We start from the raw sequence: 105,000 nt of genomic DNA on the forward strand, positions 1-105,000 counted from the left end.
CGCCTGGACCCATCCTGGATAGATCTGTCATTTCAGCAGAGCCTTCAACATAGGAGGGATGTGGGTGGCCTTACTGTTATGTACAAGGCCAATATTGGCAAAGTACCACACTTGGATCCACTTCGAGGACAGCGTGAAACAAGCTTTTATGCCACAAGACGGGCAGACAGCAGCAACTTCACTCTGGCTGTACCCTTCTTCAAAACATCACTCCATCTGAGGTCATATATACCCAGGATGACTCTAATATGGAACACATTCGTACAGCATAATGATGTCAACAAGATAAAGTTACTTGATCAAATGAAAATGCTGGCCCACAGATGGCTCCAATTTCATCCTGTTCCCTACTTGTATGTCTCATAACAATAAAAATGCTTTCAAATGAGCTGATGTAGGTAACAGCTCTTAGTTTGCCAATAGTGTTAGGAATCTTAACCTGTAAATAGCTTGTCAATAAAGCTAGGGATCCTTAACCCTTTGACTGTTTTCGACGTATAAATACGTCTTACGAGCCAATGTTTCTGACGTATATATACTCAATAATTCTAGCGGCTTCAAATCAAGTGGGAGAAAGCTGGTAGGCCCACATGTGAGAGAATGGGTCTGTGTGGTCAGTGTGCACCACATAAAAAAAATCCTGCAGCACACATTGCGTAATGAGAAAAAAAAAAACTCTGATCGTTTTTTTGGAATAAAACGCCGACTTTGAGGTGTATTTTCGTATAGTATTTATCGTTGTATTCGCGTTTTCATGGTCTTAGGTGATAAAATGGAAAACATGTCACAGAAATAGAGATGATTTTCGATACTTTTACGATGAAAACGACCTTGAAACTGAGTTCAAAGTAGCGGAAATGTTCGATTTTTACCAATGTTCAAGAGTAAATAAATCACACCACACGTCCAATACACGTCAACTGGGGAGTCTAATATTCTTTCACTAGTGCACTGATATTATTTATACCATTTTTACAATAATGCAGTCGTCTGCGTAACAGTAAATTTTGTATTTTTTTGTATGAATAAAAAATCAAAATAGAAAGCAATAATAATATAAGAGGGGGCTAGAGATGTGACTAATGAACAGAGCATATGTTATTTTAGTGCCACGAATGTCTACCTTGTTTATTCTGGACCCTATTTTGAAATTGGCATCTTTTTTATTTTGCGTGAAATTGGCCAAATTGCCAATTTCTGACCACCATATTGGGTAGTCCAAATTAGTAAATGGGAGGTTTCTTGTACTCAGCTGATAGATAAAATGGAGTTCTAAAGAAATAGCTATGACTTTGGTCAACTGGAACAATGGAATTGGCTGAAAATTGGGCTCAAAGTCGGCGAAATCGCCGATACGCATATGTCGCCGAGACCGCTAACTTCGCGGGAGCATAATTCCACGAGTTTTCGACCAAATTTCGAACTTTTGGTGTCATTACCATCGGGAAAAGATTCTCTATCATTTCATAAGAAAAAATAATTTTTTTTTTTTTCAAAAATTGAGCGACATAGAATGACAGTTTCAGAGAGGGGCCTGAAACAGTCAAAGGGTTAACCTTGTCAAACCCTGTGTAAAAAAAAAAAAAAAAAAAAAATAATAGAGGAGAGGAAAGAGAGGAGAGGATGTTGTGTTCCCTACTCATCTTGAAATGATGTTCTTCAAGCTCTGCATAAACACTAGTACCTCTGTACTAGCATGTGCAATGTACACACCTCAGTGGCAACATGCAGACCCCATCAACTTCCTAATGGAAAATATGGACTCCCTTCTGCTACAACACAACTATCAACATATCAAAATTGTTGGTGACCTCAACCAACACCTTATACAGAGGGACTTTGATGACCTTCTTGCAGTATTTGACATGAGAAACTTTGTTCATTTCCCTACTCACATCTCTGGCTACTCCCTTGACCCAGTAGCGATCTGGCAGAAGGCATAGTCACTTGTCAACCCCTCGGCTACGTTGGATCGTCTGACCACAAGGCTGTTTTTATCACACTTAAGATCCCAACAGAATGAGGTGAGGAGTCCACATGCACAACCTGGCTATGGGAAACAGGTAATTGGCCAGCCCTTTGCTCTGAGCTCGCCACCACCAATTGGAATGCTCTTCTCCAAGGGGATGTTGACAACCAAGTGAAAGCCTTCACTGGACACATCCTTAATCTACAACAAGAACACAATCCTCACCGGCAATATGTGACGAAGCCTACAGATCAGCCTTGGTTTGGCTTTCATTGTAGAGAGGCCGGTACTGCTAAGTACAAAGCATGACGAAGGTATAAGAGACATCCTACCACCTATAACAAGAACTTGCACAGGCAAGCCTGTAGGCATATGGGTGACATTCAAAAGTGGGCCACTGCTAAATGGGAGGTGGATACAAAAAGAAAGCTAGCAACAGGTAGGGTAGGCTCCAAAACCTGGTAGTCCCTGGTCAAGGACAGACAAGGTTATCTGTCTGATGAACTCATTCCACCTCTAAATCGACAGGATGGGACCACCTCTAATAGTAGTCAAGTGAAGGTGGACCTCTTTGCTGAACACTTTGCTACCAAAATGCAAGTTCCTGATCCAGCAAGGGACCCTCCTTGGCTAGTTGCAATAACTGTCAAAACTATCAGTGGTGATGATAAGGCAGGAGGAGGTGCATTTCCTTCTTAAATCACTTGACCAAGAAAAGGCTGTTGGCCCAGACAAGTTGAGCCCAAGATTGCTGAGATGTGCAGACCAGCTAGCAACACCTCTAACTCACATCTTTCAGCACTGCTTAGTACAGTGTAAATGGCCCTCTCTGTGGAAAGAGGCAAATGTAGTCCCTGTTCACAAAAAAAGCAGAGCAGAAATCAGCAACTACTGACCAGTGTCACTCCTGTCAATCACTGGTAAGATCCTTGAGACAATAATCTCAAGACAAATGACAGTTTTTTGACTACCACTCACCACTCACTACTTTGTGATCGTCAATATGGCTTCAGGAAAGGTTACTCTGCTTGTTAAACCTCTCCATTAAGTGGCACCAGTCACTGGATGAATCCAAAGTCAACTGTGTGGTAGCACTGGACATTCCTGGTGCTTTCGACCGGGTGTGGCACTAGGGCCTCTTAGCAAAACTTCAAGCACTGGGAATTGCAGGCTCTACGCTGTGTTTCCTCAGTGATTACCTCCATTGTAGATCTCTAAGGGTAGTTCTCAATGGAACAGAATCAGAAAGATATCCTATTGGGGCAAGTGTTCCACAAGGAAGCATTCTGGGACCATTGTTATGGAATGTCTACTTCAATGACCTTCGTCTCATCCCAGAATCCCATGCATATACATACGACTGTACACTGACATTCACTTATCCAAGAGAAGAAATGCCAGCTGCTCTAAGCTACATCAATCACCAGATAAGAGCTATATCAGCTTGGGGAAAGAAATGGCAAGTAACATTTGCACCTGAGAAAACACAAATGATGATCTCTAGGCACCATGATGGTAATGCTGGTGCAGTAGTAAGAATGAATGGGAGGGTGTTGGCACCTGGGGAAGAAGTTGATATCCTTGGGGTGAAATCGACTCCAAACTGACCATGAAAAACCATGATGTAAATCTTGCAAACAAGGCAGCCAGGAAGCTTACAGCACTTCGCTATATCTCGCATCTGCTTAACAGCAGGAGTTGCAAGATTTGTACGAGGCACAAGTATGCTCCACTTTCTTGGTTTGCCTGCCCCCTTTCTCATCTGTGACTGCTTGACAGAGTAGAGAACAGAGTAAGACGTCTCATCTCTCGCCTGGACGAATCCTTGATAGCTCTGTCATTTCAGCAGAGCCTTCAACACAGGAAGGATGTAGGTGGCCTTACTGTTATGTACAAGGTCAATATTGTCAAAATACCACACTTGGATCCACTTCGAGGACAGCATGAAGCAAGCTTCTGTACCACAAGACGGGCAGAAAGCAGCAACTTCACTCTGGCTGTATCCTTCTCCAGAACATCACTTCATCTGAGATCATTTCTCCCCAGTATGACTCGAGTCTGGAACACATTCGTACAGCATTACGATGTCAATGAGATAAAGTCAGTTGATCAGATGAAAATGCTGGCCCACACGTGGCTCCAACTTCATCCTGTTTGCTACCTGTATGTTTCATAACAATAAAAATGCTTTTAAATGAGCTTATGTAGGTAACAGCTCTTTGCTTGTCAATAAAGTTATGAATCCTTAATCCGTAAATAGCTTGTCAATAAAGCTAGGAATCCTTAACCTAACCTTGTCAAACCCTGTGTAAAAGAGAGAATGTGTTTGTGAAGTTTTGAACCAAGTGAGAGTAGTTGTGATGGTGGACATGAATGCTGAAGTGGGTGAAACAGTTATAGAGGGTGTGGCAGATAAGTATGGGGTGCCAGGTGTAAATGATAATGGGGTGGGGGGCCTTTGATTAAACTTTGTATAAAAAGGGGTTTGGTAATAGGTACATGTATTACATATTTTAAGAAAAATGGATAAAGTATACAAGATATGATTACAGCCTCTCCTCACTTAACCCTTTGACTGTCGAAGGGCCCAATCCTGAAGTGTCTCCTGGTGTCGCAAAATATTTGAAAAAAAAAAAAATTATTTTTTCTTATGAAAATGTTAAGATTATTTTTCTGATTGTTTTAGTCCCCAAAAAAAATTTTCCCATCAGTACTTACCAAGATATAGAGGCATGACGTTTGCAGAAAATGAGCCGTGTATGGCAACAGCGGCGACTGCCGCTCACCCGGTAAACTTTAGTTTACTTGTATTTGAAGGTTTGTTGTTTTTTTCACTATTTTATTTTTTCACATAACTTATGTGGCCTATGAGACCAAAGTAAGGTGCAATGTACATATATACACTCGTTGTATACAACACAATAAGCACACAAACATAATTATCAATATATTGTTTACAAAACTTGTTTACAAAAACAAAATACAAAAAATTGTTTATTACTATTGTTCTATAATATATATACCAATATACAGTCACGGAACATACTCCTAGAAGTTCTGCAGCTTGTGGAACTCTGTGAAACATGGTGTCATACACAGTGGTGTTTTACACTCACACATAAAACATGGTGTCATACACAGTGGTGTTTTACACTCTCACACATAAAACATGGTGTCATACACAGTGGTGTTTTACACTCCTCACACATAAAATCAGTGTGCACATTTTTGTTGAAGTTTTTTTTTATGTGCAAAGACAAAACACCTCGTCTGAGCAGTTTTCTTCAAAGTATTAGCAGGCAGTTGTGTTATGTAGTTATCCTAGGTAAATGGTCGTGTGTCATCATTCCTTCCTAATTTCCTTCATTCCTTTCCTTCCTGGAGGCTACCTGGAGGGCATTCCACCTCTCTTCCTGCATTCCTTCATCTGTCCTTCATTACTTTTTTCCTTCCTTTCATCTAGTCCTTCCTTCATTCCTGCCTTCCCTTCTTGCTTCTGGTTTCTATAATATATATACACACATATAGTCACTAGATACTTTCATAAAACTGCTATTATCACCCTTCAGCAAGCTTGTCTTGTGTGCGAGTGTGGGGCTTATAATTGTTTTGAGTCAGGAGTCGGCAGCTGTCAAAATGACATATTGTCTCATTACTCACTCCCCCTACCGCTGTCAAAACAATGGGGTCGGATGCTGCTTCCCCCTCCATTCTATCTAATTATCTTTCTCCCTCATTCTATCTCTTTCAATATGTCTCTCTTTCTCTCTCTCTGTCTATCTCTGTCTCACAGGTACACATAAATACAACTATACATAGTGTAAATTACCTAGGATAACCCAAAAAATCCAGACAAAGTGCTATACTCTGCTTGAAGATGTGAGTAAACGTGATGATGACACAGTCTTGTGGCTCTCTCTGAGACAGAGCTAGACGGATAGACAGGGAGTTTGGCAGACAGACAAATAGACACAGACAAATGTTTCATCATCCTCATCCTCATCATCATCCTCATCCTCATCATCCTCCTCATCATCATCCTCATCATCCTCATCATCATCCTCCTCATCATCATCCTCATCATCATCATCATCCTCATCATCATCCTCATCATCCTCATCCTCATCATCCTCATCCTCATCATCCTCATCCTCATCATCCTCATCCTCATCATCATCATCCTCATCATCCTCATCATCCTCCTCCTCCTCCTCCTCCTTCCACCCTCGTTTACGCTCATCAAAGGTCAGCTCTTATCAGATGTTATCTCCCCTTATCTTGTCACTGTCATGGGGTGAACTGTTTTCATGCCTCAAGGGAACATATTATTACATATTATTATTATTAGGTATTAGGCATTATTATTATTATTATTATTATTATTATTATTATTATTCTTCCTCCTCCTTCCACCTTCCTCCTCCTCCCTCCCTCCTTCCTCCTCCTCCCTCCTTCTTCCTCCCTCCCTCCTTCCTCCTCCTCCCTCCCACCTCCTCCCTCCTTCCTCCTCCTTCCTCCTCCTCCCTCTTCCTCCCTCCTCCTCCCTCCTTCCTCCTCCCTCCTTCCTCCTCCTCCCTCCTTCCTCCTCCTCCTCCCTCCTTCCTTCCTCTTCCTCCTTCCTTCCTCTTCCTCCTTCCTTACTCCTCCTCTTCTTCCTCCTCCTCTTCTTCCTCCTCCTCTTCCTCCTCCTCCTCTTCCTCCTCCTCCTCCTCCTCCACCTCCTCCATTGCTTTTGGTCTCAAACTCTTCGAAATCATGAAATTGATCTTCATTGACACTTCCATCTATGTTAGAGCATCACTTGGGAAGAGAAGAGTCCCAGATTTGCAGGGAAGTCACATATTTCTTACCGCTAGACATGCTGAAAAAGGACGACTGAAATGGTATTCCCACAATGCACCACTGGCTCCCCGATTTTTTTTATATGGTGCACACTGACCATGGAGACCTATTCTCTCGCATGTGGGCCTACCAGCTTTCTCCTGCTTGATTTGAAGCCGCTAGAATTTATGCATATAGATACGTCAAACACGGTATCTCCTATGACGTACATATACGACCGCGACAGTCAAAGGGTTAATGACAGAGTTCCATTCGGGGTTGGTCCCATAATAATACGTCTTTGAAGCCAGTCTCAGTCCAGTAATACTATGCCAAAATTCTAGCAGCATCCAATCTTGCGAGAGAATGCGGGTAGGTCTACATACGAGAGAATGGGTCTTTATGGTCAGTGTGCATAGTATAAAAAAAAATCCTGCAGCATGCAGAGCCCAGTGAGGGAAAAAATGCAAACATGTTTTTCGTGCAAAACAGCGACTTTGTGATGCATTTTCAAATGGTTTTAAGCGTTGTATTCTCGGTTTCTAGATCTCAGTTTATAGAATGGAACATATATTACATAAGCAAGCATGATTCTGAATCATTTACAGACTACACGTAGCTTGCAAATGAACTCAAAGTAGTAGAAATGATAAATTTTTCCTGATGTTCAAAAATAAACAAATCATGTCACACTTCCAATACACGTCAACTGGGCGGTCTAATATGCACTCACAGATGCACTGATATTTACACAAATATTACCATTAAGCAGTAGTCTGAATAACAGTAAATCTTCTATTTTTTGCGTGAATAAAAATTCAAAATGAAAAGCAAGCATAATATAAGAGGAGCCTGGAAATATGACTAATGAACAGAGTAAATGTTATTTTACTGCCAGGAATGTCTACATTATTTATTCTGGACCCTATTTTGAAATTGGCCTTTCTTTAATTTTGTGAGAAATTGGCCAAATTAGTAATTTCTCATCATTTTATTGGTTACCTGAAATAGGTAAATGGGCAGTTTCTTGTATTCAATCGATAGAACAAAAGGATTTGTAACTAAATAGCTATGAGTTTGGTAGACTTTAACAATGGAATTGGCCCAAAATAGGGCTCATAGTGGGTGAAAGTGCTGATGTGTAAATATCACCAAGACCACTAACTTTGCAAGAGCAAAATTCCATGAGTTTTCCATCAAATTTCATTCTTTTAGTTTCATTACCTTGAGAAAAATATTTTCTATCATTTCAAAAGAATTTTTTTTCAACCCTTGGAGCAAGTTTCTGAGCAGGGGTTTTGACCTTCAAAGGGTTAAAAATAAGAGAGGAGAGTTAATAGACAGCGTTGGAAGTACAGTGGTCCCTCGCTTTTCGTAGTTCTCAGCAATCGTAAATTTCGCCAATCATAGGGGTATTTTCGTATAAACATGAACTCGCTTTTCATAGGTTGACTCGCGAATAGTAGTTCGTCCGGGACGCGTATGCACGGTGTGAGCTGGGGCGGCCTCCCTACCCAGCCAGTCTGGCATTGTTTACCAGTGAGTGAAGGTCCCCTCAAGTGCTCCTATGAAATATTTCATAGTATTCCACTCATTTTAGTGCTTGCAAGTGCTAAATAAGCTACCATGGCTCCAAAGAAAGCTCCTAGTGCCAAGCCTGTGGTAAAGAAGGTGAGAAATGTGTACAGTGACAAAGTCTTGGGCAATTTTAGGGAAGTGTTAGACGCCAGAAACAGAGCTCTCTCCACAGTTACTTTGCGAGACAGGACTAGAGTGACTCTCAAGGTGGCCCAAGTGGCATTAAGAAACAGAGAAGAGAAGCAACCCCAAAGAAGCAATTGGTACCTGAGGTGTTGCTGGAAGGGGATTCCCCTTCCAAACTGTAAACAAACCAATCTCTCTCCTCCTCCAGTCTCCCATACACTAAGAAGAATCTCCAATAAAGGTAAGTGTTACGCTGTTAATGTTTCATTCATCATTTCCCATTGTACTGTTTATGTACTACATGTATATTTCATGTAAAAAAAATTTTTGTTTTAATACTTCTGGGTGTCAGGAACGGATTAATTGTATTTACATTATTTCTTATGGGGAAAATTGATTCGCAAATCGTAAATTTCGTTTATAGTAACGGCTCCAGGAATGGATTAATTACGAAAAACAAGGGACCACTGTACTGGGAAGATGGAGGGAATATTTTGAGGAACTGTTAAATGTCAACGAAAATAGGGAAATTGTGATTTCATGCATTAGGCAGGGAGGTATAACATCTTGTAGGAGTAAGGAAAAGACAGTTTTGAATGTTGGGGGAGGTAAGGCAGTGGGTAGAATGAAAGGTGGTAAAGCAGCTGGGATTGATGGATAAAGACAAACATTAAAAGCAGGTGCAGACAGTTTTGGAAGAAAGGCTGGTGCATTTGTTTAGTAAGTGTATGGAACCTTGTTCCTTTGTATAAAGGCAACGGGGACAAAAGAGAATATAAAAATTACAAAGGAATAAGCCTGTTGAGTATACTTGGTAAAGTGTGTGGTAGGGTTATTATTGAAGAATGAAGAATAAGATTAAGACGTTCATTTTGACAAATTACATGGTTGCATAGAGGAGTATAATAGTTGGGTGTACATGCCAAAAGTCCCTTTGAATGTAGAGCATTTTGGGCAAACTTAATGATTAACTTAATATTAAGAAGGCAATAATACACAGTAGTTCATATGGTCATTAGACAAGTTACAATGAGTACAGGAGAAATGAATATTCTATCAGGTAATGCTGCATGGTTTTGGCAAGTCTAGTAGAGACTTATTACACTAGTGAATTAGTTAATAAAGATTACAGTAATACAATGTAACAATTTAAAACAATTTACTATATGATCTATTACAGTTTAGTACTACAGTATTTAAAACAATGAAATTTGGTACTACAATGGAAAAATTTACATTATAATGTACTGTATTACAATCTAGTACTATTTAAAATAATGAAAAACAGATATCCAAATTTTGAAGCAATAAGTGGTTGAGCATTCATCAGCATAATATGAGTAGCTTTTGAGGAACTGGTAGAGATTAGGTACAGTTTGTCTGGTTAATTTTGGGTGATGAGGCGATTTCTTATTAGGGCTTTAAACTGATTTGCAGACAGGGGTCCTGCAGTGTGTTCTGGCAATGAATTCCAGATCTTCGGGCCTTTTACATGCATAGCATTCTTGCACAAAGAGAGATGAACACATGGGATATCGAAAAGTGATCTGTGTCTAGTATTATGGCTGTGTGTTCTGTTATCAAGGAGGAGTTTGAGAGGAGGGTTTACATTAGAGTATAGTGTTCTGAGTATGTAGTAGGCATAATAATAAGTGTGGATGTTTTGTATAGTTAGCAAGTTAAGACTCTTGAAAAGAGGTGGAGTGTGTTATCTAATGCAGGAGTTAGTAATCAATCGCACTGCAGCTTTTTGTTGGGTTATTAAAGACGAAGAGCAGAATCGCAGAAGAACAAGGAGGCTTTAGTTTGGGAAGCAGGTGTGAAGACCAAGTGTTTACACTGAAGCACTTACGTGAATGGGATTTGGATAAGGGTAAAGAGGTTTTTGCTGCATTAATGGATTTTGAAAAGCATATGATAGGGAGAATAGGAGAGCAATGTGGCAGATGTTACAAATGTATGGAATAGGTGGTAGGTTACTGGAAGCAGTCGAGACTTTTTACAAGGTTAGTAAGACTCAGGTTAGAGCAACAGTGGTATCAAAATTGAAAGGATGTTGCACAAATGTTGCACATGAGCTATTATCGAGGTTTTTGATGTTTCCTCAAACACTTGTGGCAACATCCATCTCAAAGCCACTAAAGTTGGAGTCAACATCACTTTCCTCTTAAAAGGGGAGGGTTAATACATGACATGACATCAGTGAATCCCTGGTGTTTGACACGCTACTTGCTCTAACTAGCGCTCAATTGAACTGGTGCTCCCACAAGGTACTAAGTGGTCCCAGATTTTTTTAATATGGTGCACACCGAGTGTTAAGACCCGTTCTATGCTGACCAGGCTGATCTCAGGCCAATCGTGCCAAATTTGGAGGCAGGAACAATAAAATGTATATTTTCGTCTGGAGCACTAGCGGTAAGAACGTATATACGTGTATATGTTTGGATCATTTAGGGGTTAACCCTTTCACTGTCGGTCCTGTAAGATTACGGCTTGCAAGTCAGTGTTGGTCCCATAATACTATGCCAAAATTCTAGCACCTTCAAATCTGGTGGGATAAAGCTGGTACCCCTACATGCAAGAGAATGGATCTGTGTGGTCAGTGTGCACAGTATAAAAAAAATCCTGAAGCACGCAGTGCGTGAGAAAAAAAAAATCCGACAATGTTTTTGATTTAAAATGCCAAATTTAAGGTCTATTCTCAAATGGTATTTATGGTTGTATTATCATTTTCTTGGTCTCATTTGATAGAATGGAGGATATATTACAGAAACAGAGATGAATTTGATTGATTTCACAAAGAAAAGTACCATGAAACTGAGCTTAACCCTTTCAGGGTCCAAGGCCAAAATCTGAAGTGGTGCCCCAGTGTCCAAGAAATTTTGAAAAAAGAAAAAAAAATTATTTTTTCTTACAGAATTAAAGATAATATTTTTGTGAAGGTAATAAAACACACAAAAAAAATCTGATTAGTACTTACCTAGATACAGCGGCGGGAATTTGAACCAAAATGACCGGGTGGCGGCAACATCAATGACTTCCACAAAATCCCATTTTTTTTATTTTATGTTTTTTATACTTTTTTCTTTTCTAATTTTTTTGTTTTTCTAACAACATTTGTGGCCTGTGAGACCAGTATAATGTATATCGTGTAAGTGTACACTCATTGTATTCAACACAATAACTGCTCTAATTTATTATTAGATTGCTTACAAAACTTGTTTACAAGTTTATTGTAAACAAAATGATGAAAATATTAGTGTGGTTATTGTGTTGAATACAATGGTACCATATAGTACCATATGGTAAAATGGTGCCATAGGGTGCAATGGTGCCATAGGGTGCAATGGTACCATATGGTACAATGGTACCATATGGTACAATGGTACCATATGGTACAATGGTACCATATGGTACAATGGTACCATATGATACAATGGTACCATATGGTGCAATGGTACCATACAGTACAATGATACCATATGGTTCATTGTACCATATGGTACTATATGGTACTGTTGTATTCAACACAATAAACACATTAATATTTTCATTATTTTGTTTACAATAGTTGTTTACAACAAAAATATGCAAAAATGTTGTATATTAGTAATGTTCTATTATATATTTACAAGTGTACAGGAACTTGACGTGTTCCTTGAGGTGGATGACAAAGCACTTTGTCTCGGAAACTGAGCTTGCCTCTCCACTCACTCAGTCTTGGCTGGTGTCTCATTCCAATAACACCTAATGACCATATGGCACATGATATCATATGTTACAGGGTACCATATGGTATATTGTACTATATGGTATAGGGTACCATGCAGTACAGGATAACATATGGTACAGGGAACCATATGGTACAGGGAACCATATGGTACAGGGTACCATATGGTACAGGGTACCATATGGTACAGGGTACCATATGGTACAGGGTACCATATGGTACAGGGTACCATATGGTACAGGGTACCATATGGTACAGGGTACCATATGGTACAGGGTACCATATGGTACAGGGTACCATATGGTACAGGGTACCATATGGTACAGGGTACCATATGGTACAGGGTACCATATGGTACAGGGTACCATATGGTACAGGGTACCATACAGTACAGGACAGTTTAAAAAAATATGAGAAAAACAAGGTATGTTGGCAACACTTCTGCAATCGGCAGTGCTTCATGTTGCCATCAGGAGAGCGGCAAGCGCCGACTTTGCGGCCTTATATCTCCGTAGGTACTGACCCTAAAATATTTTTTTTCACATTACTTTATGTAAAAGAAAGTCCTCTTTCTTTATATATTTATTTTATTTTTTTTTTCTCTCAAAATATTTGGAGTGCTGGGCAAGAGAATGTAGTTCTAGTTTTGGACAGTTAAGGGGTTAATGTACTTTTTTTTTTCTTTATGGGCCAGCCTACTTTGGTGGGATACAGTCAGTGTCTTAACCCTTTGACTGTTTCAGTCGTATACATATATACGTCTTACGCACCACTGTTTCTGATGTATTTATTCGCGTAAATTCTAGCGGCTTCAAATCAAGCAGGAGAAAGCTGGTAGGCCAACATGTGAGAGAATGGGGTCTGTGTGGTCAGTGTGCACCACATAAAAAAATCTGATGGTTGTATTCTCATTTTTTTTGGACTCTTTTGATAGAATGGATGATATATTACAGAAATAGACATGATTTTCATTGCTTTCATGACAAAAAGTACCTTGAAATTGAGCTCAAAGTAGTGGAAATGTTCGATTTTTGCTTATGCTCAATGAACTTTGTGTAAGTTGGTTAATTTCATTAAGTGTATTCTAACCTAACCACTCTGTAATCCGGCAAACTCAGTAATCCGGCACACTACAGGTCCCAATGATGCCAGATTTGTGATGGAGGACCTGTACTACAAAAATAAATATGAGTTTCATTGATTTCACAATGCAAAGTATCTTGAAATTGAGCTCAAAATGGCAGAAATGTTCGATTCTTTGGCGACATCAGTGGTAGACATCATGAGGTAGCAGTGGCAGACAACATGAGGTAGCAGTGGCAGACAACATGAAGCAGCAGTGGCAGACATCATGAAGCAACAGTGGCAGACATCACGATGTAGCAGTGGCAGGCAACATGAGGTAGCAGTGGCAGACATCATGAAGCAACAGTGGCAGACATCATGAGGTAGCAGTGGCAGACAACATGAAGCAGCAGTGGCAGACAACATGAGGTAGCAGTGGCAGACAACATGAAGCAGCAGTGGCAGACAACATGAGGTACCAGTGGCAGACAACATGAGGTACCAGTGGCAGACATCATGAGGTAGAAGTGGCAGACATCATGAGGTAGCAGTGGCAGACAACATGAAGCAGCAGTGGCAGACAACATGAGGTACCAGTGGCAGACATCATGAGGTAGAAGTGGCAGACATGAAGCAGCAGTGGCAGACAACATGAAGCAACAGTGGCAGACAACATGAGGTAGCAGTGGCAGACATCATGAGGTAGCAGTGGCAGACAACACGAAGCAGTAGTGGCAGACATCATGAGGTAGCAGTGGCAGACAACATGAAGCAGCAGTGGCAGACAACATGAAGCAGCAGTGGCAGACAACATGAAGCAGCAGTAGTGACAGACAACATGAAGCAACAGTGGCAGACAACATGAAGCAACAGTGGCAGACATCATGAGGTAGCAGTGGCAGACATCATGAGGTAGCAGTGGCAGACAACATGAGGCAGCAGTGGCAGACAACATGAAGCAGCAGTGGCAGACAACATGAAGCAGCAGTGGCAGACAACATGAAGCAGCAGTGGCAGACAACATGAAGCAGCAGTGGCAGACAACATGAAGCAGCAGTGGCAGACAACATGAAGCAGCAGTGGCAGACAACATGAAGCAGCAGTGGCAGACAACATGAAGCAACAGTGGCAGACAACATGAAGCAACAGTGGCAGACATCATGAGGTAGCAGTGGCAGACATCATGAGGTAGCAGTGGCAGACAACATGAGGCAGCAGTGGCAGACAACATGAGGTAGCAGTGGCAGACAACATGTAACAGCAGTGACAGACATCACAAAGCAGCAGTGACAGACATCACAAAGCAGTAGTGGCAGACATCATGAGGTAGCAGTGGCAGACAACATGTAACAGCAGTGGCAGACAACATGAAGCAGCAGTGACAGACATCACAAAGCAGCAGTGGCAGACAACATGAGGTAGCAGTGGCAGACATCACAAAGCAGTAGTGGCAGACATCATGAGGTAGCAGTGGCAGACAACATGTAACAGCAGTGGCAGACAACATGAAGCAGCAGTGACAGACATCACAAAGCAGTAGTGGCAGACAACATGAGGTAGCAGTGGTAGACAACATGTAACAGCAGTGGCAAACAACATGAAGCAGCAGTGACAGACATCACAAAGCAGCAGTGGCAGACATCATGAGGTAGCAGTGGCAGACAACATGAGGTAGCAGTGGCAGACAACATGAAGCAGCAGCGGCAGACAACATGAAGCAGCAGCGGCAGACAACATGAAGCAGCAGTGACAGACAACATGAAGCAGCAGTGACAGACAACATGAAGCAGCAGAGGCAGACATGAAGCAGCAGTGGCAGACAACATGAGGTAGCAGTGGCAGACAACATGAAGCAGCAGTGGCAGACAACATGAAGCAGCAGCGGCAGACAACATGAAGCAGCAGTGACAGACAACATGAGGTAGCAGTGACAGACAACATGAAGCAGCAGTGACAGACAACATGAAGCAGCAGCGGCAGACAACATGAAGCAGCAGTGACAGACAACATGAAGCAGCAGTGGCAGACAACATGAAGCAGCAGCGGCAGACAACATGAAGCAGCAGTGACAGACAACATGAAGCAGCAGTGACAGACAACATGAAGCAGCAGTGGCAGACAACATGAAGCAGCAGCGGCAGACAACATGAAGCAGCAGTGACAGACAACATGAAGCAGCAGTGACAGACAACATGAAGCAGCAGTGACAGACAACATGAAGCAGCAGTGACAGACAACATGAAGCAGCAGTGGCAGACAACATGAAGCAGCAGCGGCAGACAACATGAAGCAGCAGTGACAGACAACATGAAGCAGCAGTGACAGACAACATGAAGCAGCAGCGGCAGACAACATGAAGCAGCAGTGACAGACAACATGAAGCAGCAGTGACAGACAACATGAAGCAGCAGCGGCAGACAACATGAAGCAGCAGTGACAGACAACATGAAGCAGCAGTGGCAGACAACATGAAGCAGCAGTGGCAGACAACATGAAGCAGCAGTGGCAGACAACATGAAGCAGCAGTGACAGACAACATGAAGCAGCAGTGGCAGACATCATGAAGCAGCAGTGGCAGACAACATGAAACAGCAGTGGCAGACAACATGAAACAGCAGTGGCAGACAACATGAAGCATACACAAATAACCCGCACATAAAAGAGAAGCTTACGACGAAGTTTCGGTCCAATTTGGACCATTGACAAAGTCAGTGTGACTTTGTCAATGGTCTAAGTCGGACCGAAACGTCGTCGTAAGCTTCTTTCTTTTATGTGTGGGTTATTTGTGTATCGTTCCAGTCACGGTATTGTGCCTTTTTTTGTTATTTAACATGAAGCAGCAGTGGCAGACAACATGAAGCAGCAGTGGCAGACAACATGAGGTAGCAGTGGCAGACAACATGAGGTAGCAGTGGCAGACAACATGAGGTAGCAGTGGCAGACAACATGAGGTAGCAGTGGCAGACACCATGAGGTAGCAGTGGCAGACAACATGAGGTAGCAGTGGCAGACAACATGAAGCAGCAGTGGCAGACAACATGAAGCAGCAGTGGCAGACAACATGAGGTAGCAATGGCAAACAACATGAAGCAGCAGTGGCAGACAACATGAAGCAGCAGTGGCAGACAACATGAGGTAGCAATGGCAAACAACATGAAGCAGCAGTGGCAGACATCATGAAGCAGCAGTGGCAGACATCATGAAGCAGCAGTGGCAAAATGTAGCATTAAGAGTGTAGCAATTAATTGAAGCATTTTAATTCACTTGTAAGTCACTCTGTCTGACTTTTCTGGGTTATCCTGGGTTCTCTCCACATGTAGTCAGGAGCAGGAATGGCCGCTGTGGTGGCCCTAAAAACCCCAACAACAATGGCTGCTGTCACCACCACTAGCCACATACTTAATGACATGTATTTTATTCATTCTAGTGTATATATCATGTTTCTATGTTATTAATATTGTTTATTATGACATATTACATGAATTGTGATAGATAAATAAGCTGTAGAGTTGATATTAGGGAAATTATTAAAGCATTTTCTCATGCCTGGAATTCCACTGGAATGAATTCCATTTCAATTAATTTAAATGAGGAAAATTGAGTCTGCAAACCAGCAAATCCAGTTGCGAGCAAGGTCATGGAACGAATTAAACTCATAAGTAGAGGATCCACTATATTTATAGATGGGGTTGTAAGAGAAGTGAATGCGAGGGTCTTGGCAAGAGATGTGGAGTTAAAAGATACAGAATCAAACATGAAGTGGGAGGTTTCTCAGTTTCTCTTTGCTGATGACACTGTGCATTTGGGAGATTCTGAAGAGAAGTTGCAGAGGTTGGTGGATGAATTTGGTAGGGTATGTAAAAGAAGAAAATTAAAAGTGAATATAGGAAGGAGTAAGGTGATGAGGATAACAAAAAGATTAGGTGGCAAATGATTGGATATCAGATTGGAGGGAGAGAATATGGAGGAGGTGAATGTATTCAGATATTTAGGAGTCAACGTGTCAGCAGATGGGTCTATGAAGGATGAGGTGAATCACAGAAATGATGAGGGGGAAAAGGGCGAGTGGTGCACTTCAGAGTCTGTGAAGATGAAGAACTTTGTCCGTGGAAGCGAAGAAGGGAATGTGTGAGAATATAGTTGTACCATCACTCTTGTATGGGTGTGAAGCATGGGTGATGAATGTTGCATTGAGGAGGAGGCTGGAGGCAGTGGAGATGTCATGTCTGAGGGCAATGTGTGGTGTGAATATAATGCAGAGAATTCGTACTTTGGAAATTAGGAGGTGTGGTATTGCCAAAACTATTATCCACAGGGCTGAGGAGGGGTTGTTAAGGTGGTTCAGACATGTAGAGAATGGAACAAAACAGAAGGACTCCAAGAGTGTATAAATCTGTAGTGGAGGGAAGGCAGGGTAGGGGTTGGCCTAGGAAGGGTTGGAGGGAGGGGGTAAAGGAGGTTTTGTGTGCGAGGGGCTTGGACTTCCAGCAAGCATGGGTGAGTGTATTTGATAAGAGTGAATGGAGACAAATGGTTTTTAACACTTGACGTGCTGTTGGAGTGTGAGCAAAGTAACATTTACGAAGGGATTCGGGGAAACCGGCAGGCCGGACTTTGAGTCCTAGAGATGGGAAGTACAGTGTCTGAACTCTGAAGAGGGATGTTAATGTTGCAGTTTTATAATTGTAGTGTAAACCACCCCTCTGGCAAGACAGTGATGGAGTGAATGGTGATGAAAGTTTCTCTTTTTCGGGCCACGCTGCCTTTGTGGGAATCGGCCGATGAGTTAATAATAAATAATAATAATAATAATAATAATATTAATAATAATAATAATATAGCTTCCTTGAAGCATGGTGTAAGACGAGTCACTCCACTGCTGACAGCGCAGCAGTGGTGACATTTGATGAGCATGCACTGACTTGGCTTGATTTGTTTTCACTGTTACACACAAACATGTCTGTCTGTGTCTGTCTGGCCCAGTGGCCTGGTGGCTACAGCTCTTGCTTCACACACGGAGGGCCTGGGTTCGATTCCCGGCATGTGGAAACATTTCGACGCGTTTCCTTACACCCGTTGTCCTGTTCACCTAGCAACAAATAGGTACCTGGGTATTAGTCGATTGGTGTGGGTTGCATCCTGCGGGGGGGGGGGGGGGGGGCAAGACTGAAGACCCCAATGGAAATAAGTTAGACAGTCATCGATGACGCACTGACTTTCTTGGGTTATCCTGGGTGGTCCAACCCTCCGGGGTTCAAAATCCGAAGAAAATCTTATCTATGTCTTTCTGTCTCTCTGCTTGTCTCACTGTCTCAGAGAGCCATTCAACAAGCGAACAGGTATTACACATGAGTGCATCATCACATCTGATTCCTGAGGAAGTTTAAGTATTACTTGCCAGTCATGCTTACTATGCATTATATCTACAAGCACAGTATAGTACTTTGTCTGGATTTTTTGAGTTATCCAAGGTAATTTACACTATGTATAATTGTATTTATGTGTACCTGTGAGACAGATAGACAGAGAAAGATACAGACACAGACAGACAGACAGAGACAGAGACAGCCAAAGTCAATCAGCCAGCCAAGCCAGCCACTGGCCAGCGAGCTGGCTGGCCAGGTACACAAATACAATTATACATAGTGCAAATTACCTAGGAAAACCCAAAAAATCCAGACAAAATGCTATATTGTGCTTGTAGATATAATGCATAGTAAGCATGACTGGCAATACATATCTACACTTGCTCAGGTAATACCTGTTTGTTCATAAGTGGCCCTCTCTGAGACAGAGAAACAAGCAGAGAGACAGAGACAAGCAAAGACAAAGACAGATAAGCAGAGACAGATAAACAGAGAGCTAGACAGACTGTACAGATCTAGACAGACAGAAGACAAAGCCAGCTAGGCAAACATGTATTGCACATTTCAGCATTGTTTCTCTTTACTTAGGGCATAGAGTATAAGACATTCTGGCAGGATGACTCTACCAGTGGTACCAAAATTGAAAGGGTGTTGCACAAATGTTGCACATGGATTAATATCAAGGTTTTTGATATTTCCTTGAACACTTGTGGCCACATCCATCTCAAAGCCACTAAACTCAGGGTCAACACCACTTTCCTCTTAAAATGGGTAGGTTAATACTTACTACATGACATCAGTGAATCCCAGGTGTTTGCTGCACTGTTTGCTCTAGCTGGCACTCAATTGAACTGGTGCTCCCGCAAGGTACTAAGTGGTCCCAGATTTTTTTAATACTGCATAAACCAAGTGTTAAGACCCACTGTATGCTGACCAGTCATCCCAGGCCAATCATGCCAAATTTGGAGGCAGGAAAAATAAAACAAATCTACGTTTGGAACATTAGCGGCAAGAACGTACGTAGATCTATGTTTGGACAGTTAAGGGGTTAATAATTGAGTTGCCTATATATAATGGTGAAAATACCACATATTATCTAGGGGGGTGCCAAAGTATCAGTGGGTATTGGGCAATTTTAATGGTATCAGCTTATTTTTGTATCAGCCCAAAAAGAGACTATCAGCATCAGCAAAAATTTGATATCATCCCATCACTAACATTAACAGTCATTAAGAATCAGTGCATTAAAAACATTAGTTTAAGGTGTTTTTAAGAGATTCCAACCATGAAGTGTTAACCCATGGCAACCAAATCCATGTATACCAAAGACAAAAAGTGCAGAAAAATAACAGTAACAAAAGTATCAGTAAGTTATAAATACCTGTATGAATTTCATTGTGAGAAGAGCCTGGGTGCTACCCTCACTGAGAGGTGTACTTAGCAGCCGTCGCTCACCACCCTCCATGTGCTGAAAAGTTTAACAAATTAATATACTAAATAAAAAACATTACTCAAGACATAAGCAGGCAGGGTGACCCAAGAAAGAAACACTTTTACCATTATTCAAACTGTCACTGTTTTGCAGGTAACAGTTTAAACATCCCACTCAACAGCAAATATCCCAAACCCCTCCGCTTTAGAATGCAAGCACTGTACTTCCTACCTGCATGTCAAGTCCAGCTAACTGGTTTCCTTGAATCCCTTCACAAAATATTAACTTTCTCACACTCCAAAAGCTTGTCAAGTTCCAAAAACCATTTGTCTCCACTCATTCCCATCTAACACGCTTGCACATGCCTGCTCTATGTCCAAGCCTCTTACACACAAAACCTCCTTTACCCCCTCCCTTCATCCTTTCCTAGGATGACTCCTACCAGGCCTTCCCTCCACTACAGATAAATACATCCTCCAAGTCATCCTATTTTGCTCCATCCTCTCTAAATAACCAAACCACCTCAATATTCTCTCCTCAGCCCTCTAGATAATACTTTTAGTAACTCTGCACATTCTCCTAATCTCCAACCTAACAATTCTCTGCATAATATTCACACCACACATTGCCCTCAGACACAACATCTCCATGCCTCTAGTCTCCTCCTCACTACAACATTCACAACCCATGCTTTACATCTACATAAGTGTGTTGGTATCACTATACACTCATACATTCCCTTCTTTGCCTCCCTGGATAATGTTCTTTGTCTTATGTTTCTTAATTAAAATGCAGTTTCAGACGAACCTATTTGTATAAGAGGCACTGTGTGACAGAAAAGAATAAGTACCAGCTTCAAATGGAGAAAAACGATAAAGTTTTGCTACATATTCTGACTTGTCTCTGGTTGATTCTAGCTTACAGATGGATGCACAAGACTATCTACCCATTTCCACAAACAGAAAATTTTAAAGAATTAATTCTTTCACTAACCAGGATTTTGACTAATGGCAATTGTTCTTTTCTGCATAGCAATGCCTCATATTTAATGTAATTATTCACATGCACCCAGCAAATTACTAGGAGTACACACACAGTTTTAAGATCTTATAGATCCACATTATCCAGCAGAATACATTACATAGGTTAGGGCTGGATTTAAGGGAAAGCAACAATGGCAGTTATCCAGGGGGGTGCTTCCCCACACATTAGGAACCCCAAGAAAAGAATAACCTATACATCAGACCACTGGTTTTCATAATTAATCCATTCCAGAAGGTTGGCCGAAATCCGAAATGGCCAAAAACTGAAGTAATATTTCCCATAAGAAATAATGTAAATCCAATTAATCCATTTCAGACACCCAAAAATATTAACAAAAAATACATTTTATAGAGAATAACTATAGTGAACCCTCTGTTTTCCTTAGCCTCTGATATCGCAATTTTCAGTTATCACCGACTTTTTTCGTTAATTCCCTCTACTTTCGTTGGTCGTACAGAACATGTCCGAGCGTCCACACGCACACAAAGCCTCCCCGACACGCACTAAGTCAGTGTGACATTGTTTCTCGGCGAGTAAACATTACCCTGCGATGTCATATGAAACATTTCATAATCCATTGTTTTTTGTGCCTGTTTATTGTATGTGACTGCTAAATAAGCCACCCTGGGCCCAAAGAAAGCTCTTAGTGCCAGCCCTATGGTAAAGAAGGTGAGAAACATGATAAAATTCAAGAAAGAACTCGTAGCAAAGTACCAAAGTGGAGAAGGAAGAGAGGGGAGAATGTGTCTTCTTCAGTGATTCAGTAATTTTACAATACGTATGATACTACAGCAGCAGGAGTTGATAAAGGCTATAGCACCAGCCAGGGATAAAGTGTAGCATTAACAGTATAGCAAGTAAGTTAAGCGATAGAAAAAGGACACGAAACTAACTCCTCCAATGTTGTTGGAGTTACATAGGGCTACTGACAAGATACGCCACCTGCGTATCTTCCACTACCCTAAACTAATGCCAGCATCTCCTCCAAGTTTAAGTATTTCTTATTTATGGTGGTGTCTGCTGCCATCACCACCACTATATGTACAGCCTATGATGTCAGTGGCCCTTATAAACACAACACCACCACCACCAATCCTCACATACGTAGTGACATTTTATTCATTCTAGAGTATATATCATGCTTCCATATTATTAATATTGTTTATTATGTCATATCAGATGAATTGTGATAAATAAATAAGCCATAGGGTTGATATTAGTGTCATATTTAAGCATTTTGTCCTTTCTCCAAACAAACTCTCCTCCCTCTCCGCTCATCCCCATTTTCCATAAGCAAACAAGACTCTTCCACAAAGGTAAAAGTGATTTAAATGTTAATTTATCCATTTCATTAGTGCTGTATATTTCTCATTGTTTTCTGTATGTAAAACTATAATTATTCTCTATAAAATGTATTTTTTGTTAATATTTTTGGGTTGGGCTACAAAGCGGGTAAAAAAACAGTGCTGTTAAAATTCCAAACTAGCCTACAAAGAAACAACCTACTATAAACATCCATTTCTATGAAAACTGATGTTTACGACAATGAGTGCCTTACCAAAACAAGACAAAACCTCCTTTATCGGCTAAGAAAATTACGCTATGCCCAAAAAATCCACCAGTGCTTTGTGAGGGATGGAAAAATCGCAGTTAGGAAACAGCCCACTGGGAAGAGATACTTCATCTCTACAGAACATGACCTTAAAACATTCCTAAGTGAGGCTGGACTAACAGAATCAGAGTAAGGTGCAGATAATACCCACTGTCTACCATTAGTGTTATAATGCCATAAATTTTGTTCCCTCCAAAAAATTTCCAATACCCCAACTACTTTTGAATGTCACTGTTGTATTCAATGACCATTCTACCTCATAGTCTTGTGTTTAATATCAATGGAATCTCTCTCCTTTTTTTTTACTTCCTACCGCTTCACTGTTTTATCTTATTTTAATTGAAACTAACCATAGCTTGTCCTCAGTTTTCTACCTCACTTTAAAAAATACTCTATCGCCCATTTTTATTTTAAAATCTCTATTATAGCCCAACCTTATTGTAAACTTTTTATTATTGCCCATTTTTAGTTTATATTTTAGTGCCCAACTTTATTGTAAACTTTTCATCTTATTATTGCACTATTCTAGTCTTGAGTTAATTACCCAATCTTATACTTGCCCAATTTTACCAATACCTTATTGCCCAATCTATTTTAAACTTTTTATTATTGCCCTTATTATTTGTAAAGTTTATTATCCAATTTTATTATATACTTTTTTATAATTGCCCTATTCTATTGTAGACTTTATCACCCTAGTTTATTTTACTTTTCTTAACCTTTTATCACCAATTTTTAAGCTTGTATATTCAACTCCAACTTTAACCCCTTCAGGGTCAAAGGCCCAAATCTGAAGTGGTGCCCCAGTGTCCAAGAATTTTCAAAAAAAAATTTTGTTATTTTTCTTATGAAATGGTAGAGAATCTTTTTGTGAAGGTAATAAAACAAAAAGTACGAAATTTGATGGAAAATTGACGAAATTATGCTCTCGCGAATTTTGATGTGTCAGCGATATTTACGAATCGGCAATTTTGCCAACTTTGACTCCCATTTTAGGCCAATTACATTACTCCAGTCAACCAAATTCTTAGCTATTTCCCTAGTATTACTTCTATTCTATCGATTGAGCACAAGAAATCGCCAAGTCAACTGTTTCAACTACAAATTAAAGTGATCGGAAATTGTTAATTTGGCCAATTTAACACAAAGTTCAAAATATTCCAATTTCAAAATAGGGTCCAGAATAAACAATGTAGGTATTCCTGGAACTAAACTAATATTTCTTCTGTTCATTAGTTACGTTTTGAGGCTTCACAAATAAATTCCATTTTGATTTTTATTCACATAATGAATTTTTATTCACACCAAAAAATAGAAGATTAACTGTTATGCAATACTGTAATAATTGTATAAATATCATCACCATATTTGTGAATGTATATTAGACCCACCAGCTGGCGTGTATTAGATGTGTGAGGTCATTTGTTTACTCTTGAATATCGGCAAAAATTTAACATTTCTGCTACTTTGAGCTCAGTTTCAAGCCATTTCCAGTGCTAAAACCAATCAAAATCATCTCTATTTCTGTAATACGTCTTCCATTCTATCAAATGAGACCAAGAAATCGCAAATACAACTATTAAAAACATACGAAAAAACACTGCAAAGTTGCTGTTTTAATCGAAAAATCATGATTTCAGTTTCTTTCTCTCATTATACACAGTGTGCTGCAGGATCTGTTTTATGTGGTGCACACATACCACATAGATGTATTCTCTCATATCTAGGCCCAAATGTACCACTCACAGTTTATCAGAGTGAGCTGAGCTCATGACGTAAATCTACGGTTTGGACCCTGAACGTAAAGCCGTAGATCTACGGGACGGACCCTGAAATGGTTAACAACTTATATTAGACCTTAGTGCAATTACAAGTGAAAGTCTTGTGCCATTTTAAACTTGTATTTTTTATATTATTAGATTAAACCTAGTTGTACTTTAGCTCATTCTAGCTCAATACATAGACAACACCAAATTCATTATATTAGACCTTAGTGCAATTACAAGCGAGAGTCTCGTGCTATTTTTAATTTTTATTTTTATGTTTTTAGTTTATACTTAGTTGTACTTTAGCTCATTCTAGCACAACACAGACAATGTCAACTTCATTATGTTTATTAGTGACTATACTCTATATGACCAAAGTGCTTTAGCTATATACTTGTCCAAACTTCCCACTACTACAGATATCAGTATTAAAACTCACCGCACAATACAGGATATAAATAACCACTATTTAAACCTAGAAGATGAATGATCATGTCGACCTTGATATAAACCTCCACAATGTAACACCCAATCAAAACCTACTGGAAAGTAACTGCCTTTATTACACAGCATCACAAGCCAGCACTATTCTAAACACTGCTAAAAGTCTATCAGTTCTTAACTACAACATCAGGTCCTTAAGCAAACACTATGACGACGACCTGGCACTCCTCGAGTCGCTAAAGACACCCTTCTCCTGCATTATTCTTACTGAGACCTGGTTTAAGCAGGACACAATAGATATCTACCCACTACCAGGATACACAGCAATCCACAACTGCAGACCATACCAAGTTGGGGGTGATATTGCAATCTATTACTCCAACAAACTATCTTGTATTAGCACCACTTGCTTTAGTGATGAATATGGGGAATGTATTTTTGCTAATTTTACTGTTTAAAACCTTAAGTCGCCTATAACAATCGGTGCCATTTACCGGATACCCCACACAAACATACTAAATTTCAGCGAGAAATTAAAGGCACTAATAACAAACAGACAAATGAACAAGCACCACCTTCTCTTAGCTGGAGACTTCAATATCAACCTTGGCCTACTAGATGATCAGCCTATAACTGATTTCATCAACAATATGAACAACACACTTCTCATACCAACAATAACTAAACCAACCAGGCTCACTGAGACAAGTGCAACCATAATAGACCACATATGGACCAATATACTAGCCCCCCTTAAATCAGGGATAATCACAGACAGCACTACAGACCACTACCCTACCTTCCTCTTAACAAACATTAGTAAACCACCAATGGAATACAACAAAGTTTCATTTAGACTCCATGACGAGGCCTCAATAAGGAAGTTCACAGCAGACCTATAGACTGTTGACTGGCCTACAGAATTCTCCAAGGCCAATGGTATTGACGATTGGACAGACATTTTTCTAAACAAATTACTTAGACTATACAACAAACACTGTCCTATAAAAACAAAACAGATCATGAATAAATGGCTCATTTACCCATGGCTAACCAGCAGCTTTCTGAAATCCATTGATAAGAAACACCAATATGAAAAGCAATATAGACAGGGCTTAATACACAATGATATTCTTAAACACTATTCATCAGTTCTCACCAAAGTAATAAAGAAAGCCAAACAACTGAACTACTCCAGCAGATTCACTGACACAAGAGGAGATATAAAAAAGACCTGGAAAACACTTTCCCAGATTCTGGGCACCCACAAACCGAAAAAAAACAAGAATATTGTCCTAACTAAACCTAACGAAACACCACTGCATCCCACTGAAACAGCTAACAAGATAAACTACTACTTCTCAACCATAGGATCTAATCTTGCCAGTAAAATCCCACGTACCAACGACCATGCTGGGGACTATCTAGATGGGAATTTCCTAAATTCCTTCTATCTTGTACCAACTGAGCCCACCGAAGTCACCGAGATTATAAAGTCACTTAAAAATAACCCAGGGAACCTGTCTCATGTCCCACCATTATTGTACAAGCGAGCGGCCCATGTCCTTTCGCATGCTATTTCATTACTTGGTAACAAGTCACTAGAAACTAGCACCTTCCTGAAACTACTCAAGACAGCAAGAGTTACACCAATACATAAAGGTGGTGACCCTACAGATGTAAACAACTATAGGCCAATATCAAACTTACCATTGCTATCCAAAATCTTCGAGAAACTCGTGCACAGGAGACTATTCATTTATAACGGCACAAAACATGCTCAACCCCCTGCCAATTTGGTTTCAGGAAAAATAAAAGCACTAATGATGCAATTGTAAAAATGCTAGATCTGCTTTACACAGCACTGGAAAATAATGAATATCCACTAGGAATTTTTATTGACCTAAGACAAGCTTTTGACACAGTAGACCACGGCATCCTACTCCACAAACTTGACCATTATGGTATAAGAGACCATGCGCTTGCATATTTCAAATCCTACCTTACTGATAGGTACCAGTATGTCACAATTAAAGACACAGCATCAACACGGCCACTTGATACTGGAGTTCCACAAGGAAGTGTCCTTGGACCCCAGCTCTTCCTCATTTACATCAATGATCTTCCAAACATATCCCAACACCTGAAACCCATTCTCTTTGCTGACGACACGACTTATGTCACCTCCCACCCTAATCTTGCCACCCTCAACACCATTGTTAATGAGGAGCTGCTCAAAATATCAACTTGGATGACAGCCAATAAACTTACACTTAACACTGACAAAACCTATTATATTATGTTTGGTAGCAGAGCAGGTGCTGCACAACTAAACATTAAGATTGACAGCACTCTAATTGCCAGACATAATGAGGGCAAATTCCTTGGCCTATACCTCGACAACAACCTAAATTTCAGCACCCATATCCAACACATCAAAAAAAGTATCCAAAACAGTTGGGATCCTCTCCAAGATACGATACTACGTGCCGCAAAATGCTCTTCTCGCACAATACCATTCACTCATTTATCCATACCTCACCTATGCTATTTGTGCTTGGGGATCAACTGCAGCAATACACCTAAAGCCAATAATAACTCAACAAAAAGCCGCAGTAAGAATAATCACTAAATCCCATCCCTGGCAACACAATCCCCCACTCTTCATAGATCTAAACTTGCTCCCTGTTCAGAACATCCACACTTACTACTGTGCAATCTACATATACAGGACCTTAAATTCCAATATTAACCTTGACCTAAAATGCTTTCTTGATAGTTGTGACAGGACCCACAAGCATAACACCAGACACAAACATCTCTACGACATTCCCCATGTCCGAGTAAATCTATACAAAAATTCAATGTATTTCAAAGGCCCTAAAATCTGGAACACCCTACCTGAAAACTCTAGAACTGCAGACACATTCATCACCTTCAAAACTACCTTTAGAAAACATCTCATCTCCCTGATACACCCTGTTAACTACATAAAAACCACCTGGTGGTTCACACTTACTCACTCATTCACTCACCCATTTGACTATAAGCACAGAAATACATATCTTAATCTTAAAATAATGATTCCTAACTAGTCACAAGTTTGCCTGTGATACTCCAATATAGAAACTATGTATTGTGCCAAAACAAAAGCATTCACATTGCTAAACTCACAAACTAGTATTTAGTCACTTAGTATTTAGTCAACTTACTCCACAATTTGTAATAATTTAGGGTTAAGAAATAATCTAAGTTTGCCTGAAATGCCTAGCCTTGCTAGGTGTTCTAGTGGCCCCCTCTGTAATTCGTATTTTATTACATGAAAACCACACAATAACCAGAATCTGTGAACCCCGCCTTGTAATCCTTATAGAGAATAAACTTTTATTTGATTTGATTTGATTTCTTAAGGGGAAAATTAATTGAAAATCATAAATACTGCTTGGCACATTTGTAACGATGTTGCCAAAGAAGGTTCATTTTTCACCAACTTTCAAAACACTATAAGAGCAAATTTGTAATTTTTCTCTTTAGGAAAAAAAAATACAGTGGACCCCCAGTTATCGGCCGGTTTGGTTACTGGCCGTTTGCTTGGTTATCGGCCGTTTTGGACGCATCCTTCCGCCGACTGGGGCAGCTTGCGCTACAGTTTGGCTTTGTCTCTCAGTGGCTGAGGAAGCTTCTGCTCATACATCCAAACATTTTGCTTGTTTACCATTGTTTTTAGTGGTTTTTCTTGCAGTGCAACTGTGAAATAAGTAAAGATGGCTCAAAAGAAAGTTCCTAGTAAAGTTCCTATGGTAAAGAAATCAAGAAACACCATGGAATTTAGCATGAAGTGATAGAAAAGTTTGAGAGTGGTATGAGGGTGGTGGAACTTACCAGGATGTACAGCAAGAATCAATCAACAATTTCATCCATCCTGGCAAAGAAAGAACAAATCAAAGATGCTAATGTTGCAAAAGAAGTACCTTTTCTAACTAAACAAAGGACACCAATAATGTAAGAGATGGAAAAGTTATTATTATTGTGGATTAAGGAAAAAGAATTAGTGGGAGACAGTGTTGTGGAGTCGATAATATGTGAGAAAGCTAAGTAGTTGCATGAGGATCTTGCAAAGAAAATGCCTGGAACAAGTGCTGCAGTTTGTGAATTTAGGGCCAGCAAAGGATGGTTTGATAGATTTAAGAAGCGTAGGGGCATACACAGTGTTGTGAGGCTGCAAGTTCTGACAAATGTGCAGCTGAAAAGTATATTCATGAATTCCAGGACTATGTAAAGGCTGAAGGATTCGAACCCCAACAAGTGTTCAATTTAGACGAAACGGGTCTGTTTTGGAAGAAAATGCCAAACAGGACCTACATTACCCAGGAGGACAAGGCACTGGCAGGACACAAGCCTATGAAAGACAGGCTCACTCTTTTGTTGCATGGTAATGTTAGTGGGGATTTCAAAGTGAAGCCTTTACTCATATATCACTCAGAAAATCCCAGTGTGTTCAAGAAAAACAATGTCATGAAGAATAGATTGTGTGTGATGTGGAAAGCTAATCAAAAGACATGGGTCACAAGGCAAATCTTCAAAGAGTAGGTTAATAATGTGTTTGGCCCAAGTGTGAAAAAATACCTCCAAGAAAAGAAATTGCCACTCCTGGTACTGGACAATGCTCCTGCACATCCTCCAGACTTGCAACACCAAGTGTTTAGGGACTTCAGTTTCATCACAGTAAAGTTCTTGCCTCCTAACACAACACCACTCCTCTCCTCCAGCCCATGGACCAGTAGGTCACTTCTAACTTCAAAAAACTCTACACAAAAGCAGTGTTTCAGAAGTGCTTCGAAGTGACCTCAGACACTCAGTTGACCCTAACAGAGTTCTGGAGGAATAACTTCACTATCCTCCTTTGCATAAGCCTTATAGGTAAGGCTTGGGAGGGAGTGACTTTCAGGACACTGAACTCTGCTTGGAGAAAACTGTGGCCAGACTGTCCAAGAGGGATTTTGAAAAGTTTGAGGCTGACCCTGACCCTGCCGACCCTATGGACTCTATTCTGGCACTGGGGAAGTCCCTGTGGTTGAAGGTGAGTGGCAAGGATGTGGAAAAGTTGGTGGAGGACCACAGGGAAGAGCTAACCACTGAAGAGCTGCAAGAGCTTCATTTTGAGCAGCTGAGGAACTTGCTTCAGAGGAGGAGGAAGAGGGCGTGAAGGAGGTGCCTTCAGAGATTAAAGAGGTGTGTGCAATGTGGACTAGGGTGCAAGCTTTTGTAGAGAAACACCACCCTGACAAAGCTGAAACAAGCCATATCTGCAACATGTTTAGTGACAAAACCCTGTCCCACTTCAGGGAAATCTTAAAGAGATGCCAGAAACAGAGCACTCTGGACAGTTATTTTGTGAGACAGGAGTCCAGTGACTCTCAAGCTGGTCCTAGTGGCAATAAAAGACAGAAGGGAATAAACCCCAGAGAAGGCTTTGCTACCTAAAGTCTTTATGGAAGGGGATTCCCCTTCCAAACACTAACTCCTCCCTCTTTCCTCCTCCCTATCTTCCAGAAGCCAGCATTAGCCTTCAAAAAAGGTACGTAATACTTACATAATTGTTAAAAAAAAATATTTTTTTTTTAAATATTTTTGTTTGGAACGGATTAATTGTATTTCCATTAATTCTTATGGGAAATATTTATTCGGTTATCAGCCATTTCGGTTATCGGCCGGCCTTCTGGAACAGATTACAGCCAATAACCGGGGGTCCACTGTACCTGGAAACTAAAGAAAACACACAAAAAAAAAAAAAAAAAAAAAAAAAAAAAAAAAAAAAAAAAAAAAAAAAGACCTTTTCAAAATTTTGCCACATAGGAAATTTCAGGATGGGGCTTATCAGACATGAAGAGTTAAGCAGGGAACAATGTTAACCCTTGCACTGCTGCAACCCCCTGAGATTAAATCTTTCATTGCCCAGACCCCCCAATCTGAAACTTATTCAAAGCGTCCAAGAATTTAACCCTTAACCCTTTCAGGGTCCGTCCCGTAGATCTACGCCATGAGCTCAGCTCACTCTGATAAACTGTGAGTGGTACATTTGGGCCTAGATATGAGAGAATACATCTATGTGGTATGTGTGCACCACATAAAACAAATCCTGCAGCACACTGTGTATAATGAGAGAAAAAAAATGAAATCATGATTTTTCGATTAAAACAGCAACTTTGCAGTGTTTTTTCTTATGTTTTTTATAGTTGTATTTGCGATTTCTTGGTCTCATTTGATAGAATGGAAGACATATTACAGAAATAGAGATGATTTTGATTGGTTTTAGCACTGGAAATGGCTTGAAACTGAGCTCAAAGTAGCGGAAATGTTAAATTTTTGCCGATATTCAAGAGTAAACAAACGACCTCACACATCTAATACACGTCAGCTGGTGGGTCTAATATACATTCACAAATATGGTGATGATATTTATACAATTATTACAGTATTGCATAAGAGTAAATCTTCTATTTTTTGGTGTGAATAAAAATTCATTATGTGAATAAAAAATCAAAATGGAATTTATTTGTAAAGCCTCAAAACATAACTAATGAACAGAGGAAATGTTAGTTTAGTGCTAGGAATGCCTACATTGTTCATTCTGGACCCTATTTTGAAATTGGAATATTTTGAACTTTGTGTTAAATTGGCCAAATTAACAATTTCCGATCACTTTATTTTGTAGTTGAAACAGTTGACTTGGCGATTTCTTGTGCTCAATCGATAGAATAGAAGTAATACTAGTGAAATAGCGAAGAATTTGGTTGATTGGAATAATGTAATTGGCCTAAAATGGGAGTCAAAGTCGGCAAAATCGCCGATTCGTAAATATTGCTGACACAAAAATTCGCGAGAGCATAATTTCGTCAATTTTCCACCAAATTTCGTACTTTTTGTTTTATTACCTTCACAAAAAGATTCTCTATGATTTCATAAGAAAAAATAACAATTTTTTTTTTTGAAAATTCTTGGACACTGGTGCGTGACTCCAGATTTGGGCCTTGGACCCTGAAAGGGTTAAACGGTCCAAACAGATCGACGTTCAAATTCGTAGTGCTACAAAAGTAGATCTACTTTTTTTTTTACATATTTTCAAATATAACAAAAAAAAAATAATGTAGATAAAAGTTTTTTTTACAGGTTATCAAATGTAAAACAAAAAAGATCTACATTTTTTTACATACTTTCAGATGTTGAAAAAACGTACATATACGTTTGGACCATTTAACCCTCAAACGGTCCAAACGTATATATACGTCCACGCGCGTAGCGCCTCAAACGTATATATACGTTTTCTTTGTCATTCATTCAACATTGCCACAATAAGCCTAAGTCACCTAGACATGAGAGAATGGGTGTGCGCACTCACTGTCTGCCATATTAAAATAATTGGGGATGCCTGGGTACCATATGCTCTTTTTTCCTTTTAAAAGAAAAGATTGTTTTTTTCCTCAAAAAAGTTTGGGCGCTACGCGAGTGAACGTATATACAGTGGACCCCCGCATAACGATGGCATCACATAGCGATTATTTCGCATACCGCTTACTTTAATTGCAAAAATTTTGCCTCGCATACCGCTTAAAAACCCGCTTACCGATTTTCGTCCGAGACGCTTCCAATGTGCGGCCTGAGCCACGCTCACATGTTCCGCCGGTGGCATTGTTTACCAGCCAGCCTCCGCAATAACATCCAAGCATACAATCGGAATATTTTGTATTATTACAGTGTTTTCGGTGCTGTTTCTGGAAAATAAGTGACCATGGGCCCCAAGAAAGCTTCTAGTGCCATCCCTGTGGTAAAAAGGGTGAGAATTAGTATGGAAATTAAGAAAGATTTTGAAGGGTTTGGGGCTAACCCTGAGAAGCCTATGCCAGTTGTGGAATCCATTGTGCCTACTTCAAAAATTAAGGAAATGTGTGCACAGTGGGTTGAACTGCAAACCTTTATGGATGAAAATCACCCTGACACAGCTGTTGCAAGCCGTGCTGGTGACTATTTCAATGACAATGTTGTGGCCCATTTTAGACAAATCGTAAAGGAACGGGAGGTACAGAGCTCTATGGACAGATTTGTTGTGCGACAGAGGTCCAGTGACTCTCAAGCTGGTCCTAGTGGCATTAAAAGAAGAAGGGAAGTAACCCCGGAAAAGGACTTGCTACCTCAAGTCCTAATGGAAGGGGATTCCCCTTCTAAACAGTAAGAAGATAATGCTCTCCCCTCCTCCCATCCCATCAATCATCACCAGATCTTCAATAAAAGTAAGTGTCATGTAAGTGTGCATGCCTTTTTCAGTTTGTGTGTATTAAAATTAACATTTCATGTGGTAAAAAAATTTTTTTTTCATACTTTTGGGTGTCTTGCACGGATTAATTTTATTTCCATTATTTCTTATGGGGAAAATTCATTCACATAACGATTATTTCGCATAACGATTACCCCTCTTGCACGGATTAAAATCGTTAACCGGGGGTCCACTGTATACGTTTGGACCATTTAAGGGTTAAGGGTTAAAAAAAAAAAAAAAATTCTCATGAAATGGTAGAGAATCTTTTCCTGAAAGTAATAAAACAAGAAGTACGAAATTTGATGGAAAGCTGACAAAATTACACTTTCACAAATCTTGCAATGTCAGCAACATTTACACATAGGCGATTTTGCTCGCTTCAAGTCTTATTTTAGGCCAATTGCGTTGTTCCTGCACATTCTCAGCTATTTCACCAGTATGTCTTCCATTTTATCAACTAAGCACAACACAGCCCAATCAACTATTTCAACTAACCAATAAAGTGATCAGAAATTGGTAATTTGCCCAGTTTCACACAAATTTCAAAATACGTATTCCAATTTCAAAATAGGGTCCAGAATAAATTATGCAGGCATTCCTGGCACTAAAATAACATCATCTCTGTTCATTTGTTACATTCCAAGGCTTTACATGTGAATTCCATTTTGATTTTTTATTCACACAAAAAATAGAAGATTTACTGTTATGCAATATTGTAATAACTATCATATCAGAGCATTCATAAATGGATACTAGACCCACCAGTTGGACCTGTATTGGAAGAGTGATGTGATTTGTGTACTCTTGAATATCAGTAAAACAACATTTCCACTACTTTGAGCTCAGTTTCCAGGTACTTTCTGTTGTGAAACCAATCAAAAATCATCTCTATTTCTGTAACATATCTTCCTTTCTATCAAGTAAGACCAAGAAACTCAGAATACAACCATATATACCATAGAAGAAATACACCTTAACTGTCCAAATGTAGATCTACGTTCTCTCACCAAGCGTTCTGAATATTTTGATTTTTTTTTTTTAATAAAGAGGATTTTTTTATATAAAGTAAAATAAGAAAAAATATTAAGAGTCAGTACTTACAAAGATATAAGGCCGCAAAGTCGGCACTTCCTGCTCTCCTGACGGCAACATGAAGTGCTGAAGCTCATTTTCTCATTTTTTCAATTTGTATAATTTTTATGTTCTGATAATTACATTTGTTGTAGTAGTCACAAACATAGTGACATGTAAAAATTTTCACCTACTTTAGTCACATACTACTGTCTAGAAATATATACACAGTACAGTTGACCCTCATTTTTCTTAAGGCTCGAAAGTCGTAATTTTCGGAAATCGTAATGTTTTTTCATCAAAACACTAGCTTGCAAACCTTTGACTCGCAAATAGTTGTTCGTCTGGGACGCATACGCACGGCCACAAGCCGCCTCACACTCCATTCCCAGCCAGTGTGCCACTGTTTATCAGTGAGTGAGGATGATCCCACGAGTTCATACGATACATTTCATAATACATATATGTATTCCATTCGTTTTAGCGCTTGCAACTGCTAAATAAGTCACCATGGCTCCAAAGAAAGCTTCTAGTGCCAGCCCTTTCGTAAAGAATGTGAGAAACACATATAATTTAAGAAAAAGCTTGTAGAAAAATATGAAAGTGGGGGTGGTAGAGTGGTAGCAGTTGTGATAGTGGTAGAGGGTGGAAGTGATGGTGGTAGAGGGTGGAAGTGATGGTGGTAGAAGGTGGGTAGTGATGGTGGTAGCAGTTGTGATAGTGGTTGAAGGTGGTAGTGATGGTGGTAGAGGGCGCGTTCTTCAGTGATACAGCAATGCTACGACCTCCTCCAATGTTGCTGGAGTTATACAGGGCTACAGAAAACACCGCCGCCTCAGTGGCTGCTTCACCACCATTATCGATGGCTTATGCTCACAGTGAAGTTTATTTCTTTGTAAAGGTTACAATGTGTAATTACAATTTTGATTTGCTCAGTACAAAGATAGCCACAATCATGCCCAGGCATTTTGGGCAGACTAATCCTAATACATAATAACTAATTAAAACTAAATGAGATAATAGTACATAGTAACTATACAATCTTATTTAACCATTTCAGGGTCCCAAGGCAAAATCTGAAGGGGTAGCCCAGTGTCCAAGAAATTTTGAAGAAGAAGAAGAAGAAGAAGAAGGAGAAAAAAAAAAAATAAAAAAAAAAAAAAAAAAAAAAAAAAAAAAAAAAAAAAAAAAAAAAAAAAAAAAAACTTACAGAATTAAAGATTATATTTTTGTGAAGGTAATAAAACAAAAAAAACATTCTGATCAGTACTTATTGAGATACAGAGGCGAGAAGTTGACCCAAAATGACTGGATGGTGGCAACATCAGCAATTTCCACAAACTCGCATTTCTTTATTTTATGCTCTTTATACTTTTTTTCTTTTCTATTTTTTTTCTTTTTCTAGTAACATTTGTGGCCTGTGAGACCAATACTGTATATAATGTATATATATATATACATTGTATTGAACACATTAACCACACTAAAGTTATTATAATATTTTTTACCACTTTCATTTACTACAATAAACATTCACAAATGTTGTATAATACTAATGTTCAATTATATATTTACAGATGTACAGTCACTGGACATGTTTTTAGAACTGCTGCAGCTTGTGGAAGTCCTTGAAACAAGGTATAATGCACAGAGGTACCTTACATTCCTCGTACATAAACCGAGTGTCTTTGCATCTTTGTTGCCGTCGTTTTGTTTGAGCACAGACAACACATCTCTTCTGAGCAAATTTCTTCTAAGTTGCAGGAAGCTGTATTATGAAGTAATCACCTTCCCTCCTCAAACGCTTGGGTATTTCCTGAGGATTTCGAGGACAGTTTTGTTTAACAGGTGTTACCTGGTACTTCATTATGAGTTGTCTGACAACAGACAGACAAAATTCACCATACGGTGGTCTGTTGCCAGTCTTCACTTGGTATATATATGCATTGAGCATTGAAATGTCCATGAGATGGAAGAAAAGTTTCATGTATCACTTGTAACTCTAACGAACACAATCAACAAAGCCAATCTGCATGTCACATTTGTCAACCAAGCGCATGTTTTGTGTATGATCAATCACTGTCACTGGTTTGCGAATACGTTCATTAGTCACTCGATCAACTTTGCCACTGTCTTGCATTTCGTTATGGTGAATGGTTGTCAACAATGTGACATCTCGTTTGTCATGCAACTGTAATGCCATGATGTCATTGGCAGTAAACACCTGCACCTCACCACTACGAGTGCCTGCGTTGAACCTGGGCATACATTTACGATTAGAACGCACTGTGCCACACATATCTGTCATGTTCACTCGCAAGAAATCGCTGAGTAAAGGGCTCATGTACCAGTTATCAGTATATAATGTATGCCCCTTACCAAGATAAGGTGCCATCATGCTTCTTACTACGTCACCTGATATACCCAATAACATCCTGGTATCTTTCAATATTTTACTTCCCGTGTATACAATAATATCCAATACCAGGCCACTGTCACAGAGTACAAACAGTTTTATACCAAAGCGTTTCCTCTTGCTTGGTATATACTGCTTGAATGATAGCCTACCTTTTAACAAAATCAAAGACTCGTCAATTACAAGAATCTTGAATGGATAAAAGTACATTTTGAACTTTTGTTTGAGATACATAAAAACATTTCTAATCTTGTATAACCTGTCACTTCTGTCAGGCCTGGTTTTGTCAGAGAAGTGCAACATACGTAACAGTAGGATAAACCTGTTTACTGGGATGATTTCACTGAAGGCCAGGGTACAAATTAGCCGATCTGTGGACCAGTATGATTTTATGTTATGCTCATACACATGAGGCATAAGCATTATTGTTGCAAAAAGCAAATACATTTCAGCAACAGTTGTCTCTTTCCACTGGTTTAGTCTTGATTGTGGTGATATGATCGTATTTGCCATGATGTACTCAAAATACTTATTACTTTCCCTGACAACAGTTTCCATCAAGAGCTGGTCAAAGAATAGTTCAAAGAATTCCAGTTCATTTGCAGTGTTTCAAAGGGGACAAGTTGGTAGAATTCCACTTTGAGAGTCATCAAACTGGTGGGGCTTGGGAACAAAATTGGCATTTTGCTGCCAATCCCAGATACAGTTTGCTGGTGGATACTGGACATCATAAGCTGGTTGTGGTGGTAATTGTAGTTGTGGTGGGGGGGTGGCTGATGCTCCGCTTCGTCCTTGAGCTGAGGGGTCAGTGGCATGGGTCCGAGCCTGGGCTGGCGAGTCATGCATGGCCGTGGCACTACTATCACCACCATTACCACCACCTACTGATGCCTGTGGTCTATCTATGCCAAGTGTAGCCACATCATCCTCACTTTCACTGTCTATTCCTAGTGTAGGGCCACGGGATGTACTCCATCCCCTTGGCACTGCATAGGGAACACTGCCCAAGCGCATGCGGCGGTGTATATACCGACGCTTCACTGGTGAATGCGATTCCTCAATAACACTACTTGAATGATCGTCAAGAGCAATAAAATCACAATCTACGTCACTATCATCATCATTACTGAAGTCTGAGGCCTAGCCACGCGAAAATATTAGCTTTCTCTTGCGACAAGGTACAACTGAACGTGACTCAGACGTGCCCACACCAGAGGTAAAAGGGCGAGGATCGTCAGGATTTTCTGCACTATTTTCGATATCCTGGTCATTCCTTTCGGTCACTAATTGATCAAAGCCATAGAATTCATCTTCATTTCCACTTCCATCAGAGTCGGAACTATCAGATAGGAAGAGGAGAGTCCCAATTCACCTTGGAGTGAGAGCTGCCTTGCGACAAGGCATGGTGAACAAAGGTAACTGAGGCGGCGTTCCCACAATGCTATGTGGGCACCTAGAATTTTTGTTTATGGCGCACACACACCATGCAGACCCGTTCTCCCAGATGTAGGCCTACCAGCCTTCTCATGCTAAATTTGATGCCGCTAGAATTTTGGCATAGATCTACGGTGTGGACCCTCAACGTATAGCCGTAGATCTACAGCATGGACCCTCAAAGGGTTAAACTTAGTACAAGTGAGTAAGGTTTGGTAAAATGAGCTTGAAATTGCACACAAAATCTACCTTACAAGTAATGGTGCTGATGGTAATATTTTATGGAATGGCAGAATTAAAGGCCAGGAGGTCATGTGATAAGGCTAAGTAGATGATGTTTTGGCAGATTTGGTTAATAAATAACAAAAAGGCACAATAACGTGACTGGAACAATACACAAATAACCCGCACATAAAAGAGAGAAGCTAACGACGACGTTTCGGTCCGACTTGGACCATTGACAAAGTCACACTAACAGAGGTGGAGCAGGACGGCTATATATAGGCAGGAAGAGGTGGTGGTGGTAGTAGTAGTAGTAGTAGTAGTAGTAGTAGTAGTAGTAGTAGTAGTAGTAGTAGTAGTAGTAGTAGTAGTAGTAGTAGTAGTAGTAGTAGTAGTAGTAGTAGTAGTAGTAGTAGTAGTAGTAGTAGTAGTAGTAGTAGTAGTAGTAGTAGTAGTAGTAGTAGTAGTAGTAGTAGTAGTAGTAGTAGTAGTAGTAGTAGTAGTAGTAGTAGTAGTAGTAGTAGTAGTAGTAGTAGTAGTAGTAGTAGTAGTAGTAGTAGTAGTAGTAGTAGTAGTAGTAGTAGTAGTAGTAGTAGTAGTAGTAGTAGTAGTAGTAGTAGTAGTAGTAGTAGTAGTAGTAGTAGTAGTAGTAGTAGTAGTAGTAGTAGTAGTAGTAGTAGTAGTAGTAGTAGTACAAGAATTGTATATAATACCGACAGGATGAAACTAAGACACACGCACAACACCAGGGCATCCCCATTGAGAAATATGATTTTATGGATTTGCAGAATTAAGAGCCTAGAGGTCACATAATAAAACTAGTTAGCAGATGTTTGGTTGATATGGTTAATATTGCGAGATAAGATGATTTTTTAGCAAAGTCCTAAATTTCTAAGCTGTCAGGGACTCCTTGACCTGTTCTGGTAGCGAGTTCCAGATCTTCGGGCCTTTTATGTGCATAGCATTCTTGCATAGTGAGAGTCTGACTCGAGGGATGTTGAAAGGTGCCTTATGCTTTGTATTGTGCCTGTGTTTTGTTGTAACTGTCAAGGAATAGTTTTAGGGGAAGGTTTACAGTGGAGTTTAATGTTCTGTATATGTAGTAGGCACAATAATAAGAGTGTATATCTTGTATATTTAGCAAGTTGAGTCTTGAAAAGTGGTGGGGTGTGCTGTCTAGCACAGGAGCTGGTTATCACCTGCACAGCAGTTTTTTGTTGGATTATTAAGGGTCTAAGGTGGTTGGCTGTGGCTGAGCCCCAGGCACAAATACCATAGGTGAGGTAAGGATATATTAGAGAGTGGTACAGGGTAAGGAGAATCGTTTGTGGTACATAATAGCGTACCTTGGAAAGGATTCCTACTGATTTGGAAATTTTCTTGGCTATGTGATGGGTATGGGACTGAAATTTAAGATTACAGTCAAGGAGAAGACCTAGAAATTGGCCCTCCATGTGTCTTGATATAGGGTAGCCATTTAACCCAGGAAACCAACCTGAAGGAAGGCAGAAGATAGGGAGGAAAGAAGGAAGAGATGAGAGGAAGGAAGAAAGGAAGAGATGAGAGGAATGAGGGAAGGAATGAAGGAGGGAAGGAAGGAGGGAAGGAAGGAGGGAAGGAAGGAGGGAAGGAAGGAGGGAAGGAAGGAGGGAAGGAAGGAATGAGGGAAGAAAGGAAGGAGACCATCAACCTGGGATAACTCAAAAAATTCAGACAGTGATTTATTTCCATGTGGGTTGGTGGGGTGGGGAGGAAGGGATGGGTGTTGACAGGCAGTGAGGGTGGTGAGTGGTGGTGTTATTTGTCACTGACACTAGGCTGGTGACTCAGCATATTTACAAGTCCACCCCCACATAACGAGTTTTACAGAAACTGCAGCAGTTCTGGGAAGTGTCCAGTGACTGTGTATATATTTATTATTATTATTATTGTCACACTGGCCGATTCCCACCAAGGCAGGGTGGCCCGAAAAAGAAAAACTTTCACCATCATTCACTCCATCACTGTCTTGCCAGAAGGGTGCTTTACACTACAGTTTTTAAACTGCAACATTAACACCCCTCCTTCAGAGTGCAGGCACTGTACTTCCCATCTCCAGGACTCAAGTCCGGCCTGCCGGTTTCCCTGAACCCCTTCATAAATGTTACTTTGCTCACACTCCAACAGCACGTCAAGTATTAAAAACCATTTGTCTCAATTCACTCCTATCAAACACGCTCACGCATGCCTGCTGGAAGTCCAAGCCCCTTGCACACAAAACCTCCTTTACCCCCTCTCTCCAACCTTTCCTAGGCCGACCCCTACCCTGCCTTCCTTCCACTACAGACTGATACACTCTTGAAGTCATTCTGTTTCGCTCCATTCTCTCTACATGTCCGAACCACCTCAACAACCCTTCCCCAGCCCTCTGGACAACAGTTTTGGTAATCCCGCACCTCCTCCTAACTTCCAAACTACGAATTCTCTGCATTATATTCACACCACACATTGCCCTCAGACATGACCTCTCCACTGCCTCCAGCCTTCTCCTCGCTGCAACATTCATCACCCATGCTTCACACCCATATAAGAGCGTTGGTAAAACTATACTCTCATACATTCCCCTCTTTGCCTCCAAGGACAAAGTTCTTTGTCTCCACAGACTCCTAAGTGCACCACTCACTCTTTTCCCCTCATCAATTCTATGATTCACCTCATCTTTCATAAACCCATCCGCTGACACGTCCACTCACAAATATCTGAATACATTCACCTCCTCCATACTCTCTCCCTCCAATCTGATATTCAATCTTTCATCACCTAATCTTTTTGTTATCCTCATAACCTTACTCTTTCCTGTATTCACCTTTAATTTTCTTCTTTTGCACACCCTACCAAATTCATCCACCAATCTCTGCAACTTCTCTTCAGAATCTCCCAAGAGCACAATGTCATCAGCAAAGAGCAGCTGTGACAACTCCCACTTTGTGTGTGATTTTTTATCTTTTAACTCCACGCCTCTTGCCAAGACCCTCGCATTTACTTCTCTTACAACCCCATCTATAAATATATTAAACAACCACGGTGACATCACACGTCCTTGTCTAAGGCTTACTTTTACTGGGAAATAATTTCCCTCTTTCCTACATACTCTAACTTGAGCCTCACTATCCTCGTAAAAACTCTTCACTGCTTTCAGTAACCTACCTCCTACACCATACACTTGCAACATCTGCCACATTGCCCCCCTATCCGCCCTGTCATACGCCTTTTCCAAATCCATAAATGCCACAAAGACCTCTTTAGCCTTATCTAAATACTGTTCACTTATATGTTTCACTGTAAACACCTGGTCCACACACCCCCTACCTTTCCTAAAGCCTCCTTGTTCATCTGCTATCCTATTCTCCGTCTTACTCTTAATTCTTTCAATTATCCCCCTATAATTTTTGCACTCTCTTTTATCCCCTTTGCCTTTATACAAAGGAACTATGCATGCTCTCTGCCAATCCCTAGGTACCTTACCCTCTTCCATACATTTATTAAATAATTGCACCAACCACTCCAAAACTATATCCCCACCTGCTTTTAACATTTCTATCTTTATCCCATCAATCCCAGCTGCCTTACCCCCTTTCATTTTACCTACTGCCTCACGAACTTCCCCCACACTCACAACTGGCTCTTCCTCACTCCTACAAGATGTTATTCCTCCTTGTCCTATACACGAAATCACAGCTTCCCTATCTTCATCAACATTTAACAATTCCTCAAAATATTCCCTCCATCTTCCCAATACCTCTAACTCTGTGCATATATGTGATAGAAAAATAGTAATAAACAACATTTTTTATTGTTGGTTTGAGTAAACATGTTTTGTAAACAATATAACAACTGTTTGTGCGGTTATTGTTTAGCATACAACCAGTGAACATACATTCAATATACCTTATACTTTTGGATGTCTGAAATGGATTAATTGGATTTACATAATTTCTGATGGGGAAAATGGTTTCAGTTTCAGTCGATTTGACATTTCATTGGTCTCTCTGGAACGAATTAACAACGAAAAGGGAGGGTCCACTGTACTTGCCAGTCATGCTTATTAAGTCTTATATCTACAAGAACTGTATAGCACTTTGCTTGGAATTTTGGGTTATCCTAGGTAATTTACACTAGGGAGTGAGTTCAACAACTTAAGAAAACCTAGGGAACGAATGGATTTGTCAGTTAAAAACAGAGTAGGGGAGTTAGCAGATGGGGAGATGGAGGTATTGGGTAGAAGGCATGAATATTTCGAGGAACTTTTAAATGTCGATGAAGAAAGGGAGGCGGTAATTTCAGCATTGGCCAGGGAGGTATACCATCTTTTAGGAGTGAAGAAGAGCAGGATATGAGTGTGGGAAAGGTGTGTGAGGCATTACATAGAATGAAAGGAGGTAAAGCAGCAGGAACTGATGGGATCATGACAGAAATGTTAAAAGCAGGGGGGATGGGATATAGTGTTGGAGTGGTTGATATTTTTGTTTAACCCGTAAACGGTCCAAGCAGATCTACGTTCACATGTGTAGTGCTACAAAAGTAGATCTACGTTTTTTTTTTACATATTTTCAAATATAACAAAAAAAAAAAAAAAGTAGATCAAAGTTTTTACACATTTTCAAATGTAAAAAAACAAAAAGAAGATCTACTTTTTTTACATACTTTCAAATGTTGAAGAAACGTATATATACGTTTGGACCGTTTACAGGTTAATAAATGTATGACAGAGGAGAAGTTACCTAGGGATTGGCAGAGAGCATGTATAGTCCCTTTATATAAAGGGAAGGAGGACAAAACAGACTGTAAAAATTATATAGAAATTAGTTTACCGAGCGTACCAGGAAAAGTGAACAGTAGGGTTATTATTGAAAGAATTAGAGGAAAGACAGAAATAGGATTGCGGATAAGCAAGGAAGTTTTAGAGTGGGTAGGGGATGTGTAGCTCAAGTGTTTACATTGAAGCATATATGTGAACAGTATTTAGATAAAGGTAGAGAAGTTGTCATTGCATTTATGGATTTAGGAAAGGCATATGATAGAGTGGATAGGGGAGCAATGTGGCAGATGTTGCAAGTACAGTTGAACCTTGACTTACGAGTTTAATCCGTTCCAGGAGCTAGCTCATAAGCCAATTTACTCGTATACCAAATTAATTTTCCTCATTTAAATTAATTGAAAAGCCAATAATTCGTTCCTGCACTCTGGAAAGACTAGAAAAAATACTTGAATATGATGCTATTATCAATTGTACGGCTTATTTACCTATCACAACTCTTCTAGTATGACATAAACAATACAGTGGACCCCAGGTATTCGATGGCATCAGTCTTCTATAAAACCGGTATTCGATGCATTTTATCGCAAAAATTTTGCCTCGGTATCCGATCGAAAACCCGGTATTCGATGCGATTCGTACGAGACGTGTCCACGTGTGGCCTGAACTACCCCGTGTGTGCTAGTGTTTACAAGCCAGCTAGTGTGCGCGCATCTAAGGATAGATTCGGTACATTCCACATTATCACCGTGTTTGGTGCTTGTTTCTGCAAAATAAGTCACCATGGGCCCCAAGAAAGCTTGTAGTGCCAACCCTTCGAGAAAAATGGTGCTAATGACTATTGAAATGAAGAGATAATTACAAAGTACGAAAGTGGAGTGCTTGTGTCAGAGCTGGTCAGGTTGTATAGTAAACCCCAATCAACCATCTCTACTATACCGACCAGGAAAACAACAATCAAGGAAGCTGTTCTTGCAAAAGGTGCAACTGTGATTATGAAACACCGACCACAAGTGTTAGAAAATGTTGAGAGACTGTCACTGGTGTGGATAAATGAAAAACAGATAGCAGGAGATAGCATCTCTCAAGCGATCATTTGTGAAAAGGCTAGGCAGTGGCATAACGATTTGGTAAAGAAATTGCTTGCAACTAGTGCTGATGTAAGTGAATTTAAGGCCAGCAAAGGTTGGTTTGAAAGATTTAAGAATCGTAGTGGCATACATAGTGTGATTAGGCATGGTGAGGCTGCCAGTTCGGACCAAAAAGCAGCTGAAAAATATGTGAGGGAATTCAAGGATTACACAGACAGTGAAGAATTTAAACCTGAACAAGTGTTTAATTGCGACGAAACAGGCCTGTTTTGGAAGAAAATGCCAAGCAGGACGTACATTACTCAGGAAGAAAAGGCACTCCCAGGACATAAGCCTATGAAAGACAGGCTTACTCTGTTGATGTGTGCCAATGCTAGTGGTGATTGCAAAGTGAAGCCTTTATTGGTATATCACTCAAACTCCCAGTGTTCAGGAAAAACAATGTCCTCAAGGCTAATTTGTGTGTGCTGTGGAGGGCAAACAGTAAGGCATGGGTCACTAGGGACTTTTTCTATGACTGGTTACACCATGCATTTGCCCCCACTGTGAAAAATTACCTAATTGAAAAGAAATTAGACCTTAAGTGCCTCCTGGTATTAGACAATGCCCCTGGTCATCCTACAGACTTGGCAGAGCGACTTTCTGGGGACATGAGCTTCATTAAGGTCAAGTTTTTGCCTCCTAATACCACTCCTCTCCTGCAGCCCATGGACGAGCAGGTCATTTCCAACTTCAAGAAACTGTACACAAAAGCTATGTTTCAAAAGTGCTTTGTAGTGACCACAGAAACTCAACTGACTCTAAAAGAGTTTTGGAAGGATCACTTTAATATCCTCAATTGTATAAACCTTGTAGGTATGGCTTGGGAGGAAGTGACTAAGAGGACCTTGAACTCTGCTTGGAAAAAACTGTGGCCAGAATGTGTAGACAAAAGGGATTTTGAAGGATTTGAGGCTAACCCTGAGAAGCCTATGCTAGTTGATGAATCCATTGTGGCATTGGGGAAGTCCTTGGGGTTGGAGGTTAGTGGGGAGGATGTGGAAGAGTTGGTGGAGGAGGACAATGAAGAACTAACCACTGATGAGCTGCTAGATCATCTTCAACAGCAAGAGGCCTGACCTGAGGAAACTGCTTCGGAGGAGGGGATAGAGAAACTGAAGAAGTTGCCTACTTCAAAGATTAAGGAAATGTGTGCAATGTGGCTTAAAGTGTAAACCTTTTTTGATGACAATCACCCTAACACAGCTATTGCAAGCCGTGCTGGTGACTATTACACTGACAATGTTGTGAAACACTTTAGGAATGTCAAAGGAACGGGAGGTACAGGCCTCTATGGACAGATATGTTGTGCGACAGAAGTCCAGTGACTCTCAAGCTGGTCCAAGTGGCATTAAAAGAAGAAGGGAAGTAACCCAGGAAAAGGACTTGCTACCTCAAGTCCTAATGGAAGGGGATGCCCCTTCTAAACACTAACACCTCTCCCCTCCTCCCATCCTATCAATCACCACCAGATCTTCATTAAAGGTAAGTGTCAATTATTCTATTGTTATTGTAATTATTCTATTGCATTAAACTTAATATTTCATGTGCTAAAATTTTTTTTTTCATACTTTTGGGTGTCTTGCACAGATTAATTTGATTTCCATTATTTCTTATGAGGAAAATTGATTCGCTTTTCGATATTTTCGGTATTTGATGAGCTCTCGGGAATGGATTAATATCGAATACTGGGGGTCCACTGTATAATTAGCACAGAAACATGACATACTCAAAAATGAATAAAATAGGCCATAACATTGTGGCAGTGGCAGCGGCAGACGCGTCAGCCATTTCTGTCCCAATTTGACTAGCATCTTCCGATGTTCTAACTGGAAGAGAAAATGGAGTATTTTTTAGGCTAACTGCAGTAGATCACTAGGACCCATGGTTAGATAAAAGAAATTTGGCCAAATGACTGTAAAAGAATGCAAACAAGCATGAAAGAACTGCCCCCACAGGGATGCAAACATTTTTACTGCTTACCAGCTGTGCCAACTAGCAGAAGCAATCTGAATTATTACATACGTATTTATTTTTTTTTTTATCATCACATTGGCCGATTCCCACCAAGGCAGGGTGGCCCGAAAAAGAAAAACTTTCACCATCATTCACTCCATCACTGTCTTGCCAGAAGGGTGCTTTACACTACAGTTTTTAAACTGCAACATCAACACCCCTCCTTCAGAGTGCAGGCACTGTACTTCCCATCTCCAGGACTCAAGTCCGGCCTGCCGGTTTCCCTGAACCCCTTCATAAATGTTACTTTGCTCACACTCCAACAGCACGCCAAGTATTAAAAACCATTTGTCTCCATTCACTCCTATCAAACACGCTCAAGCATGCCTGCTGGAAGTCCAAGCCCCTCGCACACAAAACCTCCTTTACCCCCTCCCTCCAACCTTTCCTAGGCCGACCCCTACCCCGCCTTCCTTCCACTACAGACTGATACACTCTTGAAGTCACTCTGTTTCGCTCCATTCTCTACATGTCCGAACCACCTCAACAACCCTTCCTCAGCCCTCTGGACAAATGTTTTGGTAATCCCGCACCTCCTCCTAACTTCCAAACTACGAATTCTCTGCATTATATTCACACCACACATTGCCCTCAGACATGACATCTCCACTGCCTCCAGCCTTCTCCTCGCTGCAACATTCATCACCCATGCTTCACACCCATATAAGAGCATTGGTAAAACTATACTCTCATACATTCCCCTCTTTGCCTCCAAGGACAAAGTTCTTTGTCTCCACAGACTCCTAAGTGCACCACTCACCCTTTTCCCCTCATCAATTCTATGATTCACCTCATCTTTCATAGACCCATCCGCTGACACGTCCACTCCCAAATATCTGAATACATTTACCTCCTCCATACTCCCTCCCTCCACTCTGATATCCAATCTTTCATCACCTAATCTAATAATTTCCCTCTTTCCTACATACTCTAACTTGAGCCTCACTATCCTCGTAAAAACTCTTTACTGCTTTCAGTAACCTACCTCCTATACCATACACCTGCAACATCTGCCACATTGCCCCCCTATCCACCCTGTCATACGCCTTTTCCAAATCCATAAATGCCACCAAGACCTCTTTAGCCTTATCTAAATACTGTTCACTTATATATTTCACTGTAAACACCTGGTCCACACACCCCCTACCTTTCCTAAAGCCTCCTTGTTCATCTGCTATCCTATTCTCCGTCTTACTCTTAATACTTTCAATAACAACTCTACCATACACTTTACCAGGTATACTCAACAGACTTATCCCCCTATAATTTTTGCACTCTCTTTTGTCCCCTTTGCCTTTATACAAAGGAACTATGCACGCTCTCTGCCAATCCCTAGGTACCTTACCCTCTTCAATACATTTATTAAATAATTGCACCAACCACTCCAAAACTATATCCCCACCTGCTTTTAACATTTCTATCTTTATCCCATCAATCCCAGCTGCCTTACCCCCTTTCATTCTACCTACTGCCTCACGAACTTCCCCCACACTCACAACTGGCTCTTCCTCACTCCTACAAGATGTTATTCCTCCTTGCCCTATACATGAAATCACAGCTTCCCTATCTTCATCAACATTTAACAATTCCTCAAAATATTCCCTCCATCTTCCCAATACCTCTAACTCTCCATTTAATAACTCTCCTCTCCTATTTTTAACTGACAAATCCATTTGTTCTCTAGGCTTCCTTAACTTGTTAATCTCACTCCAAAACTTTTTCTTATTTTCAACAAAATTTGTTGATAACATCTCACCCACTCTCTCATTTGCTCTCTTTTTACATTGCTTCACCACTCTCTTAACCTCTCTCTTTTTCTCCATATACTCTTCCCTCCTTGCATCACTTCTACTTTGTAAAAACTTCTCATATGCTAACTTTTTCTCCCTTACTACTCTCTTTACATTATCATTCCACCAATCGCTCCTCTTCCCTCCCACACCCACTTTCCTGTAACCACAAACTTCTGCTGAACACTAACACTACATTTTTAAACCTACCCCATACCTCTTTGACCCCATTGCCTATGCTCTCATTTGCCCATCTATCCTCCAATAGCTGTTTATATCTTACTCTAACTGCCTCCTCTTTTAGTTTATAAACCTTCACCTCTCTCTTCCCTGATGCTGCTATTCTCCTTGTATCCCATCTACCTTTTACTCTCAGTGTAGCTACAACTAGAAAGTGATCTGATATATCTGTGGCCCCTCTATAAACATGTACATCCTGAAGTCTACTCAACAGTCTTTTATCTACTAATACATAATCCAACAAACTACTGTCATTTCGCCCTACATCATATCTTGTATACTTATTTATCCTCTTTTTCTTAAAATATTTATTACCTATAACTAAACCCCTTTCTATACAAAGTTCAATCAAAGGGCTCCCATTGTCATTTACACCTGGCACTCCAAACTTACCTACCACACCCTCTCTAAAAGTTTCTCCTACTTTAGCATTCAGATCCCCTACCACAATTACTCTCTCACTTGGTTCAAAGGCTCCTATACATTCACTTAACATCTCCCAAAATCTCTCTCTCTCCTCTACATTCCTCTCTTCTCCAGGTGCATACACGCTTATTATGACCCACTTTTCGCATCCAACCTTTACTTTAATCCACATAATTCTTGAATTTACACATTCATATTCTCTTTTCTCCTTCCATAACTGATCCTTCAACATTACTGCTACCACTTCCTTTGCTCTAACTCTCTCAGATACTCCAGATTTAATCCCATTTATTTCCCCCCACCGAAACTCCCCTACCCCTTTCAGCTTTGTTTCGCTTAGGGCCAGGACATCCAACTTCTTTTCATTCATAACAATAGAAGAAATAAAGAAGAACAAGAGCTATTTAGAAAAAGAAGAAAAACCTAGATGTATGTATATATATATGCATGTGCGTGTCTGTGAAGTGTGACCAAAGTGTAAGTAGGAGTAGCAAGATATCCCTGTTATCTAGCGTGTTTATGAGACAGAAAAAGAAACCAGCAATCCTACCATCATGCAAAACAGTTACAGGTTTCTGTTTCACAGTCATCTGGCATTATTATTATTATTATTATTATTATTAATTTAGGGAACTGAAGCTCTATCGTTATAATAATCATTTATTAATAGTATTATATTATTATTTTTATTATTATTAAAATTACTGTTATTAATTTAGGGAACTGAAGCTCTATTGTTATTATAATAATACAGTAGACTGCCATTGAAGAACTGCTGCACAATTTTATGTAACATGTTGTATAATTAATTTAATGTGGCTCAGTTTGTGGGAAGGAAAAAAAAAAAAAAAACTCTTGCTCAAGCAGCCACCTTGTTGTAGAGCAGCCGGGGGGCCCTCCGCTACCACTCCCTGACACCACCCCACCATCCCAGCATTCCTATATCAAACGTGTCCAGTCTTTCTCTCCTACAAGGCAGCTGTGTTTGTAAAATGTGCTATGATATTTTAATTACTATATCTTGCATCTACCAAGCAATCATGACACCCAGTAGCCATACTAGTGTTGCTGAAAGTGGCACGAAGCGGTATAAGCACTAAGTCTTAGAATTAACAAAGATATTAGACAAGAGATAACCTGAAGCCGTAACTGAAGTGTTACTTTGTACACAGAAAAAGAGATTAACATGAGTTTGTGTGAATGACTGACTGACTGAACTGACTGACTTTCTGAGCGACTTGACTGAATGACTTACTGAGTGACTTGACTGACATACTGAATGACTTGATTGACTTACTGAGTGACTTGACTATTATTATTATTGCTGAGAAGAAAAAGAGAATGATTTCCATGGAATTAAAGCATGAAATCATAGATAAACAAGCAAGTTGTCCTGGTTTTGGGTTGAGGGGGAAGAGGGAGGGGGAAGCTGGCTCGTAACTCAAATGTTGGCTCGTAACTCAGAGCAAAAAATCGACCCAGGGACGGCTCCTATCTCAAAAAACTCGTAAGTTGGGACACTCGTAAGTCAAGGTTCCACTGTATATGGAATAGGTAGTAGTTACTAAATGCTGTAAAGAGATTTTATGAGCATAGTGAGGCTCAGGTTAGGGTGTGTAGAAGAGAGGGAGACTACTTCCCGGTAAAAGTAGGTCTTAGACAGGGATGTGTAATGTCACCATGGTTGTTTAATATATTTATAGACGGGATTGTACAAGAAGTAAATGCTTGGGTGTTCGGGAGAGGGGTGGGATTAAATTATGGGGAATCAAATACAAAATGGGAATTGACACAGTTACTTTTTGCTGATGATACTGTGCTTATGGGAGATTCTTAAGAAAAATTGCAAAGGTTAGTGGACGAGTTTGGGAGTGTGTGTACAGGTAGAAAGTTGAAAGTGAACATAGAAAAGAGTAAGGTGATGAGGGTATCAAATGATTTAGATAAAGAAAAATTGGATATGAAATTGGAGAGGAGTATGGAAGAAGTGAATGTTTTCAGATATTTGTGAGTTGATGTGTCAACGGATGGATTTATGAAGGATGAGGTTAATCAAAGAATTGATGAATTAAAAAAGGCGAGTGGTGCGTCAAGGTATATGTGGAGACAAAAAAAAAAACGTTATCTATGGAAGCAAAGAAGGGAATGTATGAAAGTATAGTGGTACCAACACTCTTATATGGGTGTGAATCTTGGGTTGTAAATGCTGCAGCGAGGAGACGGTTAAAGGCAGTGGAGATGTCCTGTCTAAAGGTAATGTGTGGTGTAAATACACAAATAACCCGCACATAAAAGAGAGAAGCTTACGGCGACGTTTCGGTCCGACTTGGACCATTGACAAAGTCACACTAACAGAGGTGGAGCAAGACGGCTATATATAGGGAAGAGGAAGAAGAGGAAGAGGAGGAAGAAGAGGAAGAGGAGGAAGAGGAAGAAGAGGAAGAGGAAGAAGAGGAAGAAGAGGAAGAAGAGGAAGAAGAGGAAGAAGAGGAAGAAGAGGAAGAAGAGGAAGAAGAGGAAGAAGAGGAAGAAGAGGAAGAAGAGGAAGAAGAGGAAGAAGAGGAGGAAGAGGAAGAAGAGGAGGTGGTGGTAGTAGTAGTAGTAGTAGTAGTAGTAGTAGTAGTAGTAGTAGTAGTAGTAGTAGTAGTAGTAGCAGTATTAGTAGTATTAGTAGTAGTATTAGTAGTATTAGTATTAGTAGTATTAGTATTAGTAGTATTAGTATTAGTAGTATTAGTATTAGTAGTATTAGTATTAGTAGTATTAGTATTAGTAGTATTAGTATTAGTAGTATTAGTATTAGTAGTATTAGTATTAGTAGTATTAGTATTAGTAGTATTAGTATTAGTAGTATTAGTATTAGTAGTATTAGTATTATTATTAGTATTATTATTAGTATTATTAGTATTATTAGTATTATTATTATTATTATTATTATTATTATTATTATTATCCTACTTCAACAGCTCATTCTTTCTACTAAATCACAGGTTGAAGATGCCTTCTTTATTTTCCGTCAACGTCAACGTGCTCTCTTTGCGGCTCTACCACAGGATCTCTGTAACCTTCTCTCTACCATTGCCTTTGACACTGCTCGCCGAAATGCACAAATTCATTCTTCCAAACTACAAAATAAACTTCAACGTCTCATCTCAGCTAGCCCTTGGTCTAAATTCTCCCTCACTGACTGTGTTACTAATCTGTCTTCTGTCTCACTCTCTCAATATGAGCTTGAACTTCTTGGTTTTGGTCTTTCCTTTGCCACTTCGCCTACTCCTCGCGCTGGTATTTCCCTGATTAGCTCTTTTGATTCCTTTCGTCAATCTCGCTTCCGTAATCTTCCTGACTTGTCCACTTTTCGTGGTGCTCTCCTTCCCGCTCTTGTTAGTCTGTTTTCCAAGAATCACCACCTTCCACGCCGTTACCAACTTGCCCTTTCTTCTCTTAAATCCAACACTAACATTGTCATACTATCTTCTGACAAAGGTAATTCGGTAGTTATCCTTGATCGCGAGGATTACCTCCGTAAAGCTGATGTCTTGCTCAATGACTCACGCACCTACACTCCTCTCGTTTCCAACCCTCTTGATCGCATCAAGAGAACTTTCAACAAAAAACTAAGGACTCTCTCCGACCTCTGTCCTCCTGACTTTGACCTTGTTCAACGGTTTCGTGTCATCTGTCCCTCTCTTCCCTATTTCTATGGCCTTCCCAAAACTCATAAACCTGATATTCCTCTTCATCCTATCATATCCTCTAGAGGTTCTGTCTCTTATTCTCTTGCTTCTTGGCTGGCCAAAACCCTCACTCCCTTTCTTGGTATTTTTTCTCCTGCCCACCTCAGTCACTCTCAAGACTTCATTGAACGGGTTCGCTCTCTCCCAACCTGTAAGATGCTTAGTCTTGACGTTGAGTCCCTCTTCACCAATGTCCCTCTTGATGATGTCCTTGATTTCCTTAGAGAGAAGGCCCATGAAGAGTTTCTTCATCTCCCTATCCCCACTGATGTCTTTCTTGATCTGATCCGCCTCCGTGTGGACTCTAACTCCTTTTCCTTCCAAGGGAAATATTATTCTCAAACCTTCGGTGTCGCTATGGGCTCTCCTCTCTCTCCTGTCCTTGCTAATCTTTACATGGAATACTTCGAGACTGTTCTTCTTCCTACCCTCGATGTGCAACCTTCACTCTGGCTCCGCTATGTGGATGACATCTTTGCTCTGTGGCCTCATGACTCCAGTCTCTTCCAACCTTTTCTTGAAGCTCTTAATAATCTTGCCCCTTCCATTAAGTTTAAAGCTGAATGGGAATCTAATTCCTTACTTCCTTTCCTTGATGTCCATGTCCACCGCTCAGATACAGGTTTTTCCTTTTCCGTTTACCGTAAACCTATGCACAGTGGCATGTACATTCACTACTTTTCCTATCATGCTTCCCCTGTCAAGAAAAGTGTTCTTATCTCCCTCTTTCTCCGTGCCCTCCGCATCTGTGATCCTCAGTTCCTTCCAGCAGAAATTTCCACTCTTCATAATTCGCTCTCCCATCTTGGCTACCCTTCCCATTTCATAGACTCTGCCCTCTCACGTGCTAAACGCAATTTCTTCTCTCCCAAACTCTCTACTCATGGGAACTCTTCTATCCTCTGCCTTCCCTACATTTCCGGTCTTTCTAATCTCAACAATTCTCTCCGTCCCTTAGACATTAAGCTTACCTTCCGCCAGACTAACACTCTTCGCACTAATCTCGTTCATACCTCTCCTCCCTCTACAGATGTTCCTGGTGTCTACTCTATTTCTTGCTCCTCCTGTCCTCTTCAATACTTCGGAGAAACTGGTCGATCTCTTTCTGACAGACTTAGGGAGCACAAAAATAGTGTTAGGCTTGCCGACACTAACAATGCTCTTTTCTGTCACGTCAGAGATCATAGCCATCCTATTGACTGGTCTTCTGCTAAAACTGTCTTCCCTACTTCCAACTCGAACAGTCGCCGTCTAGTTGAATCCTCTCTAATACACAACTTTCCTTGTATGAACCTTAGCCCTGGCTTCGTCTCTGTAGATGCCTTCCTCTCCCACTACATTGTAAAATGCTCCAAACTTCAGAACACCCATGACTTAACCTGAATCCTCACTATTTCTTTTTCTTTTTCTTCTTCCTCTTCCCCTTTCCTCTCTCCTTTTCTCCTCTGGGTTGTCTTTCTCTCTCCTGTCTCGTGTTTCTGTTCCTTCTTCATTTATTTTATTTCACCACTTCCCCCTTCATGCACCTCTGTGCGCTTGCTCTCCCTCTGTGGGTATCTAGCTCTCTTGCAGTGCTCCCCTTCCTTTGTATTTGACTGGCTCGTCTTCCTTATTCCCCACTTCTTCTGCTACCACTACTACTACCTCTTCTTCTTCTACTACAACTACTGTTGAAATTAAGACACATGTGCGGCGTCTGGCTGTCTTTGTTGTGGACGTTTCGCCATCCAGTGGCTGGCTGGATGGTGAAACGTCTACGATGGGGATGCCCGGGTGTTGTGCATGTGTCATTTCATCCTGTCGGTATTATATACAATTCTTGTACTACTACTACTACTACTACTACCACCTCTTCCTGCCTATATATAGCCGTCCTGCTCCACCTCTGTTAGTGTGACTTTGTCAATGGTCCAAGTCGGACCAAAACGTCGTCGTAAGCTTCTCTCTTTTATGTGCGGGTTATTTGTGTATTGTTCCAGTCACGGTATTGTGCCTTTTTGTTATTTATGTGTGGTGTAAATATTATGCAGAAAATTCAATGTGTGGAAATTAGGAGAAGGTGTGGAGTTAATAAAAGTATTAGTCAAGAGGGCTGAAGAGGGGTTGTTGAGGTGGTTTGGTCATCCAAGTGGAAGGACATGGGGAGCGTATAAATCTGTAGGGGAAGGAAGGCGGGGTAGGGGTCGTCCTCGAAATGTTGGAGGGAGAGGGTAAAGGAGGTTTTTTGAGTGAGGGGATTGGACTTCCAGCAAGCGTGCGTGAGCATGTTTGATAGGAGTGAATGGAGATGAATGGTATTTGGGACCTGACAAGCTGCTGGAGTGTGAGCAGGGTAATATTTAGTGAAGGGATTCATGGAAACTGGTTATTTTTATATAGCCAGACTTGAGTCCTGGAAATGGGAAGTACAATGCCTGCACTTTAAAGGAGGGGTTTGGGATATTGGCAGTTTGGAGGGATATGTTGTGTATCTTTATACGTATATGCTTCTAAACTGTTGTATTCTGAGCACCTCTGCAAAAACAGTGATTATGTATGAGTGAGGTGAAAGTGTTGAATGATGAAAATATTTTCTTTTGGGGGATTTGCTTTCTTTTTGGGTCACCCTGCCTCGGTGGGAGACGGCTGCCTTGTTAAAAAAAAGTGAGTACGTGTGAGAGACAGAGATAGAGATATAGACAGATATATAGACAGAGGCAACTAAAATGCTGGGAGCAAGGGGCTAGTAACCCTTTCTCCTGTATATATTACTAAATTTACAAGGAGAAACTTTCCTTTTTCCTTTTGGGCCACCCCACCTCAGTGGGATATGGCTGGTATGTTGAAAGATGATGATACAGACAGAGATATAGACATATAAACAGATATAGACAGATACAGGCAGAGAGAGAGAGAGCAAAACCCGGCCAGCCGAATAGCCAACCGGACAGCCAACCAGCCGGCCAGCCAGCTGGACAGCCAGCCAGCCATCCAGCCTGCTGAATATATATTACACATGTTCTAGAATCGCTTCTCTTTACTTTGGGTATACATTATAGGACATTCTAGCAGGATGACACTACCAATGGTATCAAAAGTGAAAAGATGTTGCACAAATGTTACACATGGGTTATTATCAAGGTTTTTGATATTTCCTCGACCACTTGTGGCCACATCCATCACTTTTCCTCTTAAAAGGGGAGTGTTAATACGACATGGCATCAGTGAATCAAAGGTGTTTGCTACGCTATTTGCTCTAGCTGGCGCTCAATTGAACTGGTGCTCCCACAATATACTAAGTGGTCCCAGATTTTTTTAATACTGCACACACTGAGTGTTAAGACCCATTTTATAATGACCAGGCATCTCAGGCCAATCATGCCAAATTTGGAGGCAAGAAAAATAAAACATAGATCTACGTTCGAAGCGCTACACAAGTGAACATAGATCTATGTTTGGACGGTTTAAGGGTTAAACCAAAATCACGGAGATTTTTTTTCTCGTTATGCACTGTATGCTGCTGGATTTTTTTTATACTGAGCACACAGACCCATTCTCTCACATGTAGGCCTACCAGCTTTCTCCAATCAGATCTGAAGGAGCTAGAATTTTGGCGTAGTATTACGGGACCAACACTGGCTTGCAAGCCGTAATATTACTGGACTGACAATGAAAGGGTTAAAACACAGATCAATGTGAGCAACACTGGCATTAATAACAAAGATCTAAACAGGAGACAGAAAGAATTAAGCATGTTTCAATTGAATGGCTTCAGTTTTTTTTATCACTCATGATCCCATTAAATAGGTAGTAGGTTGGTAGACAGCAACCACCCAGGGAGGTACTACCGTCCTGCCAAGTGAATGTAAAACAAAAGCCTGTAATTGTTTTACATGATGGTAGGATTGCTGGTGTTTTTTTGTCTCATAAATATGCAAGATAACAGGTGTCTTACTACTTCTACTTACACTTAGGTCACACTACACATACATGTACAAGCATATATATACACATCCCTTTGGGTTTTCTTCTATTTTCTTTCTAGTTCTTGTTCTTGTTTATTTCCTCTTACCTCCATGGGGAAGTGGAACAGAATTCTTCCTCCGTAAGCCATGCGTGTTGTAAGAGGCGACTAAAATGCCAGGAGCAAGGGGCTAGTAACCCCTTCTCCTGTAAATATTACTGAATGTAACAGGAGAAACTTTTGTTTTTCCTTTTGGGCCACCCCACCTTGGTGGGACACAGCCAGTGTGTTGAAAGAAAGAAAGATCCCATTAACCCTTAAACTGTCCAAACGTAGATCTACATCCACGTGCGGGGGGATGTCTCCGAATGTAGATCTACGTTTTTTTTACATGGTTTCAAATGGGAAAAATCAAGGGTGGAGTGCTACACACATGAACATAGATCTACGTTTGGACAGTTTAAGGGCTAAACAATATGCTCACAATACATGGATATAAATACATGACATTCTCTTAAAAATTACATGTTGAATAAAATGACTGCAAGGAAACATTTTTAAGAATCTCAAAATTTCAACATCTATAAAAGGGAGTTTATTTTCAGAATAAGAAACATCACTACAGAGCTTGCTGATTAATAAATCTTTGTTTCATAAAGTTAATACCAATAAAGTACAGAGTAATTAATTTTGTTATAATAATTGTCATATTACATACCTGAACCAAAATTCCACCGAGGATAATAGAGACTGTTAGGTCAAATGTTCGCTGTGTGAGTTCCACACTAGCAGAGAGAGCAGCAACTTTCATAAGGGGTTGAGGAACATTTTCAGAAGCCTTTTTCAACTCTAGGCTTATTTCTGAAAATTTGGAAGTAACATTTATTTTATATATTAACTATTAGAAATTAATTTGAATTAAATTTGTGATGTAAAACTATGTAAAAGATATTTTCAGTGGGGATGACAACTCCATAACCCCTAAAAATACCATTTAACTCAGAGTATGTGCCGCTTCATTGCATTTACCTTCTGGCCAATTTCTCTAGTGTACTCTCCGGGGGCAGACTTATAAAGGATCCTTAGATTCTCTCATTTTTTCAAGAGTATTCTGAACTGCAGCAACACCCTATCTCAAATAGATCTAAAAAAAAAAAAACACTGTTCTATATACTTATTACTCTGAGTGAAGAATTTCTTGTTGTGTATTCTGCATGGTGTGGAACAGACGAAGTAAATATACAAGCTTATATTTAAATAATTTTTTGTACCATAAATGCCTTTAGATCAGCTTTGTCATATGAAACAAGCTATTTCCAGAACAATTTTCACATTTGCGATAACGCACACATAAATGTGGTCAGCATGTCTGAATACTGTAGTAATAGGCCCTCTTCTCTTTCTTATATACATAAATGACCTACCAAATGCATTGCAACTACTCAAACCCACATTTATATGGATGTGAAGCTTGGGTGGTAAATGCAGCAGCGAGGAGACAGTTGGAGGCAGTGGAGATGTCCTGTCTAAGGGCAATGTGTGGTGTAAATATTATGCAGAAAATTCGGAGTGTGGAAATTAGGAAAAGGTGTGGAATTAATAAAAGTATCAGTCAGAGGGCAGAAGAGGGGTTGTTGAGGTGGTTTGGTCATTTAGAGAAAATGGATCAAAGTAGAATGACATGGAAAGCATATAAATCTATAGGGGAAGGAAAGCGGGGTAGGGGGTCGTCCTCGAAAGGGTTGGAGAGAGGGGGTAAAGGTGGTTTTTTGAGCGAGGGGCTTGGACTTCCAGCAAGCGTGCGTGAGCGTGTCAGATAGGAGTGAACGGAGACGAATGATACTTGGGACCTGATGATCTGTTGGAGTGTGAGCAGGGTAATATTTAGTGAAGGGATTCAGGGAAACCGGTTATTTTCATATAGTCGGACTTGAGTCCAGGAAATGGGAAGTACAATGCCTGCACTTTAAAGGAGGGGTTTGGGATATTGGCAGTTTGGAGGGTTATGTTGTGTATCTTTATATGTGTATGCTTCTAAACTATTGTATTCTGAGCACCTCTGCAAAAACAGTGATAATGTGTGAGTGTGGTAAAAGTGTTGAATGATGATGAAAGTATTTTCTTTTCGGGGATTTTCTTTCTTTTTTGGGTCGCCCTGCCTCGGTGGGAGACGGCCGACTTGTTGAAAAAAAAAAAGAAAAAAAAAATCTAATGACATTATAAACAATATTAATAACATAGAAACATGATATATACTCTAGAATGAATAAAATATGTCATAATGTATGAGGAGTAAATGATGCAAGTTTTGTTGTTGGGTTTAAGGGCTGCCACTGAGAGAAGCCGTGGTGGTGGTGGTGGTGGAGGCTTTGGCCACCACCACCATCACACTTAAACAATGTATGTAATTTATAAATAAGAAATATTTACATTTTAATTTATAAATAAGTTTATTCAGGTATACACAAATACAGTTACATACATAGATTATCATACATAGCAGCATATGTGTAAAGTACCCAGGACAACCCAAAAAATTAAAAAATGACATTTCCATTTGTGTCCTTTTATATTTACACTTATATGTACTTTTATACTTACACTTTTATATTTACACTTACTTAGGAGGAGATGTTAGTTTAATTACTTAGTTTGATGAAGAAGATGTTGGCAGAGGTTTAGGGTGGTGGAAGATAGCAGGGCGGTGTATGTTCAGCGGTCCTATATACATCCAACAACATTGGAGAGTTACTCTCATGCTGTTTTTCTGTCGCTTATTCGCTTAACTTACTTGCTACACTGTTAATTCTACACTTTATCGCCGGCTGGAGCTATAGTCTTTATCGATACCTGCTGCTTTAGTATCATACATATTGTAGGACCACTGAATCACTGCAAAAGGCACATTCTCCCCTCTCTCTCCCTCCTCTACTTTAGTACTTTGCTATGAGTTTTTCTTGAATTCTATCGTGTTTCTCACCTTCTTTACCAAAGAGCTGGCACTAGGAGCTTTCTTTGGGCCCATGATGGCTTATTTAGCAGTTGCAAGCACAAAAAACAATGAATTATTATGAAATGTGTTGTATGAACCCGTGGGGTGGTCACATGCTGGTAAACAATGGCACACCAAGTGAGAATAGTGTGGGAGACTGGCTTTGTGTGCGCGCTGATGGGCAGATGCGTACCAGAAGGTCGCCAAATCATGAGTCCAATCACGAATCACGAAGCTAAATTTTGCCGAAAAAACCTGCCGAAAGTCGGATTTCACGAAAGTTGCGGCCACCGAACGGCGGGGGTCCACTGTAATGTAAATCAAATTAATCCATTCCACACACCCAAAAATATTAACAAAAAATGCATTTTATAGAATTGCTATAGTTTTACATACAGAATATGAGAAATAATTATAAAGCACTGATTTTAATGGATAAATGAACATTTAAACCAGTTTTACCTTTATTGAAGAGACTCGTTTGTCCAAACTTGCAGCCTCGCCATACCTTAACATTGTATGCCAGATCGCTTCTTGAAGCTATCGAACCAGCCTCTGCTGGCCTTAAATCAACTAACAGCAGCACTCATTCCAGGTATATTCTTTACGATATCTGCATGCAACTGCCTTGCCTTTTTGTAAATTATAGCCTCCACAACACTATCTCCCACTGTTTTTCATTTATCCACACCAACTACTACTTCTCAACATCTTTGACTGTTTATCGTCTTTGTTTCATTAGCACACTTACCCCTTTCACAACATCAGATTCTTTGATTTCTTTTTTCTTCACCAGGATGTAACTGATCGTTGATGAAGACTTCCCATATATCCTGGTGAGATCAACCACATGTACGCCACTTTCATGCTTTTCTACAAGTTCTTTCTTAAATTCTATCATGTTTCTCACCTTCTTTATCAAAGGGCTGGCAATCAAAACTTTCTTTAGCCCCACGGTGGCTTATTTAGCAGTCACACTCAATAAACAAGCCCCAAAAATAATTGCTTATTATGATATGTGTCCTATGAATGCACAGGGTAATGTTCACTCGACAAGAAACAAAGCCAGACTGACTCGGAAAGCGTGCGTGGAATGCTTTGTGTGGGCACAGGCATGCGGACACATTCGGTACAGCAGATGAAAACCAATGTGACAAACAATAATTGGGACAATATTTTGATGAAAAATGTCATCGAAAACTAAATTCGACGAAAACCAAGGTTCCACTGTATTCTTAACTGAAAACTATTCTGAAGTATTCACTTAAAAGTGAAGTTCAAATTCAATTTTTTTTTATTTTCACATGAAACAATATTTGCATACTGGAAGTGGGCGAGAGGAATTTTTCCTTAACCCTTTCAGGGTCCAAGGCCCAAATCTGGAGTCACGCACCAGTGTCCAAGAATTTTCAAAAAAAAAATTTGTTATTTTTTCTTATGAAATCGTAGAGAATCTTTTTGTGAAGGTAATAAAACAAAAAGTACGAAATTTGGTGGAAAATTGACGAAATTATGCTCTCGCGAATTTTGATGTGTCAGCGATATTTACGAATCGGCGATTTTGCCGACTTTGACTCCCATTTTAGGCCAATTACATTATTCCAATCAACCAAATTCTTAGCTATTTCACTAGTATTACTTCTATTCTATCGATTGAGCACAAGAAATCGCCAAGTCAACTGTTTCAACTACAAAATAAAGTGATCAGAAATTGTTAATTTGGCCAATTTAACACAAAGTTCAAAATATTCCAATTTCAAAATAGGGTCCAGAATGAACAATGTAGGCATTCCTGGCACTAAACTAACATTTCCTCTGTTCATTAGTTATGTTTTGAGGCTTTACAAATAAATTCCATTTTGATTTTTTATTCACATAATGAATTTTTATTCACACCAAAAAATAGAAGATTTACTGTTATGCAATACTGTAATAATTGTATAAATATCATCACCATATTTGTGAATGTATATTAGACCCACCAGCTGACGTGTATTAGACGTGTGAGGTCGTTTGTTTACTCTTGAATATCGGCAAAAATTTAACATTTCTGCTACTTTGAGCTCAGTTTCAAGCCATTTCCAGTGCTAAAACCAATCAAAGTCATCTCTATTTCTGTAATATGTCTTCCATTCTATCAAATGAGACCAAGATATCGCAAATACAACTATAAAAAACATACGAAAAAACACTGCAAAGTTGCTGTTTTAATCGAAAAATCATGATTTAATTTTTTTTCTCTCATTATACACAGTGTGCTGCAGGATCTGTTTTATGTGGTGCACACATACCACATAGATGTATTCTCTCATATCTAGGCCCAAATGTACCACTCACAGTTTATCAGAGTGAGCTGAGCTCATGGCGTAGATCTACGGTTTGGACCCTGAACGTAAAGCCGTAGATCTACGGGACGGACCCTGAAAGGGTTAAGCTATGCACATCGTAAAAGGCGACTAAAATGCAGAATGCAAGGGGCTAGTAACTCCCTTCTAACCCTTAAACTGCCCAAACATAGATTACGTTTTTTCAACATTTGAAAGTACAGTGAACCCCCCTTAACGATCACCTCCCAATGCGACCAATTATGTAAGTGCGTTTGTACGTGTATGTTTGGGGGTCTGAAATGGACTAATCTACTTCACAATATTCCTTATGGGAACAAATTCGGTCAGTACTGGCACCTGAACATACTTCTGGAAAGAAAAAATATCGTTAACCGGGGGTCCACTGTATGTAAAAAAAAGTGTATTTTTTTTTTTTTACATTTGAAAACATGTAGAAAAAACTGACCTACTTTTTTTTGTTATATTTGAAAATATATATAAAAAAAACTAGGTCTACTTTTGGAGCGCTATGCATGTGAACGTAGATCTGCTTGGACATTTTAAGGGTTAAAGGCAGGGTGTTAGAAACGAGTGTAGAAAAGATGTGAAGAAAGAAATGATTGTGAATATTGTGAATTAAAAAATATATGCCCTAGCTGTAGGTGAAACAAAGCTGAAGGGAGTAGGAGAAGTTCAATGGGGAGATCTAAATGGGATTATGTCAGGTATACCCAAAAGTATTAGAACTAAGGAAGAAGTAGTATCAATTATGGAGAAAAAAGAGGGACTAAGTATAAATTCAAGAATTATGTAGATTGGTAGGTAAGACACATAGGCAACAGTTAGGCAACTTTATTCTGAAACGTTTCGCCTACACAGTAGGCTTCTTCAGTCGAATACAGAAAGTAGGCAGGAACAGTAGAGATGTGTAGGCGGAACGTTTCGGAATAAAGTTGCCTAACTGCTGTCTGTGTGTCTTACCTACCAACCTGTCAGTATTGTATATCATTTTGATCTTCAATTATGTAGATTAATGAAGGTGGGATGAAAGAGGGTAATTATTTTTTTTTTTTATTATTATTATCAAACTGGCCGATTCCCACCAAGGCAGGGTGGCCCGAAAAAGAAAAACTTTCACCATCATTCACTCCATCACTGTCTTGCCAGAAGGGTGCTTTACACTACAGTTTTTAAACTGCAACATTAACACCCCTCCTTCAGAGTGCAGGCACTGTACTTCCCATCTCCAGGACTCAAGTCCGGCCTGCCGGTTTCCCTGAACCCCTTCATAAATGTTACTTTGCTCACACTCCAACAGCACGTCAAGTATTAAAAGCCACTTGTCTCCATTCACTCCTATCAAACACGCTCACGCATGCCTGCTGGAAGTCCAAGCCCCTCGCACACAAAACCTCCTTTACCCCCTCCCTCCAACCTTTCCTAGGCCGACCCCTACCCCGCCTTCCTTCCACTACAGACTGATACACTCTTGAAGTCATTCTGTTTCGCTCCATTCTCTTTACATGTCCGAACCACCTCAACAACCCCTCCTCAGCCCTCTGGACAACAGTTTTGGTAATCCCGCACCTCCTCATAACTTCCAAACTATGAATTCTCTGCATTATAATCACACCACACATTGCCCTCAGACATGACATCTCCACTGCCTCCAGCCTTCTCCTTGCTGCAACATTCATCACCGATGCTTCACACCCATATAAGAGCATTGGTAAAACTATACTCTCATACATTCCCCTCTTTGCCTCCAAGGACAAAGTTCTTTGTCTCCACAGACTCCTAAGTGCACCACTCACCCTTTTCCCCTCATCAATTCTATGATTCACCTAATCTTTCATAGACCCATCCACTGACACGTCCACTCCAAAATATCTGAATACATTCACCTCCTTCATACTCTCTCCCTCCAATCTGATATCCAATCTTTCATCACCTAATCTTTTTATCCTCATAACCTTACTCTTCCCTGTATTCACTTTTAATTTTCTTCTTTTGCATACCCTACCAAATTCATCCACCAATCTCTGCAACTTCTCTTCAGAATCTCCCAAGAGCACAGTGTCATCAGCAAAGAGCAACTGTGACAACTCCCACTTTATGTGATTCTTTATCTTTTAACTCCACGCCTCTTGCCAAGACCCTCGCATTTACTTCTCTGGTGGCCTGGTGGTTAACGCTCTCGCTTCACACGGTGAGGGCCTGGGTTCGATTCCCAGCCAGAGTAGAAACATTGGACGTGTTTCTTTCCACCTGTTGTCTATGTTCCCCATCAGTAAAATGGGTACCTGGGTGTTAGTCGACTGGTGTGGGTCGCATCCTGGGACACTGACCTAAGGAGGCCTGGTCACAGACCGGGCCGCGGGGGCGTTGACCCCCGGAACTCTCTCCAGATAAACTACAGATAAACAACCCCCATCTATAAATATATTAAACCACAGTGACATCGCACATCCTTGTCTAAGGCCTACTTTTACTGGGAAATAATTTCCCTCTTTCCTACATACTCTAACTTGAGCCTCACTATCCTCGTAAAAACTCTTCACTGCGTTCAGTAACCTACCTCCTATACCATACACCTGCAACATCTGCCACATTGCCTCCCTATCCACCCTGTCATACACCTTTTCCAAATCCATAAATGCCACAAAGACCTCTTTAGTCTTATCTAAATACTGTTCACTTATATGTTTCACTGTAAACACCTGGTCCACACACCCCCTACCTTTCCTAAAGCCTCCTTGTTCATCTGCTATCCTATTCTCCATCTTACTCTTAATTCTCTCAATAATAACTCTACCATACACTTTGCCAGGTATACTCAACAGACTTATCCCCCTTTAATTTTTGCACTCTCTTTTGTTCCCTTTGCCTTTATACAAAGGAACTATGCATGCTCTCTGCCAATCCCTAGGTACCTTACCCTCATCCATACATTTATTAAATAATTGCACCAACCACTCCAAAACTATATCCCCACCTGCTTTTAACATTTCTATCTTTATCCTATCAATCCCGGCTGCCTTACCCCCTTTCATTTTACCTACTGCCTCACAAACTTCTCCCACACTCACAACTGGCTCTTCCTCACTCCTACAAGATGTTATTCCTCCTTGCCCTATACACGAAATCACAGCTTCCCTATCTTCATCAACATTTAACAATTCCTCAAAATATTCCCTCCATCTTCCCAATACCTCAAACTCTCCATTTAATAACTCTCCTCTCCTATTTTTAACTGAAAAATCCATTTGTTCTCTAGGCTTCCTTAACTTGTTAATCTCACTCCAAAACTTTTTCTTATTTTCAACAAAATTTGTTGATAACATCTCACCCACTCTCTCATTTGCTCTCTTTTTACATTGCTTCACCACTCTCTTAACCTCTCTCTTTTTCTCCATATACTCTTCCCTCCTTGCATCACTTCTACTTTGTAAAAACTTCTCATATGCTAACTTTTTCTCCCTTACTACTCTCTTTACATCATCATTCCACCAATCGCTCCTCTTTCCTCCCGCACCCACTTTCCTGTAACCACAAACTTCTGCTGAACATTCTAACATTACATTTTTAAACCTACCCCATACCTCTTCGACCCCATTGCCTATGCTCTCACTAGCCCATCTATCCTCCAATAGCTGTTTATATCTTACCCTAACTGCCTCCTCTTTTAGTTTATAAACCTTCACCTCTCTCTTCCCTGATGCTTCTATTCTCCTTGTATCCCATCTACCTTTTACTCTCAGTGTAGCTACAACTAGAAAGTGATCTGATATATCTGTGGCCCCTCTATAAACATATACATCCTGAAGTCTACTCAGCAGTCTCTTATCTACCAATACATAATCCAACAAACTACTGTCATTTCACCCTACATCATATCTTGTATGCTTATTTATCCTCTTTTTCTTAAAATATGTATTACCTATAACTAAACCCCTTTCTATACAAAGTTCAATCAAAGGGCTCCCATTATCATTTACACCTGGCACCCCAAACTTACCTACCACACCCTCTCTAAAAGTTTCTCCTACTTTAGCATTCAGGTCCCCTAACACAATTACTCTCTCACTTGGTTCAAAGGCTCCTATACATTCACTTAACATCTCCCAAAATCTCTCTCTCTCCTCTGCATTCCTCTCTTCTCCAGGTGCATACACGCTTATTATGACCCACTTTTCGCATCCAACCTTTACTTTAATCCACATAATTCTTGAATTTACACATTCATATTCTCTTTTCTCCTTCCATAACTGATCCTTCAACATTACTGCTACCCCTTCCTTTGCTCTAACTCTCTCAGATACTCCAGATTTAATCCCATTTATTTCCCCCCACCAAAACTCCCCTACCCCCTTCAGCTTTGTTTCGCTTAGGGCCAGGACATCCAACTTCTTTTCATTCATAACAATAGAAGAAATAAAGAAGAACAAGAGCTATTTAGAAAAAGAAGAAAAACCTAGATGTATGTATATATATATATGCATGGGCATGTCTGTGAAGTGTGACCAAAGTGTAAGTAGGAGTAGCAAGATATCCCTGTTATCTAGCGTGTTTATGAGACAGAAAAAGAAACCAGCAATCCTACCATCATGCAAAACAGTTACAGGTTTCTGTTTCACAGTCATCTGGCAGGACGGTAGTACTTCCCTGGGTGGTTGCTGTCTACCAACCTACTACCTGGGTAAATGAGTATTTATACAACAGGGGAAGAGGGGAGTTTACAGGAGTGAGAGATTTTGGTGTGTGTCAAATGAGCATTTAGCAGGTTTTGAACCAACAGAATAATTGTACAGGGTATAACAGTTAAGTTTGGAGGTTAGGAATTGTGGGGTTACTAAAAATGCATAATCCAGATGGCTGGGGAGGCTGCAGGACCTACGAGAAGGAAGGGGGGGTTCAGCCGGTACATTCATCTGGGGCCCAGCTGTGAATCTATTAAGCAAATTTTGATAAACCTGAGCTGAAACATTTAGAATTGCTAAATTTATTATCGGACTACAAAATTTGTGAGATATTTGCAAATGTTTGTGTTAGCTTGAGAATACTGTTGACAATTCCAGCTACAGTAGTGTTGGCAGAAAGATCTTTTATCAAACTCAAACATATCAAAAACTAGGTCTGCTTTGTCTCAAACCTGACTTCCTCGTTTAGCAAGACAGAGTATTGAATCGAGCAATGCCAGAAAAATTGATTTTGATAGTCTTGTAAGAAATTTTGCAGACAAAAAAAAAGCCAGAAAAACACATTTCACTATTTTTTTTTTTAACACATCTGCCATCTCCCAATGAGGCAGGGTGACAAAAAAAAAAAAATTCACCATCATTCAACACTTTCACCATCATTCACACACAATCAGTCTTTGCAGATGTGCTCAGTTATGACAGTTTAGATGTCACTCCAAACAGCTAATATCCCAAACCCCTCTTTTGAAGTACAGGCATTGCACTTCCTACCTCCAGGACTCAAGTCCGGCTAACCGGTTTCCCTGAAACCCTTCACAAAATATTACCCTGCTCACACTCAAACTGTTCATCAACTCCCAAAAACCATTTGCCTCCTTTCACTCCTATGTAACATGCTCACACATGCCTGCTGCATGTCCAAGCCCCTTTAACACAAAAAATCTTTTGCCCCCTTCATCCTTTCATAGGACGACCCGTACCCCTCTCTCTCCTCCACTACAGATTTATATACCAAGTCATTCTATTGTACTCTGTCCTCTCTAATTGACCAAACCACCTCAATAACCCCTCTTCAGCCCTCTGAATAATACTTTTAGTAATTCCACACCACCTAATTTACACACTACGAATTCTTTGCACAATATTTACACCACACGTTGCCTTTAGACATGACATCTCCACTGTCTCCAGCCTCCTCTTTGCTGCAGCATTCACAACCCATGCTTCACACATATACAAGTGTTGGTACCACTATACTCTCATACATTCCCTTCTTTGCCTCCATGGATAGCTTTTTTTCTCTCTCCAGATACTTCAATGCACCACTCATGTTTTTTCCTTCATCCATTCTATGGTTAACCTTGTTCTTCATAAACCTATCTCCTGATAAATCTAATACCAAATATCTTAACACATTCACTTCTTCCATACTCCCTCTCCCCAATGTGATATCCAGTTCTTCTCTTCGTAATTCGTTTGATACCCTCATCACCTTACTCTTATCTATGTTCACTTTCAACTTTCTTTTACACACCCTCCCAAACATGTCCACTAACCTTTGCAACTACTCTTTAGAATCTCCCATAAACACAGTATCATCAGCAATTCTCATTTTATATTTGATTCCCCATAATTTAATCCCACCCCTCTCCCGAACACCCTAGCATTTACTTCTTTTACAACCCCATCTATAAATATGTTTAACAACCATGGTGACATTACACATCCCTGTCTAAGACCTACTTTTACTGGAAAGAAATCTCCCTCTCTCCTACACACCATAACATGAGCCTCACTATCCTCATAAAAACTCTTTACAGCATTCAATAACTTACTACCTATTCCACACACTTACAACATCTTCTACATTGCTCCCTTATCCACCCTATCCTATGCCTTTTCTAAATCCATATATGCAATGAAAATTTCCCATCCATTATCTAAATATTGCTCAGCTAACTAATTCCCCTATAATTTTTACAAACTCTTTTGGTCCCTTTCCCTTTATATATAGAGACGATACCTTTCCTGATGACCTGTTGGAGTGTGAGCAGGGTAATATTTAGTGAAGGGATTCAGGGATAGTGAGGCTCAAGTTAGAGTATGTAGGAAAGAGGGAAATTTTTTCCCAGTAAAAGTAGGCCTTAGACAAGGATGTGTGATGTCACCGTGGTTGTTTAATATATTTATAGATGGGGTTGTAAGAGAAGTAAATGCGAGGGTCTTGGCAAGAGGCGTGGAGTTAAAAGATAAAGAATCACACACAAAGTGGGAGTTGTCACAGCTGCTCTTTGCTGATGACACTGTGCTCTTGGGAGATTCTGAAGAGAAGTTGCAGAGATTGGTGGATGAATTTGGTAGGGTGTGCAAAAGAAGAAAATTAAAGGTGAATACAGGAAAGAGTAAGGTTATGAGGATAACAAAAAGATTAGGTGATGAAAGATTGAATATCAGGTTGGAGGGAGAGAGTATGGAGGAGGTGAACGTATTCAGATATTTGGGAGTGGACGTGTCAGCGGATGGGTCTATGAAAGATGAGGTGAATCATAGAATTGATGAGGGAAAAAGAGTGAGTGGTGCACTTAGGAGTCTGTGGAGACAAAGAACTTTGTCCTTGGAGGCAAAGAGGGGAATGTATGAGAGTATAGTTTTACCAACGCTCTTATATGGGTGTGAAGCGTGGGTGATGAATGTTGCAGCGAGGAGAAGGCTGGAGGCAGTGGAGATGTCATGTCTGAGGGCAATGTGTGGTGTGAATATAATGCAGAGAATTCGTAGTTTGGAAGTTAGGAGGAGGTGCGGGATTACCAAAACTGTTGTCCAGAGGGCTGAGGAAGGGTTGTTGAGGTGGTTCGGACATGTAGAGAGAATGGAGCGAAACAGAATGACTTCAAGAGTGTATCAGTCTGTAGTGGAAGGAAGGCGGGGTAGGGGTCGGCCTAGGAAGGGTTGGAGGGAGGGGGTAAAGGAGGTTTTGTGTGCGAGGGGCTTGGACTTCCAGCAGGCATGCGTGAGCGTGTTTGATAGGAGTGAATGGAGACAAATGGTTTTTAATACTTGACGTGCTGTTGGAGTGTGAGCAAAGTAACATTTATGAAGGGATTCAGGGAAACCGGCAGGCCGGACTTGAGTCCTGGAGATGGGAAGTACAGTGCCTGCACTCTGAAGGAGGGGTGTTAATGTTGCAGTTTAAAAACTGTAGTGTAAAGCACCCTTCTGGCAAGACAGTGATGGAGTGAATGATGGTGAAAGTTTTTCTTTTTCGGGCCACCCTGCCTTGGTGGGAATCGGCCGGTGTGATAATAAAAAAAAATTCAGGGAAACCGGTTATTTTCATATAGTCGGACTAGAGTCCTGGAAATAGGAAGTACAATGCCTGCACTTTAAAGGAGGGGTTTGGGATATTGGCAGTTTGGAGGGATATGTTGTGTATCTTTATATGTGTATGCTTCTAAACTGTTGTATTCTGAGCACCTCTGCAAAAACAGTGATAATGTGTGAGTGTGGTGAAAGTGTTGAATGATGATGAAAGTATTTTCTTTTTGGGGATTTTCTTTCTTTTTTGGGTCACCCTGCCTCGGTGGGAGACAGCCGACTTGTTAAAAAAAAAAAAAAAAAAAAAAAACCTTTCCTTCTTTCATACATTTATTGAACAAAAGTACCAACCACTCCAAAATTATATCCCCCATGCTTTTAACATTTCTGCCATGATCCCATCAATTTCAGCTGCTTTACCCCCTTTCACTAAGTAAATATTAAACTTTTAAGAATTTATTTTACTTCGAGAGGACTTCTTTCAACAAACTAGCCATATCCCACCGAGGCAGGGAGGCCCAAATAAGAAAAAAGTTCATCTTCATAACTTTAGTAATGTATAAAGGAGAAGGGCTTACTAGCTCCTTGCTCCCAGCATTTTAATCACCTCTTATGACACGTATGGCTTATGGAGGAAGAATTCTGTTCCACTTCCCCATGGAGAAAAACTTTTTATGTTAAAGTCCAGGGTTTGTTCCCTGGACCTCAGCAATGAGAGTCACTCCTCTCACCACTGGTGCAACGGTGACTAAAAGAACTTATTACAAGTTTAAAAATTAAGGCACCTGTACAGTTACAGGTCAACAAAATCTTCAAAATCTATAAAATATATGTATAAAGTGTACGTTATCTGGGAATTTCTGCTGTACAGGAAATAAAGCATTTATGAATATTTACCAATGGTTTTACTGGACTTCAAATTCTCAATTCTGAGAGAAGTCTCAGCCTGCTCCCAGGGACCCCAAAGCAGTCTTGTTCTGCTCTGCAAAATTTCTCTTGGAGACCCAGGCAGGAGGGGTTGAGGTGATTTGGACATTTAGAGATGAAGCAAAATAGGACAAATTATAAGATATATAAAATCTGTAGTGGAAGGAAGGTGGGGCAGGGGTCATCCTAAGAAAGGTTTGGTGTGGGGGAGGGGGGGTGTGAGTGGAGATTTTGTTTTGTATACAAGGGATTTGAACACCCAACATGCATGTGTGAGCATGTTAGATACGAGTGGAGGCAAATAGTTATTATGACCCGACAGACTGTTGGAGGGTTAGCAAGGTAACATTTGTAAGTGGATTAGCGTAAACCCATTATCCAGACTTGGAGGTGAGAAGTACAGTGCCTGCATTATGGAGGAGGGGTGGGATTACTGCAGTTTGGAGGGGCATCTGAGATGTAATGTTGACATGCCTCTGGCAACACAGTGACAGAGTTAATGGTGAAATAAGTCCTTTTTCAGGTCACCCTACCTTGGTGGGAGAAGGCCGGTGTTAAAAAAATATTCCTCTACATACTCAATATTATCCAAGTATGATACCTTTCTAGCAGACTTCATTTTTCTGCTAAACATCAATCACAAATCTAAAACATTTAATTCAGATTATCCCTCAAAATGCTACCAAGAGATGAAGTTGCTCAAAGGTAATTAAAATATCATTGACCACTGGTCATAAAACTAATATTCAAGTTGCTACACAAAATTTCACTAAACAATCAGGTGTACTGTATGTAGCTGCATCAGGCACTGACCATTGATAGTGAAGATGAGAGCCAGATTGGTGAACTGAGGAGTATCCTGTTGTTCGCCACTAAGGTTAAGTTCTGCACGCTCTAGCTGAGCTAGTGCCACATCCTCTGTGATCACATTCATGTTTACATCTATATCCTGGAAAAAGTGATAATTTTACATTTATATATATACATTACTTTCTGCATGGGAAAGTGGAGAAAAATCCTTCCTCCATTAGCCATGCATGTTGTAAGAGGGGACTAAAATGCCGGGAGCAAGGGCTAGTAACCTCTTCGCTTGTATAATTTACTAAGAGTAAAATAAATCTTTATGAAAGCATTTCTTTTTCAAATAACCCTGCATCAGAGGGAGACAGTTGGTATGTTTTAACCCTTAAAATGTTCAAACGTAGAACTACATTCATACACTTAGCACTCCGAACGTAGATCTACGTTTGGACAGTTTAAGGATTAAAAAAATACATTACCTTGCATATGTTAAAGATTAAATGTATTAAGACACGTTAAACATTACGGCAAAGTGTAGTACAGTAACTGTGAATGACAATCTGTACTTAGTTTTGTCACCATGTAATGTTAAACAGTAATACACAGCACAGTAAATCAATGAATTTGTGTAAAACCCTCCTATTTACTAGTACCATACCTATTTATAAAGGGTAATGAAGTTAATTATACAGCAGACCGTCGTTTAACACAGTAGTTGCATTCCTGAAAATGCCGTTTTAGTTAAAATTGTGTCGGATAAACTGAAGAACTTATGGGAAAAATAGGGTTACATTCCAGGATGCCCCCAAAAAAACTAAACTTTTTTTAGACCAACAGATCTTACAAAAATAAAAGTGAATATGTAATTGTAGTTCACTGTCGTGATGTATTATGTTGTTTTTACGGCTTAAGATTACAAATGCAACAGAAATAATATAATTTCTTACCTTAAATTGTGGGTGCTGGTGTTTGTGGATGATTGTAGAGAGTGGAGAGTTATGCTGTGGCCCTACTGGGCTGAGGTGGATGGCAGAGGTTCTGGTACTGAAGTCGATGGTTGTACTGGAGTGTGCATAAACTCTGTAATGGATTTCTATTCTATTCTACCCCACAGTACATTATACAACTGATGGTAAGGCATCAGCTGCTCTAGACACTGTTTCAGGGTCCTCTTCAATGAAAAAGTCTAAGTTAGTCAGTAAATCAGTCAAGTCAGTAAGTCAGCCAGTAATAGTCAGTCAGTCAGTCATCACACAAACTCATATTTAGCTCATTCTTTTTATGTGCACAAAGTGATGCTTCATTATGGCCACAGACTATCTCTTGTCTAATATCTATTTTCTTGTCTAATATATCCATTTTCAGCAACACTTGTATGCCTACTGGGTGCCATTATTGCTTGGCAGATTTAAGATCTGGCAACTAAAAGATCTAAACTCCTAGCAGAGGATGGTACAGTGGACCCCCGAGTTTCGTGATTAATCCGTTCCAGAGAGCCCGCCGAAGGTCGAAATTCTTGGGTCCATGATAACTTATTTAGCAGTTGCAAGCACAAAAAACAATGATTATGGAATGTATTGTATGAACCCGCAGGGTGATGGTCACGTGTTGGTAAACAATGGCACACTGAGCGTGAATGGCGTGGGAGACTGGCTTGGTGTGCGCGGTGATGGGCTGATGGGTACCGGACGGTCACCAAAACACGAGTCTTTTCACAAAACTTGAGGCCAAATTTTCAAAAAAAAAAAAAAAAAACTCGCCAAAGGTCGAATTTCACGAAAGTCGAGGCTGCCAAAACTCGGGGGTCCACTGTACGTACTACACAGGTATGAACCGAAGACTAGGACAAGGGTGGCAGTAGGTCTCCCCCAATGACTCAGTGGTCTAACCCAGAGCCAAGCAGAGTGTATCCTGCGGGCAATGCACGAGTTAAGTTAATTTCACGGTGTTATACAAAAATATGCCGCAATTCTTCAATGGTGCTATAACCAAAACGTGCCAAACAAAACTGTTAAACGAAGGTCTACTGTACTAAAAAAAAATCTGAATTTTTTTTTTTTTTTTTTTTTTTTTTTTTTTTTTACACAGGGTTTGACAAGGTTAAGGATCCCTAGCTTTATTGACAGCTATTTACAGGTTAAGGATTCCTAACTTTATTGGCAAGCTAAGAGCTGTTACCTACATCAGCTCATTTGAAAGCATTTTTATTGTTATGAGACATACAAGTAGGAAACAGGATGAAGTTGGAGCCATCTGTGGGCCAGCATTTTCATTTGATCAACTGACTATCTCGTTGACATCATTATGCTGTACGAATGTGTTCCATACTCTAGGCATCCTCGGTATGTATGATCTCAGATGGAGTGATGTTCTGGAGAAGGGTACAGCCAGAGTGAAGTTGCTGCTTTCTGCCCGTCTTGTGGCATAAAAGCTTGTTTCACGCTGTCCTCGAAGTGGATCCAAGTGTGGTATTTTGACAATATTGGCCTTGTACCTAACAGTAAGGCCACCCACATCCCTCCTATGTTGAAGGCTCTGCTGAAATGACACATCTATCCAGGATGGGTCCAGGCGAGAGATGAGACGTCTTGCTCTGTTCTCTACTCTGTCAAGCAGTCGCAGATGAGAGGGGGGGCAGGCAAACCAAGAAAGTGGAGCATACTCAAGGTGCGAGCGTACTTGTGCCTCGCACAGGATCTTGCAACCCTTACTGTCAAGCAGATGGGAGATACGGCGAAGTGCTGTAAGCTTCCTGGCTGCCTTGTTTGCAAGATTTACAACATGGTTCTTCATGGTTAGTTTGGAGTCAAATTTCACCCCAAGGATATCAACTTCTTCTCCAGGTGCCAACATCCTCCTATTCATCCTTACTACTGCACCAGCATTACCATCATGGTGCCTAGAGACGATCATCATTTGCGTTTTCTCAGGTGCAAATGTTCCTTGCCATCTATTTCCCCAAGCTGATATAGCTCTCAGCTGGTGATTGATGTAGCTTAGAGCAGCTGGCATTTCTTCTCTTGGATAAGTGAATGTCAGTGTACAGCCATCTGCATATGCATGTGATTCTGGGATGAGATGAAGAAGGTCGTTGAAGTAGACATTCCATAACAATGGACCCAGCATGCTTCCTTGTGGAACACTTGCCCCAATAGGATGTCTTGTTGATTCCGTTCCATTGAGAACTACACTTAGAGATCTACCATGAAGGTAGTCACTGAGGAGACATAGCATAGAGCCTGCAATTCCCAGTGCTTGAAGTTTTGCTAAGAGGCCCTGGTGCCACACCCGGTCGAAAGCGCCAGCAATGTCCAGTGCTACCACACAGCTGACTTTGGATTCATCCAGTGACTGGTGCCACTTAGTGGAGAGGTTTAACAACAGATCAGCAGCAGAGTAACCTTTCCTGAAGCCATATTGACGATCACAAAGTAGTGAGTGGTAGTCAAAAAACTCTGTCATTTGTCTTGAGATTATTGTCTCAAGGATCTTACCAGTGATTGACAGGAGTGACACTGGTCTGTAGTTGCTGATTTCTGCTCTGCTCTTCTTTTTGTGAACAGGGACTACATTCGCCTCTTTCCATAGAGAGGGCCATTTACACTGTACTAGGCAGTGCTGAAAGATGCGAGTTAGAGGTGCTGCTAGCTGGTCTGCACATCTTCTCAACAATCTTGGGCTCAACTTGTCTGGGCCCACAGCCTTTTCTTGGTCAAGCGATTTAAGTAGGAAATGCACCTCCTCCTGCCTTATTGTCACCACTGACAGTTTTGACAGAGTTCTTACAGCTAGCCAAGGAGGGTCCCTTGCTGGATCAGGAACTTGCATTTTGGTAGCAAAGTGTTCAGCAAAGAGGTCCGCCTTCTCTTGACTACTAGTAGAGGTGGTCCCATCCTGTCGATTTAGAGGTGGAATAAGTTCATCAGGCAGATAACCTTGCCTGTCCTTGACCAGGGACCACCAGGTTTTGGAGCCTACCCTACCTAATGCTAACTTTCTTTTAGTGTCCACCTCCCATTTAGCAATGGCCCACTTTTGAACATCACCCATATGCCTACAGGCTTGCATGTGCAAGTTCCTGTTATAGGTGGTAGGATGTCTCTTATACCTTCGCCATGCTTTGTACTTAGCAGTAGCAGCCTCTCTACAACGAAAGCCAAACCAAGGCTGATCTGTAGGCTTCGTCACATATTGCCGGTGAGGAATGTGTTCTTGTTGTAGATTAAGGATGTGTCCAGTGAAGGCTTTCACTTGGTTGTCAACATCCCCTTGGAGAAGAGCATTCCAGTCGGTGGTGGCGAGCTCAGAGCAAAGGGCTGGCCAATTACCTCTTTCCCATAGCCAGGTTGTGCGTGTGGACTCCTCACCTCGTTCTGTTGGGATCTTAAGTGTCGTAAAAACAGCCTTGTGGTCAGACGATCCAACATAGCCGAGGGGTTGACAAGTGACTATGCCTTCTGCCAGATCACTCACTACTGGGTCAAGGGAGGAGCCAGAGATATGAGTAGGGAAATCAACAAAGTTTCTCATGTCAAACACTGCAAGAAGGTCATCAAAGTCCCTCTGTATAAGGTGCTGGTTGAGGTCACCAACAATTATAATATGTTGACAGTTGTGTTGTAGCAGAAGGGAGTCAATATTTTCCATTAGGAAGTTGATAGGGTCTGCATGTTGCCACTGAGGTCTGTACATTGCACATGCTAGTACAGAGGTACTAGTGTTTATACAGAGCTTGAAGAACATCATTTCAAGATGTGTAGGGGTGGCAACATCAATGTGCTGGGCATGAACACTTTTAGAGAAGCACACAGCAACACCTCCTCCTTGCCCTTGCCTGTCTCTTCTCATCCATGAGGTGTAGCCAGCAATTCTTGCAAAATTTTCTGGAGTCCTGTCATCCAAGAATGTTTCAACAACAGCTATCATGTCGGGACGTCGAGTGTTCACAAAACTATGTGTGAGCTCTCCAACATTAGTAATGAAACCTCTAATGTTGGCCGACAGGATGCTGATAGACTGGCTCCTCATGATGAAGTGGTCAGCTTGAGGTGGTGGGTGTGTAGGGAATGTAAGGTGCCTGCCCTTTAGAGAGGTAGGGTACTGAGGCAGCTGCAGGGATGTAAGTCTGTGGTCTTGTATAAGGCGCAATCCCACCTGCTGGGCTGGGATAGGAGTAGCTAAGTGGGTGACGTGTGAGTGTGTTCACCAATTCAGAGATCCTGCTGGTTTGTTCTGAGAACAGGTCTCTAAACAGGTGGCCCTGTCTGTCAAGTTCCTTTTTCTTCCGACACTGGTCCTCATTATGTCCTTTCTTGTAGCAGTAATTACACCTGGTATCTCGCAGGCAGTTGTTGGCAGTGTGCCCCATCCGGTGACAGCGAGAGCACAGCCTAGGTGCCTGGGAGGGTGGACTAGGATTTGTTGCACCTCCTGAGTTTTGCAGATTTGTCCTCAGATTCTGCCGCTGGAACTGTGTTAGTGGAGGGTGAGACGGCTGTAGATGTCTTCCTCCTCCACGTCCTCTACCAGTTCTGACAGATGTGTCCCTGCTGTTCGTACTTCGGCGCAGTAGGTGATCAGGTGCAGTGATAGTTCCCTGATCATTAACTGCACCGTTCTCTGGTGGAGAAACTCCTGGCTCAGAACTTGCTGATGAAGCACTGCTACCAGATTCTAGAATAGTATCGGCAGGTGTGCTAGACATTTCTAACACTTGTGTGTAGTACACTAATGCATACACACCACACCTTTGAACTTGGTTGAAGAGTACTGAGAAGGCAATTTGATAGCCTAAACAATTTTGAAAAAAAAAAAAAATTTTAGTGGCTGGATGCTCTATATTTATTAATGTAAACTCAGATTAAGTCATAATAAACAGATGTCGATGAAAAACAGAAGGATGGACAGAAGGACAGGACCATAATCTCAAGACTGACAGGCCCAATGTTCTACTGCTTCTGCTACGAGACTTCTAATAAATCTAGAATAGATTTACTGCGAAATCTCCTGGAGTGTGGGGGAGGAGTTCAGTTGGGTTACAGTTGTTGCCTCTGATGGAAACAAGTAATGAAGCACAGTTTTCAAATCTTCCCTATTAGAAGTTCTGTAGCTGGAGGGGTAGAGTGCTGGGCCTGTCAATCTCAGGACCATGGGTCACACCTGCCATCCATACTTTTATTTTTTTTATTTTTTAACAAGTCGGCCATTTCCCACCAAGGCAGGGTGACCCAAAAAGAAGAAAACTTTCATCATTCAACACTTTCACCATCACTCACACAATCACTGTCTTTGCAGAGGCACTCAGATACAACAGAATTTAAATATTTATTGTGTGTCGAGTAGCCAGTTACAAAACTGGAGCATTTAATATATCAATACACCCCCACCCCTTTTAAAAAGAAAGCTCCCCAGCCTAAGCATGATCAGTGCCTAATGGCACTGTATCACACTTAGGCTCTGCCCCATGCAATATATTTGTATAATTCAGCAACCAATGTAAAAATCTTTTGAGGTTTAAGTCAATGTGAAAAATTCTGAAAAAATTCATAAATGAAGCTACTTCAAAATCCTATATCTAAAATTAATGAGGATTTGCTTAAGCACCAAGATTCATACTTACACTTTGTAAGTGTTCAGTCTCTTCTGCTGCCACCTCCTTCTGGACCAAAGGAATACTATGGGCAATGTAAGCCAGTTGTAACAGCCTTTGATCTGCAATAATCTAGAATTACTAAACCTGGAAAAAACTGGCATGGCAGCTCAAAACTTTCAGATCTCGTCAATAAAATTAATTTTTTTTCATACATCTCTGGGTTATATATTTTTTTTCCCCCCAACACATTGGACATCTCCCATGGAGGCAGGGTGACCCAAAAAAGAAAAACTTTCACCATCATTCACATATAATCACCGTCTTTGCAGAGGCACCCAGATATGACAGTTTAGATGTCTCTCCAAACTAATGTATCAATATCTTTGGTGTCTGAGAACTATCCTTCCTAACAGAGTGAGCTCATGAAACTAAAAGAGCACTTTAAACTGAAGTTCACTTTCCATTTTGGCTGTCATATAAATGCACGAGTTACTTGCTTACAATGAGAAGCAAAAGCACAAAATGAAGACTACCCTTAACAAGCAAACAAATTTTTAAGTGCTATAAATACTTATACAATTTATTTACTGGTTGAAGCCATTATTGGTCACATTGGTGTCTGTTGCTAACCCTTTCACTGTCAGTCTTGTAGATCTACATTACTGATGCCAGGAGCTCTCACGTAGATCTACATCTGGAGCACAGCTCACTCAGGTAAGCCGAGCAATAAATTTTGGCCTAGATATGAAAGAATGGGTTTAAGCGGCAAGTGTGCAAGGTATAAAAAGAAAAAACTTGCCCATGCGGTAAATCATGGGAAAATCAAAACTCTGACTGATTGTTAGGTTTAAAATAGTGACATACATTTTCTAGGATTGTTATGGTTTTTACCGATTGTTTCTTATCATTAGAGAAGAATGGAAGATATAACACAGGTCCGCCATCACAAATCCAGCAATCAGACATCCGGTTCCATCAGTTATTCGGAGCTAACTTTGGATAGCATAATTTCAAATTTCCAGGGTTGCCACACCAACCTGCTGGTACTATTTGGAAGTGCTACTTGCTGCCTAAGTCATTCCAATTTCTTTTCCTCTATTTATTGCTACAACCTACTTAATTTTAGCCCTAGCCATGGCTCCAATAAATAAAAGAAATGCTTCTCATTGTGTAAAGCACGTACACAGTACGTTGTCCATAAAAGATAAGGTGGCTTTGAAGTCACTGTCGGTTGCCATGAGCTCACTCTCGTGATGCAGGGGAATATGCTTTATTATTACGCTAATATCAACACTACGGCTTATTTGCCTCTCACAAATGATCTAATATGACATAATAAAGAGTATAAATAACAAACATGTTAAATACCTCAGAAAGAATAATATTTGGCATAATACTGGACATTATCTATGGGGGCAAAGAAGGAAATGTTAGAGAGTATAATGGTACTAACACTCTTATATGAGTATGAAACATGGGTTGCAAATACTGCAGCAAGGAGGCAGCTGGAGGCAGTCGAGATGTCATGTCTAACGGTAATGTGTGGTGTAAAGAGAACTCATAGTGTGGAAATTAGGAGGTGTGGAGTTACTAAATGTATTAGTCATAGGGCTAAGAAGGGTTGTTGAGTTGGTTTGGTCATTTAGAGAAAATAGAACAATGTACAATGACTTGGAGAGCTTATAAATCTGTACGAGAAGGAAAGTGGGGTAGGGGTCATCCTAAAATAGACTAGAGGGAGGAGGTAAAGGAGGTTTTATGGGTGAGGGGCTTGGACTTTCAGCAAGCGTACATGAGCATGTTAGATAGGAGTGAATGGAGAAGATTGGTTTTTAGGACCTGATGAGCTGTTGGAGTGTGAGCAGGGTAATATTTAGTGAAGGGATTCAGGGAAACCAGTTATTTTTATATAGCCAGGCTTGAGTCCTGGAAATGGGAAGTACAATGCCTGCACTTTAAAGGAGGAGTTTGGGATATTGGCAGTTTGGAGGGATATCTAAAATGTCGTATCTGAGTGCCTCTTCAAAGACAGCGATTACTTATGAATGATGGTGAAAGTGCTGAATGATGAAAGTTTATTCTTTCTTTTGGGTCACCCTGCCTCGGTGGGAAACAGCCAATGTGCTTTAAAAAAAAAAAAAAAATTGCCCTTAGACAACATCTCCACTGCCTCCAACATCCTATTCACTACAGCACTTACAACCCATGCTTCACACCCATTTAAGAGTGTTGGTACCACTATACTCTCATACATTCTCTTGTTTGCCTTCATGGATAATGTTCTTTGTCTCCACATACACCTCAATGCACTACTCGCCTTTTTCCTTCATCAATTCTATGATTAACCTTATCCTTCATAAACACATCTGCTGACAAATCTACTCTCAAATATCTGGATACATTCACTTCTTCCATACTCCCTCCCTTCAATGTGATATCCAATTCATCTTTAACTCGTTTGACACCCTCATAACCTTACTCTCAACCATGTTCACTTTCAACTTTCTTTTACACACCCTCCCCAAAGTCGTCCACTAACCTTTGCAATTTCTCTTTAGAATCTACCAAAATCACAGTATCATCAGTAAAAAATAACTGTTAACTCCCATTTTATATTTGATTCCCCATAAATTAATCCCACCCCTCTCCTAACACCCTTACCATTTACTTCTTTTACAACCCCATCTATAAATATATTAAACAACCATGCTGACATTACACATACCTGTCTAAGACCTACTTTTAATGGAAAGTAATCTGCTTCTCTCCTACATACCCTAACCTGAGCATTTAGTAACTTACTACCTATTCCACACACTAGCAATATCTGTCACAATGCTCCCTTATCCACCCTATCATATGCCTTTTCTAAAATAAAAGGTACATGGAACTAACCAATAACAGAGAGAACCACATTAGGTAGGAACACAGTTATCTTGACTTTGGCTAGGTTGGGCTCATTATTGAGAAGGCACTTTTGTAAGTCAACACGCAGGTTTGTGGGCTGCAGGAGGTGGAGTGGAGTGGCCTCATGACAACACAGGGTTGACCTCCAATCCTCATTGCTGAGAGAAACCACCACCTAGAAAGACATGTTCCTGAATTAATAAACACACAAATTCAACAAGGACCCATTGAAAATTCTGCTATATCTTTTAAATCTTAGTGACCCACTTCTATATACAGTAGTTGAAAACTTATCTGACACAACCTAGGTGAAAAAGAGGATTCCATAAAATTAAAGCCAAAGATATATTTTGGCATGACTTTTGATTTTATTCAACCATCAAAGGCAAATTATCGATGATACAGCTTTAATAATCCCAAACTATGAACTACGAATTAGTAACCAATTCCAAAATGAACTTTTGGTCAATGGACTGAAATACACTGTACAGTTTCCAGTTCCAATTTGTGGGCTATTTGTGAAATTACTCATCTTAGCTTATTACAATTTATAAAAATTTTGTACAGTTTATGCACAGTTTATTTCTATGAATTACAGGGTGTTCATTCAGCTCTGTGATTATATCTTGTCGTTCATTTCAAGAAAAGCCCTTTTCATGCAATCATTAAAATGAAAATTAATACTGCCAGACTTTTCATCACTGACAAACCCCTCCCTTAAAACTCACCCAAAATTGTTAAGCCAGATAACTAAGTCTTGCTCTTCTTTCTTTGTACCCACAACCTGTTTCACAACTTACCCTTCCTCAGCCTTTTTTCCACCCCATTTCTGTTATACCTCTTAGACAAAAATTATAACATTATAGTTTTGTGTAACAAATCAGCATGAACAATTTCTGCACATAAAAGGGGTTTAGATTACAGCAAGGATGTAACAATGGCATAAGTATAAAATACAACTAACACAAAATGTTTCAGAAGGGTTCTAACAGACTTCTGTTGGGTTATGTCAGATAAAACATGCAGATATTTATATTTTAAAGTACAGTACATTTTCTTCATTTAATATTATATTGTAATACTTATTTTCATCAATAGCTAAAACAAAATATCTTCTTTCAACAAACCAGCTGTATCCTGCCAAAGCAGGGGTGGCCCAAAAAGAAAAACAAAAGTTTCTATTTTTAACTTTAGCAAAATACAGAGGGGATTACTAGCCTCTTGCTCCGGGCATTTTAGTCGCCTCTTATGACACACATGGCTTATGGAGGAAGAATTCTCTTCCACTTCCCCATGGAGATAAGAGGAAATAAACAAGGACAAGAACTAGTAAGAAAAATAGAAGAAAACCCAGAGGGTTCTGTATATATATGCTTGTACATGGGGAGATGGAGGTATTAGGTAGATGGTGAGAATATTTTGAGGAACTTTCAAATATTAAGGAAGAAAGAGGCAGTAATTTCATGCACTGGTCAGGGAGGTATACCATCTTTTAGGAGTGAAGAAGAGCAGAATGTAAGTGTGGGGGAGGTACGTGAGGCATTACGTAGAATGAAAGGGGGTAAAGCAGCTGGAACTGATGGGATCATGACAGAAATGTTAAAAGCAGGGGGGGATATAGTGTTGGAGTGGTTGGTACTTTTGTTTAATAAATGTATGAAAGAGGGGAAGGTACCTAGGGATTGGCGGAATGCATGTATAGTCCCTTTATATAAAGGGAAAGGGGACAAAAGAGAATGTAAAAATTATAGAGGAATAAGTTTACTGAGTATACCAGGAAAAGTGTACGGTAGGGTTATAATTGAAAGAATTAGAGGTAAGACAGAATGTAGGATTGCAGATGAGCAAGGAGGTTTCAGAGTGGGTAGGGGATGTGTAGATCAAGTGTTTACATTGAAGCATATATGTGAACAGTATTTAGATAAAGGTAGGGAAATTTTTAATGCATTTATGGATTTAGAAAAGGCATATGATAGAGTGGATAGAGGAGCAATGTGGCAGATGTTGCAAGTATATGGAATAGGTGATAAGTTATTAAATGCTGTAAAGAGTTTTTATGAGGATAGTGAGGCTCAGGTTAGGGTGTGTAGAAGAGATGGAGACTACTTCCCAGTAAAAGTAGGTCTTAGACAGGGATGTGTAATGTCACCATGGTTGTTTAATATATTTATAGATGGGGTTGTAAAGGAAGTAAATGCTAGGGTGTTCGGGAGAGGGGTGGGATTAAATTTCGGGGAATCAAATTCAAAATGGGAATTGACACACTTACTTTTTGCTGATGATACTGTGCTTATGGGAGATTCTAAAGAAAAATTGCAAAGGTTAGTGAATGAGTTTGGGAATGTGTGTAAAGGTAGAAAGTTGAAAGTGAACATAGAAAAGAGTAAGGTGATGAGGGTATCAAATGATTTAGATAAAGAAAAATTGGATATCAAATTGGGGAGGAGGAGTATGGAAGAAGTGAATGTTTTCAGATACTTGGGAGTTGACATGTCGGCGGATGGATTTATGAAGGATGAGGTTAATCATAGAATTGATGAGGGAAAAAAGGTGAGTGGTGCATTGAGGTATATGTGGAGTCAAAAAATGCTATCCATGGAGGCAAAGAAGGGAATGTATGAAAGTATAGTAGTACCAACACTCTTATATGGGTGTGAAGCTTGGGTGGTAAATGCAGCAGCGAGGAGACGGTTGGAGGCAGTGGAGATGTCCTGTTTAAGGGCAATGTGTAGTGTAAATATTATGCAGAAAATTCAATGTGTGGAAATTAGGAAAAGGTGTGGAGTTAATAAGAGTATTAGTCAGAGGGCAGAAGAGGGGTTGTTGAGGTGGTTTGGTCATTTAGAGAGATTAGATAAAAGTAGAATGACATGGAAAGCATATAAATCTATAGGGAAAGGAAGGCGGGGTAGGGGTCGTCCTCGAAAGGGTTGGAGAGAGGGGGTAAAGGAGGTTTTGTGGGCAAGGGACTTGGACTTCCAGCAAGCGTGCATGAGCGTGTTAGATAGGAGTGAATGGAGACGAATGGTACTTGGGACCTGACGATCTGTTGGAGTGTGAGCAGGGTAATATTTAGTGAAGGGATTCAGGGAAACCGGTTATTTTCATATAGTCGGACTCGAGTCCTGGAAATGGGAAGTACAATGCCTGCCCTTTAAAGGAGGGGTTTGGGATATTGGCAGTTTGGAGGGATATGTTGTGTATCTTTATATGTGTATGCTTCTAAACTGTTGTATTCTGAGCACCTCTGCAAAAACAGTGATAATGTGTGAGTGTGGTGAAAGTGTTGAATGATGATGAAAGTATTTTCTTTTTGGGGATTTTCTTTCTTTTTTGGGTCACCCTGCCTCGGTGGGAGACGGCCGACTTGTTGAGAGAAAAAAAAAAAAACATGCATGTGTAGTGTGACCTAAATATAACAAGCAAGACATACCTGAAACCTTGCATGTTTATGAGACGAAAAAGATACCAGCAATCCTACTATCATGTAAAACAATTACAGGCTTCCATTTTACACTCACTTAGAAGGACAGTAGTACCTCCCCGGGCAGTTGCTGTCTACCAACTTACTACCTTGGAAAACAAATATCAATCTTTACATTGCAGAATTATGCTCTTCTTCTTTCAACAAACCAGCCATATCCCACCGAAGCAGGGTGGCCAAAAAAGGGGTAAGCGGTGTGTAGACCAAGTGTTTACAGTGAAACATATAGGCGAACAGTGTTTAGACAAGGGTAAAGAGGTTTTTGTGGCATTTATGGGTTTGGAAAAGGCTTATGACAGGGTGGATAGGGGGGCAATGTGGCAGATGTTGCAAATGTATGGAACAGAAGGTAGGTTATTGAAAGCAGTGAAAAGTTTTTACAAGGATAGTGAGGCTGAGGATCGAGTATGTAGAAAAGAGGGCGATTATTTCCCAGTAAAAGTAGTCCTTAGACAAGGATGTGAGATGTCACCATGGTTGATCAATACAGTAGGGCCCCACGTATACGGCAGGTTAGGTTCCAGGCTACTGCCGGAAAGCAGACTTTGCCGGAAAGCACAACTCCATTTTTTCCACTTATAAATGCATATAAATGCCAGGTAACAAGTTTACACTAATATATATTAAGTTAGCAATAGAACTTAGGCATTAAAAAACAATAAACAAGTAAAATACACACACAGCACACTCATTATTTACCTCAAAATATTCGTAGTCTTAACCCTTTGACTGTTTCAGTCGTATATATATACGTCTCACGAGCCACCATTTTTGACGTATATATACTCAAATTCTAGCGGCTTCAAATGAAGCAGGAGAAAGCTGGTAGGCCCACATAGGAGAGAATGAGTCTGTGTGGTCAGTGTGCGCCATATAAAAAAATCCTGCAGCACGCAGTGCATAATGAGAAAAAAAAAAACTCCGACCATTTTACTTTTAATAAAAAATGCCGACTTTGTGGTCTATTTTCATATAGTATTTATGGTTATATTCTCATTTTCTTCGTCTCATTTGATAGAATGGGAAACATAGAAATAGCGGTGATACTGGTTGGTTTTACTATTTAAAGAACCTTGAAATGGAGCTCAAAGTAGGGAAATGTTTGATTTTTGCCAATGTTCAAAAGTAAAAAAATTATTTCATTTTCCAATAAATGTCCAAGTAGCCATTCTAATATGCAGTCATGAATGGCTTGACATTATTTATACAATTATTACAACATTGCAGTGGTCTGCATAACAGTAAATCTTTTATTTTTTGTTTGAATAAAAATTCAGAATAGAAAGCAAGAGTAATATCAGATGGGCCTGGAGACATGACTGATGAACATAGAAAATGTTATTTTAGAGCCAAGAATGTCTGCATTGTTCATTCTGGACCCTATTTTGAAATTGTTGTATTTTTTAATTTTTGTGAAATTGGCCAAATTGCAAAAGTCTGACCACATTATTGGGTAGATGAAATCGGTAAATGGGCAGTTTCTTGTACTCAATTGATAGAAAAAGTGGAGTTCTAAAGAAATAGCTGTGAGTTTGGTCAACTGGAACAATGCAATTAGTCGCAAATAGGCTCAAAGTGGGCAAAATCGCCGATTCATAAATATTGCCAAGGCCGCTAACTTCACGAGAGCATAATTCCATCAGTTTCCATCAAATTTCTTTCTTTTGGTGTCATTACAATCGGGAAAAAATTCTCTACCATTTTGTAAGAAAAAACAATGGGGGGGGGATTTTGCGACATCAGGAGACACTCCATGATTTGGGGTTGCGACAGTCAAGGGGTTAATGTAGGGCAAAAGGCGAGTAGCATTTACTATAAGAAGTTAGGTGTGGTAGCCCTCCTGGCCACCCCACCCACACATAATATACTACAACAATGCTTAAATAGTGATAAAATGCATATACAGTACACTCATTACTTACCTTAAAATATTAGTAGTCTTAATGTAGAGTGACAGGTGAAAAGTATTTATTTGTAGAAACTGGAGTGGTAGGTAGGGTAGTGTAAGGAAGCCAGCTTGGCCACCCCACCCACTATGTAGAGTAGGGAAGCCAGTCTGGCCACCCCACCTACTATGTAAACAAACAAAACGATGTGTCTGCTTATGGTTCATAAACATTCATACAAACATCTTACATCATGTACAAGTTGTCTCTACAGTGGTTCAGTGGACTAAATAAAGACCAACACTTCCATTCTCATGTAATTTTTAGAAGGAATGATACTCTGACAAATTATTATTATTATTATTATTATTATTATTATTATTATTATTATTATTATTATTATTATTACAAATTATTACAAATGATTATTATTACAAGTTATTATTACAAATTATTGCAAATTATAATCATAATAAAAAAGAAGCACTAAACCCACAAGGGTCATGAATTGCCATATATAGAGTGAAGGCATATGAAAGGAACATTTACCTACAGTTCACCCCCCAGTGTTTGACGACAGAAAACGTAATTCTTCTGACATTCCTACACAGCCGCTTTGTAAAAAAATCTCATTTATGTCAATTTTTGTTCTGTGGGTGTATATATAATGTTTATATGCTATGTAATGTGTTTCTTATATAGTTTTGAAGAAAATATCATAGATGGATTAATGAAAATGTCCTTATTAACGTAAAATAAGACATTTAATGTGCCCAAGAGAGATTATTATTACACAGTATTACTATGGCGTCATGAGTAGAGAGACTCTTAGTGATTTTAATGTGTACCTACATGCCAGCACAGTGTGTAAGTATATTTAGGTACAGGTACACATATGTATAATTATCAGAGTACTTATAAAATACGCAATAACTTTAAAACAATTGAAATTTTGTTAAGTTTCCAGACATAATAGATGTGCTCACGGAGAATGTAAACAAACCGGGTGGGGCGCACCATATTTGAAAGACCACTTGCCGTATAGCAAATTTTGGTCATAATTTTGAAATTGCCGTATTAGCGGAATGCCGTAAGGCGAGACGCTGTAAAGTGGGGCCCTACTGTATATTTATAGAAGGGGTTGTAAGAGAAGTGAATGCTCAGGTGTTGGCAAGAGGTGTGGGGTTAAAAGATAAAGAATCTAACACAAAGTGGGAGTTGTCACAGTTGCTCTCTGCTGATGACACTATGCTTTTGGGAGATTCTGAAGAGTTGCAGAGGTTGGTGGATGAGTTTGGTAGGGTATGTAAAAAGAAAAAATTTAAAAGTGAATATAGGAAAGAGTAAGGTTATGAGGATAAAAAATTAGGTAACAAAAGACTGGATATCAGACTGGAGAGAGAGAGAGAGAGAGAGAGTATTATGGAGGTGAATGTATTCTGATATTTAAGAGTGGACATGTTAGTAGATGAGTCTATGAAAGATGAGGCGAATCATAAAATTGATGAGGGAAAAAGGGTGAGTGGTACACTGAAGTCTGTGGAGACAAAGAACTTTGTCCATTGAAGCAAAGAAGGAAATGTATGAGAGTATAGTTATACCAACACTCTTGTACGGGTGTGAAGCATGGGTGGTGAATGTTGCAACAAGGAGAAGGCTAGAGGCAGTGGAGATGCTGTGTCTCAGGGCAATGTGTGGTGTGAATATAATGCAGAAAATTCATAGTTTTGGAAATTAGGAGGAGGTGCAAAATTACCAAAACTATTATCTAGAGGGCTGAGGAGGGGCTGTTGAGGTGGTTGGGACATGTAGAGAGGACAACAAAATAGAATGACTTCGAGTGTATAAATCTGTAGGAGGGAAGGCGGGGTAGAGGATGGCCTAGGAAACGTTGGAAGGAGGGGGTAAAGGAGGTTTTGTGTGGGAGGGGACTGGACTTCCGGCAAGCAAGCATGAGCGTGTTAGATAGGAGCGAGTGGAGACAAATGGTTTTTAGGACTTGACGTGCTGTTGGAGTGTGAGCAGGGTAATATTTATGAAGGGATTCAGGGAAACTGGCAGGCCAGACTCGAGTCCTGGAGATGGGAAGTACAGTGCCTGCACTCTGAAAGAGGGGTGTTAATGTTGCAATTTTATAACTGTAGGGTAAGTGCACCTCTGGCAAGACAGTGATGGAGTGAATGATTACGAAAGTTCTTTTTTGGGCCACCCTACCTTGGTGGGAAACAGCTGATATGTTAATAAAAAAAATGAGCTACATGATTATCTAAGATGTTCTTACACTACACTTTCTTTGCTGCAGATAAGTGGCTGCCATTAGCTCTTCTTCCAGCCACACCACTTGTTTGCTCATTTACTAGTCCAGGTGCATGCTGAGTAAATTGTCAATGTCTAGGTAACCTGTCAAACAGCCTGCTACTGTATACATGCTTTTCCTCTCCTACCAGCTACTGGGAAAGCAATACTTCTCTCGTCCCAGCACTGGCAGCAGTAGTTTTCTTCACTCTTGTTGTAATATAGACTCACTTCTGTGGTAGAGTTTGTTGGCGAGTCAAGACATATTTGTCCTTTGTGAAACTATGTTCCCAAAGATTTATTTTTAATTAGTGATTTTTGCCACAGTGGTTGCATGTCATGAGAAAAATATGATTCACTTCCAGAGTCTAACTTTCAAACCCATCTCAAACTGATATCTGTGCACTGTTGTAGACAGGATTTCGAAACCTGCTGAACTCATTCACTAATTTGGGAGTTTTGTGACATTTCTGGAAGAAGTGCAATTGCTCTCAGTTAAATGGGTTTTTGTGCATCTTCCTTGCCTGCTGCATTGTACTGTTTACTGCTGTCTAGCAATCAGGTCATTGAATTATTAAAACAAGCTGTGCTTTATGCCTCTTTGATGTTAGAATTTAGCTTATTTAAGGGTGTGGTGGTTTTCTCAGTCATATCCTGTGTTAAGTCTGCCACACACTCTTCATATGCATAAATTACATATTCAATTACTATTAATTACTAAAATATATATATAGGAAAGTTTTGAAAACAGATTAATAGGTTGAGAAAGCCAAGGGAATAAATGGATTTGGCAGTTAAAAACAGAATATGGGAGTTATTAGATGTGGAACTGGGGGTAATGGGAAAATGGTAGGAATATTTTGAGGAACTCCTAAATGTTGCTGAAGAAAAAGAGGCAGTGATTTCAGGAAGGAAAAACATCCTTCAGGAATGAGGAAGAGCCAGATAAGTGATGAGTGTGCATGAGGCAGTGGGCAAAATGAAAGGGAGTAAAGGAGCTGGGACTGATGGGATCATGTCAGAAATGTTAAAAGTAAGTAAGATTATAGTTTGAGTGGTTGGCACTTTTGTTCAATAAATGTATGAAAGAGAGGAAGGTACCTAGGGGCTGGCAATGTGTGCACAGTTCTTTTGTATAAAGGACAGAGGGACAAAAGTGCATATAAAAATTGCAAGAAAATAATCTTGAATATACGTACATACTAGGTATAGCATATGAGAGAGTTATTATTGAAAGAATTAAATGTAAGATGGAGAGCAGGATCACTGATGAACAAGGCAACTTTAGAAAGCATAGGGGATGTGCAGACCAAGTGTTTACTTGGAAGCATACAAGTAAGCAATACTTATAGGTAAAGTTTTTCATTGCTTTCATGGATTTAGGAAAGTCATGAGAGGGTGGATATGGGAGCAATGTGGCAGATGTTGCAAGAACAGTGCCATCTAAGAGTGGCTGTGTGTGGGAGTGTAGCTTAAACAAGTTTACAGGGTTTTCCCCATGCCTTAAGTTATATCTATTCTTAACATCAATTTTGCTAATTAATGAAGTTTCAAGTGCAGTCAAGGTTAGATGGACAGTTTCATTTTTTCTTCAGGCACTTAACTTTCAGTTCTTGGCCACTGATAAAATTAACCAGCTTTGGGTTTTCGTGGATTTTCATCAAAAGCCACAAAGGAAATTTGACACGATTTACTTTGGTCAGCCACTTTTGTCATTTTGGTTGAGACTTGTCTGGCAGGGAACAGATGGGGGAGGAATCAGCCCTCCAGGATGCTAAGGGAAGAAATTGAGTGAAACAAACTATTTACCCATGGTTAACTGTATCCTGCAATTATTTCTGGTTTTCCCATGTTTTCCTTTACCCATGGGACAGGTTATTTATACCTGAAGGTCATGAATATTCACCTCAATCCATTATGGCTACAATGCATCTTGGCTGCAACATCAGGTAGTCGAGTTGGGGCAAGAGCCTTTCTTAACTGTCGTAAAACAATTTGTTTTCACAGTTGTCACGAAATCAAATTTTCAAGTAGCTAAATATTTTTGTAGGCCATTCTAGAAAACTAGTTTGCCTGAAGAACTGAACTGTGGAGCTAACATCTATGCTGCTAACTCTTGCTACCCTTATGTTTCAAATACAGCAACCTCAAATAGGTCTTGAAAAATACCTTAAATTACAAAGAATGCTATCATACAAAAAAAAAAGTAATCAAGCAAATTACAGTGAACCTCAGTTGTTGAACTTAATTTGTTCCAGATGTCAGTTCAACAACCAAAATGGTGGACAATCAAATAAATTTTTCCCATAAAGAATAATGTAAACAGAATTAATCTGTTCCAGACCAAAAATGATACAATAATTTATTAATAATAATGTAATAACTACATAAAACAATGTATAAACTTATACAGCATACAGAAACTGTAAAAATTAATATTAAATGAAAATTTAACTGAAATACTGTACAGAAAATGAAAATTTAACTGACTCTTACCTGTCAGAGGAAAGCTAATGGCAAAATCCTAGCGGCTTCAAATCTTGCAGGAGAAAGCTGGTAGACCTACATGTGAGAGAATGGGTCTGCATGGTCGGTGTAAGCAGTATAAAAAAAAATCCTGCAGCATGTAGTGCACGAGAAAAAAAAACTGACTTTTTGGTTTGAAAGCAACTTTGTGGTGTATTTTTGTATGGTATTTGTGGTTGTATTCTCATTTTCTTGGTCTCATTTGATAGACTAGAAGATATAATACAGAAATAGAGATGATTTTCAATGGTTTAAAAACTAAGTATCTTCAAATTGAGCTCAAAGTAGTGGAAATGTTCCATTTTTGACTATGTTCAAGAGTAAACAAATCACGTCATGTGCCCAATACACGTCAACTGGTGGGTCTAATATGTATTCACGAATGTGCTGGCTGTGGAGAAAATTCTCCATTAGAGGCGGTATTTCTCAGCCCCCTATGCCCTCTGAGGAACTTAGCCCTCTCATAAAGGACTAATGGACTACGACTTCCTCGCATAACAATCAAAATTATACATCTTCTCTACAAGTCTTATTAAAGCTATATACTATGACCTATTAGAATACTCAATTCTCTTGTATTCATTGTAACTCATCTAAAGACCATATGTACTGTTATTGCTTTATTAATCTTAAGTTAGTTTTAAGTTTGACCAAAATGCTCTGCATATAAAGGGGTCTTGGCATGTACACCCTACTACAGCTTCTCCTTACTTAGCGACGTACTTGTTTACCGACAACTCAGACTTACAAAGGGCTCTCTGACCAGTATGCGTACCTAAATAATGTGTATTAGAGCTGATTTCTTCTATTCTGTTTATTACAATATAGTACAGTACACTACTGTATAAACATTTAAAAATATACTAAAAATGTTATAAATGGTTCAAGGGTGACATTAAAGCAATATCAAAGATGTTTGACATAAACCTACTACCATTATAGTATGTTCATCGTATACGGACCCAGTATTAGAAACGGAACTCCGTCGTTAAGCGATGAGAGGCTGTACTGTACTGTATCATTCATGAATGTTTTGATGTGCAAATATATTGTAGGGAAATGTAATAATAGCATTTACTTAGCCTAACAATACTGCTTCCTTAACCCTTTGACTGTCGCAACCCCCAATCCTGAGTTGTCTCCTGGTGTCGCAAAATTTAAAAAAAAAAAAAAAAAAATTGTTTTTTCTTATGAAATGATAATCTTTTCCCGATTGTAATGACACCAAGAAAACGATATTTGATGAAAAACTGATGGAATTATGCTCTCACGAAGTTAGCGACCTCTGCGCTGTTTACAAATCGGCGATTTCGCCCACTTTGAGCCCTATTTTCAGCTAATTCCATTGTTCCAGTCGCCGAAACTCATAGCTATTTCTTTAGAACCCCATTTTTTCTATCGATTGAGTACAAGAAACTGCCCATTTACCGATTTCAACTACCTAATAATGTGGTCAGAAATTTGCAATTTGGCCAGTTTCACGAAAACCAAAAAATAGGACAATTTCAAAATAAGGTCCAGAATGAACAATGCAGACATTCTTGGCTCTAAAATAACATTTTCTTTGCTCATCAGTCATGTCTCCATGCCCCTCTGATATTACTCTTGCTTTCTATTTTGAATTTTTATTCAAACAAAAAAATAGAAGACTTACTATTATGCAGACTACTGCAATACTGTAATAATTGTATAAATAACATCAATCCATTCATGACTGCATATTAGAATGGCTAGTTGGATATTTATTGGACAATGGCATCATTTGTTTACTTTTGAACATTGGCAAAAATCAAACCTTTTCCCTTACTTTGAGCTCCATTTCTAGGTTCTTTTTATAGTAAAATCAATCAAAATCACCTCTATTTCTATAACATGTTTTCCATTCTATCAAATGAGACCAAGAAAACGAGAATACAACCATAAATACTATACGAAAATAGACCACAAAGTCGGCATTTTAATTAAAAAAAAAGGTCGGAGTTTTTTTTTTCTCATTATGCACTGCGTGCTCCAGGATTATTTTTATATGATGCACACTGACCACACAGACCCATTCTCTCACATGTGGGCCTACCAGCTTTCTCCTGCTTGATTTGAAGCCGCTAGAATTTATTTATTTATTTTTTTTATTATCACACTGGCCGATTCCCACCAAGGCAGGGTGGCCCGAAAAAGAAAAACTTTCACCATCATTCACTCCATCACTGTCTTGCCAGAAGGGTGCTTTACACTACAGTTTTTAAACTGCAACATTAACACCCCTCCTTCAGAGTGCAGGCACTGTACTTCCCATCTCCAGGACTCAAGTCCGGCCTGCCGGTTTCCCTGAATCCCTTCATAAATGTTACTTTGCTCACACTCCAACAGCACGTCAAGTATTAAAAACCATTTGTCTCCATTCACTCCTATCAAACACGCTCACGCATGCCTGCTGGAAGTCCAAGCCCCTCGCACACAAAACCTCCTTTACCCCCTCCCTCCAACCCTTCCTAGGCCGACCCCTACCCCGCCTTCCTTCCACTACAGACTGATACACTCTTGAAGTCATTCTGTTTCGCTCCATTCTCTCTACATGTCCGAACCACCTCAACAACCCTTCCTCAGCCCTCTGGACAACAGTTTTGGTAATCCCGCACCTCCTCCTAACTTCCAAACTACGAATTCTCTGCATTATATTCACACCACACATTGCCCTCAGACATGACATCTCCACTGCCTCCAGCCTTCTCCTCGCTGCAACATTCATCACCCACGCTTCACACCCATATAAGAGCGTTGGTAAAACTATACTCTCATACATTCCCCTCTTTGCCTCCAAGGACAAAGTTCTTTGTCTCCACAGACTCCTAAGTGCACCACTCACTCTTTTTCCCTCATCAATTCTATAATTCACCTCATCTTTCATAGACCCATCCGCTGACACGTCCACTCCCAAATATCTGAATATATTCACCTCCTCCATACTCTCTCCCTCCAATCTGATATTCAATCTTTCATCACCTAATCTTTTTGTTATCCTCATAACCTTACTCTTTCCTGTATTCACCTTTAATTTTCTTCTTTTGCACACCCTACCAAATTCATCCACCAATCTCTGCAGCTTCTCTTCAGAATCTCCCAAGAGCACAGTGTCATCAGCAAAGAGCAGCTGTGACAACTCCCACTTTGTGTGTGATTCTTTATCTTTTAACTCCACGCCTCTTGCCAAGACCCTCGCATTTACTTCTCTTACAACCCCATCTATAAATATATTAAACAACCACGGTGACATCACACATCCTTGTCTAAGGCCTACTTTTACTGGGAAAAAATTTCCCTCTTTCCTACATACTCTAACTTGAGCCTCACTATCCTCGTAAAAACTCTTCACTGCTTTCAGTAACCTACCTCCTACACCATACACTTGCAACATCTGCCACATTGCCCCCCTATCCACCCTGTCATACGCCTTTTCCAAATCCATAAATGCCACAAAGACCTCTTTAGCCTTATCTAAATACTGTTCACTTATATGTTTCACTGTAAACACCTGGTCCACACACCCCCTACCTTTCCTAAAGCCTCCTTGTTCATCTGCTATCCTATTCTCCGTCTTACTCTTAATTCTTTCAATTATAACTCTACCATACACTTTACCAGGTACACTCAACAGACTTATCCCCCTATAATTTTTGCACTCTCTTTTATCCGCTAGAATTTACGAGTATATATACGTCAAACACGGTACCTCATAAGACGTATATATACGGCCGCGACAGTCAAAGGGTTAACCTACTGAACCATGAACAATCATAAAACACACGAAAACGTCGTAAAATATTGTATACAGTGGACCCTCGACCAACGATATTAATTCGTTCCAGAGAGCTTGTCCTTAGTCGAATTTATCGTTAGCTGAATTAATTTTCCCCATAAGAAATAATGGAAATCCAATTCATCCATTCCAAGCAGCCAAAATATTAAAAAAAAAAAAATCATTTTTTTTCATGAAATATACATTTCCCTACAAAGAAAACTATGAGACATGCACAATAACTACATAAATAAATGCTAAAATGACACTTACCTTTATTAAAGAGTATTGATGAATAATGAGACACTTTCTTGAACATTATGGGATTTTCAGAGTGATACATGAGTAAAGGCTTCACTTTGCAATCCCCACTAGCATTGAAACAAAACAAGAGAGTTAGCCTGTCTTTCATAGGCTTGTGTCCTGGGAGTACTTTTTCCTCCTGAGTAATGTAGGTCCTGTCTGGTATTTTCTTCCAGAACAGGTCTGTTTCGTCACAACTGAACACTTGTTGGGGTTGGAATTTTTCAGCTTTGCCATGCCTTCTCACACTGTGTATGCCACTACGATTCTTAAATCTCTCAAACCAATCTTTGCTGGCCTTAAATTCACCAATATGAGCACTAGTTCCAGGCATTTTTTCCTGTTCACCTGGGTGTTAGTCGACTGGTGTGGGTCGCATCCTGGGGGACAAGATTAAGGACCCCAATAGAAATAAGTTGGTTGGTTGAGGGTCCACTGTATATGCGTGGAACCATCCGCCCTGGCTTGTAAACAATGGCACACTAGCTGAAGGCAGGGCAGCTGAGGCACTCAGGCTGGACGGACAGGCCGATGTGTTTGGGACGAATGTTGTTACCAGAGTTTTTCACCGTTGGTCGAGCTAACATTTTTACAAAAAAACGCATCATTAGGCGATTTTACCGTTAAACGATGCCAGCGTTGACCAAGGGTCCACTGTATACATGTTATGGTTTAATAAACAGTGAACAAACAAAACACACACAACACGTAAGGTTAGGCAGACGAACTCTGATGACTTGTAATGATGATCACAATGACAATGATGATGGTGATGATAGTCAGCCATGCAGTTACTGATGACAGCTGAATGGAGGTGATTATATGGAGTGTAACTGCACAGCATGATGAGTCTGGTGAGTGGATTCTAACTCTTCACTGCATCGGACTTTCACAGCCTTGAACCTTGGTGCACTCCTCTCCTCCTTGGCGATGAAGGTCCTGGCAGGCATCATCTTCCAATACAGGGATGTTTCATCCATATTCCACACCTGCTCAGGCCTATATCCCTTCTCATCAATGATTTTTTTCAAAGCGCCAGGGAATGCAGCTGCTGAAATGTGACCTGCTGAACCTGAGTCTCCACTCATCTTCAGGTTGTGCAAGGAGAACCGTCTCTTAAATTTATCAAACCATCCTTTACTTGCTAGGAAGTCAGGATGAGTGATGGTAGGGCATCCTGGTTCTGCACTGGTGTTAGCCTCATCACTAGCCAACGTATTATACAAAGGCTTTCCCTTTGCACGAATTGCATTGCTGTCTATGGGATTTCATTTTCTTTTTGGTCTGAAATCCACACAAATACTACTGATTCCATCTTAGACATCACACTGTTCCTTACTTGTGACACTTGCTTGGTTGAGGGAGGAGCAGTAGACGCTAGTGCCACCCTTATCTTTGCCTCATTTTTCTTGACAGAGCACTGTGCTTTCATTTACATTAAATAATTTTCCAAAGGCAGAATTGCTCAAATAACCTCCCCTACACTTGTCCAGCAATTTCACCTTCTCCAGATTCATGACTTCCTTTGAGCACGTACGGATTGGCTCATCAATAGCAGCTGCTGCTCGCTTGGGGGCCATACTTGCACCACCACACAAACACACGTGTACTGTCGGACACAAACAGTAACTGGACACAATCGACGCAAACAGTAACTGGACAATGAGTGAGTGGTGGACTGGTGGGCTGTTGGCTGAGGGGGGTAAGGGGAGGGGTAGTAGGGATGTGGCGGGAAGCGTTTTTCCATACTTTTTCCCCCCATTTGTTCAGTAAATATGATTGAGTGGCTGAGCATTCATGAATGTTCGAAGCTCACGAAAGTGGAACTCGCAAAAGTGGAGGGCTAACTATAAATTATTATTACTATCATTATTATTACAATTATTACTGATGATGGTGCGAGGAATTTATGATCGTGAAAGTGTTGAATGGTGATGAAAGTTTCTTTTTTTGGGGGGATTTTCTTTCTTTTTTGGGTCACCCTGCCTCAGTGGGAAACTGCCAACCTTAAAAAAAAAAAAAAAAAAAAAAAAAAAAAAAAAAAAAAAAAAAAAAAAAAAAAAAAAAAAAAAAAAAATTATGTGCCACAGCATCTCCAGACACGCCCTCTCCTTGCTAGAATTTCTGATCAACTACACAACGAGGGTTAAACAAGCGTAATTACTTTTTTCCCCACAGCAGGAAAATTAAGAGAAAACCTGTGCCCCACAAGTCAGGGACATTATGACTTCTAGCCTACAGCTAAATACAGTAACAAGACACCTACCCTCTTGTGTTAAACACTGTTGCAATATGTAGCAAGGAAGGTATATAAAGTTGAGTTCAGCATTTCCTTTATGCAGAAAACGTACGAGAGCAGGGCAGTGCCACCTTATAATTAAAAGACAAAGACAGTAGTGACCAGTGCATTCTTGACTTGTTCATTCTGACAATCTCAGGGAACTAGGAAAGTTAGACTAGTTCCCTTATACGAGTCAGAAAATTCACGGTAGAACAAATCACATAGTGTTTATAGTCTCTGTGTGACTTTCTTGACTGAACATTGCGAATGCTGAAATATACAGTGTTATTTAGTGTTCTCCCTGCTGTGGATAATTCCATGAAACTATGAACAAATAATGGTCCTGCATGACGTAGCGTGCAAGGTATTGCAAGTGATTGCAACAAACATTCCTGATGTTTGTGGCTAACTAAAGTGCAACATTCCCCCAAAACACACTGTTGGTCTTCAGTTAAGTCCTCAATATTGGCCTCATGTCAACACCCAAGACAAGACTCCATCTACGAGTCAGGTAGGTTTTATTCCCCTTTCATAACCTAAACACAGCAGTGTTTAGGTTATGTGAGAAGAATATTGCCAACCTCAGAGACAGTTTTTAGCAAACCATCCACAATAACACAGTGAGTAACACTATGCATTTCAGATATTTGTGAAATGTTGGATATACACTCCTTTTGGGAAAATTGTAATGTCTAACTCACTACTCAATAACCTATGTGGACACTGCTACAGCAACCCAAAGGTGTTTCCAGGGAGCGGCTGCTGGAAATCGCGCTGTTAAAAGGTAAGTACCGCTTGTCATACGTTTGTTTCATGCAGGATAGTGTACTTATCTAACCTGTTCCTCCACATTGATATTATTTATACAATTATGTAGTAGTTTGCATAACAGAAAGTCTTCTAATTATTGCGTGAATAAAAATTCAAAATGGAAAACAAGTGTAATATAAGACGGACCTGGAGATGTAACTAATGAACAGATAAATGTCATTTTAGTGCCAGGAATCTCTGCACTGCTTATGCTGAACCCTATTTTGAAACTGGTCTTTCTTGAATTTTGTGTGAAATTGGCCAAATTAATAATTAAAGATCACTTTATTGGGTAGCTGCAATAGGTAAATGCCCAGTTTCTTGTACTCAATTGATAGGATAAAAGGAGTTCTAGCGAAATAGCTATGACTTTGGTCGACTGGAACAATGGAATTAGCACAAAATAGGCCTCAAAAGTGGGTGAAATCACTGTGTAAATAGCACGAGACTGCTAACTTCGAGATAGCATAATTCTGAAAGTTTTCTATCAAATTTTATACTTTTGGTTTCATCATCATAAGATGCACAGCAAGAGCTCAAGGGATGTTTACAGCACACACATTAGTTGCTATATTGACTGAAACCCACACTGTGGACTGTCTGGTGATCACGTGATCCGAGCATTGTCGGTCAACAACCAAGACCACGTACAAAAACCAAATCGAACAAATCAGATCGAAAACCAAAGTGTTTGACAACTAGTCCATTCGACAACAGAGGTTCCACTGTATTTGATAAAAATGGTTACTGGAGAGGTAGCTCAAAAGCCTTGTTTACTGTACCTGGATATCAACAAGCTCAATCGTAAAGTGGTCATAGGAAGATGACCTGACTGCTTCCATGACCTCTTCCTGAGAGTGTCCAAGGGACACTAGGTCAGCTACAGCAGGGGTGTCCTTAGCTCGGGGAATACTCTTCATCAGCATGCTACCCAAAGTCACAACAAGAGCTGAGCAGTCTCTGAAATTTATTAAGAATTACACAATCATAAATCTGCTCATTCCAATTACAGCTGACCATAGATTAACATGGGTTTCTTTACCACGTTTTCTCCATTACACTATTGCAAAACTCCAGCATATTTCAGACTAACATTTTGTAAAATTCAACTAACACAGTACCACATCCGGGGGAAAAAAATGGAGTGCTGAGAGCTGCACCATGGGATTTCAGAACTGTGTTTGTGATTAACCCTTAAACTGTCCAAATCTAGATCTACGGCCATGTGCGGGGGGCTCCGAACCTAGATCTACTTTCTTTTACATGCTTTCAAACAGGGAAAAATCAAGGTCGAAGCACTACGCATGTGAACGTAGATCTACGTTTGGACTGTTTAAGGGTTAACTTTGTTGATTCTTGCATACCAGTCAATACATGAAATGTTTACATATGATGCTATGTATGATAATTTATTTAATTGTATGTGTATGTTTACCCGAATAAACTACTGACTTGCTGACTTGACTGACTTATTATACTGACTGGACTAAGTGACATACTGATCTACTGACTGACATACTGACTTGACTTACCAACTGCACTAACCTGAATGACTTACCAACTGACTCGACTGACTGTTTTGACTTACTGACTTGACTCGACTCACTCAGTTGACTGTACCAACTTTGACTACCATCCACCTCAGTCCAGTAGGGATACAGCATGTCTCTCCACCCCCTTCACAATCTTCTTCACCAATAACTACAATTTAATTTGAGAAATATTTCTGTTGCATTTGTAGCCTTATACAGTAGAAAAACTTTAGACATAACGACAATGAACAAAAATTTACATTATCATTATGGCGCCCCAAGGCCCGGTGGCTAAAGCTCTCACTTCACACGGTGAGGGTCTGGGTTCAATTCTCAGCAAGGATAGAAACACTGGGCGTGTTCCTTTACACCAGTTGTCTATGTTCCCCATCAGTAAAATGGGTACCTGGACGTTAGTTGACTAGCGTTGGTCGCATCCTGCGACAAAACTGACCTAATTTGCCCGAAAAGCTCTGCATAAGAAGCGGCTTTGTACATAGTAGTATGTCATTGATGTCAGCTAGGCCTGTGTACCATGCACACGTACTTGTAGAAATCATATATATTATTATTATTATTATTATTATTATTATATATTACTACATTATTTCTATTTTTGTAATACTGTAGACCTAAAAAAATCATTGTTTAGCATTTTTGGGGGTCCCAGGAACATTACCCTATTTTTCCCACGAGTTCTTCAGTTGCTTTAACATGGATTCGTCTAACACTGCATTTTCAGGAACCTAACTACCATGGTAATCAACGGTCTACTGTAGAGAACAGAGTGCATAAATTTCTTTTTTATGAACAAAGTGATTATAGGAGAGAAAAATTTCTTGCAACCAAGCTCAACAACAATTAACCATCTCAGACCACTAATTACCCAACAAAAGGCTGCAGTTAGAATGATAACAAATTCTCACTACAGACAGCACACTCCACCAATATTCAAAACACTCAACCTACTCACCATACAAAACATCCATACTTATTACTGCACCTATTACATACATAGAACACTTAACTCTGATATTAACCCTCCCCTCAAACATCTCCTTGCCAACCTCAACAGAACACATGACCATAACACAAGGCACAGATCACTCTTTGATGTTCCTCGTGTCCATCTCACGCTATGCAAAAACTCAATGCACATAAAAGGCCCTAAAATCTGGAATTCATTACCTGTAAATATAAAAGAAACACTACCTGTTTATAAATTCAAGTCTCTTCTCAAAGATCACTTACTCACTCAAAACCAAATAAATACTCAATAACTGAACCTTATAAATTGTATATCCTATATGTTACTCACAATTATATCACACAAATGTTAAACCTAGGGCCCAATCTAACTTTGTTATTTTTTTAAATACACTACCTAACAGAATACTCCATTTGACTGAATGTACAGCAATGCATGCAACCATATGACCTGTCTTTGTAATACTCATTTGTGCTTTATAGTTATCTGTTTACAATAATGTCTTATCACTGATTTCATCATTGCTTAGTTAATCTTAAGTTAATTTTAAGCCAGCCCGTAATGCTATGCATATAAGTGGCTTTGGCATGCTGCTCTTACCTGTATTTTTTGTAACTCTGTATGTATGCTTAAATTACTAAATAAATAAATAAATAAATATAACAAAATACTATCATATTTTATCAAATTGCCTGCATTTAAGTAAATACACACAAATTTTGTTTCACTCTTATCTAACTAATCATTCTAATAGATTCTCTCTACATACTTTCTGCTTTTCTGATAAGAAAATGAATTAAACATTTTGGGGATTCACTGTATAAAAATCCCTCCATTTCAGCAATCTACCAAGATGGCTTTAATTCATTATTTTTAATTTAAAATGCAAAATTCATCTTTGTACACAATACAAGCACAAATGGTGGAATCTTTAATGAGAACCTAAAATGTGCATTAAACATCTGTGATCCGGGACTTCCATTTGCTCAGTTGATATCCTTGAGAAAGTTAAAGCCAGAGTGCAATATGTGGTTGACTGTTTTGTAGTAGCTTGACATGCATCTTTAGATTATTTACAAGTTTGAATCAGACAGGGAACCTAAATTAGTTTCCTTAATTTTCAGTATATATGGTATGCATAATTATCAACATTATTCTGTGCACAAGGCTCTGCTGAAGCTAAGAGGTCCAGCTGTTACTAGTTTAGACTGTGGATCACAATATGCCTGCTGTTTTGTCAACAAGTTGCAGAGAGGAAGCAGGCCATTAAAATGGCTTTTCTTTATGTATTAGCAACTTGCATTTTTTTAAGTGTTCAGCAAGATTTATACAATCCAAACTGTTAAAGATAACAATGCAATGCTATAACTGACAAGTAAGGTAACTTTTCTCCCAGTTCCATCAGAGCTACTTTCATTTCTTAACTTTAATACTAAAAATTATATTTTATTTTAAAAACTTTCCAGGCAGTCTTACCTCCTACGGAATATGTACATTCAAATTCCAAGTTTATTCTCTATAAGGATTACAATGCTGAGTTTACAGAATTTGGTTATTGTGTGGTTTACATGTAGTAAAATAATGATTACAGAGTGTAGCACTAGAACACCTAGCATGGCTAGGCATTTCGGGCAGACTTAGTTTAATTCTTAATTTTAAAATATTACAAATTATAAGGTAAGTTGGTATTATGGCTAAGTGACTAAATACTAGTTTGTGAGTTTAGCAATGTGAATGCTTTTGTTTTGGCACAGTACGTAGTTTCAGTATTGGAGTATCATAGGATTCATTATTTTAAGACTGAGATTAATATTTCTGTTTATGGTCAAATGGGTGAGTGAGTGTAAGTGTGAACCACCAGGTGGTATTCGTGTAGTTAGTTGACGGGGTGTATCAGGGAGATAAGATGTTTTCTAATGGTAGTTTTGAAGGTGATGAATGTGTCTGCAGTTCTAGAGTCTTCCCAGCAGTTGACAAACAATTTTAAACGAGATCTTAGGATGAATATTAATACACTAATTAGAAATTTTAGCCAACTTGAATTTGACCATCATACAGCAGGGCCCCACTTATATGACAGGTTAGGTTCCAGGCTACCACCAGAAAGCGGACATTGCCAGAAAGCAGAACATCATTGTTTCCACATATAAACGATATAAATGCCCGATAGCAAGTTTACACTAACAAAGTAAGTTAGCAATAGAACTAGGCAGTAAAATCAATAAAAAGTAAAATACACAAATGTACACTCATTACTTACCTTAAAATATTTGTAGTCTTAATGTAGGGGTGAGAGGTGAGCAGTATTTACTGCAAGAGGTCACGTGTGGTAGGTATGGCCCCTCCCCCCACACATAATATACATTTAAAGCGCCCTAGAGTGACAGAATACTTATACAGTCTCTCCTCACTTACCTAAGTACTCGCTTACCGACAACTCAGAGTTACAACAGGCTCTCCGACGAGTCGGCATTGTATGCCACACGAGAACTTGGGTCATGGAAACAAGCAGTGCAGCATTTCAGCATAAAGCAACTCGATCGCCTTCCTACAACCACTCAGTACACTAGCTTTCACAGTCTCCAAGACTACATATTTGTACTCTATTGTGCATCCCATAGATAGAAGTGCAGCAGCACTTGGAAGAGAAAAAACAGGAGGAAAATGGAAGAATTACAAGAGTATTTCACTGCAGAGAGGTTAGCTGGTGTGTTCATCTGTGTGTTTACATTCTCTTTGTCTCCCATGGCATCTTATGAAATGATTAAACTCGATGAACAAGGTATGTCGATGGTAATAATACAGATTGGCCATCAATAATCTGGTTCCATCAGTAATCTGGCACTAATTTCAGCTAGCATAATTTCAAATTTCCGGGGTCACAACACCAACCTGCCACTACTGTTTGGTGGTGTTACTTTCTACGTAAGTCATTCCAATTTCTTTTACTCCATTTGTTATAACCTGCTCACTTTTAGCCCTAGCCATAGTTCCAATGAATCAAAGAAATGCTTCTCGTTGTGTAAAGCACATACACTGTACATTGTCCATAAAAGATAAGTGGCTTTGAAGCCACTGTCAGTCGCCATGAGCTGAGCTCACTCAGGTAAGCTGTGACCAGTAAATTTGGACCTATGTATGAGAGAATAGGTCTGTGTGGTAAGTGTGCACTATATAAAAAATCCTGATAGAAGAGAAAATATATTACAGAAACATATATAATTTTGATTGGTTTCATGCTAGAAAGTACCTCAAAATTGAGCTCAAAGTAGCAGAAATGTTCGATTTTTTCTGACATTCGAGAGTAAACAAATAATGTCACCGTCTAATACACGTCTAATTGGCTGGTCTAATACACAGTCATGAATGGGTTGACATTATTTACAAAATTACAATAATGCAATAGTCTGCATAGCATTAAATCTTCTATTTTTTGCATGAATAAAACTTAAAAATGGAAAACGAGCATAATATAAGAGGGGCCTGGAGATGTGACTAATGAACAGAGAAAATGTTATTTTAATGCAAGGAATGTCTGCAATGTTTATTCTGGACCCTATTTTGAAAATGATATCTACTGAATTTGTGTGAAATTGGCCAAATCAGCAATTTCTGACCACTTTACTGGATAGTTGATATAAGTAAATGGGTAGTTTCTTGTACTCAATCAACAGATAGAAGGAATATTAGTAAAAGAGCAATGAGTTTGGTAGACTCGAACAATGGAATGAGCTAAAAACAGAGTTAAAGTGGCGGAAATTACCAATGCATAAATACTGCCGTTGGGTTAAGTGTATTCTAATATAGCCACTCTGTAATCTGGTAAAATCACTCATCTTTTCACCCTATAGGTCCCAATGATGCCGGATTAATGATGGCCAACCTGTACTAATAATTAAATTGACAATTATAATAATAATAATAATAATAATAATAATAATAACAATAACGATCACTTCAGAGCAATTTAACCCTTCCAGGGTCCGTCCCATAGATCTACGGCTTTACGTTCAGGGTCCAAACCATAGATCTACTCCAAAATTCTAGCAGCGTC

The 105,000-nt window shown here is 39.9% G+C and overlaps 1 protein-coding gene across 1 annotated transcript; it reads right to left on the bottom strand.

Annotated features, from left to right (window-relative positions):
- Positions 1-18,867: 18,867 nt before the first annotated feature.
- LOC128684116 (intermembrane lipid transfer protein Vps13-like) lies at positions 18,868-99,387 on the bottom strand. The gene is made up of 7 exons (XM_070093147.1): positions 99,209-99,387; positions 81,037-81,223; positions 78,169-78,260; positions 71,562-71,697; positions 57,206-57,348; positions 20,037-20,123; positions 18,868-18,903 (listed from the first exon to the last, which is right to left on the bottom strand). The coding sequence occupies exons 1-7, from the start codon at positions 99,350-99,352 to the stop codon at positions 18,868-18,870; spliced, it is 825 nt and encodes a 274-aa protein (XP_069949248.1). The 5' UTR covers positions 99,353-99,387.
- Positions 99,388-105,000: the final 5,613 nt, after the last annotated feature.

Source organism: Cherax quadricarinatus, chromosome 3 (genome assembly GCF_038502225.1).
Source record: "Cherax quadricarinatus isolate ZL_2023a chromosome 3, ASM3850222v1, whole genome shotgun sequence".
NCBI classification, from domain to species: domain Eukaryota; kingdom Metazoa; phylum Arthropoda; class Malacostraca; order Decapoda; family Parastacidae; genus Cherax; species Cherax quadricarinatus.

Bases quoted from the DNA above. Each gene is read 5' to 3' on its own strand.
- LOC128684116 (XM_070093147.1), bottom strand. From the start codon at position 99,352: ATGCTGATGAAGAGTATTCCCCGAGCTAAGGACACCCCTGCTGTAGCT. The intron at 57,349-71,561 runs GTCAGTGCCTGA...CCAAATTTTCAG, and splicing joins TCTCATCTTCACTATCAATG to AAATAAGCCTAGAGTTGAAA. The intron at 18,904-20,036 runs GTATTTATAACT...GTACCTGGCCAG, and splicing joins TCACAATGAAATTCATACAG to CCAGCTCGCTGGCCAGTGGC.